The sequence below is a fragment of the Miniopterus schreibersii genome (genome assembly GCF_964146895.1).
Source record: "Miniopterus schreibersii genome assembly, chromosome: 15".
Classification (NCBI taxonomy): Eukaryota; Metazoa; Chordata; class Mammalia; order Chiroptera; family Miniopteridae; genus Miniopterus; species Miniopterus schreibersii.
In genome coordinates this window covers 53,287,936-53,429,710 of record NC_138115.1, presented here as the reverse complement: position 1 = coordinate 53,429,710, position 141,775 = coordinate 53,287,936, and the positions used below count along the sequence as shown (strand labels likewise).

Sequence of the window (141,775 nt, the reverse complement as noted above, 5' to 3'; positions counted from 1 at the left end):
GGGTGAGCTTGCAGCCCGTGGTTCCCAGAAAGACCATAGTGTTACTGTAGCAATCGACACTCTCCTAAGTCTACAGTATCCAGTGCCGGAATTAACAGTTTAAAGACCTCAGGTTGAAGCCACCCAGTCATTCAGCGCCTCCCCCTCTTTACCACTGGGCCCCCCTGATACGCACCGAACCCTAGGCCGCCTGCTTTAATTCACGTGACCCCGTAATTCACAGTCTCACCCCCTCCCCTGCTTTTCTCACTCTGTCAGCAGAATGTATGTTTGTGGGAAAACCTTTCTTTATCTCAGTTGTACATGGCACCCCCTAGTCCTGGTCACCGCCGTTTTCTATGAGAAAATGGAGCACAGTTTCTCGGATCTTCTTTACAGAAACCTGCCCATGGTGGGAGTGCGTCCCAGTCCCAGGTGCTTCGGGTGCTCTTCTGCGAGGGCTGATGGATTGCCCGCGTGTCCCGTGCCTGGGCTCTTATGCTCGGAGGGCTGTTATCTGTAGTTACCAGGCTGGTTGCCTCTCGCTCTCTAGTCCCAGCCACAGAAACATCAATTTGCCTATTTTACTCCTTTCTTTCCACAGCAATCCCTGCCCTTTTATTTCTCCGAGCCATGAGTCCTCAAGACCCAGGAACCTCTCTGGACACCCCAGGTTGTCCTGACACCCCTGAAGGTCCTTGAGGTCATGCACCTGTGCTTTGCATGGACCTCTGACCTGGTGTCCTCCCTCCCCCGGCAGGAGCAATGCTGTCCCTCTGCACTGTCTGCACCATTTCTCTGTTCTTCCTCTATCTGTCCTTTGAATGGTGAAGGCAGTTCTTGGATGTTCTATGTTTTTATTCTTTGCCTTCATTTAGGGAAGTTTCTGTTGGCCTGTCATCAAAATCACCAACTTCTTTCGGCTGTGTCAGTTCTGATGAGCCAGCAAGGTGACCTTCCTTCTGTTACAGTGTCCAATTTGCAGCCTTTATCTTGTTTCTCGGAGTTTCCACGTTGTTTGCATTGCCTGTCTGCTCTTGCATAGTGTCCGCTGTTTCCATCGCAGCCTCTGTCTTAGGAATCACACTTATTTTAAATTCCTGGTTCGACAATTCCAACAGCTGAGTCCTATCCGAGTCCTATTCTGATGATTATTTTGTCTGTTCAGGTTGTGATTTTTCCTTCCCGTTTGCATTCCCCACAGTTAAATCTCAGCCTTGTGATGGGCCTGCACCCTCGGGTGGAGGCCTTTCTGGTAGAGCTCTGCCCACGCTCCCTCCCCAGCCCCAGCATCCCCCGTCTGTCTCCTTGAAGCCTTGATTCCACTGACCATGTTTCCCCCTTGGGTGAGGCAGGAAAGCTAAAGGGAGCCTGGGTGGGAGGAACTCCCTGCCCCCGTGGGAGACAGGCCTCCAGCTGAGTCTTCCTCCCGGAGGGTCAGCCTTGGTTATGGAGAAGCTCTGGGCTGAGCGGCTCCTTCTTTCCTTCCCCTGCCAGAGCCAGGAGGGGTTCCCTCCAGACCTTCACCTTGGGAACCATAAATATAAAGCCCCCTGAAGTGTGAGGTTCCCAGTGGGGTTTCTCACTCTACATTCCTCAGACTCCCAGTTTGTCCAAGCCGCCAGCTAAGGGTTCCCGCCAGGTGGGGCCCACATTCAAATCCTTCTGGGTAGTGAAGGGGCAGGAGGTTCTCTTGCACCCACGGGGTCTTGGCTGCCTCCAGCTCAGAACAGTCCGCACACCAGAGGGGCCTCTGGGGGACGCATTCTGACCCTGCCCAGGAATCCTATGGGATGACTTAAAACAAGTCTGAATAGCTGGCGTAAGAATTATCCTTGGGTTCAGAAAACCTGGGGCTGTCAGGAGCAGTTCAGTTGCCACCATAACACATGACAGTTCTCTGCCTGTAGCCAGAAATTGTCAAATACCAGCCCCGAGAGGTTCCTAGGGGCTCCTGGCCCCTCAGAAGCGCCCGGAGGAAGCCGACCTTCAGGGGTCGGGAAGTTGTTCTTGGAAATGACCACCAGAGGGCGGTAAAGAACCACGCGTTTCCTCCGCACAGGCTCAGAAAGGTCTTTTCTTCCTGCACAAAACCGATTAAAATGTATTGCATGTGGCGCTCCGGGACATTTTCCCTCTGTCACTTCGTTTGTTAGTCTCGTTGAAAACAGCCTCGCGTGGCACCCGCAGGGCGCAGGGGCTGCCGGCTGGACCCCTCGGTGCAGAGACCCCACTGTGAGCACATACCCGGGCCCTCCGTGTGCCCGGGCACGCTCAACACGCAGCGGGTTCACGCATGAAGCATGAGCCCCTCCTGGCTGTCAGACCTTTAATCCGCGATGGTGAATTAAAGGGAACTTGAGATGGAGAGGTTTCCATTTTAAACCCTTCCCTTCCTTTTATGAAATGAAATTTGAAGGGACTCACAGGGCTGGTCCTGGGGTCCTGCTGGGACGTTAGTGGCGCCTGCTGTGTACTGTCCCCTGTGACCTTGATGGGATGGCTGAGCCCAGCTGGGAGCCGAGTGTGGCTGGAGGATTACGAGAGCCCGGGGCTTCTGGAGTCCACGCCCTCCATGACGTGACACCAGGGAATCTCCACCCCGCACAGGGACCCCCTCGGGCTGGAAAGCGTCTGAGCTTCATCATTCTTGAGCTGATTTCCCTTCTCTCCTTCATTTCTCTTCTACAGCTTAAAAATTCCTGAAGTTCCAATGGAGCTGTGCTTAATTGCTCCCATCTTCTGGTGACTCTTTCTGGTAGTACACTGCCTGTGTGTGTCTGGGTGGGGTCCGTGTGCACATGTATGTGTGTGAGTGCACAGGTGTGTTGTGTGTGAGTGCTCGCTGGTGCCTGTGTGTGCATGTCTGTGTGTGTCCGCATAGGTGCATGTGTGTGTAGTGTGTGTGCTGTGTGCCCAGGCAGACCTGCATTGCGTGCTGTGCACCCGTGTGCTGGCATTTGTGTGAGTGTGGGATTGCGTGTGTGCATTCAGTGTGGCATGTGCACATGCATGTGCCAGTGCATGTGCCTGTGCACACATGTGTGCTCTCGTGTGTGTATGTGAGCCCTTAGGAGTAACCAGAAAAGTGGGAAGATCCAGGGCTCTAAGGAACTGTTTCCCTGTGAGACTCAGGGCAGAGCTCACATGCAAAAACAAGACATTCTTTTTTTAAAATATGTCTTTATTGATGTCAGACCGAGGAAAGGAGAGGGAGAGAGAGAGAAACATCAATGATGAGAGAGTCATTGATCGAGCCCGCAACCCGGGCCTGTGCCCTGACCGGGGATCGAACCCCGATCGCCTGGATCCCAGGTCGACGCTCTGCCGCTGAGCCGCGCCCGGCCGGGCCGAAACATATTCTTAATGAAAGTAAAAGGTCTCGGTTTGGCCGCTGCTCTCGTGGCAGCCTGTGCACCTGTGTTTGCACAATTAGCTGATCAAAGCAAGAATAATGGTAAGTTAGCAAACACCGCACGTCTGAGTTCATCCAGTCGTCGCTAATCCTGCTGAGGTCTAGATGGGAGGAAGACCTTGTGTCACACTGAGTCGCATTCTCAGGGTCCAGGCAACTGTCCCTGGACCCACCCCGCTGTTCGATGGCTCCCTCTGCTGGTAAGTCCATGCCGGGATCTTCCTGACCCAAAGATTCTGCGGCCAATACTGATTCCACATTCAGGGCACAGCATGTCAGAGCCTGAAACACTCATTCATTCAATCACTCGTTCACTTCTTAAGAAAAATGATGATCGTCTGCTCAGTTCTAGGCCGCGCTGCACACAGGGGTCCCCACTGCGCAGAGAGTGAGCAGAGGGACAGGGACTCCGGTGGCACCAAAGACCCCCTGGTGTGAGCCCCGGAACCTCTGTCCTATGGAACCATTCCCAACATCTCCAACAGGGCCCGTGTTCGAGAAGTATCCAAATATCTGGAAATATCAGTGGATATTTGCCAAAGAACTTTGTATTTTTCAGGTGGCTACCAGCTGTTCTATTAAGTCAGGATAGGACACGGCGTCAAACGGAGGCACGGCAGTGGTTGGGGTTACAAGAGTTAAAAAGAGTGGTATTTTTAGACATAAGTAAACTGGACTAGTAGCCCTCGTAAGAAGAAATTTCTGGATGACCTGCGTAAATGGAGAGCAATAATTATTTAACTAGTTTGTCAGGTGCCTTAAAATGAAGGCAGGTGCTTTCAGGGTTTGCTTCCTCAGCTGGTTTCATGGAACTCCCGGGGGTGGGCTGGGCCCTGGCAAAGGTCACCCAACTGTTCCACGTGGCCACGGACTCCACATGAGCATGACTTCCACGTGGCCACACAATCCACATGAGCATGACTTCCACATGATCACACAGAATCCACATGATCATGACTTCCACGTGACCAGATTCCACGTGGTCGTGACTTCCATGTGACCACAGACTCCACGTGGTCGTGACCTCCACGTGAGTGCCCCTGACCGAGGGGAACTGTACTGGGAGTCGTTCTGCTCATCCTGCCCAGCTCTGGGACACTTTACACGTTTCAGGAACCGAATCCTGACCCTCCTGTCACTGGGTAGTTCCGGTGCCAGTGTTTCCTGGAACTGACATAAAACCTCTCGTCTGAGCAAAACGAGCGGATTAATGTTGCAGAAAACAGTCTGATGACAAAGCCGCAGAAGCCAGCTCATGGATGGAAACACCATCGTTCTGTAAATGCCGGTCACTGCAGGAAAAATTCCTCGGGGGCTCCTATTTCTCACTCTTACCAAGAGAAACCCCGCGTCCTGGGAGCAAACCCGGGCACAGGGAGGTTAGGAAACATCGCTCCCTGGGCAGGAAGGGTAGTGTGACTAACATCTCCATAAACTCAATTGCAGATGCACATTCTATCTTCAAACTAAGGTTTTTTCATAAGATTTTCAAGATTAATTGTTAGATTCAATGGACTTGAAACATTAAAATTTAATTCGGCAAGTAATTGTTCTGAAGTAAAATTGTTTGCAGCCTGAGTGTCCCTGTGGGAAGCTGGCTGCCAAGGACGACCCGATGGCCCCCCATGGCCTCGCCGCCCCCGCTCTCGGCAGCCCCCTCCTAATCCTCCTTAAATGCGGTTTTACCGGGTCAGCCTCCCCCTGAACCCGAGGGGCACGGTCTAAGCATCTCTCCCAGGAGAGGCCTGGGGTGGACGCCGCAGGCCGCAGGGGTGGGAGGGTGAGTGCAGGCACGGAGCAGCCGCATCCCATTTGGAATCGGCGCTTAATGACGGGCCCCTGTGCGCTCGGCCCCGCCCCGAGCGGGAAGGGTAACTGGGGGGGAAGCAGGACCGGCCGCCGCAGCAGCCTCCCCCGGCCGTCTCTGGGGAGGGTCTGAGGAGCTGTAGCTGCTCCCGGCGGGCAGGACCCTGTGGGGGGTGAAGGTGCTTTGTCTTCAGAAACCCACAAATTGGATTATTAGCTTCTACATAATCGGGGGCCTGGTAACAAACCAGTTGCCTGGAGGCCTGGAGTTGAAGCCTCGGAGCAGGAGGAGATGTTCCCTCCCCCGGCAGCGCTAAGAGCCGAGAGCGGGACCCCTTAGCCGGGTGGGTGTGAGCCTCAGCTCCGCTAGAACCGGCCTTCAGGCCGGGGCGAGTGATTTCAACTCCACTTCCCAGTTTCCTCACCTGTTTAATGTCGATCGTAACGGCGGCCACGTCATCGTGAGTCTGTGTAAAACACTTAGAAGGAGCTGGGCACTTAGGAAGCAGGACAATTACCCGCTGCTGCTGGAAAATGTTCATCTCGCGCCCACTCGCTCACTCCGAGAACTGCTGGGAGCTGGGGACGACCCGCGGAGGGTTCGGGCTCCTGTCCTGAGGCTTCGCACCCGGAGGGGCACGTGGGACGCCAGGTGGCAGGGCTGCGGGGCAGGTGGGAGCCGACGCTCAGGAGGCCCAGGCGGAGGCGGTGAAAGCGGGTGCGGGGACACTGGCAGGGAAGGGCCGCCTGGCGGGGCCGGAGGGCACGAGAGGGCACAGGCGGGTTTGCCGGGTGCTGGGGAAGCTGCAGCTCTCGGGCTCCTCCCTCGGGAAGAAAACCCAGGAGGCAGCCGGGTATCGTTTCCGCGTAAACGTTTCTAGCCAAGGTGGCATCTGATGTAAGTGGCACAGAGCCCTAGAGACAGAGCCCAGGACGAGGTCTCTCCTTAGGCATCAGCTGAACAGAAGCTGCCTCCACCCCTGGTTTTAACACTGATCATGACGGTGACACACGGAGGCACCTATGTCCATGCAGCTTACAGGACAGAGCACATTCAGCAACACTTCCGAGCCCGAGCGGGCCAGGGGGACGTGTCGGATCCATGACCTTCATTTATGTCCATCGTGGCTTTATCAATGTGGGAAGTTTGGATGCAAACGTTTTAATCAGAAGACTGTTAAAAACAAGTCAAGAGGCCCAAGGTGGAGGCCTCGTGCTGAGACCCACACCCGCGACCTGAGACTTAATTTTAGATTCGGCTCTTCAGAGATGGAGCCTCAAACCAGTCCCTCCGGTGTCCCCTGGTCAGCGCCAGCGAGGGGCTGTCCCTGCGGTGACCAGCCTGCCCTCGGCCCCGGGGCTTCCTCCGCCGGCTCCCTGCCGCCTGAGCCAGTCTCTCCCTGGAGGTCGACTGTTCCTCCCTGGTCGACGGGACGCGGCTGATTCTCCAGTTGAAGGAAACAAGTAAGATCTTTACACTGTACTCCGCTGATCCCTGTTGTAACAGCGCCTACTGTGTACAATTACTTTTCACAGGGATCAAGGAAAGATACTGGGCACATTCCGGCGTCCTCGTGGGGGGGAAACATCGGGTGAGGAACCCGCCCCTTAGATTCGAGCCCCTCCAGCCCACTGCGCTCTGGTCCCAGATGTCGCTCATGTCACCGTCCCCAGGAGGGAAAAGGGGAGAGACTGAGACGCACAGTGACACCCGCCCCGGGTTAGGTCCGCAGGGCATCCTGCCCTGAGCGCCCAGACCTCCAGCTGGCCCCCGAGGGAAGGTGCCCCGGGGCTGGGTCAGGTGCAGGCAGAGGCCACCTCCCCTGGGCTCGGGAGACACCAGCGGCCGCTCCCCGGCCCAAGGAGCTGTTTCCCCCAAACGGAGGAAGCCGGAGGGAACCCCTCCTCCTCTGAAAAGGGCCAAGTGAAGGAAACGACAGAGAGCGTTTTGTTCTTTAAATACCAGAAGGTCCACCCGAGGGGGCAATGGCCACATAATTGTCTCCTTTATGTCGGGGGAGTCCTGGCTGAGGGGCTGGACCCTCCCGTCCTGCTAATGAGGAGACTGGGGAGAACTCGCCTCGGGTTAAAGTGGCCCCGAGGGCACAGGGCTCCTTAAAGGCCAGAGAAATCAGTTACCACGTCCAACAGTCCCCACATCGCAAAGCCAACAGAGGGACGCATACGACAAAACATTGTGCTTATATTTTACTTAACACGTTAGGCCGCATCTGTGTCAATATAGATGCAAAAATGACATGAACATGAGTCAGATTTGTTTCTCTGTGCGGGAGTGTTTTCTTTATACTTTTAAATATTTTGTGCATTTTCCATAACCACCTTTTTTATTTAATGGGGTGGCTCTGATTTAAAATGTAGAACAACAGTAATATTATTCGTTAAAGTGCGTACTGGAGTAAAGTAGCTCTTTTTCAGTGGGATGTCCCTACCTCCCATCTCTCACGCGTGGTAACTGGGTGGCAGGGAAGGTCCACCAGGTTAGTTTTTAAATGATCTCGCCCCAGGGTGACTGGCTGGGGAAGCTGATGGGAGCACCGTTGCCAGGCAGCTGCCTGACGGGACCATCCACCTTCCCCTGCCGGGGATTCTTCCAGGGAGATGAGCAGCCTCTCTTTTGGGCCTGGAACCAGCCCTTTCTCCCAGCCGGCTCCAGCAGGGCCCCTAGATCACATGACAGAGGGATCATTGTGGTTTAAATGTGACTCAGGTGGGTGGCCTTGCCGAGGACACCCATTCGGGGCCTGCAGGTGGACCGGGGCACGGGGTGAATGACTGGGCGTCGGCAGTGAGGGAGACAGAAACCAAAGGGGGGGAACGGCAGCCCTGGGGCGCTTTGCACCCAGGCTCGGACTGTCCCTCTGTGGTTGCCGGTGGGAGGCCTGCGGGCTGCTGGGAGCCTTCTGTTGCCCTCGGCACTTGCACAAGCCTCCCTCAGACCACACACCGGCTCCGGAGGCCTCGGCCAACAGGTTAAAGGCTCCTGGTAATTTCTCGGATGACTCTCTGCCCCCTTCACCAAGGAACAGAATGTTCCCACTGCGGCTCAGTGTTTCGGTGTCTCGGCCCAGGAAAGAGAAATGGGGGAGCCGAGTGACCCTCAGCCACGTGCCTGCAGGGAGGGGCTCCCCGAAGCAGCCTTAACAGCGGGAGCCCTTTGGGCCCTGAGCCTGCCTCTCGGCCACCGGGAGGGCCTGGGACGGCAGTGGGGTGTTTTGTTGCTTTGTTTCTGTTTTTGTTAATCCTGACCCCAGGGTATTTTTTCCAGTGATTTTTAGAGTAGAGGGATAGAGAGAAACATCGATGTGAGAGAGACGCTTCGATTGGTTGCCTCGTGAACACGCCCTGACTGGGGCCTGAGATCAAGCCCCCAGCCCTTTGGGGTGCAGGTCGATGCTCCAACTACTGAGCCACACGGGCCAGGGCACAGCAGTGAGTTTTTAACACCTGAAGCCCCCCCCCTTTGGCTCAGCTCCTCGGTCACGGTGTGGAGATCACGGTGGCCTCCTGCAGGTGCTGGCGTGATGAAGGGATGGGTGTGTGCAGGGCGGACACGGCGTGGCTCGTGGCGGTGTCTGAATTAGTGCGGTCATTTTTATTAACACTCAGGTTCTGCCGGGGATCTTTCAAACGCATGCCTCTCGTCCACTCCCAGGGATGGCCACTGACAACATTCCACATGCTGTTTATTGCACTGAACAGGCGGGTTTCCCTGTGGCCACGTGTGGTGCTGTCACGTGGTGTAGGCTGCTGGGAACACATGAGGAAGCTCGTTTAAATTCATAGTATTGATTAGGTGCAGATGAGGGCTATTAAAATCAGGCGAGGGATTGGATCGCATCAACCTGCGCCCGGGGACTTGTGGTCGATGCCGAGGGCCAGGAGCCTTGATGGGTAACTCGGGCAGCTTTCCCCTGACCCACGGGCTGGCAGCATAAACCGAACCTAACGACGTGGACGGTAGCTCTGCTGCTCTCCAGCCCGTGGCTGTGCTTAAAAGTGAGTGGCCGTGACTGGCCTCTCCTTTGTCAGATGTAACTTAATCATGTCGCGTATTATGGTGATTGAGGGATACACGTGGGGGGGATGACGTGGGCTTAAGGCCCAGCTTTGCTGTTTGTAGGTGGTGTCTCCCGACGCCCGAGGCTGCTCATTGGTGGAATAGTCTGTAGTGAGACCTCACTCGTAACTTTGTTTCCAGGATTAAACAAAATGAATAACATTTGCCTGGCGTGTGATGTGTCAGTAGTCACACTTTCGTGGTGGTTACAGTTATTTACACTGTTCCCCAGAGCTTGTTTGCATTAGGACAGCTTTCTACCAAAAAATTCAGGCTCAACTTGTCTCTCCCAATGAGTTACTTTCTGCAGGTTGTGATGTTGCTTTTGTTTGTCTCATTCTGTATAAACAGTAACTAAAAAGGGACAGAAATCAGTACTGAACACGGGCCCTTGTCCCATGCCCTGCGGTGCTCACCTCATTAAAATCGGACCACAGACCGTGATGGACTCAGGCCCAGGACGGCGCCACCACTGGGCAGGGCTGCGTGTTGTTCTGCGGTCAAAACACTTCATTCAGGCTGCACCCCTTGCTCCCGGCCCCGAGCAGAAGCCGCGCATGTTCATCTCGGGACTTGGACGGCCCGGCCCTGTGTGTGCCAGGACCGCTGAAGGGGGCATTGTTCTTGTGCAGGGATGTCCGGCTCTGGACAGAGGACATTCCTTCCCAAACAGCCCCCGGGCCAGGCTGCAGGGGAGTGCTCCAGCACGGAGCTGGTCCGGCCTGGCCGTGTGTGTGTGCGTGTGTGTGTCTACATGTGTGCATATGTGTTTGCGTGTGCACGTGCTTGTGCACATGCTCCTATGTGTACCTGTGTGCATGTGTGTGAGAACGTACCTGTGTGTTTGTGTGTGTGTGCATGTGCGTGTGCATGTGCGTGTGTTTCTTCTCCCTCAGGTTTGCCTCTTAGCCCCAGGGGTAACCCTGCTCCATTGCTTGAGGGTGAAAACATGTCAAAGGCTGTCCTGGTTTCTCAGACAGTGGCTCTTCCAGTCCCCCGGCCCCGTCTTGTTTTCACCCAGAAAGCCTCAGATGGGTGCCAGTTAAACCCAAGGGCCGCTGCAGGGCTCAGAGGGGCCCCATTCTCACCACCTTCGTCAACACCGGCCGTTTTCTTAGTAACTGGGGGAGCTCAGAGCACCGTCCGCTGGGCGTATGGAGGGCCCACCTGGCTTCCGGGCCACAGGTTGTAGCAGTTGCTACCAATGGGGACCACTTTGTGATGGCTCCAGAATTTGAAACCCTCGGACGCTGTGAATCCGCTTTCCGATGTCCTTCCCCCAGGCCTGCCAAGAGCCAAGAGGGAGCTGGGCTGGGGGAGCCAGGGCCTCATTTGCAAGTGAAAAGGCAGCCTGAGGCTGGCCCTGGCCTCTAAAGGGAAGGCGGGAAAGGCCGGCTTGGAAAGGAAGGGCCTGAGGGAGAGCCCTGCTTTGCGCAGATGCTGTGAATGGCCTCATTTTGGCACTGTCATGTTTCCCAAACGCTGCTCGTGTGGTGTCTGCTGTGGATGCTTGGCTGGGAGTGAGAGCCGGGAGCCGGCCCCTTCAGCTCGGGAGTTAGCCAGGGCAGTCTCCGTCTGTCGGTGAGAGATCGAGAGCCCCGGAGCCGGAGCCGCGGAGGGACTGGCCTCGCCTGCCTCCCGGGAGGAAGCTGGTTCTCGGAGGCCAGCGAGGCTCTGGGCCGAGGCAGGGACGCCGGACGCAGGAGAGAGCACCCTGCCCACCCTGGGGGAAGTGTGAGGACCTTGAAGGTAGGACAGGGCAGGGTGGGGGGAGGGGTCGTGGGCGCAGGGGGCCCGATGGAGGAGGGTGCAGAGGGTTACCTTCCTCACTCGCACCCGACACCCGTGGGGTCTCGGGGGGAAACCTCAGCCCCTGAGCCCAGCTTCCTCCTGTTTGAGGGGCGCAGTTAGCCCTGCCTTACGGGGGCAGGGGGCGGGTTAAGTAGAACGTCGTGTCTGACGCGGGCGGTGTTGATGAATGGTGGCTGTTTCCTGTTTAACGAAGGGCTGGGTGGCTTGTGGGTCCTTCCACCCCTGTGGTTTTCCCATTCCATGCATCACTGTTAGCGATGGTAAGTTTCGAATGTGTGCGCCCTCCCTCCAGCCACACAGCACACATGCTTTTAAAAATATATGTATGTTTTATTGATTTTTTGAGAGAGAGGAAGGGAGAGAGAAACATCAATGATGAGAGAGTCATTGATCGGCTGCCTCCTGCCTGCCCCCGACTGGGGGTCATGTGCCCTGACCGGGAATCGAACCCCGACCTCCAGGTTCATGGGTCGATGCTCAACCCCTGAGCCACACCGGCCGGGCCCCCCCACATTTAGTAAGACTTTTCCTCACCTGTGTTCTGAGGGATCAGCAGACGCGGCCCTGGGCAGTGGGAGCGAGGTCCCCTGCGCTGTGACACTCTGCTCCGGGACAGGAGCCGTTCTCGGCGTTTCCATGTGTCAAGCTCGTCAAAGAGAAAACCGTGGGCCCCGAAAGGGCACTGCTCGTGCTGAAGCCCCGGCACTGTTACCGGGGCAGGTGGTCATCTCTTCCCCACCGGGTGCTGGGGGTCGGGTCCTTACGATACCTTGAGAAAAAGAATTTCCCGAGGCTTGCGCGGGAGAACGAGTGATTTCGTTTACGTGGAATTACATCCCCGGGTTTCCAAAGCCCCATTTCCCTTTGTCCAGTCCGGGGGGAGGCGTAGCTGGGGTTTCAGCAGAGCGAAAATCGGAGCCGGTGTCAGAGTTTCAGTCCGTGTTGCAGCCGGTCCAGCTCAGCACCAGGCCGGTTGCAGCCCATTTGTCCACTGCGTGTGGGGTGCCCATGGCCGTGGGCCACACGGGACAGCGCAGGGGAGCAGGGGCGAGAGCCCCGAAAGCCCGGAGCCACGCACAACGTGCCAAGAGCAACCGGGAGAGCGGACTCCTTCGTTTGGGGAACGGAGCACCCCAGATTTTGCTCCCTGACGGTGGCCATGCCCATTCTGGCCAATGCCCTGTTCCCAGGTGTGACCAACAGGCCAGTGCCGTCCCGACATCACCCCAGCGAGAGCGAAGCAGGAGCGACGGACCCCGCACGGGGCTTGTCCGGCGACGGTGACACTCACTCGGCAGCTGCCGAGTCCCTGGTACACATGCAGGAAATGCTGATTCTCTAAATATATTCACAGTCCCTGCCCCTGGCACAGCCCTCGCCAGACGGCTCAGAGACGTCCCGGGCGAGGGGGCGGCAGGTCTGCGTGGAGCCCGGTCGGGGGCCTGGAACTCGCTGTCCCATCTGCAGGGACGGCCGGTGGCCTGAGAGCAGCCTCGGCACAGGGATGACGCCCGTGACACCCAGCACCCTCGGTGCCCCTCGCAGGACCGCCCTGCACACAGGTGGCACCAGATGGCGCGCTCCTGGTTCCCGTCGCCACCCAGGAAACGCGAGGCCGGGAGGGAAAGCGATGAGAACTCTTTCAGCATCTGCCGAGCGGAGGATAATTGTGATTACGAAGCTAATGACCCAGGGAAGCGGGCAGAGCCAGGCTCGCAGGGACTCGGGCCACCTGCAGGCAGATGTCACAGCTTAACGACGGAAGACGGATGGCTTCGTCTGGCACAGTCACGCGTGGGGTCGAGTCTCTCTTCCGACCCCGACCTGAGAGTAAAGTCGTAGGGAGACGCTCGCGAGCACCTTCCTGCGCGAAAGGGCGCCGAGCGAGCCGCAAAACGCTGGGAAACTTCAGAAAACCTCAGTCTGACCTCAGGAAGTCATCTGCCACCGCAGGGTGTCCAGGCGCCTTCCTGCCAGCGAGAGGAGGTTTCTGTGCTCCTCGGGGCGGGTCCGATCGGACGCCGCGTCTGTGGTCACTAGAAGCGTTTCCTGGGATCCGGCCTGGCCCTGGCCCTGCTTAGCGGCCGTGTGGGGCGGAGGACGCTCTGCCTGCCCACCTGGGCCCCCGGCCGTGCACTCGGTAGATGTCGGTTCCGAGACGAGAGGAGACGGGTGGCCGTCCCCGCACAGTCCCCGGAGCTGAGACAGCTGGCGCTGAGATGCCGCTGGTCCCAGTGTCCACTCTTTTTTCTTTATTTAAATTTTTATTTTAGAGATAGGAAGGGGGAGAGAGGTAGAAAAAAACTCATTGAGGTGAGAGAAACGTCAGTTGCCTCCTGCACACACCATGACCGGGAATCAAACCCGAAACCCAGGCGTGTGCCCTGACCTGGGGTCAAACCCGCCACCTTCTGGCGCACAGGCCGGTGCCCAACCGCCCGGCCAGGGCCCGGCGTCCGCTCTTCCCCGTCGCTCGCTCCCACCTCTTTCCTGAGCCTGTTACGCCCCAGGCGCTGTGCTCAGTGCTGGTTGGAGGACAGATTACTGTTGATGCTAAACTCTAACATGAAGATGCGACATTAAGCTGTGGTCTGTTTAAAAAGGTCACGGTGTGAGGGAGCCTCGGTCTCAATATTTAGGAAAAACTGGTGGAATCGGGGACGGTTATGAGTCAGGATCAGGTCTGAGCATCTCGCCTGACGGATGCGCCCGTGGCAGAGAAGCGAGCAGACGCCACTCACACGCGGAGTCTTCAAAAGCAGGTTCATCTATTTGCTGCATCTGCTACGAGGATGGAGGCCGTTCTCAGCAACCGGACTGTGGACGTCACCCTGAAGGGACGCGTTACTGTGAGGGGCCCCGGGGCCGCCTGCAGAGGGACGTCGGCCGCAGCCGGGAAGGACTCGGCCTCCTTGGAGAGAAAGAAGAGGCCCCGGGCTGACCAACGGTGGGGACTGGGAAGGGACTGGCCTCGGCTCCCACCACCCGCAGTCACACACGGACCACGACCCCGGCGTCACCCGGGGCTCCCGTCGCAGGGCGCGGCCTGTGTCCCCTCCCTCCCCGGTCAGTGTCCTCACTCAGGGGAATTGCTCCCCCGTTGAAATCGGGAGGTTCCGGGGCAGGGGCTGCATCTGCAGGGCTCGGGCGAGGTCAGGAGTTGCTTGCTCAGTGTCTCAGGCCCAGAAAGATGAGTTGATTCTCGGGGGAAACGACATGGACCTTGCGTCAGGTGGAGCTGCCCTGACTCGAGCACCGCGGTGGGAGCCAGGCGCCGGACGGTGTTTGGATGGCGTCTGTGTTTCCGAAAGACCAGCAGTCCAGCGGGCCAGTGACTACAGTCTACGCTGTCCAGCTGTGGAAACGGCGAGATGCCAGGCGCGTCCTCGGGCGTATTTGTGATGTTTTAAAAATGCAACGAAAGCCATGTATTGAGAAAATAATAAAAAATTAAGAAACCACACAGAAAGCAGGTTTTTAGAAACGGCATAGGGGGGTAGCTGTGAGACGTCTGGCGCTGAGAGACCAAACATCTCGCGCCCGTGCCCTGGTTGAGATGCAGCCAGAACGGATGACGGTGCGGCTCCGGCCCACCTGCTGGGTTGAGCTCGGTTCTCGTGGAGTTTGCGGCGAGACAGGTGCTTCTGCGGCGGAGGCAGCCGTGGCTGGCACCTCGCCCCCTCCCTGCAAGTCTGGGACGTAGCTGGGGGCAGGGCTTGGTTCGCAGTGTGGCCCTAAGAGCCCCAGGACGAGAGAGGGGCCGCAGCTGAGAGGGGGCTGCAGGATGGTACGTCTGTCTGTCTGTCTGAGGCAGGTGAGGGTCCAGGCGGCTGTGCTCACTGCACCTGGTTCCCGGGGTGGAGACCCGAAAGCTTTTACTGTTACAGACTCTCGCTCCCAAGCACCAGTACCAAGCCCGGCTGGACGGGACCCCATCTCTTTCTGGACCGTCCGCCCATGTTCCAGATGAGAAAGCAGGCAAGTGAGTTTAAAAACACTGACAGATAAAATTTCCACTAATATCACAGTTAGGAAAAACCCCGGGCTTCAGTGTGTCTCTCCTGTGGGTTAGCGGAGAGGACGACAGGCGGCTTGGGTCCTGTCCTCTCCGTGTCACTGTTCCTGTGTCACCGGGGAAGTGGCCTGACCTGGCTGGTCCTAGTCCACCCACCGTGAAGTGGAGCTGATGTTACCAAGTTCCTAGGGCTGTCAGGAGGGTCTGATGAGTTAACGTGTGGCATGTACTTAGAACCGTGCCTGGCACGTGATCAGCGGTCTGTACGGATCATCTTGTACTAACGCCAGGAGCTGTGACATCCAGTGAAAGCGCCCGGTGTCTTTGACTCTGATGTGAGGGCTCAGACCCAGGTGTTGCTCTCGGCCTCTTTGCAGAGGTCAGCGCGGCCTCAAGGCGGCTTCCTGGGTCCCCAGGGCCAGCCAGGCCCTTCGGCCTGCAGTTGGTGACGTGAGGTCACAGGGCTGAGGGGGGCGGGGCTGTGACCAGCATTCCTGGTGGCACGAACCTCGTACGTAATGGGAACTATAACCAGACACACAGCCATTTCCAATTCCTGATGTTAGTGAAAAGCAAAAATATTTACAATTTAGTAAAGAATGCTAATTTTGTGATTCTTTACTAAAAAGAATGAATTAAGGGCCAGAAACATTTAATTTTTCTTCAAAAAAATTTTAATTGTTACTATGTAGAAAGTTTCGTGATAAATCCTGGGATTGTATGGTAACCAATACAGAGAAGGTGGTTACTGGGAAATTTCTGATGAATTTTAATTACTCAGATTATTTTTTCACCAACTTCTTTCATGATTTTCACCCAGTTGTGAAATTGGTTCCGCTTCTGGAGGTTTTTATTTATAGACAAGAGGTTACACTTGTCCATGGCTATTTCACAGCAGCTACGGCCACAATCTTTAAAAAGTATCATTCAAGGCCCCGAACGGAAGAGAGTGCTGTGGCCACTGTTCTTCCGGGCGTCGCTCACAAACGAGGGGGCAGCCACGCGGTGCTGGTGGCACCTCCGTGGATTGAGAGCTTCGGAAAGAGGTGGTCAGCGGCGAGGGCCGGCGATAGCCACTGGCGGCCTGTGCTCCAGGAGGGGCGCCCCACGCTGGTTCCCACATCACCACTCATCCTGATCTGATTAACTCCCGGCTCATCCCGAGTGCAGGGATCAGGGATTTTGGCAACCATCTGGATAGCAGGAGCCCCTCCCCAAGGAGCCTGAGAATTTCTGCCCATATGTTCCCTGTAAAACTGCATCGCCCGCGGCTTCCTTCCCCCAGCCCGTATCTGCAACGACGACCAGCCAACCCGACCCGTGACAGGGCCCTTCGGCCCCCGGGGAAGGTGCCAGCGTTCCTCACGGTGTCATCCGTCTCTCGGACACATCACGATTTTTACTGATAATATGAGCACTGAGATAACAGCAAACACATTAGACACGAAAAGACATCGAGTGACACTGAACTTGTAAACGTAGAGCCCCTTCGACAGTCCTCGTGTCGTAAAGCACGTGAGACGGTGTCCTTGTGCCTCAGGGACACGGGGTCCGGCGTCATCCTCTGTCCCTGGGAACTCCCGGGAGAAGCAGAGCTGCAACGTGGGTTTACTTGGATTATCCTACAAATGCCGTTTTTAACAACTTCCGCGGAAGGCTCCATGCATAGAATTATTGGGAAATTGTGAGGATGAGTGAGATGCATAACCAAGTGTAGGCGTGAGTGTTGTCTAAATCTAATGCGGAATTTGGCCTTGTCCTGGGCCCATCAGAAGAGAGACTTTGCCGTGAGGAAGGTCCCCGTGGTGCGGCCGGTGGTGAGTGTGGACCAGGTGGCCCGGCCGAGTCCAGGAGGACGGTGCTCAGGGCTGACGCGGCCTCAGTTCGGTCGTCCTGAGCACAGGTTTCGGACTCGACTCGGATGCTCCGAGGTAGGTGCTGGCCTTCGGTCAGTTACGGGGCCTCCCGCAGCCGGTGTCATCTGTAAGACGGGGACAGTGATGCTCCATAGTCCCGAGGATCAAAGGCAGGGACGTTCACATACGTGACATGACGCCCAGTGTCTGATCCAGGCTTTGCACCATTTTTATTAAAGGAAATAGGCTGTAAACGCGGAAAGATTTCAAGAAGGTGGCACTTCCGCTTCTAAGTGCTGGCGAACGTGGACGTGGGTCCGGGGGGTTTTCGGGCAGCAGAGCAGCTGCTGTGCAGCTTCAGGACCTTCGTAATTGTAGGAGAAAGAGCGTCCAGCGTCCGGGGGGAGGGCAGCGGCCCCACGGGCCTGGCTCTGGGAGCCTGAGAACAAAGCTTCCATTGTATCTTCATTTAGCCGCTGGTTCGAGCGTGAGCTCCTGCTGTAGAGAGGAAGGGACCGGAAGTCAGGCTCCCTGCGCCTCTCGAAGGTAGGAGCCCGTGGACGCCGCTCCTGCAGCCCAGGGTGGGTGGACAGGACGGGGGCCCGAGGGGAGGGAGGAGAAGGGCCCGGGGCCCCCCAGCGCCTGTCCCCCCGTTGCAGGGGGTCAGCGAGCGTCTGCCTGGGCCTGTGTTGCCGCATCAGGGGGAGAATCGTCTTTCTCTTCTCGAACCCTGGCACGGGGTTTGCAGGGCTAAGGAATGTGTTTCGACACAGCCTCCCTCCCTGTGCCGTGTGCTTCCAGCCACATCATTAATTTTGATTTTATGGCCAATAAAGTTTCTGTTATTTCTGCAAATTTCATATCTGGTTAGTCCCAGGAGCTCTTTCATTTTCCTTTTTTCCACAAGTATGGGCCCTGTCCCAGCGCTGGCCCGGCCGTCCCTGCTCCCTGAGCCTCGCTGCTCGGGGGAGGTCTCCCCGCCTGAGCACAGCCGCACCCGCCTCCGCCTCCCATCTCCTGTGGCCCTTCTCAGCCGTGGCTCCAGCCACCTTTCCGTGACACTCACGATCCCTAGATTTCAGGTGGGTAAATACTCTTGTATCTTCCTGTTCCATTAAGTCATAATCCCCCCATTAGCACGTACTCAGCAAGTATAAACTGAGTGCCTACTGTGTGCAAGACTCTGCACTGGGAGCGTGTGGGTAGCAGTAAACCAAGCAGCCCCTCTCCTGGGACATAGGGGGGCTTGGTCCTGTCTCCGCTCACTTGTCCCGTCGCAGCCCCCCACTCTCTGGAGCCTGGATCCAGCTCCCGCGGCCGAGCGTCTCCGGATCCTGCTCAGAGAGGAGCAGCGTGCTGGGAGCCCACCACCATCAATTAAGATTTGAGGCTCCCCTGGAAAACCAGAGCCCCCCAAGTCACGGCTCTGTTTCCACAGCCGGGCTGCCTGTTGCCTCCCATCACCATGGCAACAAGGTGCATTCCTCGGGAGCCGTCCCCAGCCCCCAGCCCCAGGGGAGCTCCGTGAAGATCACTTATGAAAATGAGCAGTGGCCTCTGGAAACTGCTCGGGGTGTTTAACGCGGGGACTGTTTGCTCTGGTTCTTAATGAGAGAAAAGACCGTGGGCCGAGAGGACGGGCTGATGTCCCTGAAGGAATTCAGAGCAGGAGGCACCTGCCTGGCCGGGCTCCTCGCCCCCCGACCACCCCTGCGCATTGGTGAAAACATGGCCACGGCCCCACTAGATAAAGACATGCAGTTGGTGCAGAAGGCCTGGGGTCCTCCCCCAGCCGCCTGTGGAGAGGGGCTCCGAGCGGCCACAGTCGCTGCGCCGGTGCAGAGGCCACAGGACAGGGCCCGGGCTCTGGGGAAAGGCCCGTGCGGTCTGCCTGCAGCCGCTTTCTCAGCTGTGTTCTCACCGTGGACAAGGGCTGTCTCCAGCCCACCGGCCTCTGGGACCCGGCAGCCTGTGCGGCTGGGAGCTCAGCCTCCTGAACCGGCCTCTCCAGCCGCTTTGTCTTGCCATCTAAATGGCTGGGAGCCTGTTAAGATATATGACCGGCATAAACATGGGGCCTGGGGGTGTCCGTGCTGTGGCTCAGGGGGTGGGCTTCACTCTGCCGCCCGTCAATGCCGCTGGGATTTCATCAGCCGGCCCTCCCTGCTCATACCCCGTGGGTCGTAAACGTCCCCAAGATCAGCCTCCCTGGGACATGAGCGCGGATCCGATACCCAGGCAGCTGCTGCCTGGCGGGCAGGCGGTTATGGAGGGAGGAACGAGGGTCACGGGGGAGAGACAGAGGCAGGGTCCCTGGGAGAGCTGGTTGGAGAAACGGGGCATCGAAATGTTAGACAGTTACCCTCGTAATTAGAAAGATGGGATTGAAGGTCCACCCTGGCGGCCGGTCCTTTGCTCTCCTTACAGAGAAGGGAGATGGTCGCACTTCCTCGGGGCCTCCCCCAGGCACTTCTGTTCCCGGTCCGGGCTCTGGGGCCGGGTGCACACGGCCACCAAGGCAGCCTCTGAACCACGTCTACAGGTTGTGGGATCGGAAGGAACTAGTGTCTCAGCTCTGAGTGGCAAAGGGGTTGGCGTCTGGCTCTGCCTGCTCGGCCTGGAAGGAGAGGCGGGGGCTGAGCTGGCCGGTTCACTCCCTGAGGTCACGGGCCCAGGCTGGTGGCCAGCGGGCCGGGCTGGATGTGAACACGTGGTTTACTTGGCTTGCCCCGCATTCGAAAATTGTCAAATTGCCAGTCTCTGTAAATCGGGACGTTCCACCCAAGACAACGGCTTTCCTCTGTGCTCTCGACGGTCGTCTCCGCTGTTCCGCGGTCGGCACCTGCTGCTCTCTCGGCCACGTCAGGTGGCAGGGACCACCGTCCTCTGTGATACTGGGTGTGACAGCCGTGTCTTCCCAGCCCCCTCTCAGTGGCCATGCCGGAGGGTGGGGGACTGTCCCTTGGTCCCTTTTCCCCTCTGCCTGTGGATCTCACTGTCCCCAGGCCACCCTGCGCCTCGGAGTCCCAGCCCCTGCTGCTTTCCTGGTCTCGCTCCATCCCCAAGGACAGCTCAGGGATGCAACAGCCAGGGTTTGAGATGTGCCGCTCGGGCCAAGCATGTCCCGTTGTTACCGTCAGAGCAGGTGGTCTTGCCGTGGCCTCTGAGACCCGGTCGGGGTTCATCGTCTGCTGATTGCAGGCTCCGGGTCACAGGGACGCAGGGCTCAGGCTCCCGGTTGGCTCCCAAGATTGGCAGCTGGGCCGCTGGGGCTGGGTTTTGCCTGAAGAGTTGGCGGCCTCCCAGGCGAGATGCCTAATGAACCCGATGCCCAGCAGCCTGGGCCTCCCGGCCTCCCTGCAGCCACAGGAAGACCAGAGGAGTTTCCAGAGCATTCATGCTGACTGGGTCCCTTTCTAGAATTCAGATTTCCAGGCACATAACTCCACTCCCAGGATTGCGAAGTCATTTTATTTTCTAAAAACCGTGCACTAGGCATTGAGGACGGCATTTGTAGCCTTGTCTTTTCAGGAGGTTTGCAGGTTTGTCATGAAGAGCACGGGTGTGTGGAAATGCGGCAGGGCAAGGACAAGGGGGACACTCGCTGTCACATGGCAACTGTCCTTCCCTGAGGCGGGAGGTGCAGCTGCTGAGCCTCCGACCTGGAAGCCTGCTATGGGTCCCGATCCGCGGCCCTGTCAACTCAGGGTGGACGCTGGACAGCTTGGAGAAATGACGACTGGGATTCCCGAGCCCACCATGGCTTCTCCACCCCTTTGCCGGTTGGACGGAGGGCCTGGGGAGAGGCCTGAGTGTTGAGCGGTGTCAGGCTGCGTAACACCAGGGGATGGTCTTTGCAGAAACACCAGGTGACAGTTTGCAAAATGCAGCGGCTGCTAAAGGCGAGTGTGGGAACAATGAGAGGTCGCAGCCTGTCCAGGGGGGACCTTGAAACGGCTGAGCCAGAGCCACCGCCAGGCCCCTCGTTACTGTTTGATTGACACGGGGGGGGGGGGGGAGTTGGGCGGGGGCTCGGCTCCTCCCATTGGCAATAAAATTCCCATAATGTGGCCTGATCTCCGGGCACAATGAGCCCAGTTCCCAGGCATCAGCCACTCACCAGGCGGAGCACGAGGCATCCACCAGATGTGTCCCCTGGGAGAAGACATCCTTAATGCAGTTTCCACCTGCCTGCCTGAATCCAGGAGGGTGTCGTGCCCTCGGGGAACTGGGTCAGTGTGTGCCTGGGGGGCTGGCAGGAGTGGGGGCCAGAGGAGAAGACACAAGGACACCCTCCCCTCCCCCCAAATCACTTAACAATCATTTATAATCATTTACAATCACCCGTCACCCTTCCAGCGACAGTGCTCCTCCTTCCAGCAGCCTGTCCAATAGATCCGGCGATTTTATCTTCTGTTTGCAGCTGCCTGTGGGTGTCTTCGAAAGAGGGCTGAGAACCTCAACCCCAGCCCGAGTCTTAGCTGGACTCTGTCCTTCTGTCCCCGAGCCGGTCACTGCTCAGCCCCTTCACCTGCACAGTCCCTGGTCTGAGTGAGACGCTTTCCAAGGGCCACTGTGTCTGCGATTCAGGGTTTTAAACGTTTGCAAATTTCAACGCTCAGAGCATCTCTTTTCACACATTTTTTCCAGGGCACGTAGCATCCTTTCTCATTACTCAGGGCAGGGGCTGAAATAAACGTATGTATCCCTCCCTCATCGAATACTGAAGAATAAATGAAGCTGAAGGGGCTGCTGGGTCATTTTTTTCAGCCACAAACACAGCATAATTGCCGCCACCTTTAACCTCAGTGGCCTCGGGGCTGCGACAAGGCCGGAGGACCTGGACCAGCCACCACGACCTTCTCACTGCCCCCAGCAGTGACCAGTGCCTGCCGGCTCCCCGGGGCCTAGTCTCCCGGGGGGGCTGCGGGGCTCTGCAGAGGGGCTGTAACCACAGTGCAGGGGCCTCTGGCTGTCCTAGGCCTGCGGGTGGGGCCGAGATAAGGAAGGGACAGAAAGCAGGGATTTGGGCCCCAAAAGGACCCATTTATTTATTTCGTACTTCAGAGAATGACTGGGATTTCCTGAAAACTGTTCCGAGTTCAAGATGCCATCTAGGTTCCTATGGTCGATTCTTTGCCTGTGTTTTCATGTGGTGGCCACAGGCCATATGCAGGCGTGAAACTGAAATGATGTAAAGTTGGGGCTCAGGTGAGGTTCAGGTGGGCGCTGAAACCTGCAGGAGCCGCGCATTTTGGTTCGGTTTTGGTCTGTTTGTCCCACTTAGTCTCTTGGTCAGAATATATTAATTTAAAGGCCACGTGCGAGATGCTGAAACGCTCGCCCGCCCACTGGGCGCTTGCCCGAGACTCTGTGCTGGGCACAGTGCTCCAGTGCCTGGCGTACCCTCCGAGGTAGGTACACGGTCCCTACGTTACAGAGGGGGAAACTGAGGCCCAGGGCCACACAGGTGGTGGGGGCAGAGCAGGGATGCAGACGTCTCTCGGATGCCGAGGTCTGTGTTGATCTGGGATAAGAATGGTTTCCGGGATATTTTCCTATAAAAATAGTAAATTCCTGGATTAAATTATATCATCGTCAGCATCGCCTCTGAGACGTGACTGAGGTGGTGTTTTTATTTATCGTGGGAAGGATTCTATTTTATAACACAACCTAGAGTTCTCCTGCCTGGGCCTCTTCAGGCCACGTTGAGACAGAGAGCCCCTGGGCTTGGGGGGACCAAAGAAATAAAACGAGAGGCGAGCGCAGGGGGGACCTCCGCTGCGTGAGCTCGAGCCGTGTGCGTGCCGTCCGTTGTCTGAAGCCGCCGTGGGCTCAGTGTGGCCCCGAGCAGCCGCGGCCCCCCGGCGAAGGGGGTGAGGGGTGTTTGCTGTGCAGGTGCCGCCCGGGACCCGACTGAGCCGGGAGCACAGGCCGGACCTCGGCCGTCTGTCCTGGCGCCGTAGTGACGCTCAGACGCGGAGGCTGCCAGGCCGGTGGGAGGGAGCGCGGCAGAGGCTGGGAGATGGTCGCTTGCTCGGCAGGAACGCCCCGCGCCCCCTTCCCGTGACCGGGGCCCAGAAGGGAGGCCGCCTGCTGGGCGAGTGGCTCAGGCCCCGACATTTGCCTTCTCTCCCCTGCGCTGTCTCCAGACAGCTTCTGATCCTGCCTCCTGCTCGTCAGCCAGAGCTCGGCTCAAGCCACCGGAGAGGGGACTCGCGTCACGATCCTGTCAAACGGCCTCAGTGCCCAGCGGTCTCTGTTCGGCTTTCTCGTGATAATGGCAGATACGTGACAATTCGTTACTCATGTTATTTTATCTGTCTCCTCCGCTGGAACAGAGAAGGACCTTGGTCTCCCTTGTTTATCCTGAACATCTGCTTGTTTGTCATAGAAACGAGCTCTGGTCATTGCTGCGGCTCCCGCAGGTGGTCCCCAGGGCCCTCCTCCTGCCGGGACCCCACGTGGTCGTCTCTGGGTGGCCCTGTGTCACGGAGGGGACAGAGTGGAGATGACAGTGGAGATGACAGTGGAGGACTCCAGGGCCCGGTCAGGAAGGAGACAGTGGCTGCCAGGCTGCCCCCTCCATGCTCGGTCTTCACCACGTTGGGTTGGTCGTGAGTCTCCAATATAATGCCAGTTGCCCGATGCTTTGCCGTCACCAACTCAGCAGTGGTGAGGCTCTGAGCTATTAATAAAATACAGCAAAGGATCAGCACCGTTGCACCTGGGAAAGAGGTGAAACCTCACGCCTTCCCCCCGAGTGCTTGGAAACGAGCGATCCAGCGGTGGGCTGCGGGGGGCCGGGATGCCGACGGTGGGACCATCACTGACGCGTCTTGTGACCCAGCTCGTTTCTGATCATTGAAAAGGACACTGATGTCCCTTTCACTTGGTCTGCGGGCCTGCACCCGTGGGATCTGCAGGCGCGGGATGTGGTCACCTAACTTCCCGGGTTTATCGGGATCCACTTCGAGGTCTGGGCTTGTGATTTTGTCTTCAGCTGGCACCTCACCGGGTATCGGCGCCTTGGCCGTGATGGAAGCAGCTCAGACACACTCACATGCACAGCAAGGAGCCGCATGTCACTTACCATTTGTTTTAATTAGAAAAGGGAGGCGTGTTCCCTGTGGTACCGGCAGGAGCAGCCTCGACATCCTGCCGTCTGCTACGCAGGGCGCCCTGTTCCCAGCATGACCAGCCGCGAGGCCGCCAGGTCCGGCTCAGTTCTCAGGTGGAAGAGGGTGAATCCCAGCTGTGCCCTACAGGAGACTGTGGGATGGAGGAGCAGCACTGAACTTGACCTTGAATCTTGGCCTGAAGGAGCTGATCTGACCCACCTGCTGGCCCTGTGCACTGGGATCGGACAGTTTTTGATTTTGTAAAATGAAGGTGAAGCTGCCCATCCTGCCTGCCTCCCTCCGGGGTCCCCTTGAGGATCAGATGAGATTGCGTCTGTGGACGGCTTTGCAAAGCGGTCAGAGGTGGAGAACCGCTGGGCGGGGCCAGGGCTGAGGCCTGTCTGAGCCTGACCGCCCAGGGGGGAAGCACCTCCGGAGTCTGTTTCATAAGGGACCTGGCATCCGCTTGCCTGGCGGCCAGAGCGAGGGAAGGCAGGGCAGGCACGCCCCCCTGGGGCCAGTAAGAACAAACGTGACCTCTGGAGAAAGTGAACGGTTGGGAAACCAGGGCAAGAGCTGGTGCCGGTTTCCATTCTGGCTCCACCTCTCTGACCTCCGGTGCGAGTGCCAGGGAGGGAGGGTGGAGGAACCGCAGGGAGAACCCAGCGGAGCCTGTAAGGTACTCGGAGACCCTTCGCACAGAGTGAAACTCGGGGGCGACAGGCCTTCTCCTCACCTGGACACGGCGTCATTTACCTTCGACAACGCAGGTGCTCCAGGGCCTAGGGGACGTGGCAGGACCTGGCACGGCAGACCTGCCAGGGCTTTTGCTACAATACTGGGGACACCTGTGTAATAGGTGGGTCCAGGGGTGAGGCAGGTGAAAAGATAGGGAGTCAGGAACATGTACAGGTTGACTATTTCTAAAGATGCTGAGAGAGTTTGGGCAGCATCTGGATTTCTATCCTGACTCACAGCTTGTTTATGCAGCTACATTCTTAATTAAATGCATTTTTAAATTAAAGAAACAAACAACAGTGCAGTCAAAGGATTTCTTTTTTAGGGTTTTTTTGCCCCCTGCTCTCTCGATCTGCCTCCCCGAGGATGAGGGATGGATGTGAGCAGTTCCCCCCACGCCGTCCAGCTGTGTTTGAGGGTGGCCCTGGAAACCAGCCAGATTGCATTGTTACCCTTCCATCAATAACAAAGGTGCCAGACACCCAGAGCGTTGGGGAGGGAGAGCAATTATTAGACGGTGCCCCAGAGAATTCGCCCAGTGTCATCCCCGACTTGCCAGGCGACCTTTAGAAAATTAGATGCGTAAATGAGGCTGGTAGCTTGTTCGTAGGTCACTCATGCAAATGAGCAGAAGCCCCGAGATGGAAGGGTTTAGGATGAGGAGAGTCCAGGAAAAGCAATTTCTGTTCATAAAAGAATTGTCTTCTAATACAAAGCGAACGGAACCCAAATGATGGCTAACGTCCTTCCCCAGATACTGGTCATAATTAACCACCCCATCTCTATTCATGTGTGTTAATCCCAAACGCCTTCCTCCTGCCAAAAACCCATGTCTGAAACACCCATTCTTTCAATTTTGGGGGATGCATTGATGGTTTTGTAAAATAAGTTCTGAAAGCCCTCATCCCAATGCCAGGAAAGCTTTGGTTTTCCCTTGGATGGAGCTGCGGCGGGGATCGGCGTGCGGACGGACGGGAGGAGGCAGACGAGGCCTTTATACTGTGTGTCCGTGGCTGTAACCACTCCCCGTCTGGTCTGACTGGGTCCCCCCTGAGGGGACTGTGTTTTCAGGGCAGGTATTAATAGGGGGCTTTTCCTTTGTCACCCGACTCGCCTTCTCAGGGTCTGTCCTGGTAGGAGATAGTGTGAGCTCTTGGGAGAGTCAGGTAAGAAGCAAGCCAGCGGCCTCTGTGTGGACCACTGTCTGGGCGCCTTATAAATGTATCATTTAATGAGCAACAAAGTAACTCAGTAATTAAATTCAAGTAGGAAGCGAAGGACGCTGGCTGTAAATCTCTACCATGGACAGAGTCAACCTGGGCCTCACTGTGCATTGTTCTCAATGGGTCTTGACAACTTTAAAAAAAAAAAAAAAAAAATCATGTGCCCGGCCGGGCGTGGCTCAGCGGTTAAGCATCGACCTAGGATCCAGGCGATCAGGGTTCGATTCCTGGTCAGGGCACAGGCCCGGGTTGAGGGCTGCAGCCGATCAATGACTCTCTCATCATTGATGTTTCTAGCTCTCTCCCTCTCCTTTCCTCTCTCTGAAATCAATAAAGATATAATTAAAAAAAAAAAAATGTTAAAAAAAAAATCATGTGAAATGCTGGGCGCTATGAACAGGCATTGTCTTAGGATTCCACGCACCAGGCATGTTCCCAGACTTGGATCCTTCACGTGTGAGCCGGGGCACCTCAATCCAATCAGATGCCAACACCTGGAGGCGCATCGGACTCCGCAGGTGAAAGGACATGGTCCCTGATAAGACTGTCCTCTCCCCAGATGCCAGCAGAGTTGGGGGGTCCCCAAGCCACCTCTCTTTCTGAACTACTGCCAACAAGACTGGGACGTTCCCGCAGTCCCTGCTCATGTTGGTCCCTATCTCTGCCCCTCCCCCTGCCCTGTGTATAGCACAGAGGTAACAGCCCCCATAGGTGTTGCACAACAGCCCAGTTTCGTGTGACCGAGCCCCTAATGGGTGGCGTTTGGTGCTGAGCGGGAGCCCCGCCTGGAAATCCCTGGAATCCCGGGAGCAGGGGAGACAGCTGGTCTCCCCGGTCTGCACACTGGGCCGCGCAGCCGGCAGAACTGGAAGCCGGGGGCTGGTGATGTTTCCTCCTGACAAGCCACAGGCGGCTGCAGCCCTGGGGTCTGAGATGAAGTCTTTGCAGACAGTCAGAGACAAGCTCCTGGCCCTGGCAAGATGCAGCTCGGAGAAGGGGCTGCCCCCCGATGTAGGGCAGAGGACTGAGGCTGGCCCATGGCACGGATTTGCTGGGCAGCCCACTGCCTTATCTGGCATCACATTAAATATAACGTCACTAAACCGCACCGGCTGCCCTCCTCCGGGCGTGCACTCGGTATCCCGCCCACCTGGGCAGCTGGGTGACCCGCGCCCGAGGCCGTCACCGCAGAGGGGCAGCCACACACCAACTGCTCCCTGGCAGGGAGGGACCCTGCTCCTCCCAAACACAGCATTTTAGTTCATGGACTTTCTTTTTTTTTTTTTTTTAAAGAAAAACTGAACAGATCATTTTCTTGGATCTCCAAATTTCCAGCGGCTTAAAAGGCAGATTTCATCCAACTAATTAGAATTTCTCCGTAGCTAATTACCTTGGGGACTCAGCTAACTTCCGGAGAATCTGTAAACAGGTTTTTTATTTTATCGGATTTCTCTCTAAAATGGATTAAACAGACAAACTTGAAACCAAAGAGGAGGCTGGTGTTTGCTGTCGCGGGGCTGGCATTCCAGGTGGTTTAACAATTGATTTTCCGTATTATCCTTAGGTCCCAGGGCACAATGTGTAAATACATCACAGCAAGATATCGAGCGAGCTGGAAAAATAATTGAATTTTATAGGAATTCTCTAGGGTGGTGAACATCTATGACATGCATTAAAATTCAGAGATTGTGAAAGCAGCTGGGGTTATCACAGCTCCCCTTACATCGAGGAAATGACATGTCGCGTTGTGGGAGACTCTGATACAAAATATTTTATCATTTAAAAAAAAATTGAAACAGCCACTGACTTACGGAAAGATTGCAAGTACAGTAGGAAACCCAGCCTTCTTCCCTGAAGCGTTTGAGGGCGTGGAGGCACCTAGCACCCCATAAACAACACGTCCCCTCCACAGCTGTCAGGGCAGGAAGCCAGGCTGACATGTGACCCCCCAGTCCTCAGACCCCCCGGAACTTCGCCGATTGTCCCCGTCCTGTCCTTCACGGCAAAGGGTCCCCTGGGAGTCGAGGCCGTCTGGGTGTGGCCGAGACAGCCTCGGTTTGCAGCAGCCTTGTCTCCCCGAAACCCAGGACCCGGCCCCTTGGAAGGTCCCAGCCAGTTACTTTCCAGACCCGCCCTTGACCTGAAGGTGGCTCCTCCTGCCAGACGCGCAGGCAGGTCCCCAGCCCGACACGCGTCCTCTCGCCCTGTCCCTGCGTCGCAGGCGATTTCCCTTTGCCTCATCCTGTTCCCTCGTCTCGACCCCGCGATTCAGACGGCGTCCGCCGAATTCCTCTGTTTCTCTGTCATTGATCATCATTTTACTGGGGGCACTTAGGAAGGATAAGACAGTCTGCTTCTCATTGAACTTTTAATCTATGTCTGTGCTGGACTCGTGGGCCCTTCTTGATTCAACGCACAGAGTCTGTTGACTTATTTGGGGCTCTGGGGCTCGGTTCCCATGAGGTTCCACTGAGATGGCTCCGGCCCTCTGGCCGAGCCCCCCCAGGCCCCGGGGCCCCGTGTCCCCTGACTCAGCCAGATCGTCCAGCTTCACCTTGTGATTCCTCTCCCCCCTCAGCCCTGGGACCAGCCCTTTCTCCAGACGGAAGGCAGAGTGGGGGTGACGGTGTCCACCTAACACGTGGTGCCATTTAGCCCATGCTTTCTGCTTTGTTTATTTCTTAAAGCAAAGATAAATCAAGTCAATAGTTGTATTTTTAATGCAAACACTCATTGCAATAAGAACAGGATTACCAGGGAAAATACAGGGGACAGCTTTCGGGATGCACCGGTTTCCTGACGGGCTCCGAGGGGCTAATTGCGAGCCTTTCTCTACGCGTGTTGTGCTCACAGGTGGTAAATGTGGCTTTAATCAGAAAGGGCCCCGTGCAGAGCGGGCGGTGTCTCTGCCAGGACGCCTCCTGCGGCCGCAGTCACCGCTGGGGCACGGCGTCCGGCTCAAGTGGCCAAGCCCAGGCCAGGGAGCCAGGCTGCCCTCTCGCCTGGTGGCCTATGACACTGATGAATCCCCCTCGGGGTCCGGAAATGACCCTGAAGAACAGCCCCAGCCGGCCGGGCTTCCCCAGACTGGGCAGTGCCAGGCCTCAGCCACTCGGATCCTTTGCTCTGCTCAGCGTCTGCTCTGCAAAGGCCTTGACCAGCTCCGGGGCCAGGGCTCCCGGCCGCCTTTGGGTGACACGGCCCCCTCGGTCAGTGCGCAAATAAACTCGAGAAGGTTGTAGTGTGCCTCAGTTTACCTTTTAACAGTTCTCACACCTGTTTGAAAGCAATGTTTATCAGAAAGGATATTTCTGGTTCCTGAAAGTAAATTATGCCCCCAAAATAGGAATTTTAGTGAAATATTCGCCATTGACATGAACCAAAATTTTTTTGTTATTGTCTTTTAAATTTATTTGAGTGGTGGGACAGAGAAGGAAAACAATCTTACAATTTGAAGGATTTTGTCCATAGTGTTTATCTATCTATCTATCTATCTATCTATCTATCTATCTATCTATCTATCTATCATCAATCATCTATCTATCTATCATCTATATCTATCTATCATCTATCATCTATCTATCTATCTATATCTATCTATATCTATCTATCTATCTATCTATCTATCTATCTATCTATCTATCTATCTATCTATCATCTATATCTGTCTGTCTATCTATCTATCATCATCTATCATCTATCTATCATCTATCTATCTATGTATCTATCTATCTATCTATCTCTATCTATCTATCTATCTATCTATCAATCAATCAATCATCTATCATTTGGGGCGCATGTGTCTCTCTCTCTCCTCCTCCCTCCTTCTCTCCCACCCTATCTAAAAATCAATGGAAAAAATATCCTCAGTTGAGAATTAACAACAACGAAGGCCCCGGGGTGGAGCCGCAGCCAACAGGCGTCGGCGCCCCCGTGACCTGCCCAGGAGCTGGGGTGACAGGCGTGCGCCGGGCTCGCGGGGCCGTCCACACACGTGCCAGCGAGGACTCGCCGTCCAAACAGCTCTTCAGTTTCCACAGCCATCTTTCCTGCTCTTAATCCATTTTACCAAATACCGTTATGAAAACAGCTAATACTAAGCACCTAGGACGCGCCCTGTCAGCGCCCGACAGGAGTAAATTCGCTTCGTCCTGAAAGGCTCTTACTCGAAGGCATTATTGCTCCCCACCCCCAGGCCCCGAATCGGAGCCCGTGGTAATTGAGTGACCTGCCCGGGGTCACGCCGAGTAATTACCAGGAAAGGCTAGCACCCCTGGCCCCGTCTTTCTCCTGACTTCAAGCAAAGTGTGTTATGCGTCCAACAAATATTTAACGAGCTCAGTCGCTGTCTTCCGGACGCGGCTGGGAGACAGGGCAGTTGAGCTCCTCGGTCAGGGCTGTTGAGACCTGCCGGTCCCGAGAACAGTTTGCATTCTTCAGACCACGTGACTACGTTTATTAGGTCAATTCCTGCACCTCTCAGGGACACACGGGGAAAGCGGCCGGGTGTTACAGGAGCACGCTTCGCAGGTGATTGGGGTGGCGGAGGGAGGGTGTGGGGCTGTCCGGTCTCACCCCCTCCTCCGATCCCTCGTTTCTTCAGAAGCAAACAAGAAAAGTCGGGGTGCAGCCCTCTGGGCAGCGTCCTGGAGAAGCCACAGCTCGTGGGGAGGAGGCCTGGGCTGCCCGGAAGGGCCCTGGGGCCACTTTTAACGTCCCTGACACGTGGGCCACCCACCTCGCCGGGGAGCGCGAAGACGGGCGCTCTTCCCGGCACAGCTCTGTCCCTTCGGCGAAGCCAGACCCCTGTCCAGGTTCCCTCTGTGGGGGAGAAATGCCAGGCTGTCCTTCATGCCCCCGCCTCCCGGGCCCGTGCCCCCCGGGACCTCCTGCCTGGGTGCGGGTGGGACCTGCCACCTCCACCCAAAGCCTCCAGCAGAGGGGATGGGCTGCCCCGTGGGCTGTTGGCCACGTGCCTCTGAGCTATTTTACTTTCTTTCCCCCTCTCAGGGTCCCCAAGTGCCCCCCTTTATATCCCACCCCAAGCGGTCCCCTAACGAACACAAGCCCCTGAAATGCCATCCGCGAGACTGATGGACGCCTGAGACCTTGCCCGAGTCACAATGGGAGTCGTTTCCCTTTTAAAACCGACGCATCGAGTTGACACTACAAGTGGGTCAGGAAAGCGAACGTGAGATACGATTACTTAGCCTCGTGGGACGGGTGAGAATCCTGACGTTTAACTCTACGCAGAGACAAGCATGGTTTTAAACACACGAACTAGTAACTAAACATGCTCTTGTGTTAGGTCAAAAAGAAAAATCTTATAGTCTTCAAGGCAGACATGATACAGCTTAAATAATTCAATCAAGAGGTAAAGTTAGAGAATTACGAGTTTGAAAGATTATGGTAAGCACAGCTGCTCGTTAAGTCTCAAAAGGAGAATATTTTACACACACACACACACACACACACACACACACACACACACACACACACACACATATATATATGTTAGAAAAAATTAAAAATAAGTGGAATAGGCATCCAGCTCCAGACGGCAGGAGGACCACCGAGGACAGTCACGTGGGGGTGGGGGTGCGTGAATGTAGCAGAAACACAAATTAATTACACTATGAAATGGACCATCCCCCAGATCACAGGAGACGCCAGCTGCCCACTGACCAGGACAGCATGTCCCTGCCGCCACTGGCCACGTTCTGTGCGATTTCAGCATTTCGCGCCCTGCGTCTGTCAGGCACCGTGACCCCTGTCTGGCATTTTTGCCACATTTTTCCATGGAAATGCGAGGAAAGCTTAGAAAGCCGGTGCCCTGTGTGTTAATGACGTTGGACCCGGGGGATTTCACTGTTAACGACCTTCATTATCCGTCACGAGAATGAGCATTCAGAAAGAATTTCAAAAACCAATTATTCTTAAGTTTGATAACTGTAAATTGGAAAATGAATTTTTAAAAATCGTTGTCCCGAAGGTGTTTCCGCAGAACGCCCTGCGATGTGAAGCCTTTCGCGGGCCCGTTTCCTTCCCCGAGCGCGCCCCTCGGAGCCGTTTCCCGGAGACAGTTCCCTCCAGCGCAGACGCCGCTCGCGTCTCGTCCGGGACGCGGCGGGCGACGGCCGTCGTTGGTCGGGAAGCTCACATTGAAACAGTGCTCAGCGTTTCGGTTTCGCTCGCGGAGCAGACGTATTCATCACACCGGCTCAGGGTGATATTACCCCGTAGCGAGGCAATTTATCACAGCCCCACATCAGCAACTTCTCTGATTATTAAAATTCCCTGGCAGAGGTGTCTGTGGAGCCCACCGGGCTGCCATCTAATGAATTTTCTTTATTATCTGACCCGAGGTGCAGGGAAACTATATATTAAGGCGTGTGATTGAAAACGGTGAGAAGATGCAGGCCCCGATTAATGTAGTCTCTGGAACTTTCTTACCAGATTTAACACACTGCCCGACTCCTGCAGACAACCCCCGGGAAGCACCAGCTACTAAATCTCCTTTTCCCCTTTAAAAAGGAGCTTTTCGTTCCTCAAATTCCGGCTGCTCTCGCTCTGTAATTTCGTGATGCTCCAGACCAGGGTTCAGTTTTGAACAGCGATTAGAAACGGGGGGACGCGTGGGTGACTCGGGTTGCCCATGAGGCTCCTCCTCTCGCTCCGCTGCGCCTGGTGAGGATTTATTCGCCTCCCGGCTGACAGGAGCCGGTTTCCCTCGGAGACGCCCGGGGAGTTCGCAGAGTGCCTCTGGCTTCAGGGAGGCTGCCACCTCCTTGGCGAGCGGAGATTTGCCCACGTGAACTGAAGGGCAGGCGCGGGAGGAAGGTCGTCACATAGCAAAATGCGATCTGGTGGGAAGTCAGGAACAGGACGACCAGAGGGAGACACATCCTGTGCCCCCAGGGCCCCCGGCACTAACCTCAACCGCGAGGTGGGTGCGGCCTCGGGAGTGGGGGGCGGGGGAGGGCTTTCCTCTGGGCCCCGGACGCCCCGCTGTGGCTCGCGTGGTGGAAGGAACAGGGCGGCTCCGTGGGGCTTCTCTCTGAAGGGCGCTCACCCCACGCACGAGGGCCCCACCCTCACGACCTAATCGCCTCCCGAAGCCCTGCCTTCTGACCCATCACCTTGGGGGTTAGGTTCTCACCTTGGGAATTTTAGGGGGACACAAACCTGCAACGCGCAGTAGCTTGTCTGAAAGCCCTCAGGACTGGCTAAGGCCCTAACAAACACGCACGCGCAGGCTGCTCCCCCCGAGGCAGGTCGTCCGAGGCCTGAAGTGAACTTGGCACCACCCAGAGAGAAGGTCTCGGGGGCACCGGTTACCAGGAGCCCGGCTCCAGCTCCGGGCCAGGGAAGGAGGGCCTGCGGGTGCCGGGACACCGTCTCCTAACGTTTCTGTGACCAACGCCGACCACACTTTTTTTTTCTTTCCTATAACTACCACCGGTACTTAAGACAGAGACCTTTTCTCTTAACTGGACAAAACTGTTGCCGTCACGAATCTCATTTCATAGCAGAGGCTCTGAGAGCCGGGGAGGAAGCCCTGGCCGCAGCCGGTTAGCAGGAAAAGCAGAGAAAAAATGACCGGCCGCCTATCAGGGCATCATCTCAAGCCGCCCACAGTGTTTTTCCCCAAACAGTCTGCATGTTTTGTTTAACTTACCAGGCTCTCTATTTTAGTTTTACTCTGCAAATGTTTCTTGTGACAATGTTTTAAAAAACATTTTTTTTGTAGTAAAAAGCATAAAATTTACCATCTCAACCATTTTTAAGTGGAGAGTTCAGCCGTGGTAAATATATTTGTGTAGCTGTGCCCCCGATCTCCAGAAGGATCCCATCTTACAAAACTGAAACTCTGCCCCCATTAGACGCCTCCCCATTTCTCCCTCTCCTGTGTACGTTTTTAAGCTCGTGGAGGGTGCCTTCTTTCTGTAAATTCATATTTTATGTTCCTGAGTGTTTATCATGCATTATAAATAACCCACCAGAATTTACGTGGATTTTAAGTAAATATTTGTCTCTACTAAGGAACTCTTGCTTTACAAATATTTTTAAACTTGGGCTCTGTGAGACACGGTGTCTGCAGGGCTGAGCCAAGCAGATGCATCCTCGCGGGGACGCGGGGACGGTGGGAACCTCAGGAACAAAGGGGTTACGTTGACTGACATGAAGTATTCATAATAATGAAGAATCACACAGACACCGTGCGTCCCAGGGGTTGTTTCCTCCAGGGATGGTATAAAACTGTGCCCCTTGAACCCGCCCCCGGAACTGATTGAACTTCCCAGGGTCAGGCCTGGTTCATCGGCCGTGTTCTCACCTTCTCTGGACCCGCCCAGCTGACTCCCGGATCCCCAGCCACCAGCTGCCGTTGGCATTTCCACGTTGCAAGGCTACAGAATTTACCTGTGTCCGGGCAGGAGGAATCGGACCGCAGGTGGACGTCACTCCTGCCAGGTGTCTAATGGAGCCGCGAGTGTCAGCGCAGCCCTGGAAAGGCCGCCCGTTCCTACCGCAGACCCCCAGGGCTTCCGGGTGACCGTGGACGATGACTGCCTTGCTGCTCCAGGCCTCATCTCATAGACAGTCACTGACAACAAAGCCCGGCCCGTGAGACGCTTGAGAGCGCAGATGCTGGAGTGAGGCCTCCGGGCTGCCGTCCGGCCGTCTCGCTCGCTGGCTGTGTGACCCGGGCGGCTTACTTGACCTCAGGTTCCCAGCCCAGACCGAGGCTGGTTTACAGGTGTCGGGGCCTCGGGATAACTCCTGGGGCATCGACTGCCCAAGTCCCGTGAGCCTGCGAAGCAGCACCCTGGGCGCCCAGCTCCCCAGGCAGCCACATGTGCCCCCCACGGGCATGTGCACACGTGCTCGGTTGTTCTTGCCCCAAAGCCACTGCGTCACCGTTCGGCGAGCAAAAGCTTCACGTCGCGTCAGTGCGGAGCAAGAGGCAGGAACAGTTCCCGGCCCCGAGTTGAGCCGATGACGTGTTGGGCCAGGTCCCTGGTGTGGAAAACTGGGTCTATTCAGCGTGACTGGGCTTTGATCAATGCCAGCGGGGGCTCTCACCACCTTGGGATCCTCTTTGTGTCTACGAATCGATTCTTGAATGAATTGGTAAAAACTTCTTTACTCCTTCTGGGGACATCGCCCTTTCGCCTCTGCGGGTCTGAGCTGACTGAGCTCTGGGTGCCCCAGACCTGAGGATGCAAAGTGAGCGTCTCCCGTCGTTGGGCTTTCCCATCCCTGCAGGGCTGGCCCGTTGCCGGCCCCCGAATCGCCTCCCCGGGGGCTCGGGCCACAGCAGCTCCTCTCAGCGTCCGCACGCCTGGGTGGACGGTTTGCAGACATTGTGCAGAACACCCCAGGGCCGGATACGGCCGTGGATGGTGCGCTTGGTATCGGTGAGGCTGACACATAAAGTGAGATCTAAATGACCTGTAGCATGTTGATAACATGCCATGACCGACTGACGGGCTCCTGTGCAGAGACCCACTCTGTCGTCCACCTGAGAGCGGATTTTACAGGTGCAAACGTTCGAGTTTATAAAACCCCCCGTGTCCCCGACTGGACTCTGAGATGGTGACTAACAGCAGGCTACTCGGCCTTTCCATGTGGACCGAGCTGACCCTCGGAGTTCACTCCAAGTCCTTACTTGCTAAAGGAACGACCTTGACTTGATTCCAGCTCCACCTTTCAAAGCTAAAGCACTGACCCCCCAGGACCCCGAGGCGATAAACTGCATGACACCCCTGAAAATTCAAAGGCTGGTTCCCCACATTCTATCCGACTGAGGGGCGGCCACAGCCTGGAAGCAGACCTTCGGGTCTTCCGACAGCAGCTGTGAAATAAGGCGCATCGTTCCTACCAACTTCGCAAAGTGTGTTTTTATTTTGATATATGACAGTACTATTTCACGCAGGAAGTAGGTGCATCCCTGGGAGAGCACTGTGGAGTCGATGTACTGGGTCGAAGGCAGGCTCAGGAACTTTGCAGCCGTGTTACCCTGGGGGGCCCACGTGTTCTCTCTCAGCCTCAGTTTCTTCTTCTGCAAAGTGTGTGAAAGCTGAGTATTGACCACATTGGTTAAGTGAGTGCTGCACATAGTAGGTTCTCAATGGGAGGCAGTGAAAGTAGCTGCTATAATTCTTGCTGTTAGTATTTTTCGATGGCCTGCATTCTCACCCTCTGTTCATCTTCATTTGTCATTCTTTTCTATCTGTTTCTTATAAATCTGCTTTATTTTTCTTATTAGTCCCCTGTGTACTTGTGTAGCTCCTCAAACCCAGAGCAGAAATCACATCCCAAATTTTTATGCCGCCCTCCAAGGTCCAGGTTATGTCAGTCAATGATTATTCATTGAATTCGAGTTCAGCCCTTGGAATTTAGACGTGAACCATGATGACCTGATCCAAGCTTTCACCGTGAAGGGCGGGTGGCTTGGCTCCCTTTCCTCTCCTCTTGGAGAGCAAGTCTCCCTGGGGTAGGGGTGGAATTTAAACCTGGCTGCGCCCCACCTTAGACGGGACCCGCCCTGGGGGAGGCGCGCCGGGAATCGGCACCGAGGCGAACCAGGGCGGCCAGCGCTTTCCCGGGAGATCCAGTGGTCTCAGCGGAAAAGACTCTCTCTTCCCGCAAGGAAGAATACACCTGCTTCAGGAAATTATTTTGATTAGTAAACGAGATTAAAGGACTCGGGAGTGTCCTGGCTGAAAGTGAGCCCTCCGTGGACATTGCAGCAAACGCCAGCTGTGGCCGCTGTTACTGTTGTTCGTCGGCTGAGCCCGAGGCCCTGGGCCTGGAGCTGCCGAGGCCTATTGTTCATCTCACAGGGAACATCGCAGCCAAAAATGAAGCCAAGCCAAACACAATTCTCAGGGAGGAAGAGAGAGCTCGTGGCCAAGGGAATGCTGCTTGTGTTCGTAGATCCGGCCGTGCCTGGAAGCCGGGTACACTATCGGAATTTCCAAATACGAGCAGATGTGTTTCCGTAAGAGGAAAACACAACTGATGCGAGCTTTGTTTTTTCTCGAGCCATCGGGAGAATATTTGCCACTAACCCGTGAGGCCGTCAAAGGAGCAATTCCCTGGCAATTTGATTAATTTGAAAGACAAATTTGATAATCAAGACGGGATCTCTCTCTATCTCCCCCCCCTCCTCTGTCTGTCACACACACGTGTGTATGTGCAGGATTTCTTTTGCCTGAATTATTCAGATAATTTCTTCAATTAAATGCTTGAGTCCATCTGCATAGCCCCAGAGGACTGAGAATGGGATTCATACTGAGACACAAGAGAATCTGGAGTCATTCCAGTGGTCCCACCCACTCAGGACCCAGAATGACCAATGGGGACCCTCATTACTGTCACCGTGACTTGATATTCAAGAAGATCCCCTTCTTATAAACACAGGACACACAAGATTTAAAAAAAAAAAAGTGGGACTAAGTAAGAAATAGAATTTCAGGCCATGACATCGCAGGTTGTTTCATTAAAGAGCTGAACATAAGCCTCCAGATTTCCTTTGAAATTTTCGGAGTAAATTAAGCTTAAGAAAGTTACATCCAAAAGCTTCCTAAGTGAACAATGTTCTCAGTAACTTCCACATGGATGTTGTATATTTTAATTTGAAGTTATGTTGGATTTATGTCCCCCGGAGGGAAAATCGGATGATTTTCCAGTAGGTCATGTGCATGTTGATGACGCTCACTGTTTAGCTTTCACACACCTTGCAGATCTTTAATTCAAAGGTCATTTTACCAGATCAAGGAAAGATCTTTCAATAGTAATATTTCTATTCTCTACCTTTTCTCAATAATAGTATTTTGCTCAGCATTCCTATTCACAGAATGCCAAAAATTTCTTCTGCAAACATCTGTTTGTGTGCGGCTTGGACACAGTCCAGAGTAACAGCAGGTAACGTAGTAGCAACAGTAACAATCTGTAGCAGCCAAAACTGTAAAAAAGTTAATACTTCTCAGAACGTATCAGCTACATCGTCTCCAGCGTTTCCCAATGACCAGCTCTGGGGAGTTCTGCCGACGAGGCGTCGGGATGATTCTGAAAGTCAAATGCAGTTCCTGATGTGAGGTCGCCGTACAGGCTGGGCGAGAACAGCAAGCCCCCGGCCCCAGCTACCTCCCGCCCACGGCCGCGTCCGCCAGGTCCGCACCCGACTTCTCGGCAAACCTCACGGACCCGTGAGCGCTGCAGAGCCGGCGGGGCGGGAGCACCAGGTTCCTTAGGAGGTTTTCAGACTTTTATATTCTTTTCATCTTTATCTTTTTCTTGTTTCACAGAGGAGAATGCTGGACAGCAGGCTGTGTTTTTGCTTTGTTTTGTTTTGTTTTTTAAGCAACAAGGAGAGAATAAACCTGCCCCCTTTCCTTCCACCGCCCGCGTGGGAGGATCTGGTGCTTGGCTCCCCCCCACCTGGCTCTCGCCCCGTCTGCTGCTCTGTATCTCGAGTCATCGTGTCCAGAGTAAACAGTTTACTTTTGTGGGGGAAGGAGCTGTGCTCCCCGTGTTCCTTGTCCAGCCTTCTGATGACCATGCAATTGAAGCCCAAGTCACGCGTGGGCAATGGGAGGCGATGGGAGGTGATGGGAGGCGATGGGAGGTGATGGGAGGTGATGGGAGGCAACGGGAGGTGACGGGAGGCAACGGGAGGCGATGGGAGGCAATGGGAGGCAACCGGAGGCAACGGGAGGCAACCGGAGGCAACGGGAGGTGACAGGAGGCAACGGGAGGTGATGGGAGGTGATGGGAGGCAATGGGAGGCAACGGGAGGTGACGGGAGGCAACGGGAGGCGATGGGAGGCAATGGGAGGCAACGGGAGGCAACGGGAGGAGACGGGAGGTGATGGGATGCAAAGGGAGGCAACCGGAGGCAACGGGAGGTGACAGGAGGCAACGGGAGGCGATGGGAGGCGATGGGAGGTGATGGGAGGCGATGGGAGGTGATGGGAGGCAACGGGAGGAGACGGGAGGCAATGGGACACAGCATCTTTGTTTGCCCTGAGCGATTTAAACACGGTCTCCTCATGTCCTCACAGCAGAGAGGAGGGGCTGCCTGTGTCCCAGCGTTGCCTTCGTCAGGACACGAGGGCAGGGTGGCTGTCACCCCGAAGGCAGTGAGGGAGAAGACGCTAATTCAGGGCCATCACTCAGTGTCATTTCTACATTAGGTTAAGAAAGATCCACTGGAACCTCCTCTCATTTTCCTCAGGAGGTCACGATCCAGGCCACTGACCTCCCACAGCAGCCCTAATCTCTCCTCGTCTTCCTCACCGCGTCCACGCTGAATTCAGTCCCAGGTGCCTCCCGCCAAGCGCACTGTAAGCATTTCTTCATTTTGAAGAAGCCACATACATCTCCGCCCACAGGCATTTTTGTCAAACTAGGACAGGTCACTGGGGACGGCACAGAAAGTCCCCTCCGTGGTCCCAGGGACGAACTTTCCTTCTCCCGACGGCCCCGGGCTCTCCGGGAAAGGCACATCCATGGACCAAAACTTCACGTCTTGCTAACGTGTGGAAAACACCACGGAGAAAGTGAGATTCAAACTGTATTTTTATACAGATACGGTTCTGTTGTTTTGACTAAACCGATTTGGAAAACCTTTTGAATTTTGATTGTTACTGTATTGATCGTAAAATTAGTCTAAGAGCCCACCCCGTATGGCCAGGGCCCCCTGTGTAATCTCCTTCTGAACTCAGAATAGTGGCTAATTAATGGTCTGGACTTAATAGTGATATTGATTTGGAAATAGTGCTGTTTGCACACAGTGTAGTGAAGTTCAGGGTACAGGCAATTAACAGGGTGATTCGGATGGAAAAATTACTCCAATATTTTGTCCTATCATTGATTTGCTCTGAGTTATTTATTTTTTGCTTCTCTCTGCACCCAAAGATATTTTTCCAATGCTTTTTCAGAGCGAGTAGAAGGGAGAGAGAGAGAAACACCGATGTGAGAGAGACATCGATTGGTTGCCTCCCGATCGAACCCACTACGGAGGCAGATGCCCTTGGCCGGGACCAAACCCGGGACCTTCAGTCCGAGGGAGACGCTCTAACCACAGAGCAAACCGGCCGGGGCTGCTCTGAGTTATTCTGGTGACAACTTCAGTTATTCACTTGGCGTAGATACGGTTGAAGTAGTGGTATTAATGTGAATCGTCGTGGTTTTTAATAATTAATGAATTGATTACATCGTGTTCCAGACACTTAGTTTAGGTCACGTGGAGTTTCTAAGTTGTTGACACACGTTTCGAGCAGACGTGTTTAAGCTGTAGAAAGGTGGCTATCAGTGCTTTATTTAATCTGTTTGCTTAAAAAAAAAGCAGAATATATTTTGAAAGTGGTAAATGTCTGACGTCTGAAAAAGAGGAGAAGGGAGGTGAAGGGAGCCCGGGCGGGGCACTTTCCCCTGTGCCCACCCCGTGTACCCCCCTGCCCTCCTCGCCTCCTCCTGTGGACACCAGTCAGCCTGGACGGGGGCCCAAGCCAGTGGCCTCCCTTTAACCTGCTGACTCCATTAAATGCCCCACCTCCAAATGCAGTCATATTCCAAGGTCCTGGGGTTGCGGCTTCAACATAGGAATTCTGGGCGGGACACAATTCAGCCCATGAGAGGCACCAAGAATCACCCAGGGCCAGCGCCCCAGGCCGGGCGCCTCTTCCTGAGGGTTAATCCCCAGGGTGGGGCCTCCTCTGGGAGCACGGCCACCCCCCGGGCTGCTGGCCGTGGGGAGGCAGCCGGAGGACGGGGCTGTTTCTCGGTGCTGCTCGGAAGCGGCTCGGATCCCTCCCTCCAACGTCCCAGCGGCCGGACTTCTGTCACCATCCACCAGGTGCAAGGCATCCTGGGAGGTGTCGCTCAGCAGGTGCCAGGAACCAAAGGGGAAGGGACACTGGCGAACCCCGCGGCCTCCGCCTCGCGGTCTCCCAGGCGTTATACGGAGAGGGAGAAACGAGTTGCTAAGTTTTAGGGGACACTTTTCCGTCAAGGAGGCCATCTGGACTTACTCTTAGCCATTTAAATAGAGGCCCGAGAGAGGGGGTGGGGAACTTTTTACTCCGTGGGAACGTGCTTGCGTGTGAGCATCGCCGCTGTTTTCTTCATCAGGGGAGAAATCATTTAATTCACACAGAGAGGCTTGCGTGGCTCTGCTCTGGTGGTTTTGTTTTGATCAAACACGGATTGTGACGTGGGCGGGCGCAGCCCCGAGCCTGTGTTTACCAAGGGCCTCAGTGAAAAGGCTGTTTGCGAGAATCGGACCCTAGGGCTCTGATGCGAGGGCGGGGAGACCAGGGACCGCGGCAGGTGCTGTTTACCTGGCGTGAGTTGCACCTGTCACAGGGAAGTCCCTTTGTCCTGGAGCCTTGGCCCTGGCGGCCCAGAGGTGGGGTCCTGCCCGCGGGCCAGCTCACAGCACCAGGTTCCACTCGCCCCGGCCCCTGGGTGCCTGCAGGTGGCGCTGTTATCAGAGCCTCACCCGGGATGAACAGGCCCCTAGGGTGCTCATCCTGAGACTCCCCAGGGGACTCAATGGCCAGGGCTATGTCTTAGGGAGGCCCCGGGAGGAGCCTCTCCAGGGGGGGTGCAGGGGGAACTGGTGCCTCCTTAACGTATTCAGGGCGGTTCTAAATACTCGCACACTTGTGCTTTAATCTCGGGGGAAATTTTAAAACATACCAAAGTTCCATTTGTCCCAAATATGAGAAAATGGATTATTCTTGATCTAGGAGATGGGCCCAGTGTGCCATCTGCAGAGTGTGCAGGTGTCGTGTCTTAGAGGGTCACTCAGGTGGCATCGCAGCTACTCCTTACCCTAAAGGAATCCAGACGGACAGTGGTGTCAACACAGTCTCCCGAGCCTTCGCTTGTGGGGCCCAAGAAATACTTGCAAAGTCCGAGGTCAGCTAAATGCTCCTGGTTGTCACCTGTGTATGTGGACACGTTTCTAGTTCCCTTTTAAACTCTTCAGGATCTTAGTTTAAGTCCACTTTACCTTGTTGAGCCTCGCATACCACGTGTTTTACCGACGGGGCTATTTATTTCTCAAGAAATGTGAAGTAAAGGTATAAAAGCCTGTTTTGTGAGCAAAGCATTTTTAGTACAAGTTATGGAATTTATGTCTGTGTTTTTCTTTACCCCTCCGCATTACTTCTGTTACTTAGGGAAGAGATTTTTTGTTGTTGTTTGTTGAAAAAAATGTTTTTAATTGATGTTTAGAGAGGAAGGGAGAGGGCTGGAGAGACGGAAACATCATCAGTGGGCCGCCTCCGGCATGCTCCGCCCTGGGGATCGAGCCCACAAGGCCTGTGCCCTGACCCGGGTTCAGACAGCGACTGCCTGGGTCACGGGTGGACGCTCAGCCACTGAGCCACGCCGGCCGGGCAGGAAGCGATGGCTGCTCAGGTTTCTGGCTTATTACGTCTCTGACTTTACAGTGCACGTGCCTGTCCTCGCGGTTTAGCTCCCTGTTCCTGAAGCTCAAGCCCTTGGGAACCAGGGCGAAGCCAGGTCACCCACCCTCCTCAGGTACACAGCCTCACGCCCACTGACCGCAGGGGGGCAGAACTGGGGATCCCCCCCCCCGGGCCAGAAGTCTGCTTAATGACCGGTTCCCAAGGAGCCGATTCATTTGCCAAAGGACACGAACAAAACCACAGTCGCCCTTAGAGATCACATTCATTCTCCCTCTTAGACGGACCTGACAAGGGGCTGTGTCACTTACATCCGAGATCACGTGGTGGTGAGAAAACCCCGTAACTCACAGGACAGGGGTTTATTACGGTAAAAGTATAAAACAGGGCTCAACAGTGGGACTCCCACAGCGTTTTACGGGAAACCCCTCTGACCCTCGGTAAACAGCTCCTTTGGGAGCGTCCGGCTTGGTTCGCTCGGTCGTGGGTGTCGAGTTCTGCCTTGGACACATTCTTGGGGCGGGCCTGGGGTTGGCATGGCAGTGCCTTTCTCCTCGGGCCTCGTAACGGGTGTGTAATCCGTCAAGTGTGAGCCCATGCCTGGCGGTGCTCGCAAACCTTCCGAGAAGCTAACCGCCGGCGACACCTTCAAAGTCTGGCGCTGGAATTTGATATTTAAGTCATTTCAGTGAGAATTAGTCAGTAAGGCTTTGTAACGTATCCCTGGTAAACATATTAACTTACTATCAAAACATACATCATTTCGATAGCATTTTAAATTTTTCAAAAGCTTATGATTATGGTCCATTGGGTACCTTGGTGGGCGTTTTGGGCTTGTGCTCTATCTACATGCTTGTAACAGGTGTGCCCATTACAGACATAACTAGGCTGCCAGATAATATCCGCTTATGAAAACTTTATTTGCATTTATTTGAGCAGCATTAATGGAAAATTCTATTTCCTGTATGTACATTGTATTCATGGGTTTTTTATGTGTGTTAAAAATTATAGTGCCCTCCAAACAGTGGCTTTGTAAAGAAAGGAGCTGAGGAATATAAAAGAACCGTCTCGTCCCCCGTTCAGCTGGACTGTGGACACTGGTCAAGGTCTCAAAAACAGAAATGCATTATGCTTTTATGCTTTTATGCTTTTATGCTCTCCGGTTATTAGGTGACTATGAAAAATTAAAAATATCGTCTTTCTTCTGCTCAGGACGCCCAGCTGCTGCCTGAGAGAGCGGCTGAGACATGACATCGGACGGAGGAGCTTAGAGAAGCCTTCCCTTGGTTCATGCCCTTGTGTCTGTTCCTCGAAGGACCATAGCTGAGGTTCTGATATAAAACAGGAGCCGTCCCCCAAATGTCTCACGTGTTGGGATAAAGCAAACACGTTTGATGAACAAGGACGGTTGTTGTTTGCCTCGTGGACCATGTTCATCAATGGCCCGGCCCAGCTGTCCCCGCAAACACGCTCAGCAACAGCAGCCCTTCGAACCGGCCGAGGGTGTTCAGTGCTTCCTCCTGAGCAGTTCAGTCAGTTTAGATACGCTTAAAGTTATTTTCAAGTGGACTGGCTGTCTTTATTCCACTTTGTTTTCAACGGCCAATGGTCAACTGCTCTGCATTCTCACCAGGAGAGAGCCCCGTGACTGGGTCATAACTTGATGGTCTCCTCCCGGAGAGACAGTGATGGGAACTTAGATTGGGAAAGGGACTCTCGTTTTTACCTAGTTGGGGTGATCTTTCTGCAGAATCTCCCTAGGCTTCTGCGGTTGTGCTAATAATAAAACTGCACTGGGTGAAATCAACATTGTAAAAGATGCTATATTTTTTGCTCAGGAAATACAGCGTATTGAAACATATCTTCGTTTGTAAAACGATATTTTTATGTATGTGTGATACGTGCGTTTTCCCCTGAGTTAGGGGAATTGTTGGTTTTAGTGAGAGCAGGAGCTAGGCTTTTTGGGTTAAACAGCCAAATATACTTTAAGTTAATTGAAGAAAAATAGTCTTTTATATTTACCATTAAATATATCTTATATTTACCATTTTCAGTACTTTTTCTTTCTTTCTAAAGATCTGAGTTTCACCTGGTACCATTTTCCTTCAGACTAACGACATTAGTGTATCTTGTAGGGCAGCTCTGAGCAATACCCTCTTTATTTTTTTAATCTGGAATTTTTATTTCACCTTCATACTTGAATATGTTCAATGGGTCTAGAATTCTAGGTTGATTTCCTTCTTTCTTCCCCCCCCTCCCCCCCCAGCACTTTAACTTGCTGTTTTTCTGTATGTCATGGGCTGCTTTTCTCTCTGTCTTCTTTCAAGGTTTTCTGTCTTTATTTTCTATCTTTACTGTGTATCTGGGTGGAACTTTCTTTGTATTTATCCTGCTGAAGGTTTGCTGAGATCCTTGGATCAATCGTACATTTTTGACTTTCACCACATTTGGTAAATTTTTTGCCTTTATTTCTTCATATGTATTTTTATGCCCCATCTCCCCCCCCCCCCCCGGCCTCTAGTCACACACATATTAAGTATTTCGAGGCTGTTCATATTTCTCCCCCTGATCTTTTCACTCTTTCAGGTTGGAATGATTTTGTCACCTCCAAGCCAGTAATCAGATATCTAAAATGTTATATTTCAGATATGATTTTCAAATCTAGAATTTCCCTTTGGTTCTTTGGTTCCTTTTATAGAGATTCTATTTCTCTGTTTAGGTTTCCTAATTTTATATTAATTTTTCAATGTCTTCTACTGTTCCCTTGAGCATGATTATAATTGTGCCTTAAATTCCCCATCCACTAAGTTGAGATACGCTGTCTCCTCTTGGAGTTGAGAGCACACAGATTTCACCATATATTGAGCATATGATTGTTCTGGGCCTTGTAGTGATTCTGGACTCTGTTATGTTCTCCAAATAGTTCTGATTTTGATGTAGCTGAGATCAAACCGCAGTCCCCTTGGCAGTGGGTGGCAGAATCTCAGCTCAGTTCTTCCAGCCCCAGCAGAGCTGTTTGGAGACCCTCCTGCTAATGCCTTTTTCAGAAAACGTCGGGGGGTTGGGTAGGTTGACACAGAACTTGGGCCCTTTCTTTGTCTCCTTCATGGGATTTCCCTTTCCTGCCACTTCAGCAGGAGACGGGAAACTCTCACTGGGGGCTGGCACCTTGTCCTGCAGTCCTGATACCTGGTTGATTTGTCCATCTACCATATTCTGAGAAACACTTGAAAAAAATAGATTCATAAGTCTCATTTAACTCCCGAAAGAAGAAAAATCCCGCACAGTGCCTGTAAGTTACTGAGTCGTGGTTGGTGTTGATACAATGTATCACATACTAGCAACTTGTGATTTAAATGCATGTCTGCTAATTAGTTTGTTTATTTTTCTGGAAAAAAGTCATTTGAAAGCATGAATTATGGCCCCTTAGTACTGTGTGGAGAGGATTAATTGGTCCATGTCTCTCTTTAAAACTGCTGAAAATAGGCCCACAAAGAATTTACCATTATATCATAATTTAAAAAAAAATACAGTCTCCTCTCCTCTGCACGTCTAGAATTATGTCAACATTAAACTGTGAATGTCTTAATACAGGGATGGCGAATACCTGCCACATGAGAGACATTTCTTGTATAATATCAGTGATTGGCATCATTAACAGATCCCTTCACCGCTTCTGCTGAACTCACGCGCAGGGTCGGGATCCTCTGGACACAGTGTCTCAGGGAGTCACTGCCAATTAGATGAGTTATCTCATGGAAGGAAGACTTTTTGCCTCACTCATTCCTTTACAGCACAACCCATCCCAAGAGGATACTCTTACTAAGGAATCTGTAGTGAATAAAGTGATTTCTTTCAAAAGAAGGAGATAATCAATTCAAACTATTTCAGTAAAAAAAGCATTTGCTGACCCCGCTAGAGTCAAGATGTATCCAGCTTTTGCTCTTCCTAAACAATAGGCTTTCCACTTAGGAGCAATGAGAGTGTCAAGTGGCTGTGCCCCCCTCTTGTGCCCCCTGTTGTGGCTTTAATCCCAGGCTGCTCTTTCCAAGGGGTGTTGCCGCGGCGGCCTCTCCCGCTTGCCTCCGGCCCGCTGAGTGTCCTCGCTCTTCCCCGGGAGCGGGGCCTTGGTCACAGGCAGGTCTCTCGCTCGCTCCCTCGAGTCTGACGCCTTCCACCGCTCAGCTCACCACAGAGAGAGGGATGGAAATACCGGCTGGTCTTGCCTGTCACGCGCCTGGACCAGAGGCTCACAGGGAGCCTCGGGAGGGGCCTCGACTCGGCTACATGCACATAAATGTTCTCTCTAGGGATGGCTGACCGGCAAGGATATAGACAAAATGCTGGGCAAACAAAAAAACCAAAGAGAACCACGGGGGCCTCCATTTTTATTTCATTGACTTCCAAAATTGTTCTGACAACAGTGATTGCAATTATATTAATTGGGGATTAATGAAGAGATGCCAAGGACATTGGCTCAAAGAAGAGAGAAGCTCCGTTCACGGTGACAAGTGGGCTCTGAGGCAGAGGCACCGGGACTCAGGCAAAGGGGGCTCCTCTGTGCCCTCAACCTGAGGCTTTCTGCGCTGCGGGGCCGCTGGGCGGGAAAAGGGGAGGGTACAGAGGTTACCTCTAAGCACATGGCCTGACATTGCCCAGAGTGTTCCTCATGTCCTGTTAGCCTTGGGGCCAAACCTGGTCACCACAAGACTGGGAAATACAGTCTCTAGGCCGGCGGGCCTGTCTGTGCCCAGGAAGGAATCAAGAAATGCGTGAAAGCACGAGATTTGAGAACCCTTAGCCCCGTCAGTACAATGCTAATAATGGCCCTGATCTCGCCCGGCTCCTTTAAAATACAGTGAAAGAGTCCAGTTCCGTGGCCTCCTGAGGCTGGATCACACATATTAACGATCCAGGGCACAAACGACAAGGTTTTACCTTTTTATTTGTTCTGGAGGCACTGCCCTCTGATTGTAACTCGCGTCTTTTTGTTCTCCTGATAAAGGACACGGTAAAGGAGTATCGACTGTCAGCTCTATTCCGCAGTTAACAGATTCCTGTTTTGCTTTGTTAATATCCAAGCCGAAGGTGCCGCTTTGTACTTCCCCAGCCGGTCTGTCCCTTGGCGGAGCAGCCTGCTCTCCTCCGAACGGCAGCCAGTGGGGCTGTGCGTGTCGGACCTGCCAGACAGAAATGGCATCTCCAAACCCGCAGCTCTTCTGCGGAACAGTTTTTCTAGGAATGATGCCATATCACCAGCTCTGGGCTCTGCCAGACGCAGCTCTCCTCCCAGGCCCGGCTCTGGGAAGGATACCAGACGCTGGTGCAGGCCAGGCCGGGCCGTAAATCAGCAGGAAGGGCTGCAAACGGCCCCGGCTCTCAGTATCTTTTCTCTTTTTCCAGATGACTGGCCTATCTCTCCCACCTTCTGCTTCTGTCCATGAAAGAGCCCCTCTCTCCCCTTCCTTTGTTGGGTATTGTATTTTTATTTTGCAGGGCCTTCCTCAGTTGGGAGAGATAAATCCACACCTTTCAAAGCCCATGGAATCCCATTTCCACGAGAGGCCTAGGAGCCCAGCCTTTCTCCAGCCCCCACGTGTCGCGGTGGTGCCTGTTAGATTAGGGTCCTTGCAGAGAGGGGGTGAGTGTGAGATGGGATGGGAGCCCAGGGACGGTTCCAGGGTGCAACCCAAGGCTCTGTCCACAGGCACAACCCCTCTGGCTGACTGCCCTCGATACTGAGAAATAGGAACCTTTCCTTGGAGATGGTGCTAGGTGTTCCTTGGATGTGGAAACTGAAGTCATCTGCCTCCATTTGGCATTCCTTTAAAATGACATCCTTTCCTTGGCTCAAGTGCTGTCCATCTTTTTCCCAAATACTGGTTCCCTTTCTCGGTTAATGATCTGTCTCTCCACCCCCCTCCCTTCCTCCCATCTCCCCTTTTCTCTTTCCTCCCTTTCCCTCCCTCTCTCCCTCACGCTTAAAGTCTCCCTGCCTGGGGTGGAGTTCTGGGTATATTCCAACCTCGGGACTATCCACAGGAAGCCATGGGCTCACCGTTGGGCCCTTAGTTCATTTATGTGCCTTGTCAGAGGCTCAGACATATGCTGTTTCCCTTCAAAGAAAAACCCATATTTAAGAACTGACACTTCATCTTCTTGCTGCAGGTATCTTGCCATTCTTTAATACATTTTGGATATTTGATTTTTAAAAAACTGTGGTCCATTTACACCGTGGAATACTATGCAGCTGTGAAAAAGGAGGATCCTTACCCTTTGGGCCGGCGTGGAGGGACCTGGAGAGGATGCTGCTGAGTGAAATAAGCCAGGCAGAGGAAGACAAGCACCACATGGTCTCACTCATATGTGGAACCGAATGAACAAAATAAACTGACGAATAAAGTAGATCCAGAGACGTGGAAGCAGGGAACAGACTGAGGGATCTCAGAGGGGAGGCGGGGGTGGGGGGTGCGGGGGAGAGATTAACCTAAGAACTGATACGCATATGTGCATAACCCACAGACACAGACAGTGGTGTGGGTTAGGCCTGGGGCAGGGGGACCAGTGCAGGGCGAAGGGGCCCATGGGGAAAAAGAGGACCTCTGCAATACTGTCAACAATAAAGATAAATTTAAAAAAATAAAATGGAAATTATGTATAATTATTTTATTTTAAAAAATAAAAACAATAAAAAGAAGCAACTGGCCTTTTCTGTGAGCTCTGCATGACCTCGGCCCTAGAAAACGGCTGATACATAGTAGCTGCTCGGGGCACACTGGTCTTTCCAGTGGTGCCGACCTGCAGCGCAGGGGTCACCGAGAGAAGCTGGGTGGCCGGGCGGAGCTCTGAGCCTGCTGCTGATGTTCCCCCAGAGGGCGGTAAGCCCCGGAGACCCACTTGGTCGTGCCCTTGACCTTGGAAATGTTTTCCTAGGGCACACAGCCTTTTCCCTGTTGGAATTTTTTATTCAACGTCCCATTTTCCTCTTTTCTTTAGAAAACACACCCCGTGAATAATGATGCCTCCGGCAAGGAGATTCCTGCTGCAGAGCAGTTTACACTCAGGGCCAGTCCTGCCCTCACTGGAGCGGGCTCGCAGGGCAGGGAGAACTCTGCCCACACCCGACCTGGCAGAACCAGCATCCAGGCGGGGCAGCTAGTAAGAGGCAGGAGCCCATCCCTCCATTTGCAAATATTTTATTCAGCTGCTTCTGAGGCGGAGTCCTGACTCCACCCGTCTTGCTGCTCAGGAGGGTGGCACCCACCCCGAGCTGGCTCACAGCTCTAAACGTCCTCATTGTTTGATGCCCAGGTGGGAACACGCGGGGCTTTCTTCTGCCCTGTGATAGCGAATTAACGCAGAATAAATAAGACAGACCTCGGGGAGAGCCGTGGTGAAGTCATAAACCACAAGTATCGGGACAAAATGTTGTAAAAATGGAAACGGTGGCGCAGGCCTTAATTGACATATGGAGTGATTTGGCGGCCTATGGAGGTGGCACCTTTTAAAATGACATATCAGCCTCACCCGCTTCTGTAAGGAGGGAAAGGGGGGGCCTCTACCAGCCCGCAGCACCCCACCCTCCAGCGCGGCGACCGGAACCGGCCCGGCCCGCGCGTCCCAAGTGCGCGCCCAGCCCCCGCGGGAGGGGCGCCTCGGAAACCCGCCTTCGCCTACCGAAGCGGCGGGATCCCACCTCCTCGGACCCCGGAGTGGCGGGGACCGTCCGAGTTTGCGCGCGGTGAGAGTCCTGAGCCCCGACTGCCCGTCCCACGGGAGGGAGCACGCGAGGCGGCGGCGCAGACGCGGGCGGAGCGGCGGCGCGAGCGGCAGGCGCGGGAGGCGCGGAGCCTACGAGCCCGAGCAGGTCCCGCGCCCGCGGCCACAGCCGCGCTGCCGGCGACTCGGGGAGGCGCGCCGCCCGGACCCGGACCTGGGCGTCCGCTCCCGCTCCCAGCCAGACCCGAGGGAGGTGCTCAGCGACCCGGCGCCGCGGGCAGCGCGGGAGTGTCCGAGGTGGGACAGCGGGCAGGTGTCCGGCTCGCCGCGGGGCCGCCCAGCTCGCCAAAGCCAAGTCTCTGGGCAGGGCGCAGGGAGGGCTCGGCCGTGCTCCCGGCCGGGGAGGGGCCGGTGGTCATCCCGCTGTGGCAGCCGAGGGTGCGCGCCGGGGCTCCGCCTGGCCCGCGCGGGTGGCCTTAGGCCCCTCAGCTCTCCCGGGGGGGACACCCCTTCCCAGCCGCGCCACCGGGGGCTGAGGCTGCATCCAGGCGGCTGGGTCCCCGGGGAGGCGGAGCGCCCCGACCCCCCAGCTCCCACTTTCTGCGCCTGGCCACCGGTGGGACGACCCTCGGGCTCGCCTCCAGCCTCCCCCCCCTCGTCTCTCTGCCCCCCGCCCCTGGGAGGATTCCAGACCCTCCGGGCCTCTCTCCGGGGGGCGGGGAAGCCGAGGTCCAGCCGGATTTGTGGTCAGTCCGGGCCTGGCCTCCCGCCTCCCGCCTCCGGGCTCCAACCATCTCTGGGGTCGCGGGGCGCAGCCCCCCACCCCCCAGTCCTGCTTCCGCTCTTCGGACGGGATTCCAGGTCCCCGTGGGGCTCCGTAGACGCTGCCAGGTTGGGGGGAATCTGTGGACAGCGGGGTGCGGGGAGGAAACGGGGTGGCCAGGCGCCCAGCGGGGAGGAGGGCAGGGCACGGTGGTTGCCATGGCTCCCGGACCGACCTGGGGTGCTGGAGATGCGGGTCACGCGCGCCCCCTCTGCCTGTGCCCCTCCCCCGTCCCCTCTCCCTCTCCCCCCTTTTCCTTTCCCCCCTTTTTCCCGAGTGCGGGCAGCGGGGGCGGGCGCGGTGATTAATTCTGAGAGCAGGGCGGGGATTGGAGCGGGGCCGGCTCGCTCGCCCGCAGCCCGCAGCCCGCAGCCCGCAGCCCGCAGCCCGCAGCCCGCAGCCCTGCTCGCCCGCCGCCGCGCCCGCTCAGCCGGGGCCGGATCCCGCGGACGCCGGGGAGAGGCCGCGCGGGGTGCAGGTAGCCGCGGGGGCTGCGCTCGGCCCCGCAGGGGTCCGGCTGGCGGCGGGGGTGGGGCGCGCGGGGCCGGGTGGGCGGCCGTGGGGCCGGCAGGTGCGCGGGGACCCGCGGAGCGACGGGCGGGAGCCCAGCCCCGGCTCCGGTCGAGCCCCGCCCGCCCCGCCCTGGGAGCCGCCGAGGAGCCGGCGGAACCGGCCCGGGCACCGGGCACGCGCGTGCGCAGTCGCGCGCTCCAAGGCCGGTGGGGGGGCGGGAGGCGGTGCGCGTGCGCGGGGAGGTGGGCACCGGGAGCCACCTGGGTGGGCGCCGCGCAGAGTCCGTCCCTCCCCCCCGTGGGTTCCAGCTCCCGCGCCCCCGCCTGTGAGTGTGGTTTGCAGTAGCGACTTGAGGACCCCGTGCCTCAGTTTCTCCTGTCAAGTAACAGGTATAATGTCAGTACCCGCCTAGGGGGTTGTCGCGGGACTGGAATGAGAGCGTCCCAGGGGCCTGGCGTCTGGCGTAACAAGCGCCCGAAAGTTAGCTGCGGTTGCCGGTGCCGTTACTGTTACTGTTGTTACTAATTGTTCCTAAGTTTAATTAGATACAGTGTGTTCCCATTTCCCTGCTTGTGTATTGAAGCCAAACTACTCCGCTTCCTAATCTGGAATATCAAGGATATCAGAGTCCCTGCGCAGGTCAGCTCCCCGCAGCTCGGGGTGGCCGCAGGGTGGGACACACGCGCCGCCCGCTGCTGGCCAGGCCGGCCCGTCGGTATCAGGACGGAGACGGCAGCTTCGGCAGCTGTTTGGGAAACGTAGTGACCAGGAAAACGCGTTGACTCCGGGCTTTGAGTGAGACCCCGCGTCTCCCGTCGCCTGCGGAGGGAGGTGGCGGGTGTCCCGTGGCGCGTGTCCCGTGGCGCGTCTCCCGTGGCGCGCAGGGCCGCGCGGTTCCGGGTCTGGCGTGTGACCGGCTCCACGCCGTGGCCCCACCTGCTGCGGCGGATCTGCCCGCAGTAATGGCAGAGCCCGTGTATAGTCACGACCCACGAGCTCCTGAACACTCGGCGTGACCAGGTGGACACAAGCAGCCATTTCTGGGCAGGTGCGAGGGCTGGTGGTCGCCGTCGTTAGAAATCTCTTTCTGGGCATGTTTGTACCCATTTCGCAGCGTAGGTGCATGGCCCTGGTGATGAATGTTTTCTGGATTGTTCTCTGTTCCACCTGTGTGTTTGGCTTTTTCCGTTTCAGCAAAAGGCTGTAGGTGTTACCGGTGGGTCATGGTCCTGCAGGTGCTCCGCCTCACCTGGTGATGGGCAGACTGTGCCCCAAGGATGTCCCTGCCAGCCTGGCAGCACTGACACCGCACATAATACAAGTATTTTCTTTGTGTTAATTCACCCATGCAGCGAACTGGCTTTAAATAATTTCTTTAAAAAATGTTAAAATATAGGCACATCTCAGACATGAAGCAAGTAGAGCCGGACCGATGCCTCCCCCACAGAACTCCCAGGACCGTATAAGACAGGCCCCACCCAGGAACAGAGTCCCTCAGCGGAAGCGATTCGACAGTTTACTTCCGAGATCCTTGAAGATAGGAGCTTGTTCGCCCCCAAATTGCTTTGTTGAGATAATTAGGCCGCTTCGGATTCTAATGAGCTTTTATCTTACGAAGGAAAATTAAGCAATAGAAGTGGGCCGATGGCTCAGGTCTGAAGGCATGTGGTCCGGAGGCCCGGCGAGCGTCAACCCCGGGTGCAGGGTTTGCCTTCAAGTTCGACTTTCCCGTGACAACACCCCCTCCTTCCCGGAGTCTGTGTCATCTTCAAAGGCACCTCCAGGAATTAGTGTGACAGCCGCCTGACAGGCACGTGCGCATTTGCATACTCGTTCCCGGGAGTGTCGGCATTCGACTTTCACTTGTTGGAAATTATTCTGGCCTTTGACTTATGACCGACGACAGTGCTGTAGAGTCTAATATATTTTAGAGACAAAAATTTGGCCCTGCGCTATTTTGTGTTTTCCCTGAATATCTGAGCAGCCACTCAGGGAAAGCTCGGGCTAGGCCGCAGACAAAGGGTGACAGGAGGAGGCCAGGGCGGCTCCGGAGGCGTCGGTCCTGGACGCCGGGACTGATTGACAAGCCGAGGTGGGGTCGGAGCCCCCACCTGTCTCTGCACCAGGGCTGTTTTTAATGATGCGCCCTGTTATCTGATCCCATCCCTGCTCCTTGCTATTTTTTCAGGCTCGGAATGAGAATACCGTGTTTTCAATTATGAACATTTTGATTACAGCGTCACTCTAACTAAGTCCATCTGAAGAGAATGAAATTATTACGGCGATTTACATACAATATGCTGAGTTAACACAGCAAAGGAGGGCGAGCCTGCTGTGCTTTCCATGCGTTCCTGGAAAAACATTGTGCTGAGCGTCCTTTCAGAGAAAAGATCCTGCGACTCGCCTGCACTTGACGTCCCACCTGCGAGGAGAATTGGCTCGGGGCCATTTTCCCAGCCGCTGAGGTGGAATGGCCCACGTTTGGCCTCCGTGTGCCTCAAACCCTCTTGGGGGGGGGGCGTGGGGAGAACAGAAGCAGTTCTCAATTTAATTAGATGTGTTTCTTTCTCCTTTCTCTACATCGTATTGGAGGAAAGAGCCTGCATTTTCTAATTTTGGGGGCTGGTTAACACCTTAAATGTTACTAATTACTGCCGTTTATTTTGTGTGAGTCGCAGTAGAGTAGTTAGTTAATTATAGCTTTCTCATTAGCACCGTGCAGAAAATAATGGATTAACACATCCCTTGGATCAAAAAAACATCTAAGTCTATCTTCTGAGAATAAAAGTGTTATTGTGTTACCCAAAGTCACTATAATTTCCCCCAGAAACAAATTGGTTGGAATTCTCTGGCGCCGGGGCAGGAAGCCTGATGGATGAGCCGGGCCCATCGCAGCCAGGGAGCAGGGCTGCCGTTGCCTGGCAACCTAACGTTCTTCGGCAGTTTCTTCTGGTAGATTTATCCAGTAAACTAGAAAATTCTGTTTTGTTAACGAATGTTTTTAGTCGGTACACAAATAGACCATAACTAATTGAGATTTTGTGTGTTGTGGGTAAGGAAGGGCCCTGTTCACCTTCCTATTGTGCAGAGATAACAGGAATACGGGGCACGGTCTGTCTTCAGGGTTTTAAAATTTTATGTAAAAAAAGGTTTATTTCATTTTCACGTTAATTTGTTCCTACCGAGAGATGACAACTTGTTTATCTCTTTGGAAGTCAAATGATTAGGAGGGACTGTGTGTGTGTGTGTGTTCATAATTTTTCAGTAAGAACTAGAAATAGAGTTTTAACCGGGCCGAGTTCTTCAGCTTGCTGCTGGGACTGACAGCTGGGTGGATGTTTGGTGCCTCTCGCTGTCCCTGCAGGTTCCCAGCAGGAGCTCAGCAGGGCCACTGGCTGCCTGTCTTCTCAGTCTCCTCTCCCGCCTCCAGGGACCACAGTGCACATCTTTCTGATTCAGCCTGTGACTTTTAGTGTGCGTCGCAATTCCCTCCTCCGGCCATAAAGTCCTCGAGGGCGGGCCTTGTGCATCTCGGAAACCCTCGCCGTGTCTGGCGCAGGGGGAGGCCCCGGTGTGCAGTCAGGGGCTCCGGCTGCCACAGGGAGGCTGTGGCTTGACTCTGAGTCTGCTCAGGGCTCCGCGTGTGGCCCTGGCCAAGTCCTTTAAGCCTCCCCAGGGCTGAGTTCTCCTCTGGACATGAGAGAGAATGTTCATGCCCAGCTCGTGGGTGTTGACGGGACGCAGCTTAGTGAGCACATGAATCACTCAGTTAATTCTGGCTTTTATGGTAATAATTGTTACCTGGCTCTTCCATGCTGTGGATGAATGGATCGAGAGAGAGATGGCTCTGGCCGATTGCTCAGTGGTTAGAGCGTCGGCCCGCTGATGGAAGGGTCTCGGGTTCGATTCCAGTCAAGGGCACGTACCTCGGTTGCAGGCTTGATGCCCGGTCCCAGTGGAGCCGCAGGTGGGGTGCGGGAGGCAACCAACTGATGTGTCTCTCGCACCGATGTTTCTCCCTCTCTCTCTCCCTCCCTTCCACTCTCTCTGAAAAGCAATGGGAAAATATCCTCGGGTGAGAGTTAAAAAAAAAAAGACAGAGCAATAGGGGTGTGTGTGTGTGTGTGTGTGTGTGAGTAACTTTGAGCCACAATGATGACAACCAGGTAGAAAGTGGCTGCCACCTGCATCAGTTGTACACACACTCGTAGTGATTCACGTATTTTAAAGATCCTAAGAGTGGCTGTTCTCAGACTTGGCTGAAACGAGAATCACCTGGAGAGCTTTTACAAAGGCCCGGCCAGGACAAGTCAGTGAGAATCCCCAGGCTGGGGACCAGGCTTGGGGACGTCGAAAGCTTCCCCGAGAGGCTAGCCTACCTCCGGGGCTGGGAACCCACATCTGGGCCTTGGGTGGGTCTGTAGGATCCCGTTGGCCCCGCCTTACCTCCCAGTCAGGAATATGGTTGGGAAAGAAAGAAAACGTTCTCTGGCAAACCTCCGAGGTTTTCCTTCCTCGCCCCTCGGGTCTGAACAGCACTTGATTCTTGGAAGAGCTTCAAGGCTCTTCGTTGGCCCTGAGATTTAAATGGGTTTGGGAGACTTGTTGTTTTTGGACTAAGTAGTTGTGTGATAAAGAGCTAAACAGATGAGACCCTCTGCCTTTCTTGTTATAATTATGCATTGTAGCGAAAGTCATATTTTTTTCCTAAAGTAAAGGCACCATAGTCTATGTAGGATCCAAACCCATGTCCCTTGGACTGAACCCAACTTACATATATGTTCTGTTTGGCCCGAGGGGTGTTTAAGAAATATTTCAGCCAATATTTAAAAACTGGAGATTTTACATAAAAAGTCATGTTTCTGACTTATCTGGAAAAACCCAATGTTTCGCCGAATCAGACCTGAACACCGAGGTGGCAGTGAGTGGCATCGACTAGAACTGGGACCAGCTCTGCTTGGTGGCCCCAGAGGACCCCAAGGTTTGCCCTCTCAGGGTAAAGCCTGCCTTACACATGGGTCATTCCCAAAGGGGCGGTGGAAAGGAGTCAAAGAAGGGGTCACACCTTTTAAAACAGGGTGGAGGGAAACCAGCAGGCTGTGAGGCACCTGGACCTGCCCCTGCCCTTGTCCCGGGGACAGCAGGAGAGAGAAGCTGCTGGGAGGAGGAGGGGGCACGAGCTCCGGGAAGGGCTGCCCGGCAGGACCCTCAGCTTCTGGGCAGGTCTCCGTCTGTCCCGAGACCTCCCGCCCCTGCCCTGAGTGGCCGCTTCACCTGGTCCAGGTGCTCAGAGGTCGTCTCTGCACACACAGGATGGAGGGAGGTGGAGAGTGGATCTGAGCCTGTTGGGTTCGTGGTAATTCCCGATGAGGAGCACCCAGCACCCTTGCAGGTCTGGGGGAATCGAACCCTGATTGCCTGGATCCTAGGTGGAAGCTCAACAGCTGAGCCACGTCATGCCCGGCTTGCTTCTTCTTCTTTTTTTTTTTTTAAACCAAAGACACTTTCTGTGTTGCAGATGAGGGGAGGGGGAGGCGGGATTCGATTGTCCTCCTCTCTGGGCACATGGATCAAAAACCAACCCCGGTTCCCGTTTCCTGGGACCCTACGATCGATTTGCTCTAAGCTTCCGCTTGACTCCTGACTGCTTCCCCAGAGCACAGGGCTCAGCCTCCCAATCAATACGTTTATTTTTCTGTTGCAAAGTCAGAGACTTTCTGAATTTCTGTAAGATGCATCTGATGACAGAATGGTTCATTAGATTAAAATGTTTTTTTAATTCTCACCTGAGGAAATGTTTAGAGAGAGGATGGGATTGAACCTGCAGCCTGGGTAAGTGCCCTGACCAGGAACGGAACCCTTAACCTTTAGGTGCACAAGACGATGCTCCAACCCACTGAGCCACCCGGCCAGGCTGGATTGAAGTATTTAAGGCATTACATGCAATGGCCAGAACTCAAAAACACTGCCGGCGAGCACACAAAAATAATAACAGTGTTAACATCTATAGACCACATCAGAGCCAATAATGGGCTGCTTGGGGTTATTTGTTACTTTGTTACTGAGCCCCAATTTGAAACATAGATTCTAGGTTCCGTGGCAGAGATCTAAGCAGATGGATTAAAAACAAACCATCAAAGAAAGGTGTTTACACTTGACCTTGATCCTGCTCCCTTGGTAACCTCCAGCGAGCCTCGGTGGAGCCGGATTTCAAAGGTCCCCGCAGACCGCGTCTTCCACGCCCGCAAGTCTCTGCACGTAATTGATTTGGGCTGAATAGATTTTGAACACAATTGATGTGCTAGGAATACAGGCCCAGTTCAGGTGCATTGGAATTGACCTTAACCTCCCTCAGCGCCCGAAGGGCCCTGTCATCACGGTGACTGCCATCCGGCTTTTGGAAACCGACCTCCACACAGACCCTCCCTTCGCAGGCTTGGTCCCTGCCTCCCGTTTTCCCATTTCCCCAGCTGTAAACTGAGGAGAGAGACCTTCGCGGTGGCCTCCCAGGGGCAGTGGGAGGATTAATGAGCTAATATTTGGGAAGTGCTTTGAAGATAAAAGTGCCAGCTATTATTATTACTAATAAAGCATTTTTCTCAAGTGTGATTTTGGACAGCAGCCATTAAAAACCCATTACTGTATTTAGCAGGGAAGCAGTCGGGTTCCTCCCAAGATTCAGGGCCTCACACATCCCACTGCCGTTGCCCTGCGACCTCGGAGCTGAGGAGGGGGGACCCAGGGGTGTGTGTCCTCACGTCCCGGCTGGCGGCTGCAGTGGGGGTCCCGCGATTGGACTGTCTCCGTGGGAGGCCCACTGGCGGCCCTTCGGTTCTGTGACCCGGGGGGAGGAGCGGATGCCCAGTCTAGGTCGTATTTCGCTGGATCTACACCACGTTTACTGCCCTTGAACTGCACCCCGGATCCTTTTGGGTATTTAGAATGGGTTGCATGGAGGAAGCACGCTTATTCCGTGGCTGTGCGTGTGCATGGGGTGGGGTGGGTGTGTCCTGTTCACAATTCAGACTCGAACGGAAGGGGAAAACCGAGTAATTGTGCGCTTCTCCCGGCCCCCAGTCGTTAAAACGTGAAATTGGCGGCCTTGAATTATACACAGTCACTTATTAGTCTGCTTGCTGGATGGTATTAAGTCCCTCAGTCCCAGTTTCTTTCGACGGGCCTCGTGCAGGGTAGCAGACACCTGCCCTTAAGAGTCCAACCAAGTTTAACACCTTCGAAGTCTGAAGATGAATTAGAGCCACCCAGGAAGGCGGAGCCGGGACTCATTCTTAGCGTAACTCTTCTTTCTTTATACGGACAGGTCACAGAGCACACGTGAAAGCCCGTTCAGACACGAACGACGCGTTTTCCTGCACACGTGCACACGGACTAGTGGCCACACTCACAGCACAGCAGCGTTGCGTGGGAAACAAGCGCGTGTGCTCCCCCAGGTTGCCTAAAACTCAGGAGGAATCCCTAGGAATGGGTAAGGGGGGGTTGCTGCCTGTCGTTCAGAGGGGAGCTGTTTCTGTGACTTCTCAGGACGACTTTCTGCCCTGTGGTGCCTGTAATTTTCCCTTTCCCTTCCTTCTCCAAATGCCGCCTCCTCTCCGGTGCCTCGTCGACAGTGCCGTCGGGAGGGAGGCTTTCTGCGCGACTTCACGTGGGAGAGTTTTGAAAACATAACAAGAAGGGCGTGTCTGTCCTTGTCAAAATATTTTCTTGTTGGAAACGGAAAATTTTGGGCAAAAGCTGAAACGCGTGTCAGGTTAATTCACGCGTATTATTCCAGGTAAATAGTTTCACCAGGAGGCCTCGCGGGTAAATGAGTGTTTCCGTCGTGCGTGGAGGGAACAGGAGGTTGGCCGGGGTTGCCGGGGGGCGTGGGCGCCGCTCACCCCTCACCCAGGCGCACCTGCCTCGCACGCTGATGACCTCCACCAGGTGCCTGTTACTGCTCAGCGGGGAGTCGTCCTGGAATCAGTTTTCGTGTTTTTCTGCCCCACGGCTTTGATAGAAAAGCGATCTGAGGCGAGACAGGGCGACGGGAGATGCTGCGTGACCTGGAAGGTAGGTGGGAGGCGGGCCTGGAGCAGCACCCACGTGAGCAGCGTTTAGGGCGCCCCGGGGACATCTGCTGGATCCTGGGCTGAGTCGGGGGATGCTTCTGAGTTAGAGGAGGAAGCAGGTAAAGGAACCCCGTCCCTTCTCTGACCCGGCCGCTGGTATGTGACAGTGGCCCTGAAGGGCGCGAGTCGTTTGGAAGACGGTAGGGGATGTGTGTGGGGAGGGGCGGGAAAGGCACCGGGGAGACGTCGAAGGCGACCGGAGGCAGCCGAGCTCCGCAGGCAGGAGCCAGTGTGGGCACCACAGGTCCAGTCCTGACGGGCCAGCTGCCTCCCTGCCAGGGCCCCTGGGCACAGCGGGCGTGCCAGCAGCTGCCTCCCTGCCAGGGCCTCCCAGCCCTGCTGGCTCCCTGTCCTCCTTGCTGGGTGGACGTGCCTTCTCCTGCATTTTCCTCCTTTCGTCTGCCCCCACTTTGCCCCTTTTCCTACCCCCGGGGGCTCCTGCGCTTTGGCCTCGCATTGGTGACTCCACAGCGTTTGCCGAAGGGCAGGAGCTGGCCCCGGCTGGTGAGGGAGGCCCCGAGTGCAGGTGGGGTTCCCCGGCACCCCCTCCGCACCGGCTCGGGCCATGAGTGACAGCACATCTCCTCCCACGCGCATGGCGGTTAACGGCTGATGTCTGTCCGTCTGTGGATGGGGCGATGGACCGATCCGTCCCTCCTGCATTTATTTGGCAGCGGCCCTTTGATGGAGGCCCACAGCGCCTGAACGGACTTGATCTCTAACAAGGTGGTTGTTGGGATTAAAGAATCAGGACTCAGGTGAGACCCAATTTAAAGATGTCATTAGAATGGGTGGTTTTAACAGTAGCCTGTTAGCCGCTTGGAGGGAATTTCAGTTCAAGTCGGGGCGCGGTGAGCGCCCGGGGCTGCGTCGGGGGAGCCTCCGCCTCTGTCCGGGCGGCCAGCCTGCGGTGGAAGGACCGTCAGTCTAAGAGTTGAGAGGGGCTCCTTCAACACTTACTCAAATCGCCAGAAAAATAGTTGACTTTTTCTGCTTAAACTGCAAAATTGTCTACTTAGGTGTTAAATATTCAGCGGGACCCTCACACATGACCGTTGACATCTCTCCATAACTCAGTTGTGTCAATGTGTGTGCATGTGTAATGGGCAATATTGTTAAAAGGATTGTACCTAAGTGGATACTTTATTTCTATTGATTGTAATTTACATAACTCGAATGCACAGGGGAGCCCCGTCTGCGTGGCGTGCGGGGGGTGATGCCACTTTGAATGGCTCGTGACCTAGGATGGGAACTGATTGCCGTCAAATCTGCAAAGGTCAAGTGGCGCCTTTTCCATGCATATTTCTAAATCCTGTATTTGAAATCAGCTTAGGAGCGTATTTTAGGCTAGAGATGGGCTGCCTTCCGGTGCCTGGTGAGAGACGCAACAGTGGACCTGACAACGTGTGTATCAGATATGGAAAGTAACGTCCATTAAGTGGAGTAAAAATGTTCTTTTACGGACAAAAAAGTGATTTAAATTGTCCGTTTCTCATGGGACCTCATTAAAGCTCTTCCTCTCTGCGCCGTGCAGGCCGTCGTCACCAGGAGTCCCGCGGTTCACGCTGCTCACGGCTGGTTAGTTAGCGGACGTGGGAGTAATTGTGTAATTTTGCAGCCAGCGCGGGGAGCATTGATTTTCGCGTGAGCCCTGCGTGCTGTTTCTAGGGAGACCCCGCTTTGTGTTTTAAGGTGATGTTACGTTTCACTTTCTATTAATTATAATCTCTGCCCATACGGTTTATGCCTGATTCAATTTATTAAAACTGCTCCCTCGTCCTTTCTAACTGTTAGGTCCTTCAGAAACGTCATTAATTTTGAGCATTGATGCGTATAAAACGCCACTCACAAAGGGGTCTCGACCAGCCGTCTCCCCTTCATCCGTGGCCGGGAGCCGCTAACCTCTCCCCAACATCAGTGAAAAGTGATGTGAGAAAGACCCCGAGCCTGGAAGTGCGGCTCAGGTGGCTGAGGGCCCCCCAGTAGCCAAGAGGTGGCGGGTTCGATTCCCGGTCGGGGCACAGGCCCGGGCTGCAGGCTGGACCCCCGCGGGGGCGTGCGGGAGGGAGGCAGCCGATCGATGTCTCTCTATCCACCCTTCTTCCTGCCTCTCTCTCTCAAATCAATAAGAACATGTTTTAAAAAACTAACAAAATAACCCGAGATCCTGGCGTTTCCCGAAACAAAAAGATATGGGTGCCCGTGGGAGCTGGCCGCTGGAACTGGGTCCCTTTTCTAGGCTGTCTAGAGCTCCGGAGCCTCGTGTTCCCTGAAACACACGCGGATATGGACGGGTGAGAGGACGGGACCTTTTGCTTGAATTTTTAGACCATTGGTTCTGCTCTCAGCTGTAGTTCGTCCACTCTTGGCGGGATTAAAAAATGCCTGTTGAGATTTTGGTGAGATCTGCGTCGCTGGGCTCAGGCTTGACTCTGTAACCTTCTACATGGTTTTGAGAAAACAGAAAATAATGCTGACTGCGTGCGATTTAGACCCTAATCTTTATGCTTTAGTGTCCACGGTGCGAAGCAATGACCAGCCCGTGTTCCTCCCCCGCCCCCATCCGGACGTGCTCAGGTGGGGTTTTCCCCTCCCCACAGCACGGAGGCCTGTCCCGGGTGGGACCTGCACCCCCAGAGGTTTTGCTGCTGCTGTTTAATTTTGCTCTTCGGGGCCCCCCCTCTCCACCTGCCACCCTGGGTTTCAGCAGCGAGGCCCAGCGAGGAGCTGCACACACTCAGGATGGACTTACAGAGTGAGCGCAGTGACCGCTGGCCCCTGTGGGAAGACCCCCGAACACGCTGTAACCGAGCTTCAAAGGGGCTTGTTGCTGGAAGATCAAAGCATCTCTTGCAGAATCAATTCCGAGCACTCAGCACACACTGAGGGGTGCAACAGGCCTGTGTGCCCCGGGACGAGGCGGACCCTGCGGAGAGACAGGCGGGGAGCTTCTCTCTGGCCGTGTCCCCCACATCCCACAGACAGGGACGACCCCCGGGACAGCTCTGTGCAGCCACCCCAGGTCCTGCAAGCCGCCTGTGCCCTGGGGAGAAAATGAAAGTGTTTCCCCATGAAGGGGGGAGTTTGTTTTGTGTCATTTTAAACTGCCCACCTTCACGTAGAAATTGGGGTGTGGCGTTGAGAAAGGACCAGAATTGGAATCACGAGACTGGGCTCTGCACCTGACCTTTGTCACTGGCTGTGTGTGACATTCAGGAAGTAACTGGACCCTCCGAATGCTATCTTTCCTCATTTATAAATGAACCTCGTAAAATGAACACAGCTGTTCCAGGGGTTAAATGGAAAACAAATCTTAGATGCTGTAAATGTAAGATGTTATATAGTTATAATATACAATTTGCTGTACAATCTGGTTAAACAGTTGCGACAGATTTTAGTTCTTTGTTTTGGGGCTGAACCTTCCCTTTGTCCATTGGACTCTGTCCTGGGCCATTTGAGGACCCAGATCAGGGTGTTTTGAAGCCGCTGCACTGTGTTCTGTGTGTTTTACGCTTGTCCCTTGGGCTTGCTTAAGCAGAAAGGGCCTTCAGCTGTCTCCAGAGTCTCACCCATGTCTCTGGTCCTAGTGGGGTGAAGGACCCCTTACTAGACACTCACCGCCAGCGTTCGTCCCGCCTGTGGCCCACCCCCCTCTGTAGCACTGGACGGCTGGAGGGAACGTGGTGCAGTATTTATGTCTACTGCGTGTTTCTGTCTAGATGAAATTCTGCAGACTGGATTCTCTTTCAAATTCCCCAGGACAGAAAATCAATGTGGGCTGGAGATCTGAGTAACTTCAACCAGATTTTTCAACCAAAAACGTACCTTGGTGGTTTCCCGTAATTAAGGCAGGTGGTTTTTTTCCTTTCCCCCTTCTCTTCTTTATTATAGTGACGCCACCGCTTGAAAATTTTAACTGGGAGGGTATCTTTAGACTTTTTTCCATTTTCTCCATCGCCCTAAATATGTTGGTGTGATCCTCAGCTATCAGCTTACTGAGCCCAGTGTAAATTTCATCTTGATGAATATTTTTCAAAGCCTCACTCATGGTTTTTTTACTCTCTTCATGTCAGAAATCTCAGGATCCAGTTATATTTCTTGTTGATTAGAGGATCCATTTTTAGCAGAAAGGGAAGTCAGGGCACCTGCTGCTGGTCGACCAGAGGGTCAGGCCGTGTGCTGACCGTCCGTGTGTCTCCCGGAGAGCGGCCGGCACCCGCCCGTGCTGAGCTCGGGAGGCTCTGCTGAGTCCGGGCCAGGCCTGCGGTTGGGTTTGTTACAAACTACCCATCTGGTCTCTGAGTGATGCTGTTACAAACTATCCGTCTGGTCTCTGAGTGATGCCATTATGTTTCTGTGTCATCCTGTTTGCACACAGTTCCTGGGAGCTTCTCAAACAGTTACTTTTATTTGGTCCCCATTACGGATATTTGACAGTGGTCATTGAATTTGCATAGGTTGTTATACATTACAATTTATGCGAATTCGCGTTTTATTATAATAAATTAGGAGTTAAGCAGTTAACATTGAGAATGTCAAGAACTGTTGCATCTTGGATTTTGCACATCTCGTGACATCTCTTTAGCAGTTTCAGGTGTTTTTTCATCGATTAGAGTAAATCATGCTCTTCTGATTAGCTACTTGTTTTCACAGTGTTACAAGTTAGGTGTTTGCACTTGGATTTTTTTTTTTTTACAGAGGAGTTTCCATTTGCTAGTAAGAGCTACCCAGCCAGGGCTATTCATCTCCTTTTTAAAAGATACTATATTCATTCAACAAAATGAAATTAAGCATCTTGGTGTGTATTTTGAGGGTATGGACCCCCATGGTGTGAATCAGGAGCTCGTTTTTGCCGGGTAAATGTCAGTTGAGGACACAAGAAGAGGTGTCGTCAATCCCAATTTCTTAAGAATGTTGACCCAGATATTGACTGGAAGCCAAGGGCTCTCAGTCTGTTCTTTAAATCACTAAAAAATCTCTAGTGTTTTAAGATTAATTGAGATTAAGTGCATTTTTAAAAGAAAAAAGAAAACAAAATTCCAGACACACACACACACACACACACACACACACGCGCGGATGAGATCAGGAGCAAGGACCTCACAGGGGGATTGATGGGGGCCCCTTCTCAGCCAGTTGAATGAAGCAGGGAGAGCCCTTCAGGCGCGACTGCTGCCGGGAACCCACGGACATGGGTGACCAGTAGCTGCAGTCTCCCTGCCCATTCTCACGGGTGCCACTGACAGTGGTAAGAAGGGGGACCCCTGAGAAGAGCCGCCTGCAGGAGCCGTATGGCAGGGATGGGATTTGGAGATAAGTCTCAGAGAGATTTAATGCTGGACCCGTAAACGTAGCTCCTGGGCTGTGGAATACACCTAATTTACGACATGCCATTCTTTGTCACTGGGACCTATAAAGGCCATCCCACATTACATCATTTCACTCCAGCCCCAGGAAATGGGTGGTGGGAGCAGCCAAACTCATTTGCAATCACCATGTGCACACACTTCATTTTCTCTGTTCCCCACTGAGTGACAGTTGTCACACACGGAGGATGCTGGACACAACAGACGATGGCCATCATCTCTGGGATCCCCTGCTCAGGAGAACAGCTTAGCTGCTTTGTTAGCCAGGACGCAGTAAACACCCTTAGACTCGTGCATCGAGACCGAGGGCCCGGTGGTTAGGAGCCGTATTAAATGCTTTGCATTGCTAGTCACCTACAAACAATTCTGTTTGTTCTGGTAAAGCAAATAGTCCTGGAGTCAGCGTGGGCCTGATGGGCTTGGAATGCAGTCGATAAACAGAGTATAGGGCCCAGTCTGTGCTGGGGGGGGTCACTCGGTCAATTGGAAAGCAGTGGGGGCCGTTCTCACACTCTCGGGGGGCGGGGATTTTGCTTTTCGGTGTGTTGGTGTGAGGTTCTCTCCAGAGGCGTCGCAATCTGTCGGTGACTTTTTGGCAGGAGCTCCTGGCATGAGGCCAGAGGGATTGTCCAGCCGTGAACAGAAGGGCAGTGAGTGCTGGATGTGTCAGCCCTCCTGTTCTTAGGGCCAGAGACAGCGCCGCTTTATAAATCATCTTAATTCGCAATTCCTACCAGAATGGGTTAGAATCGCAGGATGGAATGTGGTCGTTTGCATGGGGCTCATTAAGTTAGGACACCTGGCGTGCAAAACGCCTTTCCTTATTTTGACTGTCCTCACGCTCAATAGGAAAATCTTGGGTGCACAAAGCCGTCTTTGGGGGGCGGCCTCTGAACCAAGCTTGCAGAGATCAGCGCCAATCCCCAGGTCACGTGCCACCGACAGTAAAAGGATCGTGTGTGTTGGCGGAAACACACTCACAAGTTGTTTTTGACAAGGTGGTGGCTGGTGAGGGGACACCTGAGCCGAAGGCCTGTTCTCTCTGTGGCCCCCGAGTTCTGGGCCCGGAGCCCCTCCCGACAGCGCCCACCCTCAGCCTCGCAGCCCGCGCTTGACAGGTTGGCCCGAGCGTCACACGCAAGCAGGAGGCTGTTGTGAAGAACAGCCCAGGGAGGCTGCCAAGCAGAATCCTCACCAATCGTGGGCTGTTAAAAATGCTTGAATGGGCGGGGGAGGCACGTCCCGCTCCTCTCAATGAGAGGTGGTCACGTGGCTGTCCCCTGCGTGGCTGGCTTCTGCTGTATTTGTCCACAGACCAAAACCTCCAGGATGCCCGTTCGTAGCACAGAGCAGGGCAGTCACTTAGGGGTTGGGGAACATTTCTGAGGGCCAGGGGGAAAGAAAAATTAAATCTACTCTTTTCAACAGGGAGAAAGTAAAAATTAATGTAAAAGTGGTCATTTCAATGGAAATTCTCTCTCAACGACAACTTTCAAATCCATTTCTAGGGGCCGCGAACGGCAAACCAGGAGCCTGCGCTGGCGCTGTGACCACGGGACGGTAGGAGGCTTTTCCGCACCCGTGGGCTTGTGCGTGTCTGAATTACTGGCCGTCGCAGGGTGTGGCAGGGGCGTGGCCGGAGGGAGTCGGGCGGACGAGGTGTCGACGTTGGGAAGGGTTTTGGTTTTGGTTCCGTTAAAGTGACGGTTTATTTTTCAAGGATCAAGACACTGAGTTCCAGCCGCGTTTCTCGTTAGCAGAGCTCTTGGCGCACTTGCAAGTTGGGAGATATTTATGTGAATGTCCTTTTTAATAGGAAAACAAACGGATTTTACCACCGGGACCTGAGGAGGTTGGCTCCTTGGCTTGAAGTTTTAGTGAGAAAACGTGTTTTTGTCGGTCACACAGAGCTCAGCCCTTCGAGGTCGGGGCCCTCGGCCTCTGTGGCTGTCCCTTGGCCGTGGATCAATGTGACGTCTGACCTGGTCCCGCTCTGGAGCCCTTTCCCATCCTCAGCGCAGCACCGGCTGGATTGTAGCTCATTTCAAAGGGCCCGGAAGGGTGAGAAAAGCCCACTTTCAAAGGCCACAGAGATGTGGCTGCGGGAAGCTGTTTGGTCCTTTTAGACGACTAGTTCCTGACTCACAAAACTGGAATAAATAATGGTTGTCGTTGCCCGTAGGTGCCGGTTACATTACACTGGTTTTATGATACTTATTAGCATCGTGAACAGTCCATAGTGTTGTCACGTAAATGTCTCCAATTGGTATCATTACTAGTTGTTCAGGATCGAGGGAAATGAGAAAAAAAATGGTACTTTTATCCAAGATATGAATGAAAGAATAATATTCGTGTTACTTTGTCAAGAGCAGGCTTCCTTACCAGCAGGACAGCGTTCACTCCTGGGGAATTTTATTTTCACTCCTGCAGAATTTTTTTTGTTTTTTTTTGCTCCTGGAGTATTTTTAAGATACTATTAGGTGTGTGCAGAACCTTCCCTCGGGCTGGCTCTGAACGGGGACCTTAGGAACCATAAAACCACGAGGACCACGTGGGAGGAGATGGGCACGTCGACCTCACAAGCGGAGTCGTGGTCGGCAAGCCCTCACCCGGGGGCCGGGGGGCTCCTGAATGAACGGGCGATTCCAGGAGGTCGGTGAGGAAACCGCGTGAGCTGTGATCAGCGGCGGCCTCTCTGTTGCGCTCGTTCGGTGGCTTGGGCTCCGCTCTGCCTGGATCCTCGCGGGGAGCTGGCTCCAGCAACCTGCAGGCCTGCAGGAGAGGGGGGAGCATTTGAGAGACACACACGCTCCTGTCCTCACAGAAAACGCCCCTGACACCTGGCGATAGGTCCTTTGATGAAGGTGGGCTATGAGGGTGCATTTCTGGAAGGACAGGATTAACCGCCTGTTTTTGAAATGCCCTCAGTGCCATGTTCTCATAACGGCATTCGAGGCTTCATTTATGGGTCACCGTGAGGGGGCTCAGGTGTGCCCAGGTTGCTGGTTCAGCATGACTTCTGGGTGTGTCTGTGAGGAGGCTTCTGGAAGAGATGAGCTCTGAATGGCTGGACTGGTAGGGAAGACCACCTCGCAGTGCGAAGGGGCATCTTTCAACCCACTGAGGCCTCGGTAGGACAGAAAGGCCGGGGAAGGGCGGGTCTATTCTGCCTGACCTGGGACACCTGCCCTCGCTCATCAGTGCTCTAGGATTTCGGCTTTGGACTCAGACTGAACTAATTACACCCCCGGCTTTGCTGAGTCTCCAGCTTATAGGCAGCATATCTTGACTTCCATAATCATGTGAGCCAATTCCCATAACAAATCATCTATACCTGTGTCTATATTATATCTATATCTATGTACCTAAATCTATATCTATATCCATCTACCTATCTATCTATGTCTATTTGTTTGTCTCCTATTTACCTGTCAACTGTCTACCTACCTACCTACCTGCCTTCCCACCCCTCCACCCACCATCCCTCCGCCCCGCAGGTTCTGTGCCTTGGAGAACCCTGACCGATACTCTGCACAAACGCAACTTGCTTGGCTGATCTGTGTCTGTCTTGTTCTAACTCTGTTTACAGGCCTCGCACTCAGTTGCAATGAATTGTTTACACATTTGTCTCATGAATATGTCTTGGAGGGCGGGGTCCACTTCAAATGTGTGTTCACCTTGTTACCAGGGAGCATGGCACCCAGCACATGCTATAGTGAAACGGGGGGGGATGAAGGGAGGGAGGCTCCCAATGGGCTCTTTCCCGTGCTGAGTTCCTGGGTCCCACATCTAGGGAATCTTGCTGGGAGTCTCCAGTCTCACTCGTACTCGGTTTCTCATGAATTTTAATGTTCTGTTGACTCTCCTCTCTCTGAAAGCCCAGCTGGCCAAGCGGGTCCTGGCCTTGGTCTTGGCCTTGGCCTGTGGCGAATTCACTTCAAGACCATAAGAAATGGATGTGGGAGGTGCTGTCCAGTAACTGTTACACAAAATGAAAACCTCTCCTTGCGAAATCCTAAGTGGGAGCCGTGTGAAATCGCATCTTCAGAGAAGCTCCCCATTTTGATAACTGTTTATTTGTCGCCCTCTTTTGAAATGGGCCTCCAGAGGCGATAAGATTCCAACCCATCGGATGCCAGACTATTTTGCATAAATAACCAGCATTTCATATTTCAAAGTGATGGCACTAAATGGTATCTTCTTTCTTTCTCTTGGCTGTGACATAAATACATCAGGACTAGCTCTGCACCCCTGTCCCAGGATTAATCATTCCTGTCGGTGTTTGCTGTTTACACCTTTAAATATTTATGAGCTGTTGGGTCCTTCATTGTTGTTTACTGGCTCTGGGCACTCGGACGCCTCACCCGCTTTCCTCAGCCAGAAGTCCCTCCCCCCCAGGTCTTTGGATCAACTCCAATTTGCATACAAAATTTCGGTATTGAGGTGCCAAAAATGCATTTGTTTCAGCTGGAGTCTTACTGAAGTTGCTTTCGCTCAAATCCCATAGACAGAAAAGTGCGATTTCTAAGGCACGGAAACTCAGGGAGGGCAGAGACACACAGACAGGGAAGCCGAGATGCACAGACGGGCTGTTGAAATGCTGCAGGTGGCTTGCAGGTCCCCAGGGAGGTGGCATCTCAAATCGGAAGATCATGGAAGGAGCTCCGCGCACAGAGCTCTGATCTGGCCTCGGTCTGCGATCACTGTGCAGATTTCCGTTGTCACAGGCAGCCCCTTGGTTTTTAAGACATTGATAGGATTGGGTTCAGTCCTTACATCCGTTCTCTAAATTTTTATGGAGTTTTTCTTTCTTTGCAATTTCAGGAAGCAGAGTCTCTTATCAATAGGAAAACAGTTGCCATAATGTTACAGAGAAAAGACTGACGTTAAATTGTTGCCCTTGGGAGTGGGTTTCTTTGCAGGGTCACCGGGAAGCATTCTGGGGATCCACGTACCGGAGGGTGCCCATGGGGAGATGTGTTTGTGGCACCAGATGCAAAACCAAAGGAGTGCCCCTGGGTCCCCAATGTGTCATCTCCATCCGTCCCGCTGTGGAAAAGTCCAGTCTTGCCTGCATCAGGCTCAGAAACAGGGCCAATGTCCAGAGATTCTGCGCCAGGCCAAGGACGGTCCGGCCCAGCGTCTCTCCCACCCGGCCAGCTTAGCCTGTGCTCCTGGCTGCGCGCTGCTGGTCCGTGCCCAGCCCACGCTTGCAGCCCGCCCGGCCCGCTGTGTGCCCTCGGCGGCGGCCGGGGCCACGTGGCTGCCGCAGAGAGAGCCCGGGGGCAACGGGGCAGCATGAGCGAGACCGAGAGACGGAGAGACAGACACACAGAGAGCAGAGCTGCTTGTCAGCTGGGATTATATTGTCTCGGGTTTGGGAAGGATCTGGTGTCTTCTCAGAACAACCAATTAACTTCCCAGGCTTCTGAAGGGTCCGCCCTTGACCGACCGATTATTTCCTAGGTCTTCCGGGGCGTGTCTCTTATCCAGTTCGACCCTTTTCCCGGGCGGGCTGGGCTGACAGGCCCTGTGGCGCCATCGTGGCTCCTCCGGCCATGTGCCCACCTCCCCCTGTTGTTCTGTCCCTCCCCCCGTGACCTGCGGAGGGCCGGTGGCTCCCTGGGGAGTGGGAAGCTGTCGGGCACACGCTCCGGGTTTATGATGCTGTATAACACCTGGTTTCCTCCGCTCCCGCCCTTCTTTAATATCTAGCTGCCTGTGCTAACAAAGCGGCCATTCCCTTATTACAGAGAAAGAGACACTGAAACCCAAAACTTGGGTGATCTTTTTAATAAACGTACACTTCAGATCTTGTATTTAAAGGGAGTTTTCACGTAACAACGTGACGTATGGCACAAATGGGACATCCATAAAAACGTGTAGCCCAGCCAAAGAAATGACTTCGAGTAAAATCCAACGAAGAGAGAAGATGGTTTCCTCAACCAAATGCCGTTTTTGCCCTAAGGCACCCACGCTGGGGAAACCACCACGTGTAACACGGACACAAATCACCGGCTGCTCCCTCCACAGCAGATTGGATTGAATGGCACACGCGTGCAGATATCCGGGGCCTTGGAGAGGAAGCAAAACATGAAATACATCACTGCGACCTCCAGCCCTGCCAGGAGGGAACGGGAGGACGCGTCTCGGAGCCCGCGACGAGCAGGGAATTAAGCAAATCAAAGGCTCTGATCAAAGCCACCAGCGCCCGTCATCAAGGCCCCCCCGTGGAGGGAGGCCTGGGGCACAAAGAGGGCCTCCCGTCCGCGACTGCGTCCTCCTCTCGGAAAGCCAAGGGAAGGGCAAGGGGAAGGACGTCAGAGCTGCCCAGAGCCCACCCAGCACAGCCTCCTTTTCTTAAGGACGCTGAGCTCTCTGAGCAAAGTGAGTCCTGCTGGCTCTTTGATAGTGTGTTGAGTCCCGCGTCTAAGCAGGGAGGGTGGCACCGCTGGCTGAGGTCCCCTGTTTGCAGACACACACCGGCCATTGCTTCCCTGTACTTGCAGCCCTTCCATCTCGACCGGGAGGCTCCCCTCACAGCGACACAGCAGGCGCGTGACTTTAGATTGAGAAGCTGTTGTCTGTCTAGTTCGGCTTGGGTCCAGTCCGTGGCCGGGTGCTGATGGTTAGCATCCCCCTTCTCAGTTCACCGACCCTCACGTGCCGGGCGCTGCTCCAGTTCCCTCTGTGAGCGCAGCCGGTCCCTGAGCTGCGCGCAGTGTCCCTGAGCACTGTCTGGTCCTGTCCTGCCTCCTGTGTGTCACGTGTGACGTTTTAAACCTGGGTCATGTACAAAATGACAGTGAAAGGAAAATAAATCTTATAAGTAGCTGTTTAGTTGTGTAGTGTAGGATGTTTTGTTCCTGTGTAGGAATTCAACATTTAAAGAATATTCATCCATTCCACAAGTGTTTTTGCTTAACTTTTGCCGGCCACTCAGCTGAGGCTATAGCAACAAACAAAAGCAGACAGTTTTTACCCTCAGGAGGCTGATAATCTGTAAGGGCAGACACCTGTGGGTCAGATCATCAGACCAACAATGTAAAATTGCGGCTCTGATAAGGGCTGGAAAGGATAGTTAAGTGGGGATTTGACCTATGGAGGTTAGAGAACTCTTCTCGGGGGAACTGGACAAGAGGCAAAGTGAGAAGGAGCCGTTTGATTACAGAAATTAATGTGATTTCATTTTTCTTGGGGGCGGGTGTGGAAAATCAGTCCAGCTACAGGGCAGAGGACAGTGCCCTAGGTAGTGTACTGGTTAAAGGAATGGAATTTAGCACCAGGAAAATCTGAGTTGGAGGCCTATTTTGGCAACTTCTCAGTTGAAAATTCTGGACAAATTAGTCAACCTCTTTGAACCTCAAGCTGTTGAATATAACCCTTATCTCATATAATTGTCCTGATAAATGTCAGCTTTCGCCCTCACCATCTTCACTACCACCATCACCATCACCACCACCACCATCACCATCATCACCATCACCATCATCACCACCACCACCACCACCACCACCATCATCACCACCATCACCACCATCATCACCATCACCACCATCACCACCATCATCACCACCATCACCATCATCACCATCACCATCATCACCACCACCACCATCACCATCACCATCACCACCATCATCACCACCATCACCACCATCATCACCATCACCACCATCATCACCACCATCACCACCATCATCACCACCATCATCATCACCACCACCATCACCATCATCACTGTCACCACCACCATTACCATCATCACCATCATCACCATCACTATCACCACCACCATCATCACTGTCACCGTCACCATCATCCACGTCACCATCGTCACCATCACCATCATCACCATCATCACCACCACCACCACCACCACCATCATCATTATCATCACCGTGGGGTCCAGCACTGATTTTAGGCATATCACTTCATTACTTTGAGTTTCAATTTCATGCTTTTATAACATGGAGGAGTTGGGTTTAGTGACTTAAAGATTCCTTTCTGCTCTAACGTTCCACAGTCTCCCGCACAAATCTAAACCTGGACGTTTTAGTTCAGATGGGAAGCCCGTAAGCTGCAGGTTAGGGAAAGAGTTGCTTTTGGGGAAGTAGACTTTGGAAACAAGCACAGTTCTGCCTTTTAGCAGCTTTTCTTATGTTTTTAAAATTACATTTTAAAAGTTTCTGTTATCTTAGATTACATTTTATAGCACGTATTTCTTCTGCTAAACAGCCTTTAAAGTGTCGCTGTGGGACGTTTAATTTCCCATTATGGTGAGTTTCTCAAATCATTCCCTCTGTAATTGTCACATTTTTACAGTCCTGTTTAAAAAGAATTTAGTTTTCCAACTAAAAATATCAAGCTGAGTTGAAAATTGAAATCCAAGGACTGTAAAATCAAATGATAAGAATGTGACTTCGGGCTTAGTGTTCAACCACCACAACATCTAGGAAGATCGCCACAAAAATGTTCCATTTATTTCTTATAAAATACATAAGAGTACCTCTAAGATTCTTTTGGTCAAATAAAATTTTATAACATTTCTAAATCTAGAAGAGGGAAAACTATTTACACCTTGTTACTTACTTAAATACATATTTTGTTTGACTGGATCATCTTTATCCTGTTTATACTTCACTCAAGTTGCTATTGTTTTAGCTTTACAGAGTCAACTTTTGACTACCTTGCGTTAAACATTTAATCTTTTTTTAGTGCCACAGATATGAGAAATATATATATATTTTTTCCCTATTTTGGTATTTTCAAACCTCGCCCTCCTGTTTTTAGGATAAATACTCTGAGTGCTTCCATAGTTATTTTTACCCTGAGGGAATACATATCAAACGTAGTAGACAGATGGCCCGGGTGCTACGGTCGCTGAATTACAGGTTAGAGAACGAGAGGTTGGCCCACTCAAGGTCAGCTGCATAGTTATCGAATGAGAATTAGACCTCGTATCTCCTGACTCCTGGACTGTACACGTTCTCAGCGCCTCCCGGATTTCCCCACGTAGCAGAGGCCCTGGCCCACTGCGCAGCAGCAGGTCAGGCGGACCCTTGACCCGAGCCAGGCCTGCTCAGCGCTGTCGGTCACGCCTGCCTGGCCTCAGCGATGGCAGCGTGGAACGGCATTTCTTGTTGAGTCCCCCTGACGTCTTCTCCTGTAACATGTCTCGTTTCATCGCCTGCTGTACGGAGACGCTTTGCACTTGTGAATGTCCACTGTCCGGCCTTCGTGTTGGGCGGAGGACCGTTGAGCATGATTAACTGAGGTCATGGGATCGACATACTTAGTGTAATATGACCACACAGTAAGTGTCGTCAGCGTGGCCGATCAGCTAGTCGTAACGAGCATGTGCTGTGTAGATCGGACCCAAGTGGGTTCGAATTTGACCTTCATTCGCTGTGTGCTAATCGTCCGCCTTCTCACGTTACGCAAGGTCTTTGAGCACCAGTCTTCCCATCAGTAAAAAGGAGGGGACAGTGCTTACAGGGTTTATTTTTCAGCAGATACAATCACACGACTGTCCTGTATTTGACACACGGTGGAAGCTCGATCATTAGGCAGCAGACGAGCTGGACAGAGCCGAGGACAATGGCCTTGCCGGTGTTGGGGCCCAGCCTTCTGCCCGTGGGCCAGTAAACGCCCCTCAGTGACGTGAGGCTGACCTGTGTGTCTGACCCACGAGCGGAGTCCACCCCAAGGGACCCGTGCTCCCCTTTGTTGTCCTGGCCCCTCCCGACGCCCTGAGTTCCTCGTTTATTTACACGGCTGAGGTGGAAGCTCCGCTGGAGACCGGGACTCGTGGTTCCCCTTCCCCGGGCCCTGGAAACGCTCCACCGCCCGGTGGGCACCCAGCAAACGGGGCGGATGAATGGGGCCCGTTTCTGCCCGTGGAGTTGCTCTCGAGTTTCTCTCTCTCAACGCTGCTCACAGGCCCTTTCTCTCTCGACCTTCTCCCTGGCTTCCTGCTCGATCGGCCCCAGAAAGCAGTTGTTTTCTGGGAAAAGGGTGCTTTGAGCGCTGAGCCGTGGCTCGGTCGATTGTGTGCCGTCAAACAGCCTCTTTGTCAGAGGCGGCGTTCCAGTGGCTGTGATTCAGAGGCAGCGGGGCAGCTTCCCTAGAGTGTTGGGTCATCACGGAACCTTCCCAGACCCTGTGAGTGACCCTTGTTTGTTCCCCATGGATCTGTAATCGGGTCATTCGAGGGACCCTCAGAGTTCAAGAGCTTCTTGGTAACTGAGACACAGCCGGGCCCCGGCCCTCTTGTGTGAGATAACCGGTGTGTGTGAGATAACCGGTGTGTGTGTGTGATTACCGGTGTGTGTGTGAGATAACCGGTGTGTGTGTGTGATAACCAGTGTGTGTGAGATAACTGGTGTGTGTGATAACCGGTGTGTGTGTGAGATAACCGGTGTGTGTGTGTGATAACCAGTGTGTGTGAGATAACTGGTGTGTGTGATAACCGGTGTGTGTGTGAGATAACCGGTGTGTGTGTGTGTGTGTGTGTGATAACCAGTGTGTGTGAGATAACCGGTGTGTGTGTGTGATAACCGGTGTGTGTGTGAGATAACCGGTGTGTGTGTGTGTGTGTGATAACCAGTGTGTGCGTGATAACCGGTGTGTGTGAGATAACCGGTGTGTGTGTGTGATAACCAGTGTGTGTGTGAGATAACCGGTGTGTGTGATATAACTGGTGTGTGTGTGAGATAACCGGTGTGTGTGTGATAACCGGTGTGTGTGTGAGATAACCGGTGTGTGTGTGTGATAACCAGTGTGTGTGTGATAACCGGTGTGTGTGAGATAACCGGTGTGTGTGTGAGATAACCGGTGTGTGTGTGATAACCGGTGTGTGTGTGAGATAACCGGTGTGTGTGTGTGTGTGTGATAACCAGTGTGTGTGTGATAACCGGTGTGTGTGAGATAACCGGTGTGTGTGTGAGATAACCGGTGTGTGTGTGATAACCGGTGTGTGTGTGAGATAACCGGTGTGTGTGTGTGATAACCAGTGTGTGTGAGATAACTGGTGTGTGTGAGATAACTGGTGTGTGTGATAACCGGTGTGTGTGTGAGATAACCGGTGTGTGTGTGTGTGTGTGTGTGATAACCAGTGTGTGTGAGATAACCGGTGTGTGTGTGTGATAACCGGTGTGTGTGTGAGATAACCGGTGTGTGTGTGTGTGATAACCAGTGTGTGCGTGATAACCGGTGTGTGTGAGATAACCGGTGTGTGTGGTAACCGGTGTGTGTGAGATAACCGGTGTGTGTGTGTGATAACCAGTGTGTGTGTGAGATAACCGGTGTGTGTGAGATAACTGGTGTGTGTGTGAGATAACCGGTGTGTGTGAGATAACCGGTGTGTGTGTGTGATAACCGGTGTGTGTGTGTGAGATAACCGGTGTGTGTGAGATAGCCGGTGTGTGTGTGTGATAACCGGTGTGTGTGAGATAACCGGTGTGTGTGTGTGATAACTGGTGTGTGTGTGTGAGATAACCGGTGTGTGTGAGATAACCGGTGTGTGTGTGTGATAACCGGTGTGTGTGTGTGTGTGTGATAACCAGTGTGTGTGTGATAACTGGTGTGTGTGAGATAACCGGTGTGTGTGATAACCGGTGTGTGTGTGATAACCGGTGTGTGTGTGAGATAACCGGTGTGTGTGTGTGTGTGTGTGATAACCAGTGTGTGTGAGATAACCGGTGTGTGAGATAACCGGTGTGTGTGTGTGATAACCGGTGTGTGTGAGATAACCGGTGTGTGTGTGATAACCGGTGTGTGTGAGATAACTGGTGTGTGTGTGATAACCGGTGTGTGTGTGTGTGTGTGATAACCAGTGTGTGCGTGATAACTGGTGTGTGTGAGATAACCGGTGTGTGTGTGTGATAACCGGTGTGTGTGAGATAACCGGTGTGTGTGTGTGATAACCGGTGTGTGTGTGAGATAACCGGTGTGTGTGTGTGATAACCGGTGTGTGTGTGATAACCGGTGTGTGTGTGATAACCGGTGTGTGTGAGATAACCGGTGTGTGTGTGATAATCGGTGTGTGTGTGATAACCGGTGTGTGTGTGATAACCGGTGTGTGTGCGATAACCGGTGTGTGTGTGATAACCGGAGCCTGACTGTGCCCACGGCCTCTGGGCCTTGTCTCCGCGGGTCCTGCGCATCCTTAGCAAGCTGTGTGCTCAGGTACCAGGAAAGCCTGAGCCCTCCGAAGGGCGTGGCGCTCAGTGTGAACCGGACGTAGCCGCCCGTGTCTGGCCGGATTTGGCAGGTCGCCGTTTGGGTCTGGGAACCCTGAAAGCGTTTCCATCTAAATTAATGGTAATTGCTTGTTTGGTCGCCTCCGTTTCGGCTCCCAGGAACCTCTGTCTTCAGACAGCGGGGCCGCTGCCAAGCTCACTGCTAATAAAACAGGGACCAGAGCAGTGAGAGACAAACCAGATTAGAGAAGTCGAACGGTTGCTAAATGTAATTACCTCCCTCAGACTTCCCCTCCTGGCGCCGCGGCTCGGACCAGCCGCCCTCGGAGCCAGCAGCCCTGGTGGGCTGAGCGGCTCGCCTGCCCTTTGCCGCGCCCCACGGGAGCTGGTGCCCTGGCTGCCCACCTGCTCCGGTGTGCTCTCGAGGTCACACGTTTATTGGGATTTCTTGTAAAAACACGTGAGTTGGAGACGAGTGGCACCGAAGCACCACCCAGCCTCGGCGCCGGGCCCTTCGGCCCTGGCAGCGCCTGTCCGACCTGAAACAGGGCCGAGCGAGTGTTAAAAGTGTGGGCCCCGGAGTTAAGGGCCGGCTCTGGAAGAGGCAGCTCGGTGTTATGAGGGGAAATAAATTTTGATTAAATGACAATAATGGTGAAGTACAATTATCTCGGGGCTGCAATTCAGTCTTTAATATTTTAATAAAGAGAAATTGCACAATATATATTCTTAATAACTTCTCTGAGTCAGTCGCTTAGCTGGAGCGTTTTAATAGGTGAGTCTGTTCACAGCCGAGTTCAACAGCAGTCAGAGGGCAGGGGTCACGGATTTAGACGCTCGGGAGACAGGACGGCGGGAAGCGGGGGGCTGGTGTGGGTGTTGGGGACCCCGGCCTCTTCTACACCAGGGACCCTCCGCTCAGCCTGGGAAGATCCTGCCACGTGCCAGAACGGGACTCGTCACCTTCCCTACATTTTTAAAGAAAGGACAGAAATCAGAGTTTTACGTTAAAACTCCTGATGCTTAAGAAACGGGCGCTAATGCAAACGTTCAAAAAAGTCACAGCCCAAGTGGAACAAAACACACCTGCGAGGAGTTTGCCCCTTGGATCCTGGGGTCTCTGGAGTCACCTGCCGCCCACTCGGCTCTCAGGGGAGCCTCTGCCACCCGGCAGCCCCAAGTGACAGCCCAGGGTCCTTCCCGTCGACTTCAGAGTGGCCCTGGGACACGAACACCGGAGAACCTGCAGCCCAAACGCTGTGCCAAGGGGCGGAAATCCCCACACGGGCTCTTCTACAGATTCCTCTGCGGGTCTCTTCCCCAGGGGGGGATTGATGCGTCAGACGGCAGGGCGCTGGAGCGGTCAACGAAATTAAATGCACTGGGCGCGCCGAGCGCTGGCCCGACCGTTTCACTCCCGCCAGGCGGCCCTGAACTTTGCTGCCTGCGCCTTGTGCCATCGAGGCCTGTTTCCTGTTCGCTCTTCTGTCGTCTTTGAAGAAGAAACGACGTCGGGAGGAAACGGTCCTTCGTTGCTGGAAGCCGACGGCCACGGGCTGTGTGCGGACGTCGTGGGAGGCCCCTGCTTTCCCGTGCCCGTCGGCACTCGCAGCCCTCGCGTGTCCGTCTGCCTGCCCCTCGTTGGCTGTGCCTTAGTCACATAACTGATTTATTGAGTCCGTTTTCTCGAAGACAGGACTTCAGCTACACTCTGACTTGTGTGCGTGTCTGCTTTCGTCCATCTTACTTTTCGATTTTACCACGTGTGGGGCTTGGGGGGCGTCCGCCCCAGTGCGGGCTCGCGGGTGTTGCGACGGGGCCCGGGCGTCTGCTGCCCTGAGCTGCGTACGGCGTGTGGGCTACGCCTTCTGAGCGTATCCCTGTGCGGTGCCCGAGGGGACGTGCCGAGTGCCGATGGCGACCTGAAAAGGATGCCCTTCGGGCGCGTGCTCCGTCCGCGCTGGGCTCCGCGGGGTGGGTTGCGAGGATGTCACTGTCGGCCGGAGATGAGAAACGCCCGCGGTCTGTTCCCGTTACTCCCCCTCTGGGTGTTTGCTGTGTCTCTGTCCCTCAGACGTTACTCTGAGGACAGCCCCTCAGTCACTAGATGAGCCGAGGAAGCCCTTTTCCGTGCTGGGTCAGTGACACTGAGCAGGACGATCGTGACCTCTTTGTGCACGTTTAGAACAAGCCTGTGGTGGGTTCACGGCCCCCCCCCCACCATGTCTTCCCTGCGCCCGGGTCCCTCTGGGAGGGACCCTCGAGGCTCCCGATTGCCTTCCGGGGAGCACAGGAACTCAGCCCGTGTGAGACTGGAGTTTGCCGAATAGACAAGTGCCGCGGGGGGGAGAGTCGCTGCAGCCCCCGAAGGAGCCGCAAGAACAGCTGCGGGGTGTTCATGCCTGCGACGACCCCACGCGTCAGACTCGGGGCTCGCCCGTGTCCCGTGTGCGGTGCGTATCTGGGCCCACCTGCGCTCCGCGTGGAGACCGCGCAGGTGAATTCTCACTTCCCGGCTCAGGATCCTCAGGGCCGGGGGCGCCCGGGAAGTCCGTGCTCACGGCCAGCTCTCAGAGCGAGTGACTCTTGGTCTTTTGACAGAGGACATCTGACTAATGAAGTAGACTTGGGTGTGTAGGAAAAATGTGTCACAGTGGAAACAAAGCCCTTCTGTCCCTTTTCACAATGGACATTTGCATAAGAGCCCGAGAGCCCAGGGGTCACATCTGTAGCCCTGTGTGCACAGGCCTCCCAGCCGCTGCTTCCTGAGGAGCCCTGACCCTCCGCAAAGCCTGTGGCTGGGGAGGCAGGACCGGCAGGCGCAGGGAGCCCTGGGCGGGGTCACCTGCGGCTTTGCTGTAAGGACACGACGCCCGTAACGGGAGCCCCGCACCTGCCTGAGGTCTGTGAGCCTCCTGCCACTGCTGGGGGACTCCGCCCCCCCCGGCTGGCCCGCCCTGTCCTGGGCACCAGACCCATCTCTCGTTGGCACAGGACACCTTATTTATCTGAGAGCCGGTTTGGCAGCGTGGCCAAGAGACTAGGCTCCGGGAACAAACTGCTGAGGCCCACCATTTTTTCTCCGTGTTTCTTTTGTTCATAGGAGGGTTTACCCAACTGCTAACGTGCAGGGAACATTATTGACACTTTATTGAGTTCCGCACGCCTCCCGTGAGCACTGCCGTGGCGTCGGTAGCCCCGTCATTTATCACTCGGTGGACTGCATGCCAGCGTCAGCGTTTTTAGGAGACAGGAAGCCTCCTCTCCCTTCTCTCACTCGGCGTCTAGACAGGGAGTTCGGTCGGCGTAGACTCCTGGCTGCCTGCTCACCCCTCTGTCCTCAGTGCCCAGGGTGGCGCCGGGCACACAGTAGGTGCTTCATTCTCGCAAGAACCTGGGGGCTGGGGTTACTCTCTCCGTTCGCTAATGACGAAGCTGCCCCCCGGGGAGCGTGGGGTCAGAGACTCACGGAGTTTACGGAGCTGTTGAGTCAGGGCCGGGCCACGCTCCCATCACGTGGGACTCGTGGTCTAGCTTCGTGCTGACATCCCGTGGGTGCGTTTTGCTGTATTAATATAATTCATCATTTAAACTTCCTGTTCGTGGGTCAGATTCCCGTTTTTAGGTGGAGAAAGATGTCCGTCGCTTGTGGGACAGAAGCAGATCCCTCACTTGCTTCCCAGTTACCCGTGGGTGCTCTTAGCGTCCATAGTTCTAGCTATTTCTGTTGATGGGCAGTGAAGGCAGGAGTGTGTCCGATTTTGCCTTGTCTCTGTAGAAGAAAACACTCTGGGGGAGCTGTTTTAGCCGACATGTCCAATGACAGCTTTGCCAGCCGCAGGGACACACTGGAGAGAGCACCAGAGGGTTTGCTCCGTGTCCCGGGCAGTGGACACGTAGGGACCAGGCGTTCTGCCTTTTTCTGCGGCCTGATGTTTTCTGTATTCATAAGAACGTTGAACGGGGAATTTAATAAACGTGCTGTTGCTCTATAGTGAGAAATATTTATTTGCTGCAATGAAAATGGCATTTTTACTATTCGACAGGATGGTTCTTCATCTGGAAAGAACACGTGTGTGAAGATACTTTACATAAATGCAGACGTGTGTAAACCAAGCGTCCAAACAGCGGGGTAAAGACACCGCTCGCTGAACACGCTCTGCGCGCGCCAAGCAATTTTCTAAACATTTTATATTTTACCTCATTTATGAAAAAATGGAGACTTTGAAAGCTTGAGAAAGTCATTTATGTTCCAGACACGAGTAATCAGAGGGTTGAGGACCTGCTGGACTGCAAGGTCTAAATCGTCTATTTATACCATTCTTTTAAAAATTATTTTAAAAGAAATCGTTATAAATGTATTGTCGTGATTCCTTTTGTATTTTCCCACCAGTCGCCAAGGTGGTGGAGGTGAAGGTAAAGTCTGTTTCATTCACGACTCTATTTAATGTACATAAGATACAGGACGTGTGTCCGCCGTGGATGCTCAGCAGAATACGCTGAACGAGCCGCCTTGGGTTCCGGAGGCCGCACCATTAAAACATTAAGGTTGTGCCCTGGCTGGTGTGGCTCAGTGGCTAGAGCGTCCGCCTGGGCACCGAGGGGTCACAGGCTCGATTCCTGGCCAAGAGAAGGTACATGGGTCACAGGCATGACCCCCAGCCCGGGCAGGACGAGTGGGGGAAGCAACCGATCGGTGTGTGTCTCCCTCCCTCCCTTCTTCCCTCCCTCCCTCCCTCTCTAAAAATCAATGGAAAGAATATCCTCGGGGGAGAATTAACAATAAAAATGAAGGTTGTCCTAATCTTTCTTCAGACCCGTTTCTGTGGGGTTGGGGACGGGAGAGCAGCGTCCAGCCTGCTTGGAAGAAAGCTGGTGTTTCATGACGTTGGGGATGTCGTTGTAACTAATGAAATCCATGGGCTCCACTGCCTTTGACCCTGAGGTTTAACTAAGCCCCAGGAAACCCTCATGGCGGGAAGGGTGGGGTGCCCGACCCGGAGGGACTTCCTGGCACCGCTGCAGGGAGGTGAGCCGTGTGGACGCCGGTGCAGTTCCAGGGCGTCCCGCTGATTAGCTGTCGGCCTGTTGAAGGGACATCTCCTCTCTGCGCCGGGTTATCCCCCAGAGGACGTCCCACGGAGCCACTTACCAGATGTGGCTGCTGCTCCCACAGTCCCCTCGGTGCTAAGTGGCAGCTGACCTGGGCGCCGTCATGTTTGGAAAATACCCTGACGCTGCGACGTAATTTCCTCCCTGTCGTGTGATCCTGGCGGATCCCAGGGGGACTCAGCGTCGCATTGAGGCCCCGCCACGCGCGAGTGCCCTCAGAGCGGCGACCCACGGCCAGGAGGCCTTGTTGCAACATATGGCGACACCTGTCCCCAGGGTCATGACGAGCGTAAAATCAACCTGTTTTCCCCTTGGATCGGCTGCTTTTAAAAAATATAATATCCATGAAAATGAAGAGAGGAAGGTGTTCTTGGAAGCGAAAGGGCAGGTGTGGGGTCTGGACCGCGGACAGACCTGCCTTGCAGCAGGACACACAGCCACTCCGTCAGGGGGCGCTTTATACGGTTCTGAGGGGCGTCTGCAAAGCTCAGGCAGGAGCGATGCTTTCCTGCCCGAACTCCGTCCCGAACAGAAAGGAAGCAAGAAGTGGCATCTTTTTGAGTCTCGTGGAAGAAAAACCCAGACTATTTTCTATGGGAGGGTCTCTTTCTCCTGCAATCAGTTCTGCGTTCCTTACGTTCTGTGCGTTTTCGGAGCCACGCACAGCGAGAGCTCAGCCGTCCCTCCCCTTTTCTCTGCTCACGTTCCGAGGCCCCGGAGCGGCTGTCCCCGGTCGGGGCCGCTGCTCTGAGCTCCGGAGTCATCCATTTCTCCTGCCACTTCATAAACGGCCCTTATTATTCGGGGGACTCCCTGTGAAAGGGGAACATTAGTCCTGTTGTCTGGCCCGGGAAATGGATGGCGCTGCCCTCGGAGGAGGGCGGTGTTGGGATGACGGAAGGCTCGGGGCAAAGATCTGAGTCCAAGCCAGCGGAGAAACGAGAAGATGACGCTGGAGACAAACACGGGAGGCGGTGACCCCGCAACCACCAGGAGTCGGGACCGGGCCTCGAAGGCCGCGGGGCCGTGATTAATAGACGCCGTGAACACGAAATGCTGGGCCTGGGGGCAAGTGGCTCTTCACAGGCCCTTGGGAACGAGTTGATGCCTCCACTCGACAGGCGTTTATTTCTTTCCTTCCTACGGAGCATAAGCCTTCGCCCGACGCAGGGATCTCTCCCACGGTGCCAGCGCTTCTCTAACCCTCACCGAGCGGGTGTTTATTGATTTGAGAGAGAGGGGGAGGGAGGGAGCGAGAGAGATGTGATTTCTTATCGATCGGTGGTGAATCTAAACACATAGGTACAGCACAGGACTTTCAGTTAAATTATAAAGTAAATGTCTGTCTTTTCCATATTAGAGTCTATCATTTATGAAGGTTTAGAGATGCCGAGGTAGACATCTTGCTTGGCTGGGAGAGAAACGGCTTGAATTCTAAACCAGCAGGGTCTCCCCGCTTCCCTGCGACTGTGCGGACGGACCACTGAGGGGACTCGTCCCCATCGAATGCGGCAGCCGGGCCTTTCCTTCCGCCTGTGGCGGGAACTCCAGGGGGAGACAGTGTGTCAGCCTCTGTTGGACGCTCCAGCCGGTGTGTTAACAGGCGCAACAATGTATCCTTCGGGGGATACCGCGGAGGCGGAGAGCCTACCGTGGGTCAGGTTGCTGCAGATGCCCGTGGATCGTGGCTCTGACCCCAAATCCGGCTTTACTAGTGATTTGAGGACACAGGTGACCACGAGGCTCGGAACAGAATCGAGATTTGATAAATGACAACAGACCAACAGCTGCTGAGATAAGGGGCTGGGACTCGCACCCAGACTGTCTTCCCGCAATCCCATCCCCTCCGTGGACTGCGTGTTAGCGCCCCGGGGGGGCTCCGCAGGTTGTCCTGACCCACAGGGGAACCGGGAGCCATATCGGTGACCGTGGTGGTTTTTCCAAGGACCTAGCTCTTCTCTGATGGGAAGTGCTGAGGACCCAGAGAAAAACAGAGGGGACCCATCATCACCCAGGCGGTTTGCACGGGGCCGGGCTGAGCCCACGGAGCTGTCTCCGTCGCGGTTACTGCGCGAACGCAGCCCTGCGGCTTCCTGTGCAGATGACTTCTCGTATCACCTGGCGCTGCAGGAGGCAGGTGACACATCTCTGGAGAAACAGGTGGTTCTGGCTGTATCAGGAGAATCAGTCGCCAGCCTCGGGCTGGCATTTCTCACCCAGGAAACAAGCAACAGCGACACGCAGGAGCCAGCGGTTAGGGTGGGAGCCCGTCGCCCTCTGCTGAAGGTGCCGCCCCCCGTGGCGGTGGCTTTTGCTGCCGGGAGGATTCTTCTGAGATTTCGTGGCTCTTTGCTGAGGCTCTGAGTGGCCTGGTGCAAGTGTGAGGAGCACATTGCAGGATTCTCGCCGCGGAGTCCCTGCTTCTGAGGACAGGCCCCGTCGCCGCGGTAGTTACCCTTGCGCAGCGACTGGAAATCGCCCCGACTGGGGCTCCGCTTCCTAAAAGACGGCACAGTGGGAGCTTTTATGCACCAATTGCTCTCCAGTAAACCGGCGTGAACCCCTCATTCGAGGGATGGGTCTCCAGCAATGACGAGATTCACATGGCTGACGGCTCCCATCAAGTTTCATCAAAATATTTACCTAACGCCGTCTTTGTCACTCGCTAGCGACTCGGGTTATTTTAATAAACAGTCATGAAATGTAACCTGAACGAAAACTGTGCTAGACCGGAGTGAAGGTTCTCTGGGCTTAGACACATTCAGTGAGTGAACCGATGCTGGGAAAGCTGATAAACGTGAGAACATCCACGGTCCTGGCAGCCACGTCTGCGGGGTTGTGAGTTTATGGCCGGAGAAGTTGAAGATCTTGTATGGCTTTCCCTTAATTTTTTCCTAAATTGAAATTAGAGTAACAAATAAGCTGTGACTTTCCCAGGAAGAGCCTGATGGTCGTTACCTGTTGGTTCTATAAAGATCACTCTGTAACTTGCTGTTTCCACCTAACAGAATATCATGGACAGGTGATAGCGTTTATGTAGCAAAGGGTAGATTATACACAATATCATAGGGTATATCTATTTCTATAGATAAATATCTTTGGGTGTTTGTACCTTGTTGACTAGAGAGGGAGACAGGAGATACGTGATCTTTAATCTACTTATAATTATTGATCTAATTATCTTTAATGCTCTATATTAATAAATTTAATTATTTTCTTTTGAAACTTTACAGGGATATATTTTTATCGTGAAATATATAAAAGCTAATTTAAAATAGTACGTGATAGTGAAAGCGGAGTATAATTTTTAAAAAAAGTATTTTAGTATTGGAATCTAAAGGCCTGAGATTCCTGTGTATCGCTGACCTGCGTCTCTGAGTAACAGGTGGTCCCCGAGGCAGAAGAAGGTCATCAGTTCAGAACGACACGTAAGCTGATGTTGCCTCCTTGTTCCTATTTCTTACTCGTGCGAAGTGACCGCAGGATGTGAGCGTCCGCAGGCCGAGGCACCAGCCCAGGGACCTGCACGAATTCCCACAAAGTATAAAGGTGGTCAGTCAGCGCTGCGGGCGCGGAAGCCATGGCCACAGCGAGGATGAGCCAGAGGAAATGACAAGCTGTTCACGTTTCTCTTCAGTAGCGAGGACTCGTGCTTTGTATTTTATGACTTGGAGAGAACAGGATTGCTCTCTAGGATCCCTACAGTGACCAGCTTACGGTTTCTCGGCATTTGTACACCTGTGAGTCTACTTCCCACAAAATACCTCTACGTGGGTCTTGGATTTAAATAAAGAAACCCCGCTTGGACGACCTCCGGACGGTGGTTACGCATCGATATATTTCCCCCCTGTGCCCCGACCTCCCTGGTCGCTGTTGGTCGGCTTCATGTGCTCCTCCTGAGAGTTTTGAATTCACAGGAGGTTATGTTTTTATAAACTACAAATTCGAAGAGAAAACAAGTCTACGGTTTTAGGATCACTCTACGGCCTGGACCGTTTTTAAACAATAAGTTGCCTTGGATGCTTTCCCCTCAGAGAATGAACAAACAAATGTGGGCACAAAACAAAAAAGGTGGGAAAACGGCGAAGGGCTATAAGAACACAGTGGGGACAGAAATCAGAAGGGGGGTCCGCAGACCGTGGGCCCGCCCCCTCCTCGGGCCGCCTGCCCCCCGAAAGGCTCATTGGGGTCCTGCTCTCCTGCCCACTGCCCATCAGCTGATGCCGAGGTGACCTTCCAGCCGCTGTCAGATCCCTAAGTGCCTTTTGACGGCCGAGTGCTGCTGGAGTTCATTCGGTGAAGCCCCCGGACGCTCCCGGGTTGAGGTGAACGGTGCGTCTTCAGATTCGTAGGAGCATCTAATCTGACATAAGCAGAGCGTTTACGGCCCACACTAACGTCTAACGTTTGCAGCCTGCCTCAGGCCAACGGCGCGTTGCCGTATCCCTGGGTCCCGCTTGCAGACACGGGAGTCTCCAAGGCGCAGGGGAAGGCGAGGTGCTTTGCTCTCCCCTCTCGTAACCGGGGTGCCAGGGGCTGTGTGACAGCGTGTCGCCCCGAAGTGTCCCAGGTGAACAATACTTGTCACCCGTCAGCTGGGCTCCCCGCGCGTTCACGTGGGCTCACAGGCGTGCACACGCGACGCGCACGTGTGGCTCTGCCCGCTGCTCTCAGCGCGGTGGGGTCCCAGCTGGTAACCTTTGAGGCACGGCTTTTTTCGTTTGTTTAATTTTTAAAATTAAAAATTTCCAATTGCAGTTGACATTTAATATTATATTAGTTTCAGGCGCACAGCACAGCGTTCGGGCGTTCGTGTAACTTACCGCGTGACCCCCCTCAGCAGGCCGGCACCGCCCAGCGCCCCACATGGTCATCGCGATCTTACGGACCCTCTCCCGGGCTGCGCTTCACACCCTGTCGCGTCCTGTGGCCGCCACCTCGTGGTTCTCACCCCTTCACCCTGCTCCGCCCCCCCTCGCAACCACCGTGTGCTCCTGGGTCTCAGTCTGTTTCCGGTTTGTTGGAGGAATTAGTGCTGGAACTCGGCAAGAAAGGGTCCCAGAAGCTTATTTATTATTATTATTATTATTAAATTCCAAATTCCTGGCTTATGGTTGGTTTTCATCAAAGATTTCCAGACTCAGCGGGTGCTGTTTTCACATGTTCTTTATGTCATTGGCCCACGATTGGGATAAACAGATAAGAGCTTCTTACTGACTTGGAATCACCCCATTTCTTTTTTGGAAATTTCTTCCTTGGTGCTGAACAAAGTTGACATATATGAGGAATAATTGAGGAGAGAATAAGTAGAGGGGAGGTGTCTGTCTCCCGAGGAAAGTCGGAAGGAGAAGGTGAGCTCTGACCCGTGAGCTTCGATCCGCCGGCCAGCCGGGCGGCAACAGCTTGTTTGTTAGGCGCTGGGAGACCTTCTGTAAATTAGGTTTCGTGAAGCGGGGCTGGTGGGAGGCAGGACAGCGGCTGTGAGGGGCTTTAATTCAAGGACTGACTCCCCGAAGTTGGCCCCTGGTTGGAGTTGTCCAGAACGCCTACAATCTCTCTCTTCCATATCTTGCCATTCTCAAATTTTAGAAAGTTTATTGTGTGATTAATTTATTTAATTTAAATCTATCTTTATTGGTTTCAGAGAGAGGAAGGGAGAGGGAGAGAGAGAAACATCAATGATGAGAGAGTCATTGATCGGCTGCCTCCCGCACGCCCCCGACTGGGGATCGAGCCCGCACCCCGGGCCTGGGCCCCGACCGGGAATGAACCCCGATCGCCTGGATCCTGGGCCGACGCTCAACCGCTGAGCCACGGCGCCCCGGCCTGTGTGTTTATTTTAGATGAAAATATAATCCACAAAAGCTTTCACTCAGATTAGAAGAGATGGAAACTCCTTTGTCGAGAATCTGAAAATGGGGCATGAAGGTTTAGACTCTGTATTTGCGGATCCTCTTGGAGGAAAATGTTCTTGTTGCATTTCAGCCATTTTTTTCAGCCGGTGGAATTAATCAGTGGGAGACTGTCTGTGGCCATTCCCTACGTTTCTTACGTAATCTGAGGGGCTTTATTCTAGTTCTGTTATAGCTGATAGTAAACAAATTCCTTTAGGTTTGAAGATTGTCACGTCCAGATGGCGAATGTTAAACACAACTGTCCGAGAAGCAGACTGTTGGTTTTAACATCCAGCGACATTGTCCTTGTGTGACTTTGGAACTCTCTGTATTTCAGTTTCTTTCCATACGAAGTGGGCACCGTGCTGACAGTGTGGTCGTGTGTACGTCAGGGAGGCGCGAGCATTAGACGGCTGTTCACATGTAAAAGCAGCCGTGACGCATGAGAACTGCCCAGGAACCAAGTCCGGTCGCCCTTACGGTTGGTCTCCTGCAGCCGGCAGTTGCTATTTGCTGACGGTTCCTGAGCAGTTTCTTCTACAGGTGATTTTGATAAAAATCACACACATTTCCATAGTCAAATAAGTTTGTGGAAAACAGAATAAAGCGAAATGAAGTTCTTAGCCTTTCTATGCTGACGTGCAGCGGAAATTTTCAAAGGCGCACAGGGCGTGTCCCCTGCGTGTGGCCCACTCCGCCTTCGTGGGAGCAGGGACCGGATGCCCGAGCAGCGCCCAGTGGGGCTGGGAGGGGCGGTTCTTCCCCGGGCGGGACTTTGCTGAGCTCTGCTGGTCACCCTCAGTCACTGTGACCACCCACCCGCCCCCACATGGTCCACACGCCCCCCGGGGGGAGATGCACCTGGTTGGGGTGCGGTCGTTAGAGGAACACACACAGGTCGTCTCTCTCAGGCCCCGGAAACCCTGGGAATGAAGCCAGTGGGATGCCTGGGGGGACGGAAACTCCTTGAAAGGTTTGAGAAGTGGTTGCGTGAATTTAAACTTATGTAAAACTTCTCCGAGCTGCACATGTGAGTCTCGTGTATTTTCACACACGTGTGTTATTCCTCAGGTAACAAAAAATCCCCTACTGAGCGTGACCGGTACACAAGGCGTCTTGTGAGAAATGGGCCCGAGCACGACGCTCATGGGAGATCACTTCTCTATTTCTGCAGTAAGTGGTCTTGGTTTTGGGTGGTTCCCTTTCTTTCCCTCCATTGGGGGTAATTTGAATTAAGCATCATCACAGCACCTATTGAGTAAGGATTTGGAGGTATGAGAACCAGGGGAAACCAAACCTGTTGGTTATAGACGCACAGTTATGCTCCCGTTGCAGCCCGACCACAGCCTTTCGCTATTTCCCTAAATCGGTGGTGGTGTTAACGATGTGAGCTTGTCCGACGTGGTTACCCATCGAAGCCGACGTTTCCCGTCAAGTTCGTTCGCTTGCGGGGGTCTGCCTTTCCTTGCCCCTCGGCGGGAGGGTGGACTATCGCTCGGAGCCGTTCCTGAGTCGCTCGGGTGACAGGGAACAGTGTGAATGGATGGGCCTGACGTACAATATTCCCTTTGTTTTCAGAGCAGAAAGCCATTAACAGTTATCTCAGGATCCCCGTGTTTATGACACTTGTGAATTGATTTATGGTCTTCGCCAGGCGGGAGTCGAACAAAAGCCTCTGAGTTCTCTTTGTGTTTGGCCTTCCCAGTCTCGTGGCGTCGGAATCGGAGGCTCAGCTCACGCCTCTGGTTTATGGAAACGCGGGGGCTTCCTCCCGGAAGATCTAATTCCGGAGCTGGACCGGGGAGAGGTTTACTCTGGCCTGACAGCCACGCAGAGGAGTTTCGTGAAGGGACCGGCCAGCGGGCGTGAGGGTGACGCGCGCCCCGTCACGCGCAGGGAGCAGGCCCAGCGCCCCCGTCCTCACTCGCTCCCGCAGCTCGGCGATTCCTAAGCCCTCAAGTGCGGAAAGAAAATAAAATTTAAACAGTTCTAAGTTGGAGCGCCGTCCCTGACTTCCATAAACCCATTAGGTTATTTTTACAACTGCACTTTGGATGCTGTGGTCCTAACATATCCCTTCCTGCGACTGTAATAAAAGTCGCTGGTCCGTTTCCAGCTTCCCGAGTGGAAAAGTGTTTAAAATTGAGATGCCCGGAGTTCGTTCCGATGTTAGGGTTCAGTGTGGCCGGAACAACCAAGGCCGTTTCTCGGGGAGGAGGCCGGTCGGCCCTCCCTTCCCCTTTCCGCTGCGCGCCCGGCGCCGCCTTCAGAAATGGCAGGTGCAGGGATCGGGCAAGAGAACCCTCAAAACTCAGACCCAGGCAGCGGAGTGGAGATCGCGGGAGGGAGGGTGGGGAAGGTCGAGGCGCGTGGGGGGGTAAAGGGCAGAGGGAGGAGCCCGGACAAGGAGCGGTGAGCACACGGCACAGCACACAGACCATGCTGGTGTGCCGCGTGCGTTTCACCTGTTCTGTTACGCGTGTGTGATAAACACGCGTGGCCTCACGGACCTCACGGGCCTGTCCTACAGGGCGGCCACTCTTCTGTCCCTTGTGCAGATGAGCCTGAAAGGTGGGGTCACTCCTAGGGCCGCCCGGGGGGGCCCTGAGCCATCGCCTGCCGACTCGCCGCCTATGATCTTACGCAGGTCACCCTCCCCTGCCCGCCGGTCAACAGGCCGCGGTGCCTTTGCGTGCAGTTGGGAGGCCAGGTGAGTGGACAGAGGCCAGGCCCGCTCCCATGTCCACTTATTACGGCAGCAGGGGAAGGTCAGGGAGTAGGTTCTGGACGTAGCACCGTGGAGCTGACTGAGGAGCGTCGGAGGGACCTGAGGTCCCCGCAAGGTGAACGCTGACGTGTGTGTGTCTGTTGGGGGCTGCTCCGGAGAAACAAGGCGCCGCGTCTCCCTGTCGTTTGGAAGCACTTCCCCGCACTCTGCATGCCCGCCCCTGTCCCTTCCCTGCCACACTGCTCACGCCAGGGAGCCAGAGGCCGCCGGGCTGGGTCCTCACTGGCGACACTAAGACGTCTGCTTCCTTTGGGTTCGATGTCAGGAGGGTTTCTTCTTACCAAGGGGGAGCGAGGAAGGTGGGGGTGTGACCCCACCTGTCCAGATTCATGGCGGTTCATCGGCTCTTCTATTGGACAGAGTGACCGTCACTGGCACGAACCAATCGGACAGCAGCTTTCGGTAACCGGGTCTCAGACAGGTTTTGTATATTTTGCTCTTAGTTTCAACTCCATCCTGAGTCTCAATCCATGCTCTCCTCTGGGGTGTGGCCTTAAGCTCAGATTCTCTGAACAAAGATAAATGGGAATATAATCGTACAGCTGTCTTCCTGTTTCTAAATGTGATTGCTAAACAGTGCGCCCTGTATGCATCCTGACAATGATGTAACGACCGGCTGCCCCCCTTTACCCTGCAAGCTACTGGGGGCTGTCGTTACCGCCTCCTGGCGTCCTCCTCGCAGGGGTCACGTCTTAATTCCCAGGGAATTTATGTCACAGCCTCTTAGCGTAGCCGCCTCAGGCACGTGGAAGCCAAGCCCTGCAGGAGAGACGGTCAGGGGTGGAATTCGCTGTTACTCGCGCGCCGGAAACAGAGGGGGCCGCCCACGGTCGTCCTGCCTCCTAACCGGCAACCTTCCTCTAGGCCAGGGCCTCGCTGTTCCGTCCCTGCTGCTGTTGCTGCTAATTCTCCCCAAGAATATTTTTCCCCGTTGCTTTTTCAGAGAGAGAGGAAGGGAGGGAAGGAGAGGGAGAGAGAGACATCGACCGGAGAGAGACATCGACGGGCTGCCTCCTGCGTGTCAGCCTGGGCCGGGGTCGAGCCTTCGGCGCGGGCGGACGCGCTCACCCCTGAGCCACGCCGGCCAGGCGGTCAGTCCATCGTCTTTATGGGAGATCATTTCGTGGATCAAGACCCTGTACTTAAAACCATTGAAATGACAAAAGTCATGTAATCCCTATTGAACAATCGGAGCCCACGAGCTGTTTTCCTGTGGCGGTTGTGTTTACGTGGAGTTATTCGGGAACAGTCTTGTAATAAGGAAAATTATCGCCAACGGGAAAATACATTTAACTCCCGTGATGTTGGCATTTTACGGCATGTGAGCTTCGAGTCTGAGTTATTCTGACTTTGTTTTTGTTTCTCTGGGTTTCCAGGTCAACGTGTCCTTCTCAGCCTCAAACCGGGGGGCAGCGGAGACGCGAGAGCGCTGACCCCCGGCCGCCCTCCTCCCGGACGAGCAATGGACAGGCTGCTAAGCCTCAGAGGGGTGATCTTCCCTCTAGTGTCCTTCCTGTTAAATTTCGCCACCGCCGTTGAAATACCCCTTTCAGGTAAAGTGCCGGCGTCAATACCTATTTATGGAATGTCGATGTGCATTTTGATTTTTAAGCAGGACACGTACAGATCGAGGAGGTATTTTTGGCCCTATTTCTGTGTGCTTCCCAGCACTGTCAGCAGGATTTTTCTCTGCCTTCCTCAGCTTTTATGGCTCACATTGGGCTGCCGGCTGCAATTCTTTCGCATCCCAGGCTTCTTGCCTCCTGCGCAGACTTGGCCCATGAGGACATAAGCTGGAGATTAGGGGGCATTTTGCCATAGAAGACAGTCTGAAATACGACCAACAACGGTTCCCTTTGTATACTCAGGTAAATTTATTTTAGGGACACTTATGACTTAGAAATAATGGTACCCAACCAATCATGACAGAAAGGGAACTGAATAAACTTTGTATTTTTAAAAAAATGATTGTATATTTAAGAATGAAAAAATGAGGTAGGGAAATATTAAATAGCCATTATTTTAGTGTACAGATAAACGTATCAGGTGGTATCCGCTGCAAAATCTAAGCAGCTGTCCTGTGAATTTACATCAAGGGGTTAGTCAGTGGTTTTACGGAATACACGTCTTAGCATTTGTTGGTAAAAATGAATGCAGATTTTCATAAACCGTAAATCAGTTCATATAAGTTAGAATAATTAAAAGTAAAAAATATAATGTGTCTGAAAACACAAGGAAATAGTGCATTACCTGTGTAGTGCTGAGATCTGGGGAATTTCTCCTGTTATAAGCACACGGGACATGAGACTCTTGAGAGGTGGTTCAGATATTTTATCCTTAAAGTTCAAGTATTTTCCCTACTGTGTTTCCCGTGCGTAATGTTGAGAGTTATAAACAAGAGGATTTGTCTGTTCTTTGGGATCTCAGCTTTGGGGGTGCCTCCCAGGCCACCGGAGCTCTAGAGAATCAATCTTGGCCTCAGGGTTGAACACACGCTACAGGTGCCAACACTTCTGAAAACTCAGTCTGGATGCAGCTCAAGGAGGCGGCCCCTCTGAACGTGTCATAGAATGTGCTTGAAACCACTTTCTGAGGCCTCCTTAAGTCACCCGACGCATCCGTCTCGCATCACACACTGTGGGCAGCCTGCACCCGGGTGGGAGACCCTTCTCCAGTCTCCTTGACAGGTCAGGCCTCTGCTTCCATGTCCCCCCTTCTTAGGAAACCCCACTGACCTGCTCCACTGATGTGCAGATTCGAGGTTCTCTAAGTCAAGCTGAAATCCTCCTGCCCACACCCACGATAGGCCAGCCTGGTTGTGGACATTCTGGGAAGGGCCTGAAATAATTCGTCTTCAGTAGGTTTTTTTGGTTTGAGTAGACAAGACCTAATTCAGAACAAGGTTTTTCTTCTTTAAAGTTTATTGGTTTTTAGAGAGAGAGAGAGAGAGAAAAACATCAATGAGAGAAGAGCACTGATTGGCTGCCTCCCACCCACCCCTGCTGGGGATCGAGCCCGAAACCCCGCATGTGCCCCGACCCCGAATCAAACCGGGGCCTCCTGGTGCACAGGGAGATGACCAGCCAGCAGAGCCACACCGGTGGGCCAAGAGCAAGTTCCCGGTGATCCTTGTGGGAAAGGGGTTAATAACTGCACGTTTTCCCCAGAGCGAGTCCCGATTCACAGCCCTGCCCACCCTCCGAGACCATCCCTTCCCTCCCTGTCTTTCCTCACTTGGCTCATCGGTGGTGAAGGACATGAAATTTTGTCTCAGTTCTCAGCACTCATTTTCATTCCGGTTGTCTCGGCTGCTTATGCGTTTTCCTTTGCACTGTCCTTAGACAAGAATTGTTATAAAATATTAATGGCATGTTTTCAGAACAGCGAGTATTATCCATTTATTCAGCACTCTGGAGCGCTCACTAGCCAATGAAACCGAGGCAGGTATTCAATTTGAATGTCAACAGGACCCGTGTCTCCATAATTGGCCTAATTACAGAGAGAAGATCTAAAATGTAGAATATATATTCTTATAAACACCCAAAGGTTGTGAGCTCTGTTACCCGAATAATTAGTTACTGCCGAGACTTTACAACCTGAGCAAATTTAGGAAAGAATAATATTCTAATAAACAAGTTGTTCACAAGTCATTAGCTGATATCTCAGGCACCGTCGCTATTGGGCACCGTCCCTTGCCATTTATAAGCATAATAAAATTTAAATAGCGTGAATTTGCAATCAGCGCAAGACTTGTTCTACTTAGAAACAGCAGGAATCGGAGACAAGGTGAATGGCGGTGAAGAGACGGATGCTTCTGCATGTCGTGAGCTAAAGTCCCTAAATTTGTAAAACTCAATGATCAGATTCATTAGGGGAAAGTAAAGAAAATAGAATTTTAAAATTGGGCGTGTCGAGAAGTTATTATTCCAGGCTGAGCATCCATCCAAGGTGACCTCGGACCTCTCAGGGCCTCAGAGGCACATTCAGGCGCCCGTGAGATCAGACCTGTCACAGTAACACTACAGGTCATGTCTGCTTTTCCTGTGTGAACACGAGCACTGTGTCACTAAAGCAAAGGGGCAAATGCTGTTTCCCTGGCAGAGACAGAGGCCCTGGCAGCAGGGGGGCCAGCACCCAAGGCATTCTTCATAACCGTACACTCTCGGTAAAACAAAAATAAAAACCAAAACAAAACAGGTTTGCTGAAGATTGCCTGTCCTGAAGCAGTTGGATGTTACTGCTTTTATTCAGTGTCCATCCTGAGTACACTCTTACTTACCCTTTTGGTTAATCCTTCCCTGAGGATATTTTTTTCCGTTGATTTTTAAAGAGAGTGGAAGGGAGGGAGGGGGAGAGAGAGAGAGAAACGTGGGCGTGAGAGAGACGCATCGATTGTTTGCCTCCCACATGTGCCCTGACCAGGGCCGGGCATTGAGCCTACAGGCCAGGTATGTGCCCTTGACCAGGATTGAACCAGAGGCCCTTTGGCGTGAGGGCCGATGCTCTAACCCGGAGCATCCGGCTGGGCTACATTCAGTGTTTTTGATAAAGTATGATATTTATTTTAACATGTGATAGGATCATTTAAAATGGATTAATAACTATTTTGAAGGATTTTTAGTCCTAATTCCTAATAAAATGGAATATATGGCAACAGGAAATAACGGCACTGAATTGTATTCCTTCGAGTTAAATCCTTGTGGGGCGAGGACGCCAGGTGTGTTCTGTGGTCTCCCTCTCCAGTTCCCTCCACTTTCAATACAGGAGGCAGGTTTACAGCATTTCCGTTATAGCTAATGAACCTCACCCAGCTTTGGGAGATGTTCCTTAAATACCGTTTTCACTGTTTAGTTCCACAGGTTCCAACAATCACAAAGCAGTCGAAGGTACAAGTCGCCTTTCCCTTCGATGAATATTTTCAAATCGAATGTGAAGCTAAAGGCAATCCGGAGCCAAAGTGAGTATGTGTGGGATCCGCTTTCTTTGTTTTCCCTCTGACCTCTGACCTCCGACCTCAGTGTGCTTGGGGGGCTCGAGTCCACCTAGGATGGAAGGTGAGGATCAGCAAGAAGGGCAGCCGCGGCTATAAAAATAAAGTCCGGTTATTCTTCATCTGATTTTCTGCCAGTTGAATTATTTTTACCCTGAAATAAATCGTCTCAGGTTAAACGCTTGGCGGAGGCGCGGGCCCCGTGCTGGTTCTCAGCGGCGCCTCACCTTGCGCGTGGACAGGTCACTAGGGTCCGATTATTCGTTCTACTGAGGGACGGTCGCGCCGATGAAGCAGAAGCTCATACGTCTATAAACGGTGTTCTGTGCGCGTTAATTATTGCCTTAAATGCGACGCACTTGTTACCCAGTGAACAGGCCGTGAGGGTATTTTTACCGTCATAGAAACATTCAGTCATCGGACGCAGGATGCCTCCCGCGCGGTCATCGCTGCGTCATATTTTCTATGGGTTCCGTGCTAGTTACTCCCGCTCGTTACAGTCACCGATGAAGTTTCCTTCAAGGGCCCTCAGTGTCGGGGAGGACGAAAGGCCTGTGTTGGGGGCGAGGAGGGAGAGGCTGCGGGAAAATCCAGATTTTAAAGTTCTTGGTGACTCAGAATTGGCAGCAGCGGCACAGCTTTATCTATCCGCTCGGTTATTTTATACCCATCACGAGACACGTGTTCGGTGAAAATTTATTTTCTGAAGTTGTATCGTGACTAATGTTGTTATTGCCAGATAATTTGATATTTTACAAATCATCTGCTGTGAATCATTAACATGTAAAGTTATCATTATTTGTCTATTTTACCAAATAGAATACATTCAATTACTGTGTGTGAATATAGACAAAATTACATAAAATAGAGTTCATCCAGTCAATGTGAGATATATAAATATTTCTGTGTGATACAATTTGCAAAATTTTTAAAAGCTATAAAAATTTTTCTTACGTTACTGTTCTGTCGTTCTCACTTCTGAGGAACTGGCCTAAAGAACCGTTTGGACAGGTAGCAAAGCCGAACGGACACAGTTCATCCCAGTGTTGCTCATGAAGCAAAGAGATGGAAATAGTGAGGGGACTTGAATAGTAACCATAGGACGGAAGATTCCGTCTTCATCAGCATTGTGATAACTAGAAAACCCAATTAGCGAAATTATATATTAATATAATGGTCTCAACGATGGGCCATCTATTGTAGTCTCCAAAATATTAGTAAACACCATGCATTCCTTTCTAATGGGAAAAATTAAAAAACAACTTTAATTCAAAAAGAACAGAACAAAGCCTGATGTAATGTGTATATTCTCTTAGTTACAGCAGCTTTTTTGGCCTGTTTCAGTCAGTTCAGGCTCAGTGGCTTCACAACACACGTTCATTTCTCACTGTTTGGTCGGCGTGAGGTCCAAGACCCAGGCGCCTGTGGGTTTGGCGTCTGGCGAGGCCGCTTCCTGGCTCATAGGCAGCGGCCCCTCTCTGTAACTTCATGTGGGGGGGTGGTTAGCAGGAATGTGCTCTTTTATGGGGACACGAACCCCATTCGTGAGGACCCCACCCTCAGGACCGTATCAGCTCCTGCAGCCCCCACCTCCTAACCCCATCCCACTGGGGATTAAGCTTCAACAAATGAATTTGGGGAGATGTAAACATCAGTCTACAGCAGCCTGTCAGATGTCTTCTATTATGGTCCATTATTATTATCTTTTTTTTACCATAAATTAAATGTCTTGGTTTTGTCATTTCTGTGCATTTGTGTATAAATAGTTCAGAACACGCTGTGATTTGTCCACGTCATTAAGCGGAGTTTTCTTTACAGATTTACATGGACTAAAGATGGCAAGCCCTTCGACCTCTCCGACCCTCGGGTCATTGTCTCCAACAGCTCGGGAACCTTCAGGATTCCCAACGAGGGGCAGATATCTCACTTCCAGGGGAAGTACCGCTGCCTCGCATCCAATAAGCTGGGAGTCGCTATGTCCGAGGAAATAGACTTTATAGTTCCCAGTGAGTATCACAGTGGAGATTTCAATTTATAGACGTTTTTGTCAAGTGTTAGGTAGGGGTAGTTCTGGGCTCTAATGAGACAGCACATCATTAATTTAATCAGCTGGTATGCGGCTTATATTTTATTTATAAGGGGAATTATCCTCCAGGTCTTGACACTTAGAAGGGGATGACCTTGGAAGCAATGAGGCTGCTGCACTCTGGCAACTTTGTATCTAATTCAGGAAAACGCAGCCCCCCCGCTTTGCACTCTGGTAACTTTGTATCTAATTTGGGAAACCGCAGCCTCCGCTTTGCACTCTGGTAACTTTGTATCTAATTTGGGAAAACGCAGCCTCCGCTTTGCACTCTGGTAACTTTGTATCTAATTTGGGAAAACGCAGCCTCCGCTTTGCCTCCTGATGAGAGCTGAGTTATATACGGTGTTAGTTAGGCTCAGCCAGTTAACGCTGCAGTAACAACTCGTCCCCAGCAGTGTTCACACAGGGTCATTCCTTAATCACGTGGTTTGCTGTGGGCCTGGCCGCCCGTCGGTCGGGGCGGCTGACCCCCACAGCCTCCTCGGTGGCTCTGCATCGTGCTGAGGCCGCAGCATGTGACCGTGGCCACGGTCGGGGCCTGGGGCAGAGAGCGTGAAAATCTGCGTCTGAGGAGAAGTTACACAGGCAACTTGTAGTTTGTTGGGTGGCTCCAGGCAAATCCTGAGCTCACCTGGTTTCAATGTGAGAGTCCATCAGGAGACGAGGGACAGGTTCCCACCTGGAGAAGCATTTCTCCGAGGCCTCTGGGCGGACTGGAGACGTCCCTGTGAAGGGGAAAAGTGTTTTGAATGTTAGAAAGAGATTTGGACACAACTCAGCCGTCGTGGTTGGGAAGGTTTCTTCACAGAGGAAATCAAAGGTGCATGGGCCTGCTCGGATGTTTGGATCCCCTTTTTACCAAAAGACGCCAGGAAGAGAGGGAGACCATAAGCCACGCCAAGAAAAAATGGTTGCCAACGGATATAACTAAAGACAGCGTTACATAGTTATGAATAATTTTGCAAAGCTGCGATGGAAAGTGGAGACGCCCAGGGCAAGAACGTTCGCCTCAGACCGGAGTCACCAGCGGAAGCCGGTCTACGGCCTGAATCGAGAAACTGACCCAGGTGATAAAAGCACTTGACCCCACAGGGCTGGGCAATGCCCCGGAGCCTGGGAGGAGCGACGTGGGTGGGAACACGAAGCTCCCAGGATACGTGTCCCTTGAAGCCGCCAGTCTGCTAGGTCGGTGGAAGTGGCCGCCAGCCCTCCTCAGAGGACGGTGCCCCACCCACGCCCAGCAGTTTCATTTCCTGTCCACCTGCCTGTGCCTGGTCCTTGTGGCCTGGTCCCTGCGCCTGGTCCCTGCGCCTGGCCCCTGCGCCTGGTCCCTGCCTGTGGTCCCCGAGCAGCAGGCTCATTTGTGGCAGCATCGTCTATAATAAAAACATGCTGGGCAACATGAGTCCCGTCATCTCAGGACAAATAAGTAAATGGTGGTACATCCAGAGAAAACCGTGAGTCAGCAGCGAGTACCATTTTGTGTGATAAAATGATAACAAGAAACCAGACGTGGTGGAAACAGAAGCGGGGAGGGTGATGACCTCTAAGGGAATGAGGGGGGCGGACGCGCAGAGACGGGTCCCGGGGAAGTTGTTTCCTGTGCAGCGGGGGTGCCTGAGAGCGTCAGCCGCACGCTTTCCCCCTTTGTCACCCTTTCCGTTTGCTTTACAAATGGTCCCTTTGTGTACGTGACACCGGTGCGTCGGTGGCCTGCTGGTTTGTCTGCGTTAGTACGTGGGATCTCGCAGCACCGGCCGAGGCAGCGCAGTGACGCGTAAACTTGGAAAGGATCTCAGCGGTTTGGGTTGGAGGTGACATTTGATAGCAAATGTTAATGAATTCTGCATCCAAAGGCATTGTCATGGAAATTGTGGTCCAGGATCATAAAACTAGATCGATCAGTCTGTCATCCATCCATCAATAATCTATCCATCTATCAACCTATCAATCATCTATCTGAAATTAACCGAAATGAGAGACAGAGAGGGAGAGGGAGAGGGACAGGGAGAGGGAGAGGTTATTAAAAATCTGTGTAGAAGGCCTGGCATTAGGCCGATCCCTAACCCGAATTCGGGTGGTTGCTATGGAGACGCGAAGGGAAGGCAGCAGCCAGACCTATTGCAGAGAAGGAAACGGCACATTTTCATCTACGATTCTGCCATTAAAGGATTTTTAAAGATATTTCTCTGCCTAGGGAAGCAGATTGAGCCAAGACCTGAACAATGCCAGGGGATCCTGGCCAGAACCTGCTGGCGTTGCTGCTAAGAGCTGATCATGGATTTGAGCTAAGTGGCGGGAAATTGCGCCTTTTTTTCTGCTGCTGTGAAAAGAGAGAAATAAATTAGTTTCTTACGCATCGTGTTCAGCCTCCTGAATGACTTGATCGCCTAACTGCTCTCTGTGATCAGTTATATCTTGAGGAGGACCAGACCCCAGTTCTCAGGCGTTTATAAATCAGACCAGCTAACGCTACAGCTGGTCTCTACGACCTCCATCAGTTGAGTCTTTTCTTACACTGCAGAGACTTGATTATATTTTTACATTAATAGAACCTTGTGATGTGAGCTTTATAACTCATCTCTCTCATTTTTTGAAGTTTTACTTGGTAACCTCGAAGACTCCAGCCACCTAAGTTCCGACCTGAGCACAGTAGCTGAAAATCCCATTATGTCCCTACAAACATAAACCTTGTACACAGTGTTTCTTGCCTCTGGCCCCCTTCTTGCCGCCTCTGTGAAAGGCAATTCCAAATATTCAAACACCCGTCAGAGGCCGGAGCAGGAGAGAGCTCCCTGCCCTGGGCCGTGCGTCTCCACCCTGAGGTCTGGGTGTACCTCCTGGGCAGACCCCTGAACCAGAGCCACCGAGTGTCACGTGATCTTTACGAGCCAACACTGTTTTAATGGATTTATATGAAATGATTCATTTAAACTCTGATATCCATCAGTGAAATAGGTGTCACTGCAGTTCCCACTTTATGAATGAGGACCGCTCGTCTGAAATAAGTCGTCGGGCTGAAGCAAAAAAGAAAAACCATAATTTATGACTCACTTTATAAAGTGTTGCCTGTGTCCAAACTCAGCGATGTAATGGTTCTTGCCGGAGAAACACAATTAGCAAAAGTCACCGGTGAGTCATTTTTAAAAGGAGCCATGTCTTCATCTGACGTAGAGCGGACCTCACGCCTGCCGCTGAGTTATAGCAATTACATTTCACGTGTACCTGTGGGTGTCGCAGTGGTTGCTTCCCAACCTGGCATCACACTCATAAATGGTTTCAAAGTCAAAGAACAGGGGCCTAAAAACCCCACATATTAATACCCTTTGGCGTATCTCTTCTTAGACCTTAAATTCTTACGTATATAAATATTCTCCCTGTTTCCAGGTAATAATTTCATCTTTGGCTGAAAGCTGTTACAGAGATTTCTGGCACAGGATACAGGGTTTGGTAGACTTATAAATTTTATTTTACTTTATTTTTCATTATGGATGCCTTAGAAGCCACTCGAATTACATTATTTACCTTTTCAGAGTCGGAATTTTATAACCTAGATTTAATAAATGCAGGGATGAGCGTGCTTCCCTGGCAGTGCTGTCTGAATCGTTAGATTTTCTGAGTGCTCCGAGGGTGATATTCTCTAATTAGGGCTCCATACATCATATTAATCAGCTACTTTACAAGGGACGTCCCCTGGGAAGTGAGTATTCAGGCTGGGCCTGTAGAGTTTGCTCGTTACAGTCAGAATTGCGTGGTCTTGGCATCTCGGAATCTGTTTCCTTCCTCTGCTGCCCCCGTGTCTGAGTATAAACAGACCCTGCAACTACCCAGCGGCCCTGCTAACTTCACTGCCGTGAACACTGGGCTCAGGTAAAGCCTGTGGCACTAACCGAGGGACTGGAATTTGGAGCTTTGGGCAGGTTCAGCCTGTAAGTCACTAGGCTGGACTCGGGTGAGGTAGACTTTCTGCCCAACATTTTGGGTAACACCTGCCCTCAGTCAGGGCTGGCTGCACAGGTAGGTGGCACCGATGTTCATCTGCAGGACCCGAGTGTGGTGACGCGCTGAGCAGGTTCCTGCATTTTGACGGGATGCGCTCTACCTGGAGCAGACGCAGGATTCCGGGGCGGCTGCCATCCAAACGCGTTCCTGGACCTGCCGGGAGAGATGAACTAGAAAGAGGTGACCAGAGCGAAGCCTCCGGGGACCATCACATGACAGAAGCCGGCTGTCCCAAGGGGCCAAGGCCATGCAAGGCCCACCCTGCCCCCTGCAGTGCTGAGCTTCGGAAGGTCCTTGATTTCAGACAAAAAGAGTTCACGGCAGCCAGCTGGCACGTCGATGAGAGAGACATCAGCCAATTCCCTCGGCCGAGCAGGGCCCTACAGGAAATGTGCCAAGCTCCTCGCAAAGAGAATTTACAATAAAAGAGTGTACCTTCCGGCCTCCGTGAGCAACGACCATCTTCTGTGGACCACGATGGAAGAGCGAAACACAGGGGGAAACCCTAACCGGTCCCGCTCAGCGAGGCCTGTTATTAACCCCTCCGAGGCCTTCTCCTGAGACCTGGGGAAATCCCGTAACCCAGGTTCCCCTCACAGGGTCGAAAGGCGCCAGCGTAATGTGCAGCCAAACACCCTTTGAAAATTCTTACAGCTGTCTTATAAATACCTTCATAGGAGTAGCCGGGGCTGGCGTTGGACCTCGAATTCGGCACGTGTGACTCCAGGTTGCTGTCTCTGCCTCGCTCTCAGGGAAGGTCCTGTGCGGGGAAGAAACAAAATGTTGGGAGGTCACAGTGTCTCCTCCCCTACGTCACGTCCCCGCCACCTAACGTTTCATTTCCCGGGAGCAGCTCCAACGCAAAGCTCTCTTTCCCCTTGACCTGGCCACGCTCGGCCTCTCACTGCACGTGCACCGTTTCCCCAGCCCGGGCCCTGAATTTCCCATTTGGTTCGGTCATGCTCTGAATGAAATACTGGCCGATCACCTTCAAAGGCTTCACCATAGAGCAAGAGGTCGTGTTTCTGCCTGAAAAGAAATCTCAGTGTTTGCAGAAAAAGGTGCTGCATCCATCAAAGCCTAAAACGCGCGGAGCCTGTGGCTCGGAGCTCAGTGCTCTGGGCAGGGAAACAGGCTTATTGTCGCCTTGCTGCCGTCGGGGGAACGTGTCTGTGGCCGACAGATACAGCACACACACGTTTTCCTAAAGCTGTACAGGATGCACCCCGATTCCCAACTGCGTTTCTCCTGCAGGGGAGACGGGAACCCAGATAGGGGGGTGTTGAATTTATTTAGAACGCTCTGATTTTGTAAAAGAATCCACCCAAATGTTACTTGTGACATTGAAAGTTAATTTTAACATCATGGCTTAAAGTGACTTTTTTTAATACCAGATGTTCCAAAGTTCCCCAAAGAGAACATCGAGCCCCTTGAAGTGGAGGAGGGAGACCCCATTGTCCTGCCCTGCAACCCACCCTCGGGCCTCCCCCCGCTGCACATCTACTGGATGAACATCGGTGAGTCGTGCCCGGGTCAGCTCCAGGCGGGTCGGCGACACACTGGGCAGAGGCAGGAACGGTCAGCAGGTTCTCAACGTGGGGTCGGACGCGTTTTATAAACTAGAGTCTGCTCCAGGGTTTAAATACACACTTAGGGTGCACACGGAGACGCTAGAAAACCACCGAATAGACCTCTCAATCTCACCCCGTCTGAAAAGAGCGGAGGCTGGTGATGAGTGAGACGCATCCCCAAGAAGGCGCCTCCTGTGTGCCGGCGACCTGCTTGCCTCCGGCGCGGCCCCCAGGTCAGGCCTGAGCCGGCCCGTGTCTCGCTGGCGTTGTTTCTGTCTTAGGAACGTTTTGCCCTCTCCGCGCCGCGCCCCACAGAGAGATCAGCATTAACACTCGTCGTCACTTTTCCAAAATGTTTTCCTCACTTTTGAGTTGAGAGCCCAGCTGCTGGTCAAGTCCCTCCCGGCAGCTCCTCCGCAGCTTTTATCTCGCGGCCACGGCGGAGGCGACCGTGCTGCGCGCTCCCGGGCGGAACCGGGGGAGCGGCTCCTGGGGGGCCAGACGCTCACGCTGCAGCCCCCGAGCTTTCCAGGCCGCATCCGGGAGAGAGTCAGTCTCAGAGGGCACGTTTGGGGGGATCTGTTTAAAGAAATATGATCCTAGGACAGTAAATGGGGCAATTAGGCCATTATCCGCATCGGACCGGTTTTCTGATCGGCCCACGCAGGCCCCCAGGGCAGAGTCGAGGCTCAGGGGGGAGAGGGAGGAGGGGGGGCCATGTCCACCGGAGGATGGGGGGGGGAGAGGGAGAAGGGGGGGTGTCCACCGGAGGACGGCTGTGGTTCATGGTGAGGACCGTGCTTCCCCTGGGCCTTGTCGGATTCTGTTTTTTCTTCCCCTTACTTGCTGCTCCTGTCGTCAGAGCAGGAGTGAGAAAACCGGGAGGAACATACGTGGAAAATGAAATGAAGTGAAATAATGGAAAACAAAGAAGCTGAAAAGGGAGATGAGACAAATAAGGACCGTTGCCGCCCCCCTTTTAAAAAATATGTATTTTTAAATTTTTATTTTATTATTGTTATTATTTTTTAAACATGTCTTCATTGATTTCAGAGAGAGGAAGGGAGAGGGAGAGAGAGAAACATCACTGATCGGCTGCCTCCCGCACGCCCCCGACTGGGGATCGGGTCCGCAACCCGGGCCTGTGCCCTGACCGGGAATCGAACCCCGATCTCCTGGATCCCAGGCCGACCCTGAACCGCTGGGCCGCGCGGGCCGGGCAGGACGCCTCCACGCTAAGGACGGCGTTTCTTTGCAGAGCTGCAGCACATCCAGCAAGACGAGAGGGTGCACATGAGCCAGCAGGGGGACCTGTACTTTGCAAATGTTGAGGAAAACGACAGTCGGAACGACTACTGTTGCTTCGCCGCCTTCCCGAGGTTGAGGACGATCGTGCAGAAGATGCCGATGAAACTGACCGTTAACAGCTGTAAGTCCAAGTAACGCGCGGCTCCGTCGCGAATGCCCCACGCAGGTGTGTCTGTAGTGCCCGCGGGCCGGCGCCCCGGGACCTGGGACGGGATTTTCCCGCGTCGCTCAGCTCAGCTCTGGAGACGTGACCCAGACGAGAGGCGCCTGCCCCGGCGGCTCCGGGGCTCCCTCCAGCAGCCAGGAAACCAGGCCGGTGGGCGAGATGCACAGGCTCTTCCCCCGCTTCCCACGCAGGTTCCCGGCTCTTGGTCACGGGATAAGTCAGCAGGATAACATCGGAGAAAATGAGTCAACAATAGAAAGGGGCAATGTTACACTTTTATTTTTGCCTCAGCCTGCGCCCTGGACCGGGAGTCGAGCTCTCAGGCCTTTGATGCTCTGGCTGGTGCTCTAACCTCTGAGCCACAGAGCCAGGGCTGTAACTTTTATCACATGAGTTTTCCTGTCTTTCCAAAACCGACAACATTATTTGAACTGCTTCCCTCCCCTGCTGGAGTCCTGGTGCCCAAATGGGAAAGCGTCCTGGGGAGACGGCCCGTAGATGCACAGGAGGGATCGCTGGCCCTGGGGCGAGCAGCCGGCGTGGCCGTCCCGTTGTCTGATGCGGTCGGTGACTTGTTTCATCGTCATGTGTGATGCACGGAGCCAGGCTCCCCTGGAGCCTCCCGGCAGCCTCTGCCCCCTTCCCGAGTGTCCTGGTACCCTCCCCACCTGGATCCACCTGCGGTCTTTCAAGGTCAAGCTCCCTCCGTGTCAGTATTTCCTCAACTCCTTCCCTAAGGCGATGTCCTAGCGAAGCCTGGCTGTGCCTCGCTTTGTAATTTTTCTAAGGAAAAACTGTGACTCTTCATTCTTTGTTGGCATCAGCATCCACCATTGTGTTTGTGAGTTTTTCTTCCATCTTTTCATTTCAGTAAAGCATGCTAATGACTCGAGTTCACCCACAGAAACCCGTTCCCGGGGTAAGTCGATCCTGCGTAGAGGGCTGGCAGCTACTCTCAGAGTCAGCAGCTCATTCCCATCTCAGAATCTGGAGCTAGCTTTTTATGTCTTTGTGAGTTTATTAAAATACTAATATTCATGTTAAGGAAGATCCCTGAGCATAGAGGTTTCTATTCCCCCCTTAAATTTGTGCAGAGGGGTGATCTTTATAAATGCATAACTATATAAATATAACCACACGTTTAGAGATAATATAATTAACATACACAGATACATAGGTACACATAGTAAAGCTACATGCTTTTAACGGAGCCTTCATTTGGGGTCTCCCCAAGGTCTTTCATTGTCCACGTTTTGGTTGACGGCTGGATCGGGACTCGGAGGTGTGGTAACGACAGGCTTCCTGAGACTCTGCCTCCCCCGTGACTCCCCGGCCATGTGGCGGGAGGGAGTGTAATTGGAGATGTGCTCGAATGTGGGGAGCGTGTCTGTGACTACACACACACTCACACACACACACTCACACATACATACATACACACACACTCACACTCACACACACACACTCACACATACATACATACACACACACATACACATTCACACACACACTCATACATACACAGCCACACACACACATTCACACACACACTCACACATTCACACACACAGTCACACTCATACATACACACACACACATACATACACACAGTCACACACACTCACACACACAGTCACACACACACACATACATACACTCACACATTAACTCACACAGTCACACTCACACACACACATTCACAGTCACACACACATTCACACTCACAGTCACACACACACAGTCACACTCACACACACATACATACACACACTCACACAGTCACACACACACACTCACACATTCACACTCACACAGTCACACACACTCACACATTCACAGTCACACACACATTCACACAGTCACACACACACAGTCACACTCACAGTCACACACACAGTCACACTCACACACACATACATACACACACTCACACAGTCACACACACACACTCACACATTCACAGTCACACACACATTCACAGTCACACACACACAGTCACACTCACACACACATACATACACACACTCACACAGTCACACACACACTCACACATTCACACTCACACAGTCACACTCACACACTCACACATTCACAGTCACACACACATTCACACAGTCACACACACATAGTCACACTCACAGTCACACACACAGTCACACTCACACACACACATACATACACACACTCACACAGTCACACACACACACTCACACATTCACAGTCACACACACATTCACACAGTCACACACACACAGTCACACTCACACACACATACATACACACACTCACACAGTCACACACACACACTCACACTCACACACTCACACTCACACAGTCACACTCACACACACACACACACACTCACGTACTCACACACATAAGGCCACGGGGTTGTCTGATTTAGAGCTACAGGACGTAAACTCTCTGTTTGAGATAAATATGAGATTTTTCTTTTCTGTTCAGCAAATTCCATCAAGCAGAGAAAACCCAGACTGCTGCTGCCTCCCGCTGCCGAGGGCTCCGAGTCCTCGGTCACCATCCTCAAAGGGGACGCGCTGGTGCTGGAGTGCTTCGCCGAAGGCCTGTGAGTACCTGCCTGTCCGCCTGTCTGTCAGCCCTGTGTCCATCCAGCCTCGAGGGTCCCTGCAGCCCGGGATAACGAATGAGGCACCTGTCGGGTGTGCCCGCACACGGCCTTTCCAACCATTTCCGTTTTGAATAAGCGTGACTTCTCGGGAGGAAGTAGTTTCCATTCACTCTGCAGCCTTCAGGCGGGGCTGGGGCTGGTCTACAGCTCGCCCTGTCCCTGTGTGAGCGTGTGGACGGAGGTGACAGCGGGGCCGCCCCTCCAGCCCGCAGCCCTCGGAGGCCGGGCCGCGTCCCGGTCCCCCTGCTGGACCTGGGCCAGCCCTGCTGGCTGGGCCGTGAGCTCTGCCCCCGGGTTGGGCTCCCAGCTGCCCGGTCTCCCTCTTATGTTCCCCGCGCCTGAGGCACACAGGAGGGCCCGTCCGTGCAATTTAAGAGAGTTTGATATGAAAACACAATTACCTGGATTTTATCTGAAGACAAAATGCACGTTTCCAAATTCCCCAAGGAAAGCGTGAGGCTCCCTCACTTGGTCACATCTCTCTCTCTTTTTTTTCCCAATTAAGTTTCTGAGGTGACCTTGGTTAATAAGACCATAGAGGTCACAGGTGTATGTCTCTGTGATGCATGATCCGGAGGCTGCACTGTGTGCCCACCACCCAGAGTCACCGCACACGCCTTGAAATCGTTGCGTTTTCTGAGTAACCCACTCCCCTGACTGGATCCCTGTTCCCGGCTCTGGGTGTGTGCTGGGTGGACCCTGTCTGGTCCCGTTTAAGATGAAGGGGACACGGTAGGAATTTTACAGCACGTTACGTGTTTATCTCAGGCGTCTTTAAACCACGCCCTCTGCACAACAGGCTAATTACCGCTCAGACACCCTCCTGTCCTGCGTGTCAGGCACGTGTCTCGTGCGCCGCACGCCCGGGCGAGATTTCTTCCTGCCCCTGGCAGGTGAGGTGGGCGGAGCCCCCCTGAGACCTGGACCCCGGGCTCCTGGACCTGCACCAGCGGACGTTTAACTCACGTCAGCTCATTTAAACCAGAGGAGCTACTCTGTGCCGTCGAGGGCGACCGCGGGCTGGCACGGCCTCTGAGCCGGGGACGATGTGGGGGACATCTCCACGCGCGGGGGTGACAAGGGAAACGCGGTTTATTGAAACGGGGACTTCACGGGGACACGGGTGCCCAACCAGAGACTTTCACCTTCTCGCGGAATTAGAGATTAGCAACACCTCTGCCCACAAACCTTCATCGCTCAAGCGCTGTCGGCAAGTCTTCCTTAAATTAAATGGAAGAGAGAGAGAAAAGCACCGTCAAGAATGTGGCTGGACGCGCCCCTGGGGAGCGGTGTCGGTGTCGCAGGACCGCCCGACAGTCGTTTCGTTCCGTTCTTCCGAGGATTAGACTAATTTTCAAATTTTCAAGGACGGGCTGGGGGGATCTTGCAGGAAGCGAAGGCCCCACTGAGAAAGCCTCGTGGAAACCAGCGCGGGGGAGCCGGGTCCAGGGCAGCCTGTGGTTTGGCAGGTCGCCCTGGTGACAGATGGGGTGAGAAACAGGCCCCCCCGAGACCTGGGGGAGCACCTGTTAGGGGCGCGCGCTCGGCCATGGGCCACGTGCTCCCAGCCTGGAGGCGTCGGGTCAGCAGGCAGGTGGGAGCCTGAGCCGGGGGAGGGGACGCCCGGGGTGCGAGGAGATTAAAGCACCGTCCTCTTCACCTCTGGTGTCTTCTTGCACAACAGCCAGTCATTTTAACCATTGGCTGTTGGTACAATTAGAGACGGTTGACGCGAACACTGTGAGTTAGTTGTTCGGTTATTAACCCATAGCTAATTGCTTTGGCTAAGCGCACGGATTCCCAGAACACACCGGGAGTGATACGAGGGGCGCCAATGTAACGCGCAAGGTGGTTGAAGGAACGTCAGGGTCAGATCCGAGGTCTTACTGGGATGGGGAGAGGGACCCTAGCGAGGGAGACGTCATCCACTTGGTTTTTGTTTGGTTTTGCCGGCTTGCGTGTCCGTCCTGGTTGGTGCTCTGATCTTTGGAGACCAGGGAGGTGGGGCCCCTTCCCCCCTCCTCCCCTCCCGGCAGCGAGGGAGACGCTGGGTACCCCACCCTGGGCTGCGGACATGCCTGCCCCACCCTGGGCCCCCCTGGGCCCCAACACCCTGGCTCTCTCCCCCGAGCCCCTTCTCGAGCATCGGCTCCTTGGATACAGGGGGCCTAGGGCCTCGCTCTGCTGGCCGCGGGTTCTCCATCACCTCTATTTTCAGTCTCCTGCCGGGACGGGGGCTGCTGTTTCCTGCACTTCAAATCCCCACGGGGGGAGTTCACCCTCGGAACCCATCTTGCCGTGTTTCTAGGCTCAGGTTATCCGTCCACCTCTAGCCGCACCCAGGCGCCCAGCACTTACCTGGAGCGAGTCCTGTTCGCAGGAGAGGGAGGAGTCTGGGGGGAGACGGCGGGTCGGCGCCCCCGGAGCGCAGACAGACGTCCCTCAGTCGGGCTCCAGGGACCAGACAGCAACGAGATGCGGGGCGTGTGCCCTCGGGTTCTCCCGGTTTCCTTTTGCACTTTTAAGAGCGTTTATCACTCGTTTATTGTGTTTCAGGCCAACTCCACAGGTCGACTGGGAAAAAGTGGGAGGAGATTTACCCAAAGGCAGAGAAACTGGAGACAGTCACGGGAAGACGCTGACGGTGGAGAGAGTCTCCTACCAGGACGGAGGCCGTTACCGCTGCCGGGCCCACAACTTCCTGGGCTCCGCCGTCCACGATTTCCACGTCACGGTAGAAGGTACGGTGGCCACCCACCCTCACCCACCCTCCTGTCCGGCGGAAATGTGACTCGAGCCGCGGGACGCACCTACACCTGTAACATGTGCCAAAGCAGGAAGCTGGTCCCACTTTTCAAAAAACACGCTTTTATTGATCTCAGAGAGAGGAAGGGCGAGGGAGAGAGAAACGTCAGAGATGAGAGTCATGGATCCGCCGCCTCCTGCGCCCCCCGGGGATCGGGCCACAGCCCGGGCCTGTGCCCCGGCGGGAATCGAGCCTCTCGGGTCCAGGGGATAGTCACCGTGTTAGTTTCGGGGAAACAATAATAGACTCTGTGGTACGGAGATTAATTCTCTATCGAAAGGCGCAAGACCACACGATGTTTGGGTTCTCCCTCCGTGACCCCAGGCCTTTCGGTCAGGAGCAGGGGGGCTGTGGTCTGGGGTATTATAGAAATAAGTGGTTAGCGATGCCACCTGTTAAAACCGGGGCCCCAGGATGCAGAGCTTGGGGTGTGCCTGCCGGGAGACCTAAGGGCTCCCTCGTCTCGCCTGGGAGTCCGACCGACACAGGCCACGCCCCGGCCTGACCACACGGAGGTCTCCCGCGCGGTTGGCTGGCTGTTGGCCGCGTCGGCGGGACGGTTCCCGGGTCTGTCCTTATGAGCCTCGTGGGGGCTGGTGCTGAGGGCCTTGTCCCTCTTGGGGTTCGGCTCAGGGACTGGCCTCCAGGGCTTCCCTTTATATTCAAGCCCCTGTCCGCACAAGGGACACCTGTGTCAGGCCACCACCCCCTCGAGTGGAAAAACTAGACTCAGACGCTAATTGCACCCACAAACCAATGTCAGCACGGCCGTTCCAGCCCTGCCGTTGGCAGTAACCCCGAGTTCCCGAGGCCCGTCCCGCAGTGTGACTCGCTGGGTGAGGGGGCGCGGGCCCGGAGGTGGGAAATCAGGTCCCTGCCCAACATCGGGAAACCAGACGGGAGAAACCGGGGCTGTGCACAGACGGGAACACGGGCTGTGTCCCGGGGACCACTCCCGAGGAAATGGCAGGAAGGGCCTGGGGGTGCGGTCCCTACAGTGTCAGTCCTCCTCGAGGTTCTACATGGTTTGGCTGCGCCGGGCGGCGGGGCCTTGTTTCCGAATCCCCCGCCTCCGCCCAGCACACGCACCACCCAGGACCCGGACCCGCTAATTGCCGGCCGCCCGGCTCCGAGCTGCTGACGACTGGAAACCCTCCAGATGGCCGGAGCCTTGCTGCGGGAGCTGAATATTTTAACAATCTGGCCACGGTTCCTTGACTGGAAGACAAGCTTTCAAAAGAATTGCAAGGGTTGCAAAAAAACCCCCCAAAAAACAAAAGTCAAGGAGGTAGAATAAATTATTCAGTTCGGGCTGTTGACTCAGCCCCAGGAGGCGCGCGTCTCCGGGACAGACTGTCCCCGCTGTTCATTCACAGCCGTTAGGGCCATCGAGAGGCAGAGTGGCTTTTTAGGGGCACTTAAGACTCGCCCTGATGAGGAACGCTAGCGGCGCCCTGGCTGTTTTGGGGTTGCCCCTCGCGGATGCACCATCGCCACCGCGTGGCCGCCGGCCGCGGGCCCCTTCCTCCTAAGTGCCGAAGCCGCATACATACGACCTTCATCAGTCACACGGGCCGGCCGGGCCGCTTTCATCCGCCTTCCTCCTGCCTTCCTGGACCTTCCTCTTTCCCTCCTTTTGTCTCTTGCTGAGAAACTCAAATTAAATGAGCGGATTGGCCACGCGGGCAGGGGGAGGGCCGCCGTGAACTTTGAAATTCTAGTCCACTCTCAAAGCCCCATTGTGCGGAGTCAGAGCTGGCGCTGTGTGGCGCCCGCTCCCTGTGAGATCCTTCTTTATCCCGAACACAGGCGGACTCTGTGTCCGAAGCCGCGCAGCCTAAATATGGAAACAAACTGCATTTTCGAGTCCCGTAATACGTAGAAGCAACAACAGCCAGGGTGTTGAGTGGGCAAAAGCATTCTGTCCAGATGCCCACAGCGTAAACACCGCGTGCTTGGTAAAGGAGATGCGCCACGCATATAAATTAACACACGGCAAACACAGCGATAGATGAGTACATGTAATTACGTTATTTATTACGTAGTATACGCATTATGTCAACGTAAGAGGCATCTGCACCTGCTCCACAGGAATTTTTTTTTAGTTTATTTGAGCCAAACTCACGACCGTTGCTGGGAAGGAAAATCTCAACGGGTTGAGAAAAGGCTCCGGAGAACGGCGGTTTTGCCCCTTATTTCACCCATTACAGTCAAAGGAGGAGTCCAAGGGGGTCACGGGAAGTCCCCGGGGATGGATTAGGGAGGCGGGAGAAGGCACCGCGGGGAAACCTCTCGGTCAGACACGTGGAGGCGGCGCCCAGGGAACGAGAGAACATGGGGCCCTGTGGTCCGTGTCCTGGGGGGAGGCTGTGCCCTGGGGCCTGGAAAAGGCAGTTACCCCGACACCCCAAAGGCCTGGTGTCCTGGATGTGAAAAGACAATAGACCGGCTCAGGGAAGGTAAAGACTGACCTTTGTCGGGGGAGCTGCAGGCCGGGGACAGGACTGTCGGCCACGACCCATTTTCAGTTAGAAAGTCTTAATTCCAGACCACCCCGTGGGCTCCTTTCGGTAGGTTATGGAAACGGATATTTAAGGTGGGGTTTACCAGGTAAGTCACTGCTCTTGCTTGGACTTGAACTTGCTGGGATTGTTTGTATATTTTTGGTTTTCCTGGAAAATCTACAGGCATTTCCTTTTCATCTAATCTGTTTTTACTCCTTTACTTTAAAGTGATGGTTACATATCTGTGTACTTTAAAGACTTTCCTTTTTTGACTAAAATGGAAATTGACAGCGTCTTGGGGGAAATAACCCCGCGACAGTTGACGGGAGTTACTACCTGCAGGGACTGTGCAATTTTCTCAGAAACCAGATTATCCAAACCTTCCACATTTTCATCTAATCTTTGGTTTGCTCCTGACACGGTGATGTACTTAAGGTGACAAAACACGGCGGGCGTGTTTGCACTGAAGGGACACGTCTGGGTCTGCACCGAGCTCCACTGAGAGTTCCAGTGCTGGGGCACAAGGCAGGCGTGGGAGATGCAAGGAACTGAAATACGTCTTTTCCTCCATTGCTTGGAGGGCAGACAGCTAAACATGGCTTTTAGGTTCCCTTCCCCTTTTGCAAAACACTCTCTCTAGGAAATAATGCTTCTCAATTTTTTCCCTAGATAAATAGACGGGTAGAGATACAGGTATAAAATTCTGTAAGGCCATTTATTAAGAAGTATTTACAAGGAGTGCTAAACATGTTAATTTTATTTAAAAATGTTTTTCATTATCAGCATTTTTAAATTCCCTGCTGCTACTTGAAAATAAGCTGCAGGCAGCACTAAGTGAACATACCATCAGCCTGGTCCTCCGTTTTTTGTTACTGAGATAAATACTGTGCAGTGAGAGAGTGATTGTAGATAACTGTTTCTAGTACGTTGAATTTCTTATCCATGCTGAAAGTCCAAATGAGAACACACGGTTGGGTGCACACACAAGCACATGCATGCACACACACTCGCAGGCGCACATGCACATGCATGCACATACGCACATGCACACACACAAGCACATGCATGCACACACATGCACGCGCATGCACAGGCACAGGCACAGACACACGCACACGCACACGCACACGCACACGCACACGCACACGCACACCTGGCCTGGGAACACCCAGCAAACAGCCCTGAGCCCTGCTCTGTCTGCCACCTGCTGGTGGGTCGTGGAACTGCAGGCCCTGCGGTCCGTGGCCCCTCCCATGTGGCTAAGTCTCTGAGGAGCCCCTGACTTTGTCCCCAGAGCCCCCTCACTGGACGAAGAAACCCCAGAGTGGCGTGTACAGCACGGGGGCCAGCGGCATCTTGCTGTGCGAGGCAGAAGGCGAGCCCGAGCCCACCATCCGGTGGCGAGTCAATGGCCTCCCGATTGAGGGTAAGTCAAACCCTGGTGGTGAGGGCCCCTGAAGGCCCAGCCCTCTGGGGAGGTTCCTGGTCAGACCCTTGGGCTTTGTCAGCTTGGAGCTGGGAGGTGCCTGGGCCAGCGGGTGTGCGGATGGACAGGGAGGTCGAGGCTGCACGTACAGGCACGCCAGACAGCAATCCGCCCTGGGACCAAAGCCCCGGCCTTGGAATGTGGGCCTGGGGCCCTGGGACCAAAGCCCTGGCCTTGGAACGTGGGCCTGGCCCCCTCCCACACCTGCCCGCAGGCAGGTCAGCTGGGTTCCCAGGCCCGGTGTTTGATCTGAACCGGAGGCTCTGAAATCTCTCTGAGCTCATGGTTCTGGGGTTGCGGATCCTCTATCCATCATATTTCTCCATTAAGTCAAAATGATTGCTATTTCTGCTGGCCAGCCTCGCCTTCTCTACGTGCTTTTTATCCAATACTCCTGACCTCGTAACAAGCCCGCCAAAGGAAGTCTTTCATTCTCAGGTTTGCAGATGTGGCAACTGAGGCTCAGGGAGGGTCCATCACCCACTTGGGTCATGTTCTGAGCAGAGTTAATGAGACAACCCCTGTGCCACACCCACAGGTGCCTTTGGTCCCTAATAAATGCACCAAAGTGTTAAATATTGTCATTCCCAAAAGGTATTTCCAGAATCATACCTGGGTCAGGAGTGAGGCAGAATTTAATGCAAAATTAAAGGGCATACCTGGGCCCTTTTCCCTGTTTTCTAACCTCTCCAGAAGGGGAAATGAAATATATACACCATGTACCTAAAGGGGTTAAACAGCAAACAGGACTCCTTAGACGAGCGGTGTGTGTTAGAAAAGAGGGCAGAGGAAGGAGATAGAGGGATGGGGTCGGGACAACTGCCAGTGCTGGAGGGTGGGCACCAGGCAGGGTTAACGTGAGCCTTTTGCTGGGCAGTACCAGGACCTGGATTTACAAAGGAAGTGACATCCGGTTCATAGTGGGATTTGCCTGCTAAACAGAAAACTGGAATCTCACTCCTGGGTGTGGCTATGGAGAGGCAGTGAGCCAGAGGAAGTTGGTATTTTGACAATAAATACCCGTTTCAGGGAACACTGAAGCTGCACAAGGGTCCGGAAAGAAAATTCTTGGGGATGTGAGGAGAGTCTAAAGAATTAGTTGCAATGAACTATTACTCACCCTAAACTGGTCTTAAAATATAAATGCTGTGTGACACGTTTGATAGACGGTATATAAATATTTTAGGTCCTATTTTTTATCAAACTGATGTTCTCTAATCTGCAGAAAACCCATTTGCCGGGGACGTCATCTCCCCCGGGGAGGTCAGCTTCACAGACTTGCAGCCCAACCACACAGCCGTGTACCAGTGCGAGGCCTCCAACGTGCACGGGACCATCCTGGCCAATGCCAACATCGATGTCGTTGGTGAGCATCCCCCAGAGCAGACTGTCCACCAGCCAGGGTCCACGGGACAGGGGTCAAGGTCACACTCATTGGCACATTGAACTATTCACACATAAAACACGGGGCGACCAGAACCCCTTCCATCTCACCTTTGGGTGTTAGACTTTATGCTAAAATTATACTTTCAGAAGTGTTTTGAATTAGGATAGTCTTCTAATTCAAGAACATGGACTGTAATATTCAGCTCTCTCCCACTCTTATAACATTTGCATGGCTATATAGAGAATATTTTAATTTGCACATGTTATTTCTTTTTTACTCATTTATTTATATTTTAATTTATATTTATTGTTGAGAGTATTACAGATATTCCCCATTTCCCCCAAATTAAAACCACAATGAGATATCACCTCACACCTGCCAGAATGGCTGCCATCAATAAATCAACAAACAAGTGCTGGTGAGGATGCAGAGAAAGGGGAACCCTCGTGTACTGCTGGTGGGAATGCAGACTGGGGCAGCCACTGTGGAAAACAGTGTGGAGGAGCCTCAAAAAATTAAAAATGGAACTGCCTTTTGACCCAGTGATCCCACTTCTGGGAATATATCATGAAACACCAATCAGAAAGAATATATGCACCCTATGTTCATGACAGCGCAATTTACAGTAGCTAAGATCCGCACATGTTATTTCTTACGAGAAAATTTAAAACTATTTATGTAATTTTCCATTAGATGTTCGTCCACTGATACAGACAGAAGATGAAGAGAGTTATGCCACTGTGGTCGGGTCCAGCGCTTTCCTGCACTGCGAGTTCTTCGCCTCCCCTGAGCCGATGGTGTCCTGGTGAGCCGATACAATGTTTCCTTAAGAAAATGTCCAAGGGGATGGTGTCCTGGTGTGCCGATACAATGTTTCCTTAAGAAAATGTCCAAGGGGATGGTGCCCTGGTGAGCTGATACAATGTTTCCTTAAGAAAATGTCCAAGGGGATGGTGCCCTGGTGAGCTGATACAATGTTTCCTTAAGAAAATGTCCAAGGCGATGGTGTCCTGGTGAGCCGATACAATGTTTCCTTAAGAAAATGTCGGCTGTGGGCCTTCCCTTGTTTCTTCCTCTGCCCTGTTTCTATGTTGCTACCTGTAGTCAGCACTTGGGAGAAATAGGGAAGCACCGTAATCACCGCCCTTCCCTGGAAGCATGGACCAACCCTGTGGGGTTTCCTCAGGGATTTGGGGAAAGCAAAGAATTGAGTGATTATGAAAATGAATTTAGAGATAGAGTTGGTTTCCACTCTGGGTACCTAGTCTAAGGTCGGGTATTCCTTCATTGTTGTTCTAGATCATGTCTAAATAATTATCGAGTTTGCCTTCCATTCCAAACACATGCTAAGAACTTCTCCAATGTGGTTTTGAATTTAATTTCACTTTCTTGACAGTGTTACTAGTCCACCGTGTTGTTACGTGGACCTGACACATGTGTTGCCTCCCTGACCCACATGGGTGGTTCCTGTCTTCTCAAGTTGCTCTAGTTGCTCTAGGGGCTGAGATTAGAAAGGGGCAGGGAGCAGGGCCACTGAGGTGCAGGGTAAGAGCCTATCTTTATCTAAAACCTGGGGATATTGCTCATCATGAATTTTTAATGTGTTGTTTTTGATTTTTAAAAACACTCCTCTAACACATAACTGATCTTGAGGACTGAGATTCTGGGCACCATCTTAAACCTTGCCTCGGAGGCCATGCCTCCCTCACCTACCCTATCACCCGGGCCCAGTGAAACCTGGTGGGGCAGCAGCTTGTCCTGTGAAATGTCAGCTCCACAGCCTCCTGTTGTGAAATGAACCAGCTGTGGCAGCAGGTACTTAGATGATGGGTGAATGTAGGGAAATGACTTGGGGTTTACAGGGTAGACAGAACCACGTCTACAGGGCAAGAAAACCCCCTGGCTTGTCACATCTCTAATGACCAGTGTCCTCCCAGCACAGCAGGAGGTGGGGAGGGTCTTGATCTCCTTCGATTCCCAGCTTCCTCTGTAGAGCTCTGAAGTGATCACTCACTGGGGAGTTCACCTTCTAGAAGCCAGGAAACATTTATTCAGCTCTGAGAACAGGTGCAGGGTGGTAATGATTGCTCGGAGAAATATAGGGTGTCCCCCCCAAAATGTATACACACACTGTGAATAATTATAAAGGCAGTGTTTATTAAAATGCATTTCATTTTCAAAATTGAGCTATCAGCTGTTACAGTGTGTATACATTTTGGGGGGACACCCCATATACCAGAAGCGTGGGGCATGGATCTCAGTTCCTCCAGGCACAGGATGTGGGGACAGATAAGATAGTCACTGGTGACCCATTGGGGGAAACGTGAACCCAGTGGAAATTGCATGAGGTCGGCTTAGCTCACGAGGAAGGGACAGGCTCGATGGACCTCCACGCGTACCCAACTATCACAGCCCACGCTGACCTGTGCTCTCTGTCCACAGGCAGAAGGTGGATGAAGCCAAACCTCTCGAAGGCCCTCGGTACCACGTCCATGTGAATGGCACACTGCAGGTCAGCAGGGCCACCGAGGAGGACTCTGGCTCCTACTCCTGCTGGGTGGAAAACTCTAAAGGGAAATCAGCAGTCACGGCCAGCTTGGATGTCCGAAGTAGGTTTATTTTGTTTTGACTTTTCGTGAATTCTCACACGGGTTCTGTTCATCTTCATTTTCCCAAATTAAATATGATTTAAGTGTGAGTACCGCCTAAAGTACTTCAGGATGTTCCCAGACTCCTGGATGGGGTTTTGTCCAAAAGACCATCGTAGAGTTATGGGACAGGCGGCGATAGGTACATGGCTTTGCACCACCTAAGAGGGAGCTCGGTGGTCTTGGGATGACCTGCAATATCTGAAAATGCCCTATTTTGGGTCTGTAACTATCTTGTATTTCAACAACCAACTCAACATGCCGCTACAAGTAATCAACTCCTTGAGTTAAAACTTCCACAAATAAATGTATAAGGACACTTCAGCTTCATGAAGACCAGGGGATGACAGGCTGGGAGGCTTTTGTCATCATTAAAAAAAATGTTTTTATTGATTTTAGAAACAGAGGGAGGGAGAGGGAGAGAGAGGGAAACATCAATCTCCTGCCTCCTGCACGCCCCCTGCTGGGGATTGAGCTGCAGTACAGGCACATGCCCTGAGCAGGAATCGAACCTGCGACCTCTGGGTGCACCGGGCGATGGTGCTCAGCCAACTGAGCCACACCGGCTGGGCTTGTGCTTGTTTTGAATCAGGAACAGTTTTGTATTTCTTTTCCTTCAGTACAAAGTCCAGGGAAGCCATGAATAGTCTCAGGGTTCACTAATATTTTGATTTTAAAATTGCTCCTGGAGTCCTTTACAGGACCACAGAAAGGTCCTACAGTGCGTGTGCGAGGATATGTTCTGTGTCACGTGTCACTGTCGTGACCTCCTACCTGTCACCGCTCAGAAGATGGGACGTGTGTTTATCGTCTGTTTTCATGGAGAACTTGACGTTTCTCTCTCTCTCCACACCCCGCCCCTCCTCCTTTCATTCCTGGTTTCCTTCCCTGTCCCATGTTTGCCACAGTATCTGTTTCTTTCTCTGTCCTGAGCTAGCCGACGTCCACCCTGGGGGCTGGACAGTATTTTTAAAGCAGATAAATATTCTCTTATGATGTCCACTTCTCTCTGATGTCTCTCTGTCTTTTCAAGTGTCGTGTACGATTTTCTAAATGCCCCTTTGATTCTTTGTGTCCTTCATGAAACCAGCCTGCGTGAAGGGGAAGCTGCTCTGCCAGGGTCAGCGCCCGTGAGGGGGACGCGCTGACTGCGCGCCTGCTGTGCGCAGCTTCCTTCTGGGCTCTGGGGTTACTTCTGGGCTCATATTTGATCATGTGACCAGAATCGCTAGAAGGAGAAATTATGTGTTTTTTTTTAAACACGGAGAGGCATTTGTTTGCTCACGCTCTCTCCTCCCGAGCCCAGGACGCAGGGGAATCGCTAGGCTATTCACGGCTCCTTCTGCTTGAACTTTGCCTGTTGCCCAGGCCTGGAGGGAAAGAAAACAGTAACAGGCGCTGATGTTAGGATGTTACAGTGTTGCAGCCATTGCGAGAGGACCTGACTATTGGGTCTTGACTGAATTGCAGGCCTTGGATACAGAGTAAGGTGTGTCCTGTCGTTGTAACCTGTGTCTTCGTTTGGTACAAACAGATGCTACAGAAGTTCAGGTTTCCCCTAAGGACCCCCGCGTCCCCCGATCGCACACCCTGGAGCTGCACTGCGAGAGCAGGTGCGACTCGCATCTGAAGCAGAGCCTGAGGCTGTCCTGGAGCAAAGGTGGCGACGCCTTCGAGGTCAACGGCACGGAGGACAGCAGGTGGGCGAGGGCTTAGGATGAAAACAGTGTAAAGGGGCAAACACTGGATTCAGATACGGGAACTGATCTGTTTCAGGCTCCAAGGTCAGGCAGGTACTGACCTTTTCACTCACATGTCTACTTGTTTTGGTGACTGACTTTGCGTATAATATGCACCATCCTGTTTGCTGTGAACAGCAGTCCCTCCAGGTGTCTGAGGTTTGTTTACTGCTGGGGGCTCCTAAAAACTTTGGGGCAACTGAGGAGATAAGTGAGAAGGGGCAGCTCCCTGAACTTCTGGGTCCTCAGTCAGTCACCTGGCGCTCAGGAGCGATGTGAGCGTGCAAACCGCTCCATCTCCACCCCCCCCCCCCCCAGTGGTGCTGCTATGAGTCCAGCCCTCGCCACTCGGTGCCCTCCGCTCGTGCAGCTGAGGGGACAGTGACTCTTCCCTTCCCCTCCCAGCCCACATGGGCCTGTCTCACGGGCAGAACCTGAATCTCACCTGGAATCATTCCTGCTAGAAAGTCCTGGGAAGCACATGTGTGCACCTTCCAGGCTGTGTCCAGAGGGACAGAAAAAATGCAGCTGAGGGAATGTGGGGGAAGGGAGGGTGGACGCTGGACAGCCCCAGATAGTGGCCAGTATGTCAAGGGAAGAGGGAAAGTCAGTATATTTCAAATGTAAAGAAACGATTTAAAAGAATACTTGAATAGCTATGTTAACAACACACAGGTGTGGTAAAAGTTATAGTTTACATTAACATTAACAATGTTTGATGTAGTGAACGTGGTTACAAAGTAGCAAAAATAGAAGGAATGGCAAAAGCTATGTGCAGAGGATTTACGAAAAGCAGCGCTCGTCTGCCCTCTGCTGTTCAGATAAATCCCGTCCTTCAGCTGCTATTGGACATCCGTGTGGTCTGCCTGGGGGCGAGGGTGGAGAAAGGGAACCTGGTCAGAAACGGAGATTATCCGACTCCGTCTGGGACATTCGGCTCCGTAGTCCTGGGGGACAGGAGCTACTGTTGTGAGACGCAGCCCAGCTGATGCTGCCCGGTGGCTCCCCAGCCATGGCTGTTGCGAGGGGCCCTGCACCCCTCAGACACACAGGGCAACACGGACCCATCGCTGCGTCAGGCTTGCGCTGGGTGGGCTTGGTCATTAGAAACTTAACAAAACAGCCCTGGCCGGTGTTGCTCGGTGGTTAGGGCATTTGTGCACTGAAGGGTCACTTGTTTGATCCCCAGTCAAGGGCACAGACCTGGGTTGCAGGCTCAATCCCCGGTCGCCAGTGGGGGCACATTTGAGGGACAACCAGTTGATGTGTCTCTTATACATCGATGTTTATCTCCCTTCCAGTCTCTCTAAAAATCAGTGGAAAAAAACATCCTCATGTGAGGATTAGCCAAAAAACAAAACAAAACAAAACAAAACTGCTCCCTTTCACACGGCGTGCGTCACATGAACTTGGTTCTGTATTTTTGCTTCGCTCTTCTGGGGCGGTTTTCAGCGGGGGATGCCCGTGTTTGAACGGATTGTTTCTGTCGCTTGTGCTGTGTTCTCCTGCATCGCGTCCTTCCTTCCCCGCAGGGTGGTCATTGACGGAGCCCACCTGACCATCTTCAACGTCACCGCAGAGGACCAAGGCCTCTACTCCTGCTCGGCTCACACTGCTCTCGACAGCGCTGCCGACGAGACGCACGTGACCGTGCTCGGTAAGCGGCCCCCCGACCAGGACTCTGTTCCTTCTCTTTTACGGTTAAATTCAGCCGGTGGTTACTTGAGTCCCTGCCCATACGTTGTTAGTTTGAAATTTTCAATTAAGTAGTAACACAGTTTCTACTAAGTAGTAACACAGTAGAAACTGTGTTACAACTTAAAACTGTGTTACTACTTAAAAAGTGAAGTAGAAACTATGTTACTACTTCACTTTTTAGGTTAATTTAATTTAATCTTTAAAGAGGTTAATTACTGCTTCATCTCCTTTCCCTCCGTGGGTAAAGAGTGGGACGCAGGTGATGCTGTCCATGAAGAAATCGGAGGCATCTGAGCTCTGGGGGCTCTCAAGCTACCCTTTCCCAGGGTGCAGAGAACTGGGGCTCAGGAACGGAGATGGCTAATGTGGGGGGTCAGGGTGCCCAACCTCCTCTTCTGCCTACCCCTCTGTCAGAGCCCCAAGCCCAGGTTGGGCCGAGCGTCATCACTGATAGTGACTTGCCCTGAGGAATTCGATGCCAGGGCCAGAGGCCCCGAGAGCTGTGCTTGGAGCGGGGATGATCCTTTCAGCAGGGAACTGGAGGGACACACCCCAGAGAGGCGGGAGGATGGCCACGTGTGGGTGAGGGCCCCTAAATGAGGCGACCGCCTGCGTTCTCTTCACCTGCACCTTTTGTTTTCAACCAGATGTTCCGGATCCCCCAGAAAACCTCCGCTTGTCAGAACGACAGAACAGGAGTGTCCGGCTGACGTGGGACGCTGGGGACAACCACAACAGCAACATCAGTGGTAGGGACAGCCGGGGACCACGGTTACTCACCTTCCCGACAAAATGCATCTCAAAGCTGGTGGAGTCTCCTTCAAAACTTTTACTACTTTCACTCTTGTGTGTAAGTCTTCCTGTAACTTAAACATACTCATTTGCTGTTTTTTCCCCAGAGTATGTCATAGAGTTTGAAGGAAACAGGGAGGAGCCTGGCAGGTGGGCAGAGCTGACCTCGGTCCACAGCCAGGAGACCACGGTCCTGCTCCCTTTGGTTCCGTACATGAGATACCAGTTCAGGGTCATCGCTGTGAACGAAGTAGGCAGGAGCCACCCCAGCAGGCCGTCCGACCATCATGAAACCCCTCCAGCAGGTAGGTTTCCAACCAAACATTTTAGTCTGGCCCATCTTTTAATTTTTTTAAATATGTCTTTATTGATTTCAGAGAGAGGAAGGGAGAGGGAGAGAGAGAAACCTCAATGATGAGACAGAGTCACTGATCGGCTGCCTCCTACATGCCCCTGACTGGGGATTGAGCCTGAAACCCAGGCATGTGCCTGACCGGGAATCAAACCCCGATCGCCTGGATCCTAGGTTGACGCTCAACTGCTGAGCCACGCTGGCCGGGCGAGTCTGGCCCGTCTTTGACTGTCTCTAAAAAGAATTGCTAGAGTGGCCTAGGGTTTTAGATTTTTCCCCATACAGAGCTCGAAAAGTTTTGTAAATTAGCAACACACCAAATATTCAAATTGCACTGTCTTGTTAAGAAGGATATAGCACCGAGCTTGGTAGAAATTTAATAAATATATCAAAGTTATTTAACTATATTTATTTGCTAGGGGGGAGCCTGATGATTTATCTATGGACCATGCAATGGCAAAAATAATTTAATTTTAAATTTATCTTTATTGTTGAACATATTATAATTGGAATGCATTTAATTTTCCAGCTCCCGACAAGAATCCACAGAACATAAGGGTACAGGCCTCTCAGCCCAAGGAAATGATTATAAAGTGGGAGGTGCGTGTCCTCGACTGTGTCTCCCTGTGTTTTCCCTTCTCTCTCTCAGGTCTGTTTGCTGAGGGTAAGGATAGGACAGTAGTTTTTAAGAAAAAAGGAGATATTTGGGTTATATTATCATGTTTTAGAAATTTATTTGTATGTGTTAAAAATCATTGGGATTTCCATGTTGTGGAGGACTTTTACAGCGGTTGATGATTTAAAGATTATTCAGGTTGTTTTAATTATATTATGTATAAAAGAATGAGTCCCCGATAATAGCCACCCCCTTTAAGCACCGCTAGCATTTTGTGTGTTTATATCTAATTCTGCGGACAGCCCTGTCGGGAAAGTGTTACTCAAATGCGCGGCCTTGATCGCGCGGCCTTGATCGCGCGGCCCGGGGGGGACTGTGGCCGCCCCGGCTCAGCAAGTCCGTGTGTGTCACTGACGCGTCCTGCCTCCCGCTTTAGCCTCTGAAATCCCTGGAGCAGAACGGGCCGGGGCTGGAGTACCGGGTGGCCTGGAAGCCACAGGGGGCCCTGGGTGAGTGGGAGGAGGAGACCGTCCGTGAGCACAGCCTGCGGGTGATGACTCCGGCCGTCTACGCGCCCTACGAGGTCCAGGTCCAAGCCGTCAACCACCTGGGCGCCGGCCCCGCGCCTCAGTCCGTGGTCCTGTATTCCGGAGAAGACTGTGAGTGACGCCCGAGGGTCCCTCGCGCTCGGTGCCCTCTGTCTCACGTTGACTTCTGTCCGGGACATTCCTGGGGACCCTGCCCGCGGGGAGGGAGGGCTGGCTGGGAGAGGGACTCGGGAAGGTGCCCCCGCCTCCCCTTCAGGGCCGGCCGCAGGCCGCCTACCAGGGGAGTGAAGGAAGTAGGGGGAAGGTTTCATTTTATTTAATTTCCCGATAAAGCTCTGGCCATGTTGAAAATAACGCCTGCAGTCGGCTGAGCAGCGTGACTATCCTAAGGTTCCCCTTTGCATTTGCCCTCACACCTCCAAGGCCGCTGCGGGCCACCTGCAGCCCTGCCCGGGTCTCCGTTGTCTGTCGGGAGCCCGCCCCACACAGACGAGAGACAGACCGGCCGGATCTGAATGTAGGATCTCACACACACAGCTGTGGAGTCCGGCGACCTGAGCCTATCACTAAATACTCGCACCGCGATGTGTCCTGCAGTAGATCTGGGAGGGACGCACCCTGCGCTCCCGGTGACCGCCCCGGAGGCGTCAGGCTCCCAGTCGTCCCAGCTCCCGGGGCGATGCTTTCACCCCAGAATGGAGGTCGGGCATGTGGATCAGCTCCCTCCTCGGTCGCCTGCTGTCTGAGTTTTTCACCCAAACGTGACGGGCCTGTTCTAAGGGCCCCGGGAGCCAGTCCAGGCCAACACCAGGCCTCAGCCACTCAGCACCTGCTCAGCTCACGGGAGCTGCTGCTGGGAAGCTGGATTCGTGCGACTCGCACGTGGCTGTAGTCACCACGTTAGTCCAGTTCACGTGCTTCCGAAGGCAGTGGCCTCAGAGCCCCGCTCCCCGGCCTCTGGTGTGAACTCCGGGTGACGCCCACACTGCGCCCCGTGGGCTCCTCTCCTAGAAACCCGCCTGGGCCACACTTCCCTCTGGGAGCCGATTCCCTGGCAGAGCTTCTCTGAGGCTCGACCACGTGAAAAACCAGCTTTGAACGTGTCCAGGTAATCGCGTCCGGGGATCGTTAAACACTGACCACCCTCTCATGCCCGCAGACCCCGATGCGGCCCCGGTGATCCATGGCGTGGACGTGGTGAACAGCACGCTAGCGAAAGTGACCTGGTCCTCCGTGCCCAAGGACCGAGTCCACGGGCGTCTGAAAGGATACCAGGTCTCTGCCCGGCTTCCCCCTCGCTGCCAATGCCTCCCCCGCAAACAGAAGCGGAGAGGCCGTCGGCCGCCGCGGCTGGCAGGGTAAAGGGCTCCCGTCTCCGTTGCAGGTGAATTGGTGGAAGACAGAAAGCCTGTCGGATGGCAGGACGCATCCCAAAGAGGTGAACACCCTGCGGTTCCCGGGACAGCGGAACTCGGGCTTGCTGCCCTCGCTGGAGGCCTTCAGCCAGTTCCGCCTGACCGTCCTGGCCTTCAACGCCAAGGGGGCCGGGCCCGAGAGCGAGCCCTACACGTTTCAGACGCCAGAGGGAGGTGAGGGGCCACGTGCGAAGGTGCCGACCGGGGACGGTCCGGTGGCTGAATTAATAGTGGAGAATCTGTACCCCATGAGCCAGCTTCTCGATTTCTATGAAAACCGATAACTAGTGGGGCTTTGGGATTGTTTTTTTTTTTAATTTTCCAAGCCTGAGCGTCTGTTCTGGGCCTGTGTCTTCTAGTTCCCGAACCGCCGGCTTTCCTCAGGGTGGTCACGGTGGAGAAGGACACGGCCACGCTGTCCTGGGGACTCCCCAAGAAGCTGAATGGGAACCTGACCGGCTACCTGCTGCAGTACCAGACAAGTGGGTAGAAACGGGGCCTGGGGCCGCCCGCGAACGTTTCCACGTGGTGCCGGGCGCTTCGCCCGCTCTGCCGAGAGCCTCCCGGCCGGGTCCTGCGGGCGAGCCTGCCGATGGCGCCGGGCCCTGCGCGACTGGCTCGGAGCCGCGCCCGCCCACTTCACTGGGACACAGCCACGCCCGTTTACTCCTGTCTGTCCGTAGCTGTTTGTCACCGCAGGGGCCACGTCGAGCAGTTACAGTGACACCCCAGGGGCCACAAAGGCGAATGTATTTAGAGTCTAGTTGTCTTCTGAAAGGTCTGCCAAACCCAGTTTCAGCAGAAGCGATAAGCCGCGGGCCAGCGGGACACGCGTGCTTAACGGTCATTTATAAGAGACCTTGAGGGATGCCCGGCTCCGGGCCGAGGCCAGGCGCTCGTTCTGGCCCCCGGCTCGCCCCCGAATACGTCCGCCTCGTAGGGTTGAGGGAGGGGACAGACAGGGACGGGCCAGCCCCTTGCGTGCCGCGGGCCCGCGGGGAAGCGGATCTCGGGGGCGGCGTCACTGGGTGATTGAGGCGCGGCTCTGCTCTCTGTCTCCTCAGTCAACGACACCCGCGAGGTTGGCGAGCTAAGCGAGGTCAACATCACCACCCCGTCCAAGTCCAGCTGGCACCTGTCGAACCTCAGCGCCACCACCAAGTACAAGTTCTACGTGAGGGCGTGCACGTCGCAGGGCTGCGGGAAGCCCGTCTCCGAGGAGGGCGCCACCCTGGGAGAGGGCGGTAAGCACGGCGCCGAGGCCCACCGTCTGCGCCCTGGCGTTTAGGGAGGGCGGCGGAAGGAGGGGTCTGGTCGCTGTACGTTAGGGGTCCTGTGGCCTCGGTCTGTCCGCCGTTTGTTTTCCGCTGACTTAGACCCGAGCATTCTCGTCTGTCAGGGAAGTTCCCCTGGATCCGTGTCTGTATTTCCACACGGCAGCCGTCCCCCCACACCTGGGTGTGTAGGGTCAGGAACGATCCTTTTACTGAATTAAAATAGGGGTCCCGAGGGCACAAAGTTATGATAAGGTTAGTAGGAGGATGTTTTTGTTTCGGAAATGTTTCCGCACAAAAAATATCATCTCTTGCCCTGGACAGTGCGCAGCTCCGATGAACGCGTTTCCCCCCCGCGCCGGGGCTCGTGCTCGCTGATCCTGCGCCAGTTTTATTCACTGCCCAACGGTTGGTGCCAAATATCTGACCTGAAATGGCCAATAAATCTGGTTTCATTTGCACCATTTTACTAATTTAAAAATATATATATATTTTCATCGATTTCAGAGAGAGGAAGGGAGAGGGAGAGAGAGAGAAACATCGATGATGAGAGAGCCACTGACCGGCCGCCTCCTGCGCGGCCCCCACTGGGGGGGATCGAGCCCGAAACCGGGCACCTGCCCCGACGGGAATCAAACCGCACGGCCGGGAAGTAGAGCGTCGCTTAGTCACGGACCACGCGGCAGACGCTTTACGGGGGCTTCCTCCAATGTTAGAGGGGAGAAAGGGTAGAACCGATGAAAGAAAAGAGGAACTAGTGCCGAGGAGATGAAATCGTCGGTTATTTATGAAAGACTCACGTTGAAGTACGTTCAGGGTTGAGTCACTAAGGCCGGGGTGTGGGCTCGCGTGGCTGTGCCCGGACCTTTACGTTCAGTTAGATTCTTCCCCTTATGGGCCCTTCTGTGTCTAAATAATAAAAGACCGATGTTTTCCTCGGACTCCCTAAGTGTTCAGGACCCCCTGTTACGGGGAAAGCACATGTGTCCGGACGTTTCTCCCAGGAAACCCACCGTCAGTCGCCAGGCGGAACCCATCTACCCGCTCACGGGGTGAGGCTCAAAGATGAAAACGTTCTGGTCACTCGAGGGTCTTATTTCCCATCAAGTGTCCGATAGAAAGGAGCAAAGTCAGAGCAGCCGAGGCCCGAGTGTCACCGTCGGCGGCGGGGGGGGGGCTGCTGTTTCCACGGTGCCGGGACCGCCGCCTGCGTGAGAGAAGCTGGTCGCGCCCTCGCCAGCCTGCGTCCCGTGGGCACTGCGCTCCTCAGAGCGGCCGCGCTGGGGTGCCCTCCCCTCAGCATGGGGGTGTTTGGAAAATTTGGACCCAGTTACACTCACGCTGGACAAATTGTCTTCAGGCCGGCGATTTTCAGCCAGCGTGTCGTAAGACTATTTAACACTTGCGACCCCTGACTATTTTCCCTTAGATTGTCAAAAAATGACAGCAGCCCACCGGACAACAGCCGTCCAGTGTGAATGAATCAAAATTACGCCTACTTGTTTGTCAGATTGGCAAAATAGATATATTTTTTGGTGTGCCGCAGGATTGTAGTAATTAGTTTACGTGCCATGAGATGAAAAGGTTGCCCACCGCTGTTTGAGAGGAGGGGAGACGTGTCTGTGATTTTATAAACGAAGCTGCAGCTCGGAGAGGGAGCTGTTGCCCGAGTGCCTCACGCTCGCTGTCCCAGGCGACGGGCTTGAGGACCTTCTCGCGGGCGTGCCTGTGGTCTTTTCCAGGGACCTGCGCTTTCATGTCCCAGCAGCTGCCCCCTCCCCAGCCCCCACTGATTTCTCCTCTGCAGGCTTGTCCGCTGCGTTGCAGGAGAGAAACCAAACCTTCCTAGTGGATTTCAGCACGATCTTTGGGAAAAACGCCCCATACGCTTCCACAGAGGAGATGCATCTTGATATCACTAAACCCTCCCAAAGTGATGACTTTTGTGCAAACTGGGAGCTAGTCCTGGGATCTTTCTTCCTGCTCAGCCCGGGCCGGGCCCCGGGCGTTTATTCCGAGAGTGGGGTGGGATGCGTGGCCTTGGTCCTCCTGATTCCTGCTCGTCCCAGTTCACGCTCCGTAATCTAAGAGGGAAGAGACAGAGTCAGTCAGAAATAGTCTGTGTGTCTCTTACTGGTTTGGGCGGAACACCTGCTTTCCTCTGTTTTTCAAAAGCTTGTGCTACCTAATGTTATATTAATACTTCTGTTTTTCACAGTCAGAATTAACGGCATTCTGTCTCAGCGGCGCTCAATCTTCATGGCTTTGCTCAGCTAACGTAACCGGTCTCCTCTCTTCCAAGGAGCCCTTTGTAACAAAACCCTTTCATTATCAGAAACTATACAATCAGTTTCCCATCTACGGAAAAATTGTAACTAAAGTTGAACAGGTAACATAGTGTCCCATTGAGAACAGAGTTTCAGAGCCCCTAATATTCTCAACGTATGGAATATACTTTATTTCATTATAAATTGTTAACATTTTTCTGGAGCTGATTTTTAGCAAAATATTTAAGAATGTATTTTAGATATTTTGTTGCAAGACCAGAAATTTAATGTATCCCTTAGTTACACTTGACTCATATTTTTATCTGCAACTATGAGTTTTTACAATGAATCGATTGGCATAGTCATGTTTTTTTTGAAAAGCGTCAGTTTCTCAGAACATGCCCAAGTCTCAGTGCATTTCAATTAAATGCGCCTAGAAACCTGCACTTTGTGCAGTTTAAGTTCCTACAAATTTCCCACGTACAGTATATGACCACATCCTGATGCTACTCCGTCGGTATTTGTGGAGCAGAGCAAGGGGAAAGGCGTAACGTGCAGCTGAGATGTCCCTGCTCCAATTATAAGCCTCAAGGGCCACAGTCAGCCTCCCGCTCAGTTTGTAAAAGTTCAAATGCCACAAAATGACAACCAATCATTTTTCGAAAGTCCATGTTTGGTTTTGAACCACGCACCTGACCGGGCAGATTTATGTGCCGTTTCGTCAGCATGTCCGTCGTCCCACCGGGACGTGAATTAAGCTCACCGCATTTAGTATAGTAAAAAAGGAAACCTGAGATGTCGGTTGTATTGATCTGATAATTCAAGAACTATCTAAGGGGGAAAAACGCTACAAGCAGCTCCCTTACTCGTCTCCAATAACAACGTCTATGTTTTCCCACCTTTTATGTCCTGCTTTTCGATGATTACAGTGTATGTGCTTTGCCTGTGTACATTTCTTAGGTAAAGGGACCGGGAAGCTCTCAGAAGGAGTCAATGTTACTGAAAAGGTTCACCCGCTAGAGGTACTCGAGCCCGGCGCCAAGCATGTAGTCCGCCTACTGACTAAGAACTGGGTTGGTAACAATAGCATTTTTGAAGATGTGATTGAGGCGAGAGGGAGAGGTGAGACATGGGATGGTTCGGGGCAGCCTCAGACAGTGCGTCCTGTCCTGTAGACCGTTTAATTGTCCCCCTCCCTGCGCTGAAGGTGGATGTGCAGCGCGTTAGCCATAAAGTTTCCATTTGTGTCCACGCAGAGCTTCAAACTATCCGAGTGAGGAGCCTCCACAGAGGTCCCACTGCCCCTGTCGCCTTTCCCCGGATAGTTGCCTAAAAGTATCTCCTGCTTATTAACACAAACTAAATAACAAAACTAAATAGAAAAACTATTTAATAACAAAACTGTAAAGAAAAAACAAACTAGGGCCCGGAACCGCCGCGGCGACCTGCAGTCACCCAGGGGGCTTCTGCTTGCGCTTCCTCTGCTGCCTCTCGCCTTGGCCCCTGCCCTGTCCCCTGCCCTGTCCCCTCTGCCTTCCGTCCTCAACTCAGACACGGCCAGAGAGGGGCCTTCCTCCATCCACACTGAGCCGTTTTGCCAGTGTTCACCCAGGGAAATGTCCTCCAAGCCACATTCCCTCCGGGGTCACCGGCAGGAAGAACAAAACTGATGCTATTCTGTGTGTTTAAAAATGATGTTTAACTTTCCCCGGTGACTCCCTAGTCCTCAGTGTGTGACTTCTCTGTGCAACAGAATACGCCGGCTTGTACGAGGACATCGCCACCCAGGGCTGGTTCATCGGGCTGATGGGCGCCATCGCGGTCCTCACGCTTGTCCTGCTGACCGTCTGCTTTGTGAAGAGGAACAGGGGCGGGAAGTACTCAGGTAGAGGCTCCACTTTCTCTTAAGTTTATCGGGGCAACGCTACGCGTGGAAACAGCCCGAGCTCCCTGAGATGGGTGAGTGGCTGAAGGAGACGCGGCACCTCTGTGGGACAGAATACTACGCAGCCGCGAAAAAGGTGGGGTCCTGCAGTGTGTGACAACAGGGTCAATCTCGAGAGTGTCGTGCTAAGAGAAGTAAGTGGGAAAGGGGCAAGAGCCGTATGACTTCCCTGGTAGGTGGGACATAAGATAAAAAGCCACAAATGAACAGGTAACATTGTTTCCAAGATGACTTTCAATTGATTAGATGCTCTCCTGGAGACACTCTTCAGGGAGGCCTCTTATTCTTTTAATGACACACTTGAGTCAAGTTTGTATCAGCGCATTAGATACACATGTAGCGAGAGGAGAAACTGTTCCTTAGTAAGTAACCAAGGGGAGTATTGTCTCCAGGTGGGTACTGATTTCTAGTTTCTCGTACTTTACGTGGACTCTAAGGAGACTCACAGAATCCCCGGCTCCTTTTTGTTATTTTTAAAATACCAGAGGTGTTGAGAAGACTTGTTACCAAGTGCACTTAGTCATCTGGCCTTCGCTCAGAGGCCGCAGCTAAGCCTTGTAGCCCACAGAAAACTGAGCAAGCGCATGAAAATCTGCAACGTGCTGGGACTTGGGTGACAAAGGGGGAGAACCCAGGAAACCCCTCATTTTCCGTACGAGGTGACTGACTGTGGCAGATTCAGCCACAGAAACGGGACTCAGTAGCCGCGGGAGGTGTGAGCACTGCGCGGTTCCCGATCGCCTGCCGCCCAGCAGCACCGCAGGCGCCTTCCAGCTCGTTTGCATTTTTGTTTCTCTCTCTTTTCTTCAGTGAAAGACAAGGAAGACCTGCACCCGGACCCGGAAGTTCAGTCGGGGAAAGATGAGACCTTTGGGGACTACAGGTAAGCGCAGCGTCACCTAAAACGGACCCAGGCACGTGTGCTGGAGGCCGGGTCGCAGCCCCGAGTGTGGTTTCCTCGCCACCCCCCCGGCCCCGAGCCAGTGCAGTCCGCGGGTTTCTGGTGGTGGTGTCCCTGCGGAGTCCCAGCCCCGAGCCAGTGCCCGCATCGGTCAGGACAGCCGAGTTGGGCTTCTGCCGAGTTATGTGTCCAGCACTCGCTACTGTGGGGATGTCGGTGCTGGAGGTGACCGGCCGGGAGGTGACCGTGCAGACCACCACAGCACCCAGCCCAACGTGGGCCCTAAGCGCTGGCTCGCACGTGACACACGTCACCCCTGCTGGCTCTTGGTGGCAGCGAGTCCCTGGTGATGTGGGGAAGGGCAGTGCCCTTGGCCAGGCCCTCAGCGCTGAGAGTGGGGCCTGCGGCCCCGCAGCCCCGATGGCCACATGTTACCATGTGTTACCTACATTCTACTTACATTTCCCCAAATTATTCCTTTTTCAAATTTTATCAAACCGCTCAATTGGCTACACAGCTTTACAGTGTGATAACCAGTAGTACGTAAAAAGAATCCCGATCAGGAATTTAGAAAACCTACAGTGTTATAGATTTTTTACTAACTCAGAGTTGCTTTTTCTGAAAACTAAAACCCAAACCATACGTATAGGATGCTTGTAGATTTGTGTTCTAAAAATGCCAGCTATTTGTAAAATTTAGGAAGCCTGAGTTTATAAACTCTATTAAAGGAACTTCTTTGGTTACAAGAAACAGAACTTGATTAATTTAAACAAAAGCGTGATTTTCGGAAGGATGTGGGGGCAAGTCCTAGAACAGAGGTGAAGACTCGGGGACCCCAGGTTTCAAAGTTGGTGAAAGCTGAGGGGACAGCGTCCGTCTCCGTGTCAGCAAGTGGAACCTCGCGTCCCACGGAGCTCCCAGTTATATTTTATCATTTTTGTTGTTGTTAATCCACAGCTCCCAGTTTTAAGGGGCGGCAGAAGCGCTGTGAATGGTGGAAAACAGTTCTCAGCTGCTCCGAATGGCACGGAGGGGTTGTCACTTTTGAAACCTGTGCCTGTCACTTAGGATGTGTCATCCCTCCTGGGTGGTCGCAGGAGTGTCCTGACCACTGTGAGACTCCCGCTTGAACCTTGCTTTGCGTGAACAGCTCAGCTCAGACTTTGCTGAACTATATTCCGTGTCGTTTTCCAGTGACAGTGACGAGAAGCCCCTGAAAGGAAGCCTCCGGTCCCTCACGCGGGACCTGCCGGCCACAGAGAGCGCCGACAGCTTGGTCCAGTACGGGGACGGCGACCACGGCCTGTTCAGCGAGGACGGGTCCTTCATCGGGGCCTACGCCGGGGCCAAGGAGAAGGGGTCCGTGGAGAGCACCGGCAGCTCCACGGCCACGTTCCCGCTGCGGGCGTGACCGCCACGTGTGGGCGCCCCCGTTCCCGCCAGCTCCGCGTCTGTGCGCTCGAGGGGGCCGGGCCACGCACCTGGGACCGAGCCCGCTGCCGGAGGCGCCACCCAGCCCCGACCTCCCGCCGTCGCAGGGAGTGAACAGCGAGCAGCGCTGCCGAGAAAGACCGAGCGCCTGCCGCGGCGGCCGGGGTCTGTCTTTCTTTGTTTTCTTTACAGGTGCTGAAAATGCAGACGAAGCAAATCCTGTGTTTAGGTTCACCTCCACCGAATCCAAAGTGACCATCAGTGTGCTCCGTACCGGCCCGGTCGCACTGGCCACTGTGCGGGGGCCTCGTTCCCACGGGCGCGGCGACCTCGCGGGGTCCGTTCCCACGGGCGCGGCAACCTCGCGGGGCCTCGTTCCCACGGGCGCGGCGACCTCGCGGGGTCTCAGCAGCGCGTGCTCCTCTCCGAACTGAGTGACCGCTTCCCTGCAGGTTGGAAGGTGGTAGGCGGCGAGCACACAGGTTATTTAAGTGTAAAGAGGAAAGTGAATGTCTCATTAAAATCATCCGTGGACTGTACGCTGTCAACATTTATTATTTAAATTTTAGTAGAAGTCCTGTGTAGACGGCCAGCTGGTATTTATTGAGCTCTCGCTATTCGCCCCAGACGGTCCTGCTGAGGCGGGGGCCTCGCCCTCGCGGCTGCAGCGAGAAGGGCCTGTGTCTCTCGGCGGCGCTATCGGCACCCAGCCGGCTGGGTTTTCCTGGACTGAGCTGGGCTGCAGAGGAGGCAGCCGCCCGCGGTCACCTTGGGAAGGAGCAGCGTGGGTCTCGCCTGTACCTACGCCGTGTCCCCGTGTCCCCCTCGACGGCGCTCACCTTTCTCCGTTTCCGTGACTGTGTGTGCAGCCGTTTCGTGACTGCATTGCACGTGCTCGGTCGACATCCGCCCGGTTTGGGGGGGGCCGGTCGCATCCGGAGGCGAGAGCGGGAGCGTGGCCAGGCCGTCCGAGGACAGGAGGCGGGAAGCCGCCCGTTCCCACCGTCCCAGAGCCACGGGGCTGCCGGCGGAGGACGCTGTGCCGGGCACCTGGGTTCTGTTCTTCTGTTGCTTTTCCCAACAGTCTTCAAATAAAAGGTCCTATAAGTATAGAGGGGAATGTGTTCATAGTTTTGAAAATAAGGCTTGTTGTTGAGTGTGCTCCCGCCCGAGCCCCCGGAAGAGACGCTGTTCACGGCAGAAACCCCTGCGCCTGCCTCCGCCTCCGTCACGTTTTAAATGTTTTCAGGCGGGATGTCGGTCTGTCGGTCTGTGTTCTCCTGGCGACACCAGCTGGATTCAGGGGGTTCGCTTCCCGCATGCGGGCTACTTGTCCTTCTCCGGTGTCCCTGAGAACGGGTTGAAAGGGCGTGAAGGTCCTGCTTGCATGTCCGTGGCCCTCGGTGTTCAGCTCCTCAGTGCTCGGAGGCATCTCTTCACCTCGCCCCAAACCCTGGATCTTGCTTAAGTGAAACTGTTCCGCGGGTTTTGCCTTTGTTTCAGAACTGCAGCTGGGAGCGCGCCTGTTAAATCCCGGACTCTGGTTTCTGCAGCCCACGGTACTTCCTGAGGACCCCGATGAGGGGTGTGCGTAACGGTAAACGCGGTAACGCACCCGGATACCTAGCTGCGGGTTAGACCTGTGTGTTGTCCAAAATGCAGGGGCAGCAAAGGAATGTCTTATTCAAAACCGACTCGGGTTCGGACCTGACCACCCCCCCGAGCGAGCGTTTCCAGCGGGAACCACGTCTGGGTCCTCGCCCTGTGACTGTGGGACCCGCACACCCGCGGGCGCGCCTTGGCTCCGTCTCCATCTGACGTCTAAGGAACGGCGTTTCTGGAGGCGGAGCCGTCAGGAGCTGACTTCCCCGAGGGTGCTGACGAGGCCCCGTTGGCACGTTGGAGTTTGGTTCTGCGGTGACTTTAGCTCCTCCTGTTCTTTGTCGTCAGTCAAAAAGGTCTTAAGGGAAACTTGTAAATTAGAAACAATCTCAAAAAGGCACCGGGGGGCAGAATTATGATACATTTAATGACCCGTTAGTTAGAAGTTAACTAAGTGATAAAATGTTTCCTTTCCCTGAAGCGCAGGGCTCCCTTACTGGCAGGTCACAGGGCGTCCCTGCCCCCACGTCCTGCGTGGCCCAAACTAAGGGGCGTGAGACATGAGACTGCATCACGACCGCGTTCGCTGTCTCCCGTTACCTTGCGGTATGTTTGGCCGCTCCTCCTGGGAACCTCAGCACAGGAGGATCGGGTCCCTGACTGACTTTCCCCAGCCCCCGTCGATGTTACTTTGATGTAATCGGTTGTGTGCGCTCTCGAGGACTGTTGGGGGGACGACTCCCCAGAGCCACCCAGGGCTTGGGAAACCCCGAGTCCTCTCCTGGTCCCGGGGCTGACTTTGTACAGAAAACCCGACTTAGGCAAGTGGCTCGACCCCCTTTGCTTCAAATGGTCTCAACTATAAAGTGCTGACGATGGTCTCAGTTACCTTCTCTTTGTCACAGGGTGTTGTTTTTTATGAAGAAACATTTGAAAATAGTAAAAGCTAAGAGGCCTTTGAACTTGACAAACCAACCTTCCCTCGGATGATGTATTGAAACGTCACCCCACGCACACCAACACGGTTTTTTCCTGTGAGCACATAAATATATTTTTATAGAAAAACAAATCTACAGGAAATACAATAAGTCCGCTGTTCCCCAGCAGCGTGAGTTACACGCCGTCAAACGCCGAGTCGGAAGGAAATGAAGCAGGGTCTTTGCTGCACAGAAGTGTTCTTCCTGGGCCTGCATGTGTATTTGTAAGAAGGTGTGAATTTGGTGGGTTTTTTCTCTTCATGTAAAGGCATCTGCTATTTTGGATGTACCCCTGTTTATAAAAATGTAAAGCACAATGGGATTGTGCTGGGAAGTCTCAAATGGTATTTTTTCCTATTTTATACTCGTGGGAGAGAGGAGCTGAAGAGAGGCTGATAGTGAGGAACGTTGGTTTGCCTTTCTAAGCGTTGAAAACGTAACTGCCAATTGAAACCCTAAATATGTTTACATGACATTAGGATACGGTTCCTGAAACCACGCTGAGTGGGTTTGAAAGGGGTTGGGCTTGTCCTCGGCGGTGGTGTAGACACCCCCGTGTCCCCATAGTGACATTCCCAGTGTTGAGCCAAAGCAGACCTCGCTTTGTGTCTTGAATTGTTTGATGACATCATCAAAAGAGATAAAAGGTATGTACAACTAGTTTACCTGCTTCCTTCCCTTTTTTTTCTTCACTTGGGTTGATACTCGTAGCAGAACTTTATTCCAGTGTGTCGGTGTTGTAGGTGGTGTTTGTATTTTGCCTGTGAATCTGTACGGTTTAAAAATATTTTCATTATACATGAGTTTCAACTTTCCAAATAAAAGTCTGACTTCATGTGCTCCAAACACGTTTGTGTTCTTCTCTGTCCAGCCGAGAAGAGTCAGGATTTACGTCTCAGCCTCACCTCCAGCGGCCTGGGGCCCGGACTGTCGATAGGTGAAGGATAAGTCAGTGTGACTGAGGTATAAATGCAGTATTTTGATTTGAACGACTATACTTACAATAGACCATTTAAAATCAATAGCCACAAAAAGTAACCTGCCAATAAATTCTATACTGAAGGTTAATGTAAAATTAAGGTGAATGTATATTCATCTGGTGGTTTTTAAAACAATGCAAAAATGTCCAGCAGCTGTACTTTCAAATAGGCTCGCGGGTAACAGACACCCAGGCCCGCTCAGCAGACACTCTATTGAAAACTGTGAATTTTAAAAGTGTCTTATGTGTACTAAGCACTTTACGTGTTACAGCGTTTAATGTCTGAAACCTTCTTATTTGGGATTTAAGACACAGGGTGGTTAAGTCCTTGGTGAGTGTCACCAGCGTGGCCTGGCGACAGCAGAGCAGAGCTGGCTGACCCGAATCACGCTGGGTGCTTGCCGCCCGCACCCTCCCCACTCCCAGAAACGCTGGAGGAAGATGAGCTTGGGTTTAAAGCTGACTAACGGGTCATGTCTAGAAATAACCTGGTTTTTAGATATGTGGTCAAAACATACATAGGGGAAACAATATCATATATGTCTATCAACAGCCAGACGGTACAGCCTAAAAAGCAGCAACTGCAACAAATCGGTACATGTGTTGCGCTGCAGTTCTCCGGGGGAAACATTGTAGCCAAGCTCACTGAGCCTGGAGTCTGCGGACTCAGCCCGGGTCTCACTGGGACTGTGTCCCTCACTGTCTCATCCGTCCCAGGCCTGACTGTCACGTGCACACAGGTGGTTTGAGGGACCTTAGCCCTGGATCCTCCTCAGACCTGAGGCTTGTAGGTCTCACTTCCTCTCCTCTGTGCTTCAGAGTCAGCGTTTCAAGAGCAGAAGCATCATTTGGGGGAGAAATGTTTACATTATAACACACTGAATTCCTAGGTAGCGTATAAGAATTAACTGTTTTAAAAGTAATTTAAAATACCAAACCATGCCTCTGTGATGAAGTTAAACAATGGAAGCATCTTAAAATTGTACCGTTTTAATAAAAGGTGTAATTAAAAGACTCATCCACTAGAGGGGAGCATTTAGAAGTAATATCTGTGGGGACAGAAAGCACCCAAGGGTCCAGGGCCTTTCCCTTCAAGGCCGTTTTAAAGATTTAAACATGTATTCCGTAGAAGTTATTTTACACAAGTTTTGCTTCTACATTGTGGTCTCATTATCGTCATATTGACATTAATTCAAGTTTTGTGACTTACACAGGCCTTTTCTGATATCGAAGGGATCCGTATTTTTCAAATCCCGGCGGTGTGATAGAATTATCAGTTGCAATACTTAGGGCATAAAAATAACTAGTTTCTCAGTTTACCCATTCTCCTTCCGGTAGAGACAGATGGGAGTAGTTTCTGAATTATTTCTATTATCTATTTCTAAACACATTGATATTTCGTAGTCTTTTCTTTAACATATGCATGGCCCAGGCACCATGATAAACCACTTCGGAAGGGCGTGCACATTTCTAAACACTGTAGCAGTGCCAACACCACCTGTAGGAATTTAGATGGGTGACCACACAGCCACACAGTGTCGACTTCACGTTACGGCATTAACCGAACCCTTCAATGCTCCCGCTCAGGCCCCTGGCGCACAGCTGAGCTCTCAGGACAGCTGTCCCACCGCCAGCGGTGCCAGGAGAGGGTGTGTCTTCAGGTTTGTCACACATGGAAGACAGAACTCAGCCATCCCGCTAGCCCCCAGGCCATCCCTTTCTGGCAGGTCCACACCTGACTGCCCCGAGGCCTCACCTCTGCAGGTGAGCGGGTGGGGGTGCGCTGACCTTGGAGAGGTCATGGCCTTGAGGGGACCCCGGCTCTGCTTGTAGCCAGTGCTCTCGGGCCGATCCCATGACTGGGCTTCAGGCAAGGACCTCGCCTGTGACGAGCTGGTCATAGGTTTCATTGTGATGCAAGCAAAGGTAGTTTGTAAGTTGAACAGTACCATATACACACAAAAATACCGATTTTGAAAGTCATTTAAAAATTCAGAGATCTCAAAGAATACAGACCACACACTGTTTACCCCAAATCTGAGATGACCTGTTCTCACGCCTGTTTTAGACATTATTACTCTCTATACAGAACTTTTTTTTCGTATATATTTTTAATTCTCACTGGGTGGTGTTTTTTCCATTGCTTTTCAGAGAGAGCGGAAATGAGGGGGGAGGAGAGACTTCGATCGGTTGCCTCCTGCACGTGCCCCGACCAGGGCCGGGGATCAAACCTGCAACCCAAGTACATGCCCTTGACTGGGAATCGAACCCAAGACCCTTCAGTCGGCAGGCTGGCGCTCTAACCTAAGCGACACCGGCCAGGGCATCTGGACAGAACGTCCTAAAGAGCTAGCTCCCCTGTTGGAATCCCTTAGACAGTTGCTCACGAGAAATCCGAGCAACTGTTTTCGTACCGAAGGAAGGACAGATCTGAAAGCCGACAGAGCCAGTGTTTGCTGAAGTTGTGGGGTCGCCCAAGGAGATCGGAAATGGCCCAGTGACGTCAGAGCCGGCCTGTCAGGGTCGCGGCTCAAGGTCGTTCAGTCTCCGAGCTGTCATCGCGGGTCCTGGGTGGGTGACAGTTGTGTTGGGCTCAGCGTCTGAGGGCGACCTCAGCCCTGGGACCCAGCGCCGTCAGCTGCTGTGACAGATTTTAGCTGCCCGGTTTCCCAAGTTGCAGGGACGGCCTCCTGCTCCCCGAAGAGCGTATGGCCCTTCCCTCTCGTGCGAAACGAGGCGCGTCCCGCTCCTGTGGCACTTCGGGGTGCGAAGTAATAAATAAAGGGGAGGCACCGCACCCCGACCCTCGCCGGCACCTGCTCCCCCCGGTTCCCGCCGAAGGGGCTGTGCGTGGCCTCGCAGTTCTCTCCGCTGTTTATGCTCCGCTCGCAGATGGTGAGGAAGTTTATCTGCCGGGCGCGTCTGTGCATATCATTAGGATGAGTGATTTCAGCTGGAGCCGGGCTCTGGAAAAGACAGAAACTTTGGGTGCCAAAAATAAGCATTTATCACTTAAAACTTTCAAAGGGAGCCTGGCCCGTGTGGCTCCGTGCGAGCGTCGTCCCGCAGGGAGCGCAGGAGGCGGCCGGTCAGCGACTCTCGTCATGGATGTTCCTCTCTCTCCCCCTCTCCCTTCCTCTCTCTGAAATCAATAAAAAACATATTAAAAAACCTGCAGAGAGAAGCTGCGGTCTTGCCACCGTGTGGGGGTGCACACCGGAGGTGGCCTACGAGGCTGTGCAGCCTCATTACGAGGCGTCCCTACCAGGGGACACTGGCTTGGACACGTTCCTGCTCCCCAGGAACCCGCCCGACTTTCCCTCCGGGTGGAAAGGCCCTGCGGTTCTGACCCCATGTCTCTCCCAGTGACCAGGCCTCACCTGGGTTCAGCAGCAGCGGCCTCCTTCCCGGGACCCCCGTCACGGGGCCTGAGAAGCCGCAGGGACGTGTCCCTTCCTATAGAAAGTACCGGGTGGGACCCACTTCACCCAGTGTTTAAAAACACGTTTGCTCTCAGAGCTTTTTCCTAGAACCCTGTGAACACCGTGGGCAAAGTTGTGAAAAACAGAGCTCGGAAAATGATGATTTCACTCATTGCCTCTCCAGCAATTAAATGTCTCCTTCCCTCCCCCTTCTCTCTCTCTCTCTCTCTCCCCCTTCTCTCCTTTCTTTGTCTTGTGAATTTAGATTTATTGCGTTTAGGGAATGAAAACACTCGCTGGACCACCTCGAGCCTCCTGGCTAACGGCACGCGGCCTGGGTCTCCCCGAGGAAGCAGGATTTTATTTTCTGTTGTTTCTGTTCACGAAATGCACCCTTTGGATTCATGGCCCAGTTATGGGTTTGGTTTTGATTGTGTCTCCCGTGGACCTGGACTGAGGAAAGGTACGATTCATCTGCAGGCAAACCAGGGAAAAACAGAATAAACTCCCATCGCACGGCTTCCTGCTCACGGCTGAGCAAGTCGGTGGCGTAATTGAGACACAGGACGTGCGCCTCGGGCACGTTTTCGGGAGAAGAGCCTCGCCCTGCTCGGGTGCGGGGTCCAGGTAGACCAGGCGCCCCCCTCAGTCTCCAGGGTGGTTGATCCCATCTGCGGACAAGCACCGAACTCCTCCGGCGTCCCCGCGACCCGAGGACCCCGAGGGTGGCGCCTGCGGAACACGGCTCGGGGCCGGCTGAGCGGGTGGGTGCAGACAGCTGGGACCGGAGGCCGTGAACTCGGGAGGGGCCTGAAGCCGGAACCTCCCGCATCACGGCCGCCTGGCCGCTGTGGGCCCGGGGTCCTCGCTCAGCACGAAAACTCACCCTTCGGTTTCCTCTCTATTTCATTGACTTTCCCTCCTGGGCCTTGGGGAGCTTCTCAGAGCACCGGGCAGGGTCCTCCCTGGGGCTGAGCTGTTTGCTGTTTTCCTTGCCAGCTCAGTGTTTTTTCACTGAGTCGATTGGGGTGAGGTTGGTGAGTGACCCAGGCTTCAGGGGTGCGATTGTGCACCCCGCCGCCTGTATGCCGCGTGGCGAGCTGAAGCTCACGGTGCAGGTAACCTACGTGTTACTGTAAAGCGAGTCCTCTTGCCACAGAGCTGAACAGCCCCAGCGACAG

The 141,775-nt window shown here is 53.5% G+C and overlaps 1 protein-coding gene across 3 annotated transcripts; it reads left to right on the top strand.

The window, feature by feature from the left end:
• Positions 1 to 50,296: 50,296 nt before the first annotated feature.
• On the top strand, positions 50,297 to 137,036 carry CHL1 (cell adhesion molecule L1 like). 3 transcript variants are annotated; one of them, XM_081160448.1, is made up of 27 exons: positions 50,475 to 50,504; positions 92,412 to 92,588; positions 95,887 to 95,992; positions 97,844 to 98,031; positions 103,508 to 103,630; positions 104,943 to 105,113; positions 106,030 to 106,077; positions 107,622 to 107,742; positions 110,362 to 110,546; positions 114,410 to 114,541; positions 115,827 to 115,967; positions 116,682 to 116,793; positions 118,431 to 118,597; positions 120,171 to 120,336; positions 121,908 to 122,032; positions 122,721 to 122,822; positions 122,973 to 123,170; positions 123,747 to 123,817; positions 124,270 to 124,492; positions 125,541 to 125,656; positions 125,766 to 125,970; positions 126,156 to 126,278; positions 126,861 to 127,040; positions 130,298 to 130,459; positions 131,091 to 131,222; positions 132,093 to 132,165; positions 133,378 to 137,036. In XM_081160448.1, the coding sequence occupies exons 2-27, from the start codon at positions 92,498 to 92,500 to the stop codon at positions 133,592 to 133,594; spliced, it is 3,678 nt and encodes a 1,225-aa protein (XP_081016574.1). In that variant the 5' UTR covers positions 50,475 to 50,504; positions 92,412 to 92,497; the 3' UTR covers positions 133,595 to 137,036. The 3 variants fall into 3 exon arrangements, with proteins under 3 accessions (XP_081016572.1, XP_081016574.1, XP_081016573.1); XM_081160446.1 differs by lacking the exon at positions 106,030 to 106,077 and having other exon boundaries at positions 50,297 to 50,504; XM_081160447.1 differs by lacking the exons at positions 50,475 to 50,504; positions 130,298 to 130,459 and having other exon boundaries at positions 92,451 to 92,588.
• The last annotated feature ends 4,739 nt before the right edge of the window (positions 137,037 to 141,775 follow it).

Bases quoted from the DNA above. Each gene is read 5' to 3' on its own strand.
- CHL1 (XM_081160448.1), top strand. From the start codon at position 92,498: ATGGACAGGCTGCTAAGCCTCAGAGGGGTGATCTTCCCTCTAGTGTCC. The intron at 98,032-103,507 runs GTGAGTATCACA...TTTTAATACCAG, and splicing joins AATAGACTTTATAGTTCCCA to ATGTTCCAAAGTTCCCCAAA. The intron at 127,041-130,297 runs GTAAGCACGGCG...TACATTTCTTAG, and splicing joins CGCCACCCTGGGAGAGGGCG to GTAAAGGGACCGGGAAGCTC.